The sequence below is a fragment of the Erythrolamprus reginae genome, chromosome 2, assembly GCF_031021105.1.
Source record: "Erythrolamprus reginae isolate rEryReg1 chromosome 2, rEryReg1.hap1, whole genome shotgun sequence".
Classification (NCBI taxonomy): domain Eukaryota; kingdom Metazoa; phylum Chordata; class Lepidosauria; order Squamata; family Dipsadidae; genus Erythrolamprus; species Erythrolamprus reginae.
Genome location: NC_091951.1, coordinates 343,739,626 through 343,883,804, shown reverse-complemented (window position 1 = coordinate 343,883,804; position 144,179 = coordinate 343,739,626). Strand labels below are relative to the sequence as shown.

The 144,179-nt window shown below is 42.1% G+C and overlaps 1 protein-coding gene across 1 annotated transcript; it reads right to left on the bottom strand.

Moving 5' to 3' along the window:
• Nucleotides 1–30,085: 30,085 nt before the first annotated feature.
• Nucleotides 30,086–105,551, bottom strand: SMAD7 (SMAD family member 7). Its single transcript, XM_070743579.1, has 4 exons — nucleotides 104,089–105,551; nucleotides 101,246–101,299; nucleotides 85,374–85,448; nucleotides 30,086–31,316 (listed from the first exon to the last, which is right to left on the bottom strand). Exons 1-4 carry the CDS (start codon nucleotides 104,774–104,776, stop codon nucleotides 30,778–30,780), a joined length of 1,356 nt encoding a protein of 451 aa, XP_070599680.1. The 5' UTR covers nucleotides 104,777–105,551; the 3' UTR covers nucleotides 30,086–30,777.
• Between the last annotated feature and the right edge of the window lie 38,628 nt (nucleotides 105,552–144,179).

Below are 144,179 nucleotides of genomic sequence, written 5' to 3'. Positions count from 1 at the left end.
AGGCAAAAAAATCTTAAACACCGGGTTTGTATCACGAAAAGTTCGTATGAAGAAGGGTTTGTAAGATGAGGTATCACTGTATAAATATTGTTATATCTTTGTATACCACCAATATGCATTTGACAAAACAAATGAACAAATAAATAAATGAACCTATGCACAGTCCATGATTTTTCTCAAAACTTCACTTTTTTCTTGTCCTATTGTTTTGAAGGCCACGAGTGCCAAAACTGGACGCCCAGAATCCTGAGATCACGTCTGCACACTCGTTGTCCTGAAGTCAAGAGTAAAACCAGGTCACGCTTTCGGAATGCACAATGCCTTCTCTGAAGCTGGCTGGCTGTTGGAACAAAAGGCCATTGCGTTGGCACTCCGAAGGTCTGCCAAGGGAGGGTGCAAGAACTGGTACTGGCAGCTCCAACATAATCAGAAGCGGTGTTTTTTTCTCTATGAATTATGCTTTGGTTGACCTTTGACCTTCCCCCCTCCTGTAAAATTGGTACCCAGAGCATAATAATAATACCCAGATAATAATAATAATAATAATAACAACAACAACAACAACTACAACAACAACAATAGCAACAATAACAATAATTATTATTATTATTATTATTATTGGATTTGTATGCAGCCCCTCTCCGCAGACTCGGGGCGTCTAACAACAATGATAAAAAACAGCATCTAACAATCCAATTAATAAAACAACTAAAAACCCTTATTATAAAACCAAACATACACACAAACATACCATGCATAACTTGTAATGGCCTAGGGGGAAGGAATATCTTAACTCCCCCATGCCTGGCAGCATAAGTGAGTCTTGTGTAATTTACGAAAGACAGGGAGGGTGGGGGCAGTTCTAATCTCCGGGGGGAGTTGGTTCCAGAGGGCCGGGGCCGCCCTAGAGAAGGCTCTTCCCCTCGGGCCCACCAAACGACATTGTTTAGTCGATGGGACCCGGAGAAGGCCAACTCTGTGGGACCTTATCGGTCACTGGGATTCGTGCAGTAGTAGGGGGTTCCGGAGGTAATCTGGTATAATAATAATAATAATAATAATAATAATAATAATAATAATAATAATAATAATAATAATGGCTTACAAGTGGAACACTCAAAAAGGAGACAGAAGGACTAATACTGGCGGCACAAGAACAGGCCATTAGAACAAATGCTGTCAAAGCCAGAATTGAAAAATCAACAGACGATCCAAAGTGCAGACTCTGTAAAGAAACAGATGAAACAATCGATCACATACTCAGCTGCTGCAAAAAGATCGCACAGACTGACTACAAGCATAGACATGATGCTGTGGCACAGATGATCCACTGGAACTTGTACCGGAACTACCATTTAACAGTGGCAAAGAACTGGTGGGATCATAAGCCTGAAAAAGCGGTCGAAAATGAGCAAGCAAAACTACTGTGGGACTTCCGACTTCAGACTGACCGAATTCTGAAGCATAACACACCAGACATCCTGATTGTGGAGAAAAAGAAAGCATGGATCATCGACATCGCAATCCCAGGGGACAGCAGAATTGAGGAGAAGCAGCTACAGAAATTAGTGAAATACGAAGATCTAAAAATCAAGCTGTAACGACTCTGGCATAAGCCAGTGAAAGTGGTCCCAGTGGTACTTGGCACGCTGGGCATAGTGCCAAAGATCTCAGCGGATATTTGAAAACCATTGGAATTGACAAAATCTCCATCTGTCAATTGCAAAAGGCCTCTTTACTGGGATCGGCAAACATAATTCGCCGCTACATCATGCAGTCCTAGGTGCTTGGGAAGCGCCCGACTGGTGATGAAATACGAAATCCAGCATAGTGATCTCATTTGCTGTGTTGTATTGTAGTATTATTATTATTATTATTATTATTATTATTATTATTATTATTATTATTTACATCATGCAGTCCTAGGTGCTTGGGAAGCGCCCAACTAGTGATGAAATACGAAATCCAGCATTATGATCTCATTTGCTGTGTTGTATTATATTATTATTATTATTATTATTATTATTATTATTATTATTATTATTATTATCTACATCACGCAGTCCTAGGTGCTTGGGAAGCGCCCGACTGGTGATGAAATACGAAATCCAGCATAATGATCTCATTTGCTGTGTTGTATTGTATTATTATTATTATTATTATTATTATTATTATTATTATTATTATTATCTGCACCACGCAGTCCTAGGTGCTTGGGAAGCGCCCGACTGGTGATGAAATACGAAATCCAGCATAGTGATCTCATTTGCTGTGTTGTATTGTAGTATTATTATTATTATTATTATTATTATTATTATTATTATTATTATTATTTACATCATGCAGTCCTAGGTGCTTGGGAAGCGCCCAACTAGTGATGAAATACGAAATCCAGCATTATGATCTCATTTGCTGTGTTGTATTATATTATTATTATTATTATTATTATTATTATTATTATTATTATTATTATTATTATCTACATCACGCAGTCCTAGGTGCTTGGGAAGCGCCCGACTGGTGATGAAATACGAAATCCAGCATAATGATCTCATTTGCTGTGTTGTATTGTATTATTATTATTATTATTATTATTATTATTATTATTATTATCTGCACCACGCAGTCCTAGGTGCTTGGGAAGCGCCTGACTGGTGATGAAATATGAAATCCAGCATAATGATCTCATTTGCTGTGTTGTATTGTATTATTATTATTATTATTATTATTATTATTATTATTATTATTATTATCTACATCACGCAGTCCTAGGTGCTTGGGAAGCGCCCGACTGGTGATGAAATACGAAATCCAGCATAATGATCTCATTTGCTGTGTTGTATTGTATTATTATTATTATTATTATTATTATTATTATTATTATTATTATTATTATCTACATCACGCAGTCCTAGGTGCTTGGGAAGTGCCCGACTGGTGATGAAATACGAAATCCAGCATAGTGATCTCATTTGCTGTGTTGTATTGACATAATAATAATAATAATAATAATAATAATAATAATAATAATAATAATAATATGCCTTGATATATGTATGATTATGGAAAAATCATTTTTAAAACCCCCACCTATATGTCAGGAAACAGATCTGTGAGCCTGTATCTTCGGCGGAGTAAATCACGGCTCCTGATGATTTGGACTCCCCAACTTATCCAAAAAGAGTCTGCCTTAAAACTTCAAAAAAAAATCTAAAGATTTGGAAAGGGGAAAAAAAGTAGTTCACACCTTTAAAATTTTCCCATGCCTAGAATTAAAGAACTCCATTAAAAGAAAAACCCCAAAACCCTAATCCGGAATATCTAAACCAAACTGAGATTTCCAAGATTACTCAGAAGGAATAATGTCAAGGTGGTTTCACTTCTCTTCCGCGGAATCTTGTGGATTACAACTCCTGCCATCCCTGTTCAGACTTTATGGTCTAGGGCAGTGTTTCCTAACCTTGGCAACTTGAAGATATTTGGACTTCAACTCTGGCTGGGGAATTCTGGGAGTTGAAGTCCAAATATCTTCAAGTTGCCAAGGTTGGGAAACACTGGCCTAGGGATTGATGGGATGTGTCGTCCATAACTTACAGAGAACACCACATTGTGGAAGACTTTTGCCAGAATCTCCTCAAAGCACAACTTTGGGAAATTCCCTTTCCCTTCAAAAAAGAAAGAATGAAAAGAAGAAAGGATTAGGTGAAGCTTCGGATGCGTAATTTTCATGGGAGAATCCACACATGAAAGGGTTGGGCTGCCGCTTTCCCTCAACCAAATTCCCTTTCTCAGCTGGTTTTTGTTTGTTTTGGGGTGGTTTTTTTTTGTTCTCATTTTCTTCCTAGCCAGTTAATACAACCGGAATAAGCCAGGCGGTGGCCCTGGGTGGGAAGCCTTCGGAAGGCAGGAGACATACTTAACCCTTTCCTCAACCGCTGGAGGAGTCCCTGCTCCCTGGAAAATATCAATTAGGAACAGATGCCTTATTCCGTGGCGGCTTAGTTTTCCCCTCCATTCTGAATGCGGCAGTGGGCAAGCCCGAACTCGGCTTCCTCCTCAGAGTTATGAGCAGAGACAGACTTGGTGGGACCCTCCCTTAGTGATGGAAGAGAGAAGGGCTGCAAATATTTTTACTACCATGTTGTGGGTGTGGCTTATTTTGTGGGTGTGGCTCCCTGGCCAGGTGGGAGTGGCTTGATGATCATATGATCCGGCGTGGCTTAAAGGTCATGTGACTGGCTTAAAGGTGGCCAACTTGACGTCACTCACGTCAGGGGTTAAGGGCGCCTGGCCTCTCCTCCCCTCAAAGAGATACAATTTCCCTATCTATTTACATCCAAAATATACTATTTAATTCTGTATATATATATATATGCCATGTGTAATGTTACCTCTAAGGTGCGCGGCCGTGCGGCCTTGCGCCCATAGACAACCCCTCATGCACCCTTTTCCAGGGCCGCACAAGGAGCCGGGCGTTGGAGTTGTGGGCGGGGAGCGACGAAAGTGCGGCCCTGGAAAAGGGTTCAGTAAAATAATATTTTCTCATGTTGCTTCTGATCTTTCCCCCAACTCGCCTCAGATTGTGCCCTCTTGTTCTTGTGTTCACTTCTAATTGGTTTATCACAATTTTTTTTAGATTATTAACTTTAATTAATTGGATTGGGATGAATACTGTTCCTTATATGTTGTAAGCCGCCCCGAGTCCTCAGAGAGGGGCGGCATACAAATCCGATTAATAAATAAATAAAATAAATACCCAGAGCCCAGAAGGGAAAAAATGAAAAAAAAAATCAATTTTTAAAAATATGTTCTGCACACCTGACCAAAATTTTTTTTAACCGATTCTGCGCACCGGCCCGTACCTGTACTGCCGGGCTCTCTGATAGGAGCCTCCCAAAAATTCAAGGGTACAAATTTCAGACACACACACACGTTTGAAAATTCAACACAATGTTCTTTATCAAAAAGTCAAAATAAACTAAGCACTCTTTTTGTATTGCAAAGAGCACTCTTCCCAAAACAACCGGGTAGTCCGTACAATTTCCCTTAAGCAGTCATTGAGTACTTAGCTAGCAGCTGTGAAGAAACTTCACACCCCTTCTTCTCCCAACGAAGTGAGACACACACACACACACACACGTTGCTCTGCTTTGTTTTCCAAGGCGTGAAAAAGCAACAAAGTCCAGACACCACAGGATTCCTGACGAACTCCGATCAGATATTCTTCCACAACGGCCAAACCCACATGCTGCTATTTATAGCAGCAGCCCTAATTACTGGAGCCCCACCCAAACACAAGTGGGCTCCCTTATTTCCTGTAATATGTCCTTACTTGGCCTCTTCTACGCATAATTCTGCGCCTGCGTGGGTCCAAAACGTCATCATCTGAATCAAAGGAAGATAAGGGAGATTGACTGCCTGGGCTGTGTGCCAAACCCCCCTCTGCCGAGTCACTCCCACCTTCTTCTTCGTCCAAGGAAACTAAACTCTGCACTGATTCTGTCGGCAATAACACAGGCCTGTGACATGTTGAAGTTTCCCCTGCATCCACCTCCCCATTCCCTGGGGCAGGAGCTGGGCCAGACCCAACCACAACAGTACCCATAGGAGCCCATCACTGCGATGGAGCATAAGGGTTACAAATAGAAGACTGCAAATTTGGGGCGGGGCCCCCGTCAAATACACCCTCCCGATTAGAGAGGCGAAAGTTGGCAGTCTGTCGGAGGCCTCGCCTTGCCTCAATCCGTGCTGAGGATCAAAGCGCCTCCTCAGCCATTTGATGAGAGAGCAGAAGGAGGAAGCCCAGCCATAATGAAAATAAGAGCGGTAATTAGGAAGATATTCTTTTCAGAGAATATTAGTGGTTGTTTTCATCTTAGGTGGGAATGGCTGCTTTGAATGCACTGGAAGGAGCACTAAAAGTTTGCTTGCCAAGAAGCAACTGAAGCCGCAACAAATGCAAAGCTTTTTGCCTTCTTCTTGGTTAAAGAACAGACTAACACAGTGGGCCCACATATAATGCTGCTTGCTACCCACAACAACAACCCTGTGAGGGAGGTTGGGCTGAGAGAGAGAGAGAGAGAGAGGGAGAGAGACTAGTCCAGGGGTAGGCAAAGTTGGCTCTTCAATGACTTGTGGACTTCAACTCCCAGAATTGTCCTCAAGGGTTCCAAATCCACATGGAAGAACGTAGGCAGTGGGGTACCACAGGGTTCTGTCCTGGGCCCTGTGCTCTTCAACATTTTCATCAATGACCTGGATGAGGGAATAGAAGGGCAACTAATCAAATTCGCAGATGACACCAAGCTGGCGGGGGTAGCCAACACCCTTGAAGACAGGCTCAAATTACAGAAAGACCTGGACAGACTAACACAGTGGGCCCACACCAACAAAATGATGTTCAACATCGACAAGAGCAAAGTCCTTCACCTAGGTAAAAAAAAAACTGGACACACCTACAGCCTGGGAGAAACCCCTCTCAGCAGTAGCGACGGCGAAAGAGATCTCGGAGTCTTGGTGGATAATCAACTAAACATGAGCCAACAATGTGCAGCAGCAGCCAAAAAAGCCAACACAATCCTAAGCTGCATCGACAGGGGAATACACTCCAAGACCAGGGAAGTCTTAATACCACTCTACTACGCCCTGGTCAGGCCACACCTGGAGTACTGTGTTCAGGTCTAATCACCACACTTCAAAAGAGACATTGAAACTCTGGAGAAGGTGCAGAAAAGAGCAACCAAGATGATCAGGGGTCTAGAAACCAAGACTTACGAAGAGAGACTGCAGGAACTGGGCATGGATAGCCTAGAGAGAAGGAGGGCCATAGCGAACATGATAGCAGTCTACAGGTATACGAGGAGTTGCCACAGAGAGGAGGGGATCACTTTATTCTCCAGAGCACCAGAGGGCCGGACGAGGAACAACGGCTGGAAGCTGACCAAGGAGAGATTCAACCTGGAAATAAGGAAGAACTTCCTGATGGTCAGAACGATCAACCAGTGGAACAACCTACCAGCGGACATGGAACAACCTACCAATACTCTGGACATTTTAAAGAGGAAATTGGACTGCCATTTGGCTGGGATGCTATAGGGTTCCTGCTCAGGCAGGGGGTTGGACTTGATGACCCGCATGGTCCCTTCCAACTCTAACAATAAATAAAATAAATAAATAAATAAATAAATAATGCAGTGGTTCTCAAACTGGGGGTCGGGACCCCTTTGGGGGGTCGAACGACCATTTCACAGGGGTCGCCTAAGACCACGGGAAAAGACAAGTTTCCCCTGGTGTTAGGAACTACAGCTTCTATTCTGGCGCCTTGGAACAGAGGGAGAGTTCTAGTCCCGCCTCAGGGATGAAAGCTTAGTGGGTGATTTGGCCAATTACCAGGAAACTTTGAATTCTAATCCCGCCTTAGGCAGAAAAAGACAGCTGGATCACTGGGCCAATCACCAACAGACTGAGAGTTCTAGTCCCACCTTAAATGTGAAAGCCAGCTGGGTGACTTTGGGCTAGTCCATGGGTAGGCACAGTTGGCCCTTTGGTGACATGTGGACTTCAACTCCCAGAATTCCTGAGCTAGCATTATTGGCTCAGGAATGTTTGTTTGTTTGTTTGTTTGTTTGTTTGTTTGTTTGTTTGTTCGTTCGTTCGTTCGTTCGTTCGTTTGTTTATTTATTTATTTATTTATTTATTTATTTATTTATTGTTAGAGTTGGAAGGGGCCATGCGGGTCATCAAGTCCAAACCCCTGCCTAAGCAGGAACCCTATAGCATCCCAGCCAAATGGCAGTACAATTTCCTCTTAAAAATGTCCAGAGTATTGGAGTTCACAACGTCCGCTGGTAGGTTGTTCCACTGGTTGATCGTTCTGACCGTCAGGAAGTTCTTCCTTATTTCCAGGTTGAATCTCTCCTTGGTCAGCTTCCAGCTGTTGTTCCTCATCTGGCCCTCCGGTGCCCTGGAGAATAAAGTGATCCCCTCCTCTCTGTGGCAACCCCTCGTATACCTGTAGACTGCTATCATGTCCGCTCTGGCCCTCCTTTGGTCTAGGCTATCCATGCCCAGTTCCCGCAGTCTCTCTTCGTAAGTCTTGGTTTCTAGACCCCTGATCATTTTGGTTGCTCTTTTCTGCACCTTTTCCAGAGTTTCAATGTCTTTTTTGAAGTGTGGTGACCAGAACTGAACACAGTACTCAAGGTGTGGTCTGACCAGGGCGTAGTACAGTGGTATTAAGACTTCCCTGGTCTTGGAGTGTATTCCCCTGTTGATGCAGCTTAGGATTGTATTGGCTTTTTTGGCTACTGCTGCACATTGTTGGCTCATGTTTAGTTGATTATCCACCAAGACTCCGAGATCTCTTTCACCGTCGCTACTGCTGAGAGGGGTTCCTCCCAGGCTGTATTTGTGTCCAGGTTTTTTTTTACCTAGGTGAAGGACTTTGCTCTTGTCGATGTTGAACATCATTTTGTTGGTGTGGGCCCACTGTGTTAGTCTGTCCAGGTCTTTCTGTAATTTGTGCCTGTCTTCAAGGGTGTTGGCTACCCCCGCCAGCTTGGTGTCGTCTGCGAATTTGATTAGTTGCCCTTCTATTCCCTCGTCCAGGTCATTGATGAAAATGTTGAAGAGCACAGGGCCCAGGACAGAACCCTGTGGTACCCCACTGCCTACGTTCTTCCATGTGGATTTGGAACCCTTGAGGACAATTCTGGGAGTTGAAGTCCACAAGTCATTGAAGAGCCAACTTTGCCTACCCCTGGACTAGTCTCTCTCCCTCTCTCTCTCTCTCTCAGCCCAACCTCCCTCACAGGGTTGTTGTTGTGGGTAGCAAGCAGCATTATATGTACATTTGTTGCCTTGAGTTACTGATAAAGTAATGGAAGCAGTGTGAAAAATAAAAGGTCACTTAAGAGGCATAAGAATAAGAAAAATGTTTTGCCTTGCAAGGACCATTCTGTACAGCTCAGCTATTGCTTCATTCCCACACACTGCGGTCAAATTGGGTGGGAATCTTGCCTATTATAATGCACATAATTATCTCTGGTGAACTGCGTGCTGCGCGTTATAGAAATCGTGGGTGGCAAATAAAACCCACGAAAATGAGCCCACAAGATTGCTTGAAAGAAAGAAGGAAGGAGGAAGGGAAAGAAGGAAGGAAGGCTGCAGCCCTGATTTTTCCTTCCCAAGGCCCACTTAAAATGTTTTCCAAATGAAAAGTCAGCGCCGGGTGTGCGAAGGGGAAAAACAGGCTAAAAGAATAGCGCCTAACAAGAAACCTCGGTTTACCTCAAGTACCCTGTGGTGCCACGGTGGAATAATCAAGAGTATAATACTAAAAGCTTTTTTACATTCAAGAAAGGAAGATGATTGGGGCGGAATTGTGCAAACAGCAGGGTTGCTTGCGGGGAGGGAAAAAATATGCAGCCGACAGCAAAATTGAATTGGAAGCTTTGAAAAACAATCAAACCGAAGTGGATTCTCATAATGAGGGTTTGACAAAGACTCTGAAGCTGGGTGGTTGGAAGGATTTCTGCAGCACCCAAAGATGTGCTGGGTTTCAATTTTTTTTTCTTCATTTCTAGCCTGCACAGTGATGCTTGATAGAGAGGACAGAAACCGAGGACTGAAACAGTCTGGAAGACCAAAGATGACAAAAGGGAGGCTTTGCCAAGTGGACAGTATTATATTATATTATATTATATTATATTATATTATATTATATTATATTATATTATATTATATTATATTATATTATATTATATTATATTATATTATATTATATTATATTATATTATATTATATTATATTATATTATATTATATTATATTATATTATATTATATTATATTATTATATATTATTATATTATATTATATTATATTATATTAACTTACTTACTTACCTATCTATCTTTCTATCTATCTTTCTGTCTATATTTCTATCTATCTATCTATCTATCTATCATCTATCTATCTATCTATCTATCTATCTATCTATCTATCTATCGTTTGTTTGTTAGAGTTGAAAGGGACCATGAAGGCCATCGAGTTCAACCCCCTGCCCAAGCAGGAACCCCTATAGTACACCAGTCAAGTGGCAGTTCAATCTTCTCTTAAAAATGTCCAGAGTGTTGGAGTTCACAACGTCCACTGGTAGGTTGTTCCATTGGTTGATCGCTCTGACCGTCAGGAAGTTCCTCCTTATCTCCATGTTGAATCTCTCCTTGGTCTGCTTCCAGCCGTTGTTCTTCGTCCGGCCCTCCGGTTTATTATTATTATTATTATTATTATTATTATTATTATTATTATTATTGTTATTATTATGTCAATATGTCAATACAACATAGCACACGAGATCACTATGCTGGATTTCGTATTTCATCACCAGTCAGGCGCTTCCCAAGCACCTAGGACTGCGTGATGTAGCGGCGAATTATGTTTGCCGATCCCAGTAAAGCGGCCTTTTGCAATTGACAGATGGAGATTTTGTCAATGCCGATGGTTTTCAAATGTCCGCTGAGATCCTTTGGTACTGCGCCCAGCGTGCCAAGTACCACTGGGACCACTTTCACTGGCTTATGCAGCTCGATTTTTAGATCTTCATATTTCACTAATTTCTCTAGCTGCTTCTCCTCAATTCTGCTGTCCCCTGGGATTGGGATGTCAATGGTCCATGCTTTCTTTTTCTCCATGATCACAATGTCTGGTGTGTTATTCTTCAGAATTCGGTCAGTCTGAAGTCGGAAGTCCCACAGTAGTTTTGCTTGCTCATTTTCGACCACTTTTTCGGGCTTATGATCCCACCAGTTCTTTGCCACTGGGAAATGGTAGTTCTGACACAAGTTCCAGTGGATCATATTATTATTATTATTATTATTATTATTATTATTATTATTATTATTATTATTATTTAGATTTGTATGCCACCCCTCTCCGAGGACTCGGAGCGGCTCACAACAAGAAAAAAACAGTACAAATCCAATATTTAAAAAAAACAGTTTAAAACCCTTAACATAAAAACAATCATACATCTCATGCAGACCATACATAAAGTGGAAACGGCCCAGGGGAATCAATTTCCCCATGCCTGACGGCAGAGGTGGGTTTTGAGGAGTTTGCGAAAGGCAAAGAAGATGGGGGCAGTCCTAATCTTCGGGGGGAGTTGATTCCAGAGGGTCGGGGCCGCCACAGCGAAGGTTCTTCCCCTGGGTCCCGCCAGACGACATTGTTTCGTCAACGGGACCCGGAGAAGGCGAACTCTGTGGAACCTAACAGTAGGAAGAGGCTGTTCAAAAGATGGGCAAAAAGACCTTAAATGGAGCAGGACGGAGAGTCCTCGGAGAGGGGCGGTATAAAAGTCCAATTAATAATAATAATAAAGTAACGGATGGAAATTTGTTTATAGTTTGTGTTGGAAGGAACCCTCGGAGTCTTCTAGTCCAACCGCCTGCTGGTGCAGGAGATCCCATACCAGTGATGGCGAACCTTTTTTTCCTTGGATTCCGAATGAGCATGGGCGCACACTATCGCGCATGTACGAGTGCCCACACCTGTAATTCAATGCTTGGGGACGGCAAAACAGCTTCCACCACCGCCCCCTGGAGGCCCTCTGGAGGCCGGAAATGGCCTGTTTCCCAACTTCCGGTGGGCCCAGTAGGCCCGTGTTTCCAGTAGGCCCAGGCTTCCCTGGAGCCACAGGAGGGTAAAAATACCCTCCCACCAGTGTTCCCTCTAATTTTTTGGGGGGGGGCGGAAAAGTATAGTGTCTGAGCGGCAGTCCCTTCGGGACTGGGCGGCACAGAAATAATAAATAAACAAACAAACAAACAAACAAAAAACCCACCCTGTTTTGCCTCAGAGAATTTCAAAATAAAATACTGTACTGTGTGTCTATAACAGTGAGCTCATAATAGGGCAACTCTACCAATATCAAAATGCCACTTAAATAGTTGAGCTAGTTTCAAACTAGATTTTGATTTTCTTTCTCTCTTCCTTACTCCCATTCTTTTTCTTTCTCTTTTCCTTCCTCTCTTTTTTCTATCTGTTTCTCTCTCTTCCTCTCTCTCTCCTTCCCTCTCACTCTTTCCCTCTCGGCTTCTGGGCAGGTTTGGAAAACTCTGAGTTGATGATGATTTTTAAGTGAGCGATTGCTCACTGCTCAGCTTAGAGGGAACTATGTCTCCCACATCTCCTCAGAGGCTCTCTGGAAGCCTAAAACGCCCTCCTAAAACCTCTGTGTGAGCCAAAAATCAACTGGCTGGCACACGCATGTACTTTGGAGCTGAGCTAGGACAACAGCTCGAGTGCCAGCAGATATGGTTCCACGTGCCACCTATGGCACCCGTGCCATAGGCTCTCCATCACTGCCCTATACAATCGCAGACAGTCTTTTCTTGAAGGTCTCCAGTGTTGAGGCGTTCACAACCTTCGCTGGCAGGCCATTCCGCTGGTTGATCACTCTCACCGTCAGAAAGTTCTTCCTTATTTCTAGGTTGAATTTCTCCTTGGTCAGCTTCCATCCGTTGCTCCTTTTGTGGCCCTCTGGTGCTTTGGAAAATATTAATCGTCATCTAGAACTGAACTTTTATAGCCATTCGAGAAAATTGAGCTGCTTGCCCAATCTGTTATCATACTGAACCTTATGGGTTCGCTACAAAGCCTTAAAATGTTACTGTGCTCATCAACAAATAATGCTGTCTACCAGTTGTCCTTTTTTGTGGGTATTCAAATCATGTGACTTATCGAGTGAAAAAAAGTCCAAGCAACTATTGGAACACTTAATTTGGTCAGTAAGCCACTCCCACCCAGTCACATGACCTTTAAGCCACCCCCTAGTCACATGGTTGTCAAGCCACTCCCATCTGGTCACATGACTGGCAAGCCACTCCTGCCTGGTCACATGACCATCAAGCCACACCTACACAACAAGCCACGCCCACAGTATGGTAGTAAACATTTTTGCAGACTTTCCCTAAGGACACTCAAATCTGTGGGGATCTCTTCCCTAAGAAACATAGAAACATAGAAGTCTGACGGCAGAAAAATACCTCATGGTCCATCTAGTCTGCCCTTATACTATTTCCTGTATTTCATCTTAGGATGGATATATGTTTATCCCAGGCATGTTTAAATTCAGTTACTGTGGATTTACCAACCACGTCTGCTGGAAGTTTGTTCCAAGGATTTACTACTCTTTCAGTCAAATAATATTTTCTCACGTTGCTTTTGATCTTTCCCCCAACTAACTTCAGATTGTGTCCCCTTGTTCTTGTGTTCACTTTCCTATTAAAAACACTTCCCTCCTGGACCTTATTTAACCCTTTAACATATTTAAATATTTCGATCATGTCCCCCCTTTCCCTTCTGTCCTCCAGACTATACAGATTGAGTTCATTAAGTCTTTCCTGATACGTTTTATGCTTAAGGCCTTCCACCATTCTTGTAGCCCGTCTTTGGACCTGTTCAATTTTGTCAATATCTTTTTGTAGGTGAGGTCTCCAGAACTGAACACAGTATTCCAAATGTGGTCTCACCAGCACTCTATATAGCGGGATCACAATCTCCCTCTTCCTGCTTGTGATACCTCTAGCTACGCAGCCAAGCATCCTACTTGCTTTCCCTACTGCCTGACTGCACTGTTCACCCATTTTGAGACTGTCAGAAATCACTACCCCTAAATCCTTCTCTTCTGAAGTTTTTGCTAACACAGAACTGCCAATACAATACTCAGATTCCTTTTCCCCAAGTGCATCATTTTACATTTGGAGAAGATCTCCTTAGCGCTCAAATGAAGCAAGGATTTTAATATTTTTTGTCCACTTGGCTCTTTGATTCTCCTTAATGCAACAACTGTTTGGTCACAGTTCTGGAATGTTTATTGCTTTCATTTCAAGAATCACGGTGGTATTTTTATTGTTTTCAGGATGCTTTTTCCAGGCACCCTGCATGGGAAAGGCAGGATAATAAAAGTACTTGAAACAAATAAATAAGTGATAAAAGAACAAGGCCTCGAATGAGAACACTTCTCTGGCATCTCTCCTCTGATCCCTGTCAAGGAAGCCTACATCAGACTAAGCCATGAGGATTCAAGGACAGGGCAAACGGTGCCAGACAAAAGGCAAATGCCCAGCGGATGCTGAAAATGGAAAGGCAAGTACCCTGTTTTCCCCCAAATAAGACCTCCCCTGATAATAAGCTCAACCAGTCTTTTGAGTGCATGGCAAGAAGGCAGCGCTTATTTTAGGGTTCAAAAAAACATAAGACAAGGTTTTATTTTCAGGAAAACACGTTATCTATATATCTATGTCTACGTCTATATCTACGTCTATATCTATATCTATATCATGTATATCTATATCTAATCTATATCTATATCTACCTATACCTATACCTGAACCTGTACCTAAGTCTAAATCTATCTATCTGTCCGTCCATCCATCCATCCATCATCTATCTATTATCTCTCTTTCTCTCTCTATCTCTCTATCCATCCATCCATCTCTGTCTCTCTCTCTCTCTCTCTCTCTATCTATCTATCTCTATCTATATCTCTGTATCCATCCATCTATATCTATATCTATATCTATATCTATATCTGTCTCAGTCTCTGTCTCTGTCTGTCTGTCTGTCTGTCCGTCCGTCCGTTCGTCCGTCCGTCCATCCATCCATCCATCCATCCATCCATCCATCCATCCATCCATCCATCTATCTATCTATCTATCTATCTATCTATCTATCATCTATTTCTCTCTTTATATATATATATATCTATATCCCTGTCAGTCAGTCAGTCTGTCTGTCTGTCTGTCTGTCTGAATGTCTGTCTGAATGTCTGTCTGTCTCTCTGTCTGTCTGTCTGTCTGTCTCTCTCTCTCTCTCTCTCTCTCTCTAGAATAGAATTTTTATTGGCCAAGTGTGATTGGACACACAAGGAATTTGTCTTGGTGCATATGCTCTCAGCGTACATAAAATAAAATATACATTTGTCAAGAATCATGTGGTACAACACGTAATGATTGTCATAGGGGTCAAATAAGCAATGAAGAAGCAATATTAATAAAAATCTTAGGGTATAAGCAACAAGTTACAGTCATACAGTCAACATGGGAGGAAATGGGTGATAGGAATGATGAGAAAAACTAGTAGAATAGAAGTGCAGATTTAGTAGAAAGTCTGACAGTGTTGAGGGAATTATTTGTTTAGTAGAGTGATGGCGTTCGGAAAAAAACTGTTCTTGTGTCTAGTTGTCTTGGTGTGCAGTACTCTGTAGCGACGTTTTGAGGGTAGGAGTTAAAACAATTTGTGTCCAGGATGTGAGGGGTCAGTAAATATTTTCCCCGCCCTCTTTTTGACTCATGCAGTATACAGGTCCTCAATGGAAGGCAGGTTGGCAGCAATTGTTTTTTCTATCTATGTATCTATGTATCTATGTATCTATCTATCTATCTATCTATCTATCTATCTATCTATCTATCTATCTATCTATCTATCTATCTATCTATCTATCTATCTATCTATCTATCTATCTATCTATCTGTCTCTCCATCTGTCTGTCTGTCTGTCTGTCTGTCTGTTTGTCTGTCTATTGTGTGTGTGTGTGTATAACATATTTTAGCTGATAATGAAAAACCTCTTATCTTTTCCATATTTTTGCATCCAAGTGAATGAGCACCACCTCCTCAATTTTGAACCTCCTAGTTATAATGGAATAAAAACATGTTTCCCACTACGTCAGGCTTGCAAGGATGCCCATCCAAGGAACTTATCTAGTTGTGCAGAAATCCCACCCCAAGTGGGCTTCTCCCCTCCATCCTCCCTCTTGGTGCCTGAAGCCTGTTCCATTATCAGCTCTTGACAATCTTTTTCTCAGGTGGTTTATTGGCTCCTTTGCTTTGTGCCTATTTTTACTGCACTCTGCAATTATAGCTCAGCCCAGCAATAGTGAGAAAGGCCCACCGTACTGTAATTTCCTGAATGGGGATATATCATTAGAAGATTTAGTGCTGATTATACTGGAGCCTTGGTGGAAAGAGAAGATTACGGTCCCTGATGACATGAAAAGCTGGATGTCAGAAGTTGAATGCAAACCTATTTTATTTATTTATTTATTTATTTTATTTATTTATTTTGTCCAATACACAATGAAGGTTTTAGTGGGTATATATCTATATACACATAATAAAATACATGATGAAGGTTATAGAGGAGATACTCATAGTAAAATATATCTAAGAAATAATAGAAAAGAAGATATAGTAATAGAACATATCAATGAAAGAATAGAAGAAGAGATATAGGAATAGAAGAAAGGTATAGGAGATATAGGAGAGCAATAGGACAGGGGACGGTAGGCACTCTAGTGCACTTGTACTCGCCCCTTACTGACCTCTTAGGAATCTGGATAGGTCAACCGTAGATAATCTAAGGGTAAAGTGTTGGGGGTTTGGGGATGACACTATGGAGTCCGGTAATGAGTTCCACGCTTTGACAACTCGGTTACTGAAGTCATATTTTTTACAGTCAAGTTTGGAGCGGTTAATATTAAGTTTAAATCTGTTGTGTGCTCTTGTGTTGTTGTGGTTGAAGCTGAAGTAGTCGCCGACAGGCAGGACGTTGCAGCATATGATCTTGTGGGCAATACTTAGATCTTGTTTAAGGCGTCTTAGTTCTAAACTTTCTAGGCCCAGGATTGAAAGTCTAGTCTCGCAGGGTCTTCTATTTCGAGTGGAGGAGTGAAGGGCTCTTCTGGTGAAGTATCTGTGGACATTTTCAAGGGTGTTAATGTCTGGGATGCGATATGGGTTCTAAACAGATGAGCTGTATTCGAGGATGGGTCTGGCAAAAGTTTTGTAAGCCCTGGTAAGTAGTGTGAAATTGCCAGAGCAGAAGCTACGTAGGATTAGGTTTACAACTCTTGAAGCCTTCTTGGCTATATTGTTGCAGTGGGCTTTGGCACTTAAATCTTTTGTTGTTAGTATACTGAAGTCTTTAACCGAGTGGGGATTATCTGTGATAATTTGATTATTCAGTTCGCATTTGGAGTTCAGATTCTTCTTCCCAATGTGTAGGACAGAGCATTTGCTAGTTGAGATTTGGAGTTGCCATGTGTTAGACCACTCAGAAACAGCATCAACAGCTCAAGAAAGTTACACACAACTTACCCGAAAGGCCAAACTTAGTAAATATTACAGTGTTCCCTCGTCACTTCGTGGTTCACCTCTCGTGGATGGTGCATCGCACATTTTTATAAAATATTAACGGATTTTCGCTACTTCGCGGGTTCGTAATGAGATTGTAAACAACACACGATTGGTTGATTGGTGGAGAGTGCTGCTTTGTATCCCAGAGTCTGATTGGCTCAGTACAGTAGTGCGTTGTTTAATTTTCGTCTGTGCGCAGCTTCCCCATCTCTGAGTCTGCTCCTACCCTCAGCCGTTTCACGTGGAGCATCATTTCATTGCAGGTCGAACATTTTTTGTCTGCGGTGTTGTGCTTGTTTAGGAATTCAAAACATTTTACAGTAAGTGTAAAGGTACAACTTTTTTAAAAAAATTATTTATTAGATTTGTATGCCGCCCCTTTCCGTAGACTCGGGGTGGCTCACAACACAATAAAAACAGTTTATAACAAATCTAATAATTTACAATATAAAATATTTTAAAACCCCATTATTAAACAGACATACCATACATAAATTGTATAGGCCCGGGAAAGATATCTCAGTTCCCCCATGCCTGACGACAAAGGTGGGTTTTAAGGAGTTTGTGAAAGGCAAGGAGGGTAGGGGCAGTTCTAATCTCTGGGGGGAGCTGGTTCCAGAGAGTCGGGGCCGCCACAGAGAAGGCTCTTCCCCTGGGGCCCGCCAACCGACATTGTTTAGTTGACGGGACCCAGAGAAAGCCAACTCTGTGGGACCTAATCGGTTGCTGGGATTCGTGTGGCAGAAGGCGGTCTCAGAGATATTATGGTCCGGTGCCATGAAAGGCTTTAAAGGTCATAACCAACACTTTGAATTGTGACCGGAAATTGATCGGCAACCAATGCAGACTGCGGAGTGTTGGTGTGACATGGGCATACCTAGGGAAGCCCATGACTGCTCTCGCAGCTGCATTCTGCACGACCTGAAGCTTCCGAACACTTTTCAAAGGTAGCCCCATGTAGAGAGCATTACAGTAGTTGAACCTCGAGGTGATAAGGGCGGCATACAAGTCCAACTAATAAATAAATAAATAAATAAATAAATGAGTGACTGTGAGTAGTGAGTCCCGGTCGAAATAGGGCCGCAACTGGTGCACCAGGCGAACCTGGGCAAACGCCCCCCTCGCCACAGCTGAAAGATGGTTCTCTAATGTGAGCTGTGGATCGAGGACGACGCCCAAGTTGCGGACCCTCTCTGAGGGGGTCAACAATTCCCCCCCCCAGGGTGATGGACGGACAGGTGGGATTGTCCTTGGGAGGCAAAACCCACAGCCACTCTGTCTTATCAGGGTTGAGTTTGAGTCTGTTGGCACCCATCCAGGCCCCAACAGCCTCCAGACACCGGCACATCACTTCCACTGCTTCTTTGATTGGGCATGCACAGAACAGTGTGGGAATGGTTATTAAGGGAATGGGAAAGGTTTATGTAGCGTAAAAGTGTGGGGGAGGGTTTATAAAGCCTTAAAATAGTACAGTGATACCTCGTCTTACGAACTTAATTGTTTCCAGGAGGAGGTTTGTAAGGTGAAAAGTTCATAAGACGAAACAATGTTTCCCATAGGAATCAATGGAAAACCGATTAATGCGTGCAAGCCCAAAATTTACCCCCTTTTCAAGCCAAAGTGCCCGTTTTGGCACTGGTGGGATTCCCCTGAAGCTTCCCTCCATGGGAAACCCCACCTCCGGACTTCCGCGTTTTTGCAATGGTGCGATTTCGCTGAGGCTTCCCTCGCTGGAAAACCCCACCTCCAGACTTCCATTGCCAGCAGAGCGCCTGTTTTTGCAATCCTGGGATTCCCCTCCTGGGATTTCCCTACACCATCGCAAAAACGTGGAAGGCTGGAGGTGGGGTTCCGAGGACTTCCATGTTTTTGCAATGGTGCGATTTCGCTGAGGCTTCCCTCGCTGGGAAACCCCACCTCCAGACTTTTGTTGCCAGTGGAGCGCCCGTTTTTGCGATCCTGGGATTCCCCTCCTGGGATTTTCCTACAGCATCGCAAAAACGTGTCCCGAGGTGGGGTTTCCCATGGAGGGGAGTCTCAGGGGAATCCCAGGATCGCAAAATCGGCTGCTTCGCTTGCAACGGAAGTCCGGAGGAGGGGCATCTCAGTGGCGGCGGCAGGTTCATAAAGCTAAAAAAGTTCATAAGAAGAGGCAAAAAATTTCCGAACCCCAGGTTCGTATCTCAAAACGTTCGTATGATGAGCGGTTCGTATGACGAGATACCACTGTATATAAATACTTAAATAAATATAGCGTCCCTACTTTGCGGATTTTCTTTTTTTTTAAAAAAAATTAATTTTTATTGAGTATAAATATTAAAATACACTGAAGACATTGATTGGATTTAAACATGCATGACATAACCTAAATATATATACACAGACATACAAACAAAAGCAAAACAAAAAAAAAGAAAAAAAATTCAACTTCTAGATCTCTTCTTTTAACGGTAAACTACACTGTTGTTATATTCCAGTCAGTTAAACTGTATTTCTTTTACAGTTCTTTACTTTCAATCTATTTCATGGTTAATATCAATATTTCAGTATCTTCGTGGATTTTCATTTATCGCGGATGGGCCTGGAACACAACGCCTGCGATAAACGAGGGAACACTGTACTTTCTTTGCTTCCACGGAGATTAAGCTATGTAGACCAGATGTGTGTTCCACTTACCTTTCGCTATTGACGCTATTGCGATGTCCCACTGCACGATTCTATTTCTATTCATGCGCAGAAGGAAATTTCAAGCCAAAACACAGCTGAGAAGCCATCCAAACCGGGGGGCATTGGACCAGAGTACCTCTGGAACCGCCTTCTACCGCACGAATCCCAGCGGCCGATAAGGTCCCACAGAGTTGGCCTTCTCCGGGTCCCGTCGACAAAACAATGTTGTTTGGCGGGCCCGAGGGGAAGAGCCTTCTCTGTGGCGGCCCCGGCCCTCTGGAATCAACTCCCCCCAGAGATTAGAACGGCCCCCACCCTCCTTGTCTTTCGCAAATTACTCAAGACCCGCCTTTATCGCCAGGCATGGGGGAACTGAGACATCCTCCCCCAGGCTTTTATATTTTATGTTTGGTATGTATGTGTTGTATGGTTTTAAATTGTTGGGGTTTTAGATATGTTATATTTTAATATTAGATTTGTCTCACTGTTATATTGTTTTGTATTACTGTTGTGAGCCGCCCCAAGTCTTCGAAGAGGGGCGGCATACAAATCTAATAAATAATAATAATAAAAGCGCCGATTCTACTTCCGCGCATGCGCAGGAGGACATTTCAAACCGAAAATTAAAAAAAAAAAAGATGGCGGCGTGCACAGACTGAGAAAGACACCAGAGCCGTCACACCTTTATTTTTTTGAGTAGTATGTCCTCCAAGGTGCCAGAATAGAAGCTTTCGTTCCTAACACCATGGGAAATTTGACTTTTCTTATGGTCTTAGGAGACCTCTGTGAAACGGTCGTTCAACCCCCAAAGGGGTCCTGACCCCCAAGTTGAGAACCACTGCTGTAATCTACCAAGAGTCGCCCTGAGCTGGGTGGAGGTACCAATTTTCTAAACTGTGCTGTTTAATTACACTAGTTAGCTATTTTGGCCCCTTCAAATCAGCCTTGATTCCTGATAATTGTCCCTTCAGTTTTCTTGGCAAGATATTCAAAAATTATAGAAACATAGAAGTCTGATGGCAGAAAAAGACCCCATGGTCCATCTAGTCTGCCCTTATACTGTTTTCTGTATTTTATCTTACAATGGATATATGTTTATCCCAGGCATGTTTAAATTCAGTTACTGTGGATTTAACAACCACGGCTGCTGGAAGTTTGTTCCAAGGATCTACTACTCTTTCAGTGAAATAATATTTCCTCACATTGCTTTTGATCTTTCCCCCAACTAACTTCAGATTGTGTCCCCTTGTTCTTGTGTTCACTTTCCTATTAAAAACACTTCCCTCCTGAACCTTATTTAACCCTTTAACATATTTAAATGTTTCGATCATGTCCCCCCTTTTCTTTCTGTCCTCCAGACCAGTGTTTCCCAACCTTTTTTGAGCCGCGGCACATTATTCGTATTTTCAAAATCCTGGGGAACACTGAAAGGGGGGGGGCGGGCTAAAGAAAAGTTTGGACAAAAAAACCCTCTCTCTTCCTCCCTTTCGCTCTATTTCTCCCTCTTTCTCTCTTTTCCTTCCTTCCCTTCATTCTCTCTCTCCATCCCTCTTTCTTTCTTTCTTCCTCTCTTTTTTGCTCTCTTTCTCTCTCCCTCCTTCCCTTCCTCTATGTCTTTCTCTCTCCCTTGCTCTCTCTCTCTGTCTCTCTTGCTATCTCTTTCTTGCTTTTTTCTCTCTCTCTTGCTCTCTCTCTCTCTTTCACTGTCTTGCTATATGTCTCTTTCTTTCTCTTTGCCTCTCTTGCTATCTCTCTTTCTCTCTCTGTCTCTCTTGCTATGTCTCTCTTTCTTTCTCTTTCTCTCTCTCTCTGTGCCTCTCTTGCTAAGTCTCTCTTTTTCTCTTGCTATGTCTCTCTTTCTTTTTCTCTCTCTCTGCCTCTCTTGCTATGTCTCTCTTTCTCTCTCTCTTTCTCTATCTCTCTTTCTCTGCCTCTCTTGCTGTCTCTCTTTCTTGCTCTGTCTCTCTTTCTCTGCCTCTCTTGCTATGTCTCTCTTTCTCTCTCTCTCTGCCTCTTATATGTCTCTCTTTCTCTCTCTCTCTCAGCTGACTGCAAGCGGGAGCCCTGACGGCGGCAGCTGGACGTGGTGCTGGGCACCGTATATGCCAGGCACGCAGCGCCAGCATGTACGACGTCCAGCAGAACGTCCAACCGCCACCGTCAGGGCTCCCACTTGCAGTCAGCTGAGAGCGAGCGAGCGAGCGATCCCTCTCGCCGCCGCCATCTCCCCCGACTGCCTGCGGCCGCTGCGGCCAGCCCCCCCCCGCTCCCATCGGACACTTGCCGTCGACGAAAGAGGAGCTCCAGCTGGGCGGGGCGCTGCCGGTACTTCCGTCCTGGGGCTCCCGCTCGCAGCTGTCCCCCGCCTCCTGCTCGATGCCGCGGTTTTCGGCGCTCTCCTGCTGGGCCCCAAAGAAAGAAGGCGGGAAAAAGGTGCGAAGAATGGAGCTCTCCTTCTTCCTGCCTTTCTTCTTTGGGGCCCAGCAGGAGAGCGCCGAAAACCGCGGCATCGAACAGGAGACAGCTGCGAGCGGGAGCCCCAGGACGGAAGTACCGGCAGCGCCCCGCCCAGCTGAAGCTTGGCGGCACACCTGGCCATGTCTCGGCACACCGGTTGGGAAACGCTGCTCCAGACTATACAGATTGAGTTCATGAAGTCTTTCCTGATACGTTTTATGCTTAAGACCTTCCACCATTCTTGTAGCCCGTCTTTGGAACCGTTCAATTTTGTCAATATCTTTTTGTAGGTGAGGTCTCCAGAACTGAACACAGTATTCCAAATGTGGTCTCACCAGCGCGCTATATAAGGGGATCACAATCTCCCTCTTCCTGCTTATTATACCTCTAGCTATGCAGCCAAGCACCCTACTTGCTTTTCCTACTGCCCGACCACACTGCTCACCCATTTTGAGACTGTCAGAAATCACTACCCCTAAATCCTTCTCTTCTGAAGTATTTGCTAACACAGAACTGCCAATACAATACTCAGATTGAGGATTCCTTTTCCCCAAGTGCATTATTTTACATTTGGAAACATTATTTGCCATCATTTTCTCCTTCCTAGGGCCGAGAGTGAAGGACTGGCCCCAAATAACCCAGCTGGCTTTATGCCTCAGGAAGTAATAGTAAATCTCCAGGTTGCTACCTGGTGCCTTTAACCACTGCACCAAACTGCCTCTTAACAACTTTTAGAAGACTCCTTTAATTGGGACCTGAACAGCTCTGGAGTCTTCCCAGAAGCCAGACAAGACAAAAACACACAACTGCTTTAACATCTGGCTGACCTTGGTTGTCCTTTGAGTAGGTTTTATTGTGTGTGATACACCTTTACGATCCGAGGCTTTTGCAGCCTTGTGGATGACAGATTGCGGTAACCTCTCGGAGTTCAAAAAGTCACCAGAGGAAGGAAGAAGAGCCCAAAAGCTGAATTGTTGTCTTCGGAAAATAAATGTCAGTCAACCCCGGAGGGAAAAACAAAAGGCATTCTTGCATTTCAAAGCTGGACTACAACTTTTGACAAATAGCCTTGGAAAAACAGCCTTATCAAAGTATCTTGACTATTACCTAGTCGTTTTGGAAAGAATTGCAGACTAAAAAGCTTGGGCAATATCCGATGACTTTTAGTTCACTTACAAAAATATTAGGAAGTATTTTTCCCATATTTTTCCTATATACATTTATTATATATTATTAGTTATTCTATATATATTTCCTATATTTGTAGATTTTCATAGGTGTAGGTATGTAGGTGTTAGCACATGTCCAAATATCAACCTTATATGGAAAAGACCCAAATATGTCGAGACACACACATATACAGTGTTCCCTCGCTTTTCACGGGGGATGCGTTCCGAGACCGCCCGCGAAAGTTGAATTTCCGTGAAGTAGAAATGCGGAAGTAAATACACCATTTTTGGCTATGAACAGTATCACAAGCCATCCCTTAACACTTTAAACCCCTAAATTACCATTTCCCATTCCCTTAACAACCATTTACTCACCATTATTACTGGTACTCACCATTGAATAATACACTTAGTGATCCTGATATTTATAAACATAATTATTAACAATAATTATTTTTTTTGTTATTTATTTGCAAAAATTGTTAGTTTGGTGATGACGTATGATGTCATCGGGCAGGAAAAACCGTGCTATAGAAAAAAACCCGCAAAGTATTTTTTAATTACTATTTTTTGAAAAAACGTGGTATAGGCCATTTGCGAAGTTCGAACCTGCGAAAATCGAGGGAACACTGTACAGTACTTTGCTTACTCCTGCGGCCTAACCTGATAGGCATCCTGTGTTAACACCTGTCAGTCCGAAACCACCTTGTGGAGTTAAGAGACTTTGGCCTGCCACCCTGCCTTACTTCAAAGACACGTCTGGTTGCTCTCATCTTACTTCTGCCTCTGATAATTTTGTCACTCTTGTGGACCAGGCCCTTTTTTTTTTAAGATAAGTCATTTCAGGTTTCTGCATCCAATTTAGTTTGCAAAAAATTCAAGCAAGATGACAACAGCATCTCCAGCTCATTTACGTACAGTGGTACATCTACTTACGAACTTAATTCGTTCCGTGACCAGGTTCTTAAGTAGAAAAGTTTGTAAGTAGAAGCAATTTTTCCCATAGGAATCAATGTAAAAGCAAATAATGTGTGCAAACCCATTAGGAAAGAAATAAAAGCTTGGAATTTGGGTGGGAGGAGGAGGAGGAAGAAGAGGAGGAGGACAGTCACTGCTGAAGAAAGTGACATGAGGGGAATCAAAAAAATCCAAAACTTTTAAGGCTTTTATAAAAAAAGAGGAACTTTGAGGCGGCGAGGAGCACGCACCTCCCATACACCTGGCGCGAGGCTGCCTCCCATACACTGCGCCAGAGAGAGAGAAACCCAGGGGGAATGGCAGGAAACTGGCCGGTCCTTTGTGCCGCTCTCAAATTTCCTGGGAAATTTTTCGGGGCTCGGGTTCTTAAGTAGAAAATGGTTCTTGAGAAGAGGCAAAAAAATCTTGAACACCTGGTTCTTAGAAACATAGAAACATAGAAGACTGACGGCAGAAAAAGACCTCATGGTCCATCTAGTCTGCCCTTATACTATTTCCTGTATTTTATCTTAGGATGGATATATGTTTATCCCAGGCATGTTTAAATTCAGTTACTGTGGATTTACCAACCACGTCTGCTGGAAGTTTGTTCCAAGGATCTACTACTCTTTCAGTAAAGTAATATTTTCTCACGTTGCTTTTGATCTTTTCCCCAACTAACTTCAGATTGTGTCCCCTTGTTCTTGTGTTCACTTTCCTATTAAAACCACTTCCCTCCTGAACCTTATTTAATCCTTTAATATATTTAAATGTTTCGATCATGTCCCCCCTTTCCCTTCTGTCCTCCAGACTATACAGATTGAGTTCATTAAGTCTTTCCTGATACGTTTTATGCTTAAGACCTTCCACCATTCTTGTTGCCCGTCTTTGGACCCGTTCAATTTTGTCAATATCTTTTTGTAGGTGCTCACCCATTTTGAGACTGTCAGAAATCACTACCCCTAAATCCTTCTCTTCTGAAGTTTTTGCTAACACAGAACTGCCAATGCAATACTTTTCTTATCTACCGTGTTTCCCCAATAGTAAGACACCCCCGATTGTAAGACGTATCGGGGGTTTCAGGAGGGTCGGCTAATATAAGCCGTACCCCGAAAGTAAGACATATGTCTTACTTTCGGGGAAACACGGGGGTTGCCGCCTCCCTCTCGTAGCTGCGCGCCGCCTCCTGCCCACGTCTACTCTACTCATCGTAGCTCCTACTATTACCCTCCCTCCGTCTTTTAGGTTGTCCCCACCTCTTCGGTACCTTTGACGCCAGCGAGGCCCCTGCCCTCAGTTGCTTCCTCCAAACTTGGCCTTCCGTGGGAAAAAACCCCCCTCCAACAAAGCCGATCGTTTGTAATCCCCCTCGGTTTAAAGTCCCCCAAGTTCTTCGCAGCGCGGATTTCGGCGAAGTCCCGTAATCTCCGGGATCTGTGCACTGAGAGGCGGGAAGAGGAAACGAGGCGCAAGGCAGCGGCGCATACGTCGCTGCGTCTGTAGGAACGGGTGGTGGGGCGCTACGAAGGGCGGCGCTTGAAAGCCACCACGGCGCTGTTGTTGTCCTCACGGCGCAAAGCCACACAGTCCCGGATCGCTTGCAGGCATTCTTAGGTAGAGGTACCACTGTATATATATATATATTTTAAAAACTGCAAAAAAAGCCTTGCAACAAAAAATTACATTTTTTTACTGAATTTACATAGTCCTTGATTGAGCCCAAAATTTCTGTTGCTAAGTGAGATATTTGTGTGAGTTTTGTCCCATTTTATGATCTTTCTTGCTGCTTCTGCTACATGAAACACAGCAATTTGAAAGTGAGTAACCCAGTTCTTAAGTGACTTTGACTTTGCTAGTCAATCAGAAGGTCGAAACTGACTACACTGCAACTGTCATAAATGTGAACCCGTTGCCAAGCGTCTCAATTTTGATCCCGTGACCCTGCGGAATTCTGCAACTGTCACTAGGTGTGAAAAAAACAATCTAAGCTATTTTTTTCAGTGCCGTTGTAACTTTGGACAGTCACTAAATGAACTGTTGTGAGTCAGGGACTATCTATATTGTTGTCTTTTCCATTTCATTGTGTAAGGATTTACAACAGGGGTGTCAAACTCGATTTCAAACCTGCACAAGGGTTGTTTGACCTTGGGGGGGGAGGTGTGTGTGTTTTTGGCCAGCTCGACATCACTTGCGTTGGGGGGGCATCTGTGGCGGCCCAAGAGTACTGCCAGCGGAAATAGTCTCCCGAGCTCCATTGTTTACCTCTGCAAGCCAGCCCTTCACTGTTTCTGGGATCGGTCCCATGTGGGCCAAATCTAACACCGCATAGGCTGGAATTTGACCCACGACCTTGAGCTTAACACCCCTGGTTTTCAACATTGATGTCAGTTCCACAGGTGATGAGAAATGGAGGTCCTACCTATCTACCTACCTACCTACCTACCTATCATCTCTCTCTCTCCCCCAATAAATCAATCATCCATCTATCCATCTACATGTATGTACCTACCAATCATCCATCCATCTATCTATCATCCATATATCTACCTACCAATCTTCTACCTACCTACCTATTTACCTACCAATCATCTATCTATCTACCGATCAATCATCTATGTATTTAGTTATCTATTAATGTAATCTATGTATGTATGTATGTATGCATCTACCTACCTACCTACCTACCTACCTACCTACCTATCTATCTATCTATCTGCCTACCAATCATCCATCCATCCATCCATCCACCTGCCTATCAATCTCTCTCTCTCTCTCACACACACAAAATCACCTAGCCTGCTGTCCCATTTTGATCACAATTTCCATCTTGTACCAAGCGGAGTCCACCACCCTTTTTCAAGTAACAGGCTACACATAGCACACCGTAAGAGAGAAAAACGTCCACCAAATTGTTAATTTTTTATCTTTTTTTTTTAATTTGGCATTTTGTTATTTGCATTTATATTAAAGCAAAGTGCATCTTTTCTTATTTTTTCTTGTTTATACACATTGCACAATACATAAATAATGATGCTTATAAAACGTCTTTGTATTTACAAGTAATAATATATTTATATATAACATAAAATACATTTTTCTTTTAATAAATCTCAGGGTTGGTTTTTTTTTTTTAAGAAGTCTGTTGTTATTCCCCCCCCCCAAAAGCACTTCAATGCTAAAATTCCAAGGATGATGCCTTTCTTCTTCACTTATTCCTCTTTTGCATTTAGAAAAATAGCTTATGTTAAGGTCTAAACGTGCTCATTGAGCTAAGAACAGTGTAAAATTATCATACTAAGCGTATGAATCGAAGAAAAAAAAATACTAACATACTAACCAAATGGCTGCAGTTTCTGGATGCAAACAGTTATTATCTTAAATGTGGTCAAAACAGGGGACAGAGGGGTAAAAATACTGAACTTCATCTTTGTCCATTGAAAAGAGAAGAGGGGGTAACAGAGACTGACTTGCAAATCCATTTGAAAAGCCCAGGCCAAATAATTTTGGGGGAGGGTGTTTACAGGCATTGTAAATGATAGCCAACCCCAGAAATATGGCTATTCCTTTCCCAAACCTGTGCCGCTTCTTTTTCCCCCCCATCCACAAGGTCAGTCAAAAGGGTTAAAAGTTTCAGGTAGACATAATAGAGAGGGAGGGAAGAAAGAAATTTTTTTACACCCTTTTGGCTTAAATCTCCCATTTCTGCATTAACTCCCTACAGTGACTCTTGCGAATTGTGCACCACGATCTTCCTGGCTTGCTTAATTTTATTATTTTATTTTATTTAGATGTCGTATTTCTTAAGCCGCTCATCTCCCTCCCTGCATTTCTCTTGCAATCAGGAACAGGTGGAAGGACACGAAGCAAGGTAGAAAGATCCATGGGGCTTGCAAGTTGTCAGAAGGTATGGCATCTCGCCGAATGGGAGTGATCCAGAACCATTCACCTGGTTCTAGAACAGTGGCACAGGTGGTACGCAAAACCATATCTGACGGCACATGAGCCATTGCCCTAGCTCAGCTCCAGCTGCACCAACCAGCTGATTTTTGGCTTGCATGGAGGCTCTGGGAGGGCAATTTCGACTTCCAGAGGGCCTCCAGGGTGGTAGAGAAGGGCATTTTTGCCTTCTCCAGGCTCCAGGAAGCCTCTGGAGTCTGCGGAGGGTGAAAAACAGACCTACAGGGCCCACCAGAAGTTGGGAAATGAGCTTCGGAATCCAGAATGAAATGCAAGCAGTCCTCGACTCACGAACGCAATTCAGCCCCAATGCTTCTGTCGTTAAGCAAGAGAGTTTTCAGCGAGTTTGGGCCCCTTTGGTAACTATTCTCGCCACTGTAGTAAAGTCAATTGTTGCGGCTGCTAGGCTAGTAAGAGGGTTGTTAAGTGAATCTGGCTTCCCTGTTGTCGGAAAGTCGCAAAAGGGAATCACAATCCCACTGCAATGGTCATAAATATGAGTCGGGATGCCTAAGCGTCCAAATTTTGATCTTGTGACGCTGCAAAGGTTGTGAAGTGTGGAAAAACAAATTAATATGTCACTTTATTTTCAGTGCCGGTGCAACTCGTGACTGAACGAATGGCCGTAAAGTCAACGACTAATTGTATCTACTTGCAGGAATCTGTCCTACCAACGCTTTGCAAACTGGATAAAACTCCAGATTTTCGCCTTCCATCTATTTCCTCGGGTGCCAAAATGGTGTGCGCGCACACTATCGTGCATGTGCGAGTACCCACATACATAATTCAATGCCGGGGAAAGGTGAAAACAGCTTTCCCTGCCTCCGGAGGCCCTCTGGAGGCTGGAAACAGCCTGTTTCCCAACTTCTGGTGGACCAAGTAAGCTCATATTTCACCCTCCCCACGCTCAAAGCAGAGGTCTTCAAACTTGGCAACTTTAAGACTTCTCAGAATTCTCCAGCCAGCAAAGGTTTGGAGTTGAAGCTTTGCTGGCTGGAGAATTCTGGGAGTTGAAGTCCACAAATCTTAAAGTTGCCAAGTTTGAGGACCCATGCTCCAAAGGCTTCCGGCGTGCCACCTGGGGCACCCGTGCCATAGGTTCGCCATTGCTGATCTATGGTCACTGAAGGAAACCAGATCTTGGTGTATTTATGGCACTTCTAAGTGTGGATTGATAAGCTCTGCAGAAATTAGCAGAGCACCCCAAGTGTGCAAAAAAGAAGGTGTGTATTTATTGGGGGTTAAACACACAGCAAGTGAGCCTGGCAAAGGGAGACGAGAACGATAACACAGCCCGAATTCAAGAAAAGGTACAGTGAGGATGGGAATCTGCCAATCCTGTAAATTGTGATTGAATCACAACTGAGATGAAATCTCAGAATGAACCTCTCTGCAACTACAGTGATACCTCATCTTACAAACTTAATTGGTTCTGGGATGAGGTTCTTAAGGTGAAAAGTTTGTAAGACGAAACAATGTTTCCCATAGGAATCAATGGAAAAATGATTAATGCGTGCAAGGCCAAAATTCACCCCTTTTGCCAGCTGAAGCGCCCGTTTTTGCACTGCTGGGATTCCCCTGATGTTCCCCTCCATAGGAAACCCCACCTCCGGACTTCTGTGTTTTTGCGATGCTGCAGGGGAGTCCCAGCAGGGGAATCCCAGCATCGCAAAAACAAGTGCTTAGCTGGCAACGGAAGTCCGGAGGTGAGGTTTCTCATGGAGGGGAGCCTCAGGGGAATCCCAGCAGCACAAGAACGGGTGCTTCTCTGGCAATGGAAGTCTGGAGGCGGGGCATCCCAGGGGCGGCGGTGGGTTTGTAAGGTGAAAATAGTTTGTAAGAAGAGGCAAAAAAATCTTAAACCCCGGGTTTGTATCTTGAAAAGTTTGTATGACGAGGCGTTTGTAAGACGAGGTATCACTGTACATCCAACTTAAACCTTCCCCAGTTTTCTTCCTCTCCGGGCGTCTCCTCTCCTTCTGGAGTTGTTGGTCATCTACATTTTTAAAAAAAATGTATGTCCACGTCGCCTGCCCACCTCGAAATAAAGAGGACAGAGAAAAGTAGGGAGGGAGGGAGGAAAAAAAGAGAAATCTTCCCATAAGCTATTTCTCAAAACAGAACAAACAAACAAAACGTTTGCACACCATAGCAAGCACTCAAAAAGGAAACGTTTTAGCAGCAAAGTCATTATAAAAAAATTTTGAGCAGTGGTTCCCAACCTTGGACACCCTGAAAAAGACGGGTGGGCTTCAAATCCCAGAATCCCCTTGCTGGCTGACTGGGGCAGTTCTGGGCGTTGAGGTCCCACCCAACCCACCCCCTTCAAGACGCCAAACTCGAGAAGGCCTGAGGTCGAGTCCTTTCGGGGTCATCGGTTATTAAAAATAATTTCCAGCCAGCACGGACAACTGCTGATGAACTGCCTGGTGTAGCACTGTCCCCAACCTTTCACGAAGCTGATCTGCACCGTGAAACCCGTCCAAGGTTGTTGCATGAATTCGTGGTCGTTGGGCCTCTGCAAGCTGTAGGCTTTCTCGTAATCGAACGCTTTGATGGAAAAGCCCGGAAACACTTTGTGAACTAACAACGTCCTGGAATCCGGGTTGTCCAGTGTGGCCGACTTGATAAAAATCGGGTAACTGCTGCGGTTGTAAAGCCAGACGCCGTCGACTTCCTTGCTCAACTGGATGCCGTAACCGATCTTGGCGCGGACCTTCTGCACCAGGTGGTTTTTATTGTCCGAATTGAGCTGTCCGAGACAGAAGCCATTCCCTTGAGGTAGATCGTAAAAGATATCCAGGGAAGGTTCTTGGACCGAATACAGGCGCCCCACGCGGGTTTTCTCTTCCCAATAGGCCACCACGCACCAGTGTGACAGATCTCCGGGTTCCTGTAGAACTTGAGAATCTAGGAGAAGACGAGAGAAAAAAGAGAGAGAATACCTCCGGTTAATCTCACTGAAAGTTTAGTTTAGTTTAGTTTAGTTGGATTTATATGCCGCCCCTCTCCGAAAACTCGGGGCGGCTAACAACAATCATAAACAATGTACAATAAAAGCCAATACTAAAAGCAAATTAAAACCCCTTAATATATAAAAACCAAACATACATACAAGCATGCCATATATACAGTTGTGACAGCCTAGGGGGAGAAAAAGTCTTAATTCCCCCATGCCTGGCGGCAGAGGTGGGTTTTAAGTAGCTTACGAAAGGCAAGAAGGGTGGGGGCTATTCTAATCTCTGGGGGGAGTTGGTTCCAGAGGGCCGGGGCCACCACAGAGAAGGCTCTTCCCCTGGGTCCCGCCAAGTGGCATTGTTTAGTTGACGGGACCCGGAGAAGACCCACTCTGTGGGACCTAACTGGCCGTTGGGATTTGTGTGGCAGAAGGCGGTCCCTGAGGTAATCTGGTCCGGTGCCATGAAGGGCTTTATAGGTCATAACCAACACTTTGAATTGTGACCGGAAACTGATCGGCAACCAATGCAGACTGCGGAGTGTTGGTGTGACATGGGCATATTTAGAGCAGCGTTTGAAGACAGAAACAATTTAACAGACTTCTTGAACGCCGGAAGTCCTTGACTGAGGACAGTTGCTTAGTGAAGACAGTTACGATGAACCCAAATTATACAAGATATTTTTCTTATTGTACACAAGATACTTATTACCCCGTTCTGAAGTTCCAAGCTCTCCGGGTCCCGTCGACTAAACAATGTCGTCTGGTGGGACCCAGGGAAAGAGCCTTCTCTGTGGTGGCTTTGACCCTCTGGAACCAGCTCTCCCCAGAGATTAGGATTGCCCCCACCCTCCTTGCCTTTCGTATACTCCTTAAAACCCACCTCTGCCGTCAGGCATGGGGGAATTAAAACATCTCCCCCTTGCCCATGTAGTTTTGGTGTATGATTGATTGTGTACTTGTTTTTTATATATTGGGGTTGCTTTTATGGACTTTTTAACCTAAAACTGTAATTTAGATTGCTAAATATTAGATTTGTTACTATGTACTGTTTTTGCCATTGTTGTGAGCCGCCCCGAGTCTGCGGAGAGGGGTGGCATATAAATCCAATAAATCTAATTTAATCTAATCTAATCTTACCATCAAAATACACGTGACCAATTTTGTCATTATGTATATGACATTGGCTTACAAATCGCTCTGATTTAATGGACTTTCATGAATAACAGACCATCTCACTCCGTTCTGTTATAATTAATCTTATACTTCTCAAAAAAAAAAACCCTTTGAATCAAAGCGAGAAGTCTGGAGAGAATATCCATTTCCAAACTGTAATTTAGCAATTATCCCAGAAAATGTTTTAAAACACATTTGTAAAGTAAAATAAAATAAATATCTTAGTATTTCTTCTCTCTACTTTGGCAAAGCTGGCTGGGGAATTCTGGGAATTGAAGTTCACACATCTTCAAGTTGCCAAGTTTGAGGGGGGGGGGGAACAGGGTTTGTGCTATCACTTTCGATTGCTTTAAGAATAATATTTGGCCAATGGGTCATTTTAAGCTGATAGGAGTCTTACAACAATATGTACAACACCATATGCCTGCTCTTTTTAATCTTTGTATTATAATAAAAAATTATTTAATAAAAAGGAGTCTTACTGGCCTTACTCCCAAAGTCATAATGATCAGATGTGAATATGGATTTGGAAGTGAACAGGCTCCAGTTCTAGGTGACCCCTTAACTCCCCTTTAAAAATGGGAATTCTACACCGAGGGATGAACTAAGAACATCTCTTTGAAATTCATCTTTGCATCCCCTTTCTCCCAATTGCCAACAATTTATATTGTTCGTGGACCGCGGCCAGCCAAATCAGTTGTGAAAGTTAATAGGCGAAAATGCTTTAAAAACTGCTTTATGCTGTGATATCTTCTACATGCTATAATTCTCCCACCCACCCTGCAACCCCCATCTCCACCATTTCTCTTGGCAAGCCCTAGCTGCACCCTTTCAGTCCAAGCCAAGAATAAATCAATGGCAGATAACATCTTATCGAAGATTTGTTGATCAACCCCAGATGTCTTTTGTGATGTCAAAGCGGAATTGACAACACACAGCCCTAACCCACTGAACAGATAATACTTTTCTTAAAACTAGCCTCCCTTTGGCATCCTTAATTTTCTTCTTGCTCTATCACAAGTCATTAAAAGGAGATTAAAAATATATATTTTATATATTATTATTATTATTATTATTATTATTATTATTATTATTAATTAGATTTGTATGCTGCCCCTCTCCGTAGACTCGGGGCGGCTTACAGCAATGATAAAAACAATATATAATAACAAATCTAATAGTTAGAATCTAAAATAACAATACAGTAATACATTTTAAAAGTCTAAAAAACAAGAAACCCCAATATATAAAAACATACATACAGTCATATCATACACAAAAACTACATAGGTGGGTTTTAAGGAGTTTACGAAAGGCAAGGAGGGTGGGGGCAGTTCTAATCTCTATTCTGCTAAGATGATCATGCAAAAACTGTTTTTTGGAACAATTAGTTCAATAGATTTGTAAGACTCAAATAAAATGTGAATTTGATGACCAACGATTAAGGCAAAGGTCATTGTAATGTTTTAATGTTAGATGGAGACAAGCTATAGTATTTTAAGAGGTTTTTGAATGTATATTTTATGTTTCTACAGTCCTTTTGTGAAAGAAAGAGATATAACAGCATTCACTGAATTATTACAAAGTAAAAAGAACAAGGACAGAAGCACCAGCCTGAAGATGACGAGTGGGACTTTGTCGAAACGTCGCCAGAAATTTCTGAATCCTACACAGGAAGAATTTTTAAAATTAAGGGAGACTAGGATAGCTCTATTTCGGCCTGAAGATGACGAGTGGGACCTCATCGAAACATCGCCAGAAATTTCTGAATCCTACACGGGAAGAAACCCGAATATGCCAAGACCGTCATACCTGTACCCGTGAAAATCTACGAAAACAAATACATACATACACATACACACACACACAGGGGGTGGACAACAAAATGGAAACACTTGACCTATTGGCATCATAATGTTTGAACATGTTCGGATCAATCAAAACTTGACCTATTTTAATGTTTTTTTTAAAAAATTCTGTAATCTGATGTTTTTTAAAACTACCTTATTTTTTTACAGAAATTTAAGGAAATTGGTTATAACCTTCTAGAAATGGCAGACCTCTCAAACTTTCAAAGAGGCCAAATTGTTGGTGTTCGAATGGCAGCCGCTAGTGTAACAGAAAGTGCCCGAATGTTTGGCTTTTCAAGAGGTCATGTCTCAAAAGTAATGAATGCTTTTGAAAGAGAAGGGAAAACGTCCTCAGCCAAGCACAGGTCTGGTCGAAAGTCGAGGTGGTCTGAGAGAGACCGTCAGACTCTAAAGCGAATTGTTAGAGCGGATCGCAAGACCGCAGCTCCTAAAATCACCGCAGAGCTCAATAGACACGTACAGAACCCAGTTTCCACCAAAACTGTTCGAAGGGAGCTTCACAAATCTGGATTCCACGGAAGAGCTGCAACGTGCTTCCATTTTTTTGTCCATTCTCCTTTCTCACCAAAGCCCTTCCTTGTTTAAACTATGCTTCCCATTAAAAAGAAGACGCAAAGCAATTATTACAAACTTTCCATGATGGAACTCAAAAGGCCAGTTCTTGTCCCATCCCTTTCCTCTTTAAACCTGGAGGCATTGCTTCCCTGCTGATAATTTTATACAGCTTTTTTAAAAGAACCAGAAAGATACAGGAACTTTGCCAATGTTTGCAAGGATAATTTTTCTGGAGGAACGATCAAGTTGCCCTTTTTTAAACATCCATACACTGGCCGGTAGCCTAAACATTTCCAAACGTCCTTTCCACTGTTATTTATTTACGTATTCTCAAAGCGGGAGGGATCAAATTCCCATCTACAAATTATTTAGCCAAAGACGGAAAATTAAAGTCGCTTGTTCTTCACTCTCAAGGAAGTCCCACGCATGCTTGAAAACCAGGCCAACCAAGCGAAAGAAAAATCAATACAACTCCCATCCTAGATAATCACAATAAGCTCCACAAAGCAAGTCTATGCTCGTTTTATTTATTTATAGCATTTTTGCCCTATTTTTAGTCCCGGAGATTCACAGAGCCGTCTGACACAGACAAAATAAAAATGGCTAGGCTTTCACACAGCTTAATAGTCTGGAAGACACCGCAACAAAGGGGAAAAAAATAAAAAGAAGTAGGAGGAGAGAAGAGGAAATAAAAACATCTCAATGCGGGAAACACAGTTCTGACACCGAGCGACGAAATTTAGGATTATATCAAACATTTATTTTCATGCTTGCTGGGGAATTCTGGGAGTTGAAGTTCACATATCCCTTTTTAGTGCCACATTAAAGTTGCCTCCAACGATCCCACTGAAACCCAAGATGGTAGAACTAAACAAGCCACGGTAGGCATACAAATAAATAAATAAATAGGATAGGTAGATTCTCAGTCATCCAAGGTCATGGTTGTACCAAAGCGCCCCCCCCCCCCCCCCCCCCAAAAAGGCCAAATGGCTTTGTTTTTCCTTGAAGATGTTTTTGCTTCTCATCCAAGAAGCTTCTTCAGTTCTGGGTATATTTTACCCAGGGTATAAATAGGGTATATATATATATATATATTTGCTGAAGATTTTTGGGAGGGGCCATATCGTAAGAATGGAGATCCTCCGGATGGATTCTCACCTTCCCAAACCTGCACTTGCAATCCCCGAGACAGACTTGATGTCAGTCAGTTCAAGAGACTTTTTTCCAGATCACCTTTAATAGCTGGAGCCTAGATAATTTGCAGGGCTCCTTCTGGGGTGTGGGTGTGTTTGTGCGGAAAGAGAGAAGGAGACAAACTTTCATTACATAGTGGCACACCTCACAAGGCATTGTGGTGACCTCTTTCAGAATCCTTTGGGAGTTGGGCAGCATATAAATCCAAATAGATAAATGATAGATAGATAGATAGATAGATAGACAGAGAGAAAGAAAGAAAGATAGATAGATAAAGAGAGAAAGAAAGAAAGAAAGATAGATGGATAGATAGATAGATAGAGAGAAAGATAGATAGATAGATAGATAGATAGACAGACAGATAGAAAGAAAGATAGAGAGAGAGAGAGAAAGAAACAAAGAAAAATAGATAGACAGATAGACAGATAGATGGATGATAGGTAGATAGATACAGATAGATAGACAGAAAGATAGATAGGTAGGTAGGTAGGTAGGTGGATAGATGGATAGATGGATGATAGGTAGATAGATACAGATAGATAGACAGAAAGATATATAGATATATAGATATAGATAGATAGATAGATAGATAGATAGATAGATAGATGGATGGATGGATGGATGGATAGATGGATGATAGGTAGATAGATACAGATAGATAGACAGAAAGATATATAGATATATAGATATAGATAGATAGATAGATAGATAGATAGATAGATAGATAGATGGATGGATGGATGGATGGATGGATGGATGGATGGATGATAGGTAGATAGATAGACCCTATGAAAAATCCTTATCATCGGAATGTCCAAAAAATGTCTAGTAATGAGGCAACGCTTCTGGATTTGATTCAGAAAGAGTTTACCTCAAATGCCAAAAGATTTGTTGTGTATGTTTAGGCCCGTATTTATCAACCTTGGCAACTCTTATGTTATCGTGGACTTCAACTCCCAGAAATCCCCTGGCGAAGTAGCCGGCTGTGGAATTCTGGGAGTTGAAGTCCCCCATCTCTTAAAAGAATAGCCAAAATTGATAAAACTTTGATGCAGTAGTATAAATAACGTAACACTTCAACTTTTTATTTTTATGAAATACATACCTTGTAGCATCGAATCTAATCGGGGAACCCAAAATGAAAAGTTTTTTCCTACCTTAAGCACAAAGTCCAACATTGGTTTCCAAGTAGAAACAAAATTATATATTTTTTTTCTTTAACCAGTTGTAACTAGACTCACAATGCACTCCCAAACAATGTGACTTAGTGTAATGGAAACTGCAGTTTAATGTTTCCAAATGTAAAATAATGCACTTGGGGAAAAGGAATCCTCAATCTGAGTATTGCATTGGCAGTTCTGTGTTAGCAAAAACTTCAGAAGAGAAAGATTTAGGGGTAGTGATTTCTGACAGTCTCAAAATGGGTGAGCAGTGTGGTCGGGCAGTAGGAAAAGCAAGTAGGATGCTTGGCTGCATAGTTAGAGGTATAACAAGCAGGAAGAGGGAGATTGTGATTCCCTTATATAGAGCGCTGGTGAGACCACATTTGGAATACTGTGTTCAGTTCTGGAGACCTCACCTACAAAAAGATATTGATAAAATTGAACGGGTCCAAAGACAGGCTACAAGAATGGTGGAAGGTCTTAAGCTTAAAATGTATCAGGAAAGACTTAATGAACTCAATCTGTATAGTCTGGAGGACAGAAGGAAAAGGGGGGACGTGATCAAAACATTTAAATATGTTAAAGGGTTAAATAAGGTTCAGGAGGGAAGTGTTTTTAATAGGAAAGTGAACATAAGAACAAGGGGACACAATCTGAAGTTATTTGGGGTAAAGATCAAAAGCAACATGAGAAAATATTATTTTACTGAAAGAGTAGTAGATCCTTGGAATAAACTTCCAGCAGACGTGGTTGGTAAATCCACAGTCACTGAATTTAAACATGCCTGGGATAAACATATATCCATCGTAAGATAAAATACAGGAAATAGTATAAGGGCAGACTAGATGGACCATGAGGTCTTTTTCTGCCGTCAGTCTTCTATGTTTCTAAGATTAAAGCAGGACGATATCGCTTACTCAACCAACTATAGCTAAAAATACCGGCTTAGGGCAATATATGAACCCAACCAAATTCACCTCTTTAGTCCCATTTTAGTTCCAGAAAGTTACTCAATTAAAGATCAGGAGGAAAAATAAACATCTCGACGTGGTGTAGGAAACAAGACCTCCGGTCTTCCTGAAGATTTTAAGAACCCAGTGCTACTTTAACTTCCTCGTTCATTCATTCATGCTAACTCAATATGACAGGACCCACTCTTTGATTCAATGAACATCAAGGCGAGGTTTTATTTTTATTACAACTCCTTTGAACTCCTGAAATATTCTGGAAAGGTTTTCCATTAGTATCCCATGTTGAGAGTTACTGACAATCCACCAGTCAGTTTAAGGAATATCAGCCTTCTCTACTTCTTGAAGAAAGTGAACAATAAAATAATAGCTGTCTAGCCTAGATTCCCCCCCCCCTCCAAAAAAAAAGATTGCCACTCTTAATTTTTCTTCCACTGGCCAAACTTGACTGTTCTTTCTTCTCTTGGTCTCAACTCTTTCCACATTTCTTATAAATGCTTTCTTTTGAGATCTTTCTTCTCTTTTCATCATGAAAAGCCCCTGAGGTACCAGAATCTATGAGGGGTGGCAGAAAAGTCAAGTTCTTAATTATAATTATGAGTTTCAGTTGTACATACATAACTACCATCCCTCTTTCTTTCTTTCTTTCTTTCTTTCTTTCTTTTTCTTTTGCTCCCTTCCTTCCTTCCTTCCATCCATCCATCCATCCTTCCTTCCATCTTTCTTTTTCTAGGCCACCCTTTTCCGGAGACTTAGGGTGGCTTACAACATAAAAATAGATACATCAAACATAACAATTAGAAATCGAAGTTAAAACTTATCTAATTCAAACCCAAAACACATTATAAGTAAAAACCAATTTAGACTGATCCTAAAAACCCGTATCGTAAAAAACGATTCAATCACATTCATCCATATCTCAATCATAACATAGGCTGGAGCAGAATATCCATGCTCAAAAGCTCCGAGCATGCCAGCAAAGATGTGTCTTCAGTGTCTTCTGAAAGGCCCGGAGAGTGGGAGTAGTATGAATCTCTGGGGGAGTTGATTCCAAAGGGCTGGGGCCACCACAGAGAAGGCTCTTTTCCCCCAGGGCCCACCCAGGGGTAGGCTACTAGCCGAAACGCCTAATTGGGCTCGCCGCCACGGCTCTGGAGATTTATACTCTATCCATTCTTAGTCTATTCTATTCTCAATTCTATTCTCAATTCTATTCAGGTGTCCACAGTCAATCATCAAAGCCATGTTCATGCCCAAGATTACAAAGGCACATAAAGGCGCATACAATTCAGAAGCTTGGCAACTGAGATTCATATTTATGACGGTTGCAGCGTTCCCAAGTTACACAGCCATTTTTTTTTGTAACCTGACACGTCAATAAAGAACTACAGTGATTTACTTAACAACCGGAGAAAGAAAAGATTGCAAAACAGGGCAAAATCCCCTTAGCAAATGTTTCACTTAAGAAACAGAAATTATGGGCTCGGTAGTGGGACCTAGGTCAAGGGCTACCTGCATTTTGCAAAAAGCAGAGCTCAAGACCTCCGAAGGGGGAAAAGGAAAGGCGGTTAGAATTAAATAATTAGGCTGGCTGTATACCAAACAGCACCGAGGCCATTTACAGTAAATATTATGAATGGGTCTGGCTGGGTGTCTTCATTCACTCTCTCTCTCTCCCTCCCAAAACCTCTTTTCTTTTTCCTGAGCTAAGTAGAAATTTGGCCTTCAGACACGACAGTACTCTGTAATTTGCATGGCTGATGAAGTCTATAGCCTGCGACAGAGACGTGGAGTCAGTTGGCTTTAGTCTAACCACTAGAGACAGGCAGGGCAGCCTTCTTTGGTGTGTGCATTTGTGTTTTTTCTAGCTCTAAAGCAAACTCATTCACGGTCTGCGTGGCTCCGGCCTGCTGGCTTTTATAGAAAATACAATTAGGCTTAAAAAAAAGAAAGAAAGAAAGAAAGAAATTCCACCCTCCCCTTCTCCTCTCTCCCTCCCTTTCTTGCATTCTTCCTATTTGGATTGTTTGCCGCAACAGTAATTGATTACTTGTCATAATTAGAGAGCAGCAGTGACTAATGAAGCATTTATGAATCAATTTTTGTTGGCTTTTCAAATATTCTCGTAGACATGTATGGAGACTAAGGTCTTTCAGTTTCTGGGGGCCTCCTCTCTAAGTACTGTACACAGAGACGATCCTTCCCCCAAAATTAATTCTGGGTACTCTGTGCTTATTTACACATTATTACAGTTCCATTAACCTGTAACCTAAAACATTGACGTGTTCCTTAAAACGCTGCTGAGAGATGCTGTTCCATCTGATCCTTATATTTATTTGGAGACTGTGAAAATATCAAGTTGAAGAGAAAATGTTTTTGGACTTTTGTGCAAGATGGAAAAAAAGAATGGATATAAATTCCTAAAAGTAGATTTCCTGAATCACCCAGAATCTCAGACTAATAGCTCGAAATATTGGTTCTCTCCTTGATTAGTTTCCATCCATTGCTTCCCCATTGATTTTGCTTGTCAGAAAGTCACGAAAGGGAATAATAATAATAAATAATAATAATAATAATTATTATTATTATTTATTGGATTTGTATGCCACCCCTCTCCGCAGACTCGGGGCGGCTAGCAACAATAATAAACACAACATGTACAATCCAATAATAAAATACAACTAAAAACCCCTATTATAAAACCAAACATACACGCAAACGTACCATGCATGGCTTGTAATGGCCTAGGGAGAAGAGCTATCTCAACTCCCCCATGCCTGGCGGTATAAATGAGTCTTGAGTAGTTTATGAAAGACAGGGAGGGTGGGGGCAGTTCTAATCTCCGGGGGGAGTTGGTTCCAGAGGGCCGGGGCCGCCACAGAGAAGGCTCTTCCCCTGGGGCCCGCCAAATGACATTGTTTAGTCGACGGGACCCGGAGAAGGCCAACTCTGTAGGACCTTATCGGTCGCTGGGATTCATGCGGTAGCAGGCGGTTCCGGAGGTAATTTAATTGGTTACATTTATAAGCTGCCCAATCTCCTGTCGGACTCAGGGTGTCATATCAAATAACCGCAGGACAATATAATCGTCATAAATATGAACCAGTTGCCAAGCATCTGAATTTTGGTCACATAACCATGGAGATGCTGCAAAGGTTATAAAACTGGGGAAATAATATTTGTAAGTAACTTTATTCGGTGTTGTTGTAATGCTGAACAGCCGCTAAATGAACTGTTAAAGATGATCTGTAACTTTCTTGGGGAAGGCAGAAAAATCCAGAGTCCAGCAAAGTGGTTTATTTGATCTCTGGAGAAACTAAGATGCTTTGCAAATATCAGTGTGGTTTGAAGATCTCAATAGATCTCTAATCAAAGCCCAGCAAGCAGTAAATTTATAAGGCCTGCTCAATGCCATGAATAATTACTCTTAAGAAAAAGATATTGCCATTTGTAAGACCAAAATTCGTTTTATTAACTCTCTGACCATCCTGTTCTAAATGAAACCATTCCGTTGCAACTTCAAATGGTCACTACATGAGGACTATCGTACTGATGGGCCACCTCTTTTTGGTGCCTATCAGCTCCCTTGCTCCAACCTGATGTTTTACATTTCTGAAAACATTCTTCTTTAATTAAAGGTAAAAAGCCAGCCTCTCCTATCAACTTGCATACCTCAAAACTCGTCCCTCAAGCTGTCTTGGCAAAATTATTTTAAACAAATAAATTGTGCAGGGTTGCAACCAACCCAGCGCAAGAGTATAGAGCATCCTTCACTTGTCCCCCCCTAAACATCAAAGGTAACCGAGAAGAAAGGAAGAAAACCACGTGAATCTTACCAGCTAGACAACAGTGAACGCAGGCAAACCTCCTTAGGTGTGTGTTGTGTAGCTTGTTTGTGTTCCCACAGTGGCCAGGTTGTAAATGCACCCCCCCAACCCAATTCTTCAAATGCCAAGCAGCCCCTGAGCATTTAAAATGACTACTTCAGCTTCAACCGCAACAACACAAGAGCACGCAACAGATTCAAACTTAATACGAACCGCTCCAAACTTGACTGTAAAAAATATGATTTCAACAATCGAGTTATCGAAGCGTGGAACTCATTACCGGACTCAATTGTGTCAACCCCTAACCCCCAACATTTCTCCCTTAGACTCTCCACGATTGACCTCTCCAGGTTCCTAAGAGGCCAGTAAGGGGCGTACATAAGTGCACTGGTGTGCCTTTCGTCCCCTGTCTTTCCTTTCTCTCGCTTATCATATATATTTTCTTCCTTTCATATATCCTCTCCTCTAAGTTCACTTTACCCTTATATATATTACTACATGTCTATTTTTCTTCCTATGTATTTGTGTATTGGACAAATAAATAAATAAATAAATAAATAAATAAATAAAAATAAATAAAGAAAGAAAATTGTGTCCCATCTAAGAGCCAAGCTAAGCAGATCTAAGAAGTTTTTCCTCCCTGTTTCATTGAACTTGAAAACTAACCAGGGCACAGCAAAAAAGCAACATTAAGTCATCGTATATTAAAACTGTTTATTCCTTATCTTTTAAGAAAAGAACAGCTGGAATATGACATTTGTGTATTAAGTGAACTCCGAAAGCTTTTCTCCCTTGGGAAAATGCGACTGATAAAAATCATCTTTCAAGAGATCGCCTGGCAAGGCTTCCCAAACAAACAAATAAATCTTGTGGCTTTTTGGTCTGCTTTTGAACTTTTGCAGGCTTTTTGCAAGCGGCAACTGCTGCTGCCCTACCATATATTAAGGTCCCAGAATCGTGAAAAGCCCCCCACCCACCCCTCATCCTTTATATTTGACAGACGACATTTCTAAAACTTTGCTCAGGAGACTTTGCCAAGATGTCTCTATATTAAGAAGGCTTGTAAAAAAAGACAGCCAAACTCGTCAACCTCCCCTTCCCAAACGGAGTGTAGCAATACCGGATGAATGCCAAATATTTAGCAGCGTTTGTTTTTTTCCCTCCTTCCCTGCAGACGGCATTCCTTCCAGCTACGCTCGGATTGAACATAAGGGTAGGAGCAAAAAAAACAGAGCAGAGGACAGCTCGCTTAAAGTGGAACGCACTTCCCCCCTCAACCCACCCCAGGCGAAAGTGTCCAAAACTCAAAGAACTTCACCCCAAAGCCCCTCCATTAAAAATAGCATCATTATTACAGAAACATAGAAGATTGACAGCTGAAAAAAGACCTCATGGTCCATCTAGTCTGCCCTTATACAATTTCCTGTATTTTATCTAAGGATGGATCTATGTTTATCCCAGGCATGTTTGAAATCAGTTACTGTGGATTTATCTACCACGTCTGCTGGAAGTTTGTTCCAAGGATCTACTACTCTTTCAGTAAAATAATATTTTCTCAGGTTGCTTTTGATCTTTACCCCAACTAACTTCAGATTGTGTCCCCTTGTTCTTGTGTTCACTTTCCTATTAAAAACACTTCCCTCCTGGACCTTATTTAACCCTTTAACATATTTAAATGTCCCCCCTTTTCCTTCTGTCCTCCAGACTATACAGATTGAGTAAATATTATTCTATTTCATATTATTCAGTAAAATATTATTTTACTGAAAGAGTAGTAGATCCTTGGAACAAACTTCCAGCAGACGTGGTTGGTAAATCCACAGGAACTGAATTTAAACATGCCTGGGATAAACATATATCCATCCTAAGATAAAATACAAAAAATAGTAGTATAAGGGCAGACTAGATGGATCATGAGTTCTTTTTCTGCCGTCAGTCTTCTATGTTTCTATGTAATTCAGTTACTGTGGATTGACCAACCATGTCTGCTGGAAGTTTGTTCCAAGCATCTACTACTCTTTCAGCCAAATAATATTTTCTCACGTGGCTTCTGATCTTTCCCCCAACTAACCTCAGATTGTGCCCCCTTGTTCTTGTGTTCACTTTCCTATTGAAAACACTTCCCTCCTGAACCTTATTTAACCCTTTAACATATTTAAAGGTTGACTTAGCCTTTCAACCTTCCAAGGTCTGTAAAATGAGGACCCAGATTGTTGGAGGCAATATGCTTACTCTCTGTAAACTGCTTAGAGAGGGCTGTAAAGCACTGTGAAGTGGTATATAAGTCTAAATGCTATTTCTAATTGTTTGAGAAAATAAAAATGTGCCATCTTCTCCCATTTTTAGTTTTTTTCCACCTTTGTGCTATCTGGTATGGTCATGATTCTCTAAGATCCAAGGTTAAATTCTAACTTAGGCATGGGGGATTTGAGACAACTTTTCCCCAGGCTCCTTATAATTTATGTTTGGTATGTATGTGTTGTCTGGTTTTAATAAGATAGGGTTTTAGTTATTTATTTTAATACAGTGATCCCTCTATTATCGCGAGGGTTCCGTTCCAAGACCCCTCGCGATAATCGATTTTTCGCGATGTAGGGTTGCGGAAGTAAAAACACCATCTGCGCATGCGCGCCCTTTTTTCTATGACCGCGCATGCGTAGATGGTGGAGTTTGCGTTCCCCGCCGCCCACGCAAAGGGGAAACCCCGATTCAGCTCCTCGCTGCTGCTGCGCTACCGAGCAGATCAGCTGCTGGGCGGCCGAAGGAACCTTCCCTGGGTCTTCCCCCTCTTGCTGGCAGGCGGGCGAGCGGCGGGCATCAGCGAGGAGCCGGGGTTTCCCCTTTGCGTGGGCAGCCGGGAAGACCCAGGTTGGGGGTTCGGGGGGGTGCTGGGAAGCCCCCCAGGCCGGCTGCGACCTTTTAAAACAGCCGCGCCGCTTCCCAGCTGAGTCCTGAAGCCAAACCCGGAAGTGGTTTTTTTTTAAATTAATATTTTTTTTAAAATCGCGATACAGTATAGCGTTTCGCGAAGATCGAGATCGCGAAACTCGAGGGATCACTGTATTAGATTTGTGCCACTATAATATTGTTTTTATCATTGTTGTGAGCCGCCCCGAGTCTTCGGAGAGGGGCGGCATACAAATCTAATTATTTATTATTATTATTATTATTATTATTATTATTATTATTATTACTACTATTATTACTATTATTACTATTATTACTATTATTACTACTACTACTACTACTACTACTACTACTACTACTACTACTACTACTACTACAAATGTGATAACTTACCTCCAGACGTTGTGGGTGCTCCAGCACTTGGAGATGTTAAAGAAGAATGGGACAACCGATTTTTATATTTAATTGTTATGTTGTTTTTTTAAAACTATGAGTTTAGACTTTGGAAAGAGGGGGATATAATTGCTGAAATCTTAAAACAAAGAGGCGATGCTCTTGAAAGTCTTCCTTTATGTTTTTCATTCAATAAGAAAAATTTATAATTTATAATTGCTCTTGTATTTGGCTTCTTTTTATTATTGTATTTGCATTGTTTTATCGTTGTAAGACCCCCTGAGTCCTATGGGATTGGGCGGCATAGAAGTTGAATAAAGTAAAGTAAATTATATTAAATTTACATATAAACAATGTTAGGCATGTAGGATGTGTTTTTACTTATGTGTGTTTTTATTGTATGATGATTTTTTAAAAAAAATTAAATCCGAAAGAAAGTTTTACCAAAACTGCCAACCAGGTTAAAAAGTTCTGGTTCCCGGATTCGATGGAGGAAAAATATCACTTGTTCTACCCTGAATGCTCTCTTCCTCCGCCAACCTTTCTCCCTCCCTCCCTCCGTGCTTCCTTCCTTTACAACCTAATACCCTGTGTCTCCTCTGGCCAGGCCTCTACTTAGAGGCAAAACCAGCCAGTCTGGAGACAGGCTGCAGACTGAAGAAGTTAATCATTACTTCTGTCTGCCTTCATAATCTAATCACTTCTGTGCCTAAGCGTATACAGAAAAGGCCATTTCTCTTTCTCACAAACACACACTCGGAGACACAAGCCAAACAAGACAAGCTCGTACAGCCTTCGCCAACTCGGTGCCTTCTGGACAAGCCGTCCTGCAGACCGGGAATCGTGGGACTTGTAGTCTTTTTTTAAAAAAAATGCTTATTAAATATATACATTAAAAAACAACATCACAAAGTAGATAATATAATATAATATATAATATAAGAGGAAAAGGAATGAAAATAAAGGTAGAGTCAAAAAAGTAGAAAGGAAACATAGGGGACATGATTGAAACATTTAAATATGTTAAAGGGTTAAATAAGGTCCAGGAGGGAAGTGTTTTTAATAGGACAGTGAACATAAGAACAAGGGGGCACAATCTGAGGTTAGTTGGGGGAAAGATCAAAAGCAACGTGAGAAAATATTATTTCACTGAAAGAGTAGTAGATCCTTGGAACAAACTTCCAGCAGACGTGGTTGGTAAATCCACAGTAACTGAATATATCCATTGTAAGATAAAATACAGGAAATAGTATAAGGGCAGACTAGATGGACCATGAGGTCTTTTTCTGCCGTCAGTCTTCTATGTTTCTATGTAACATAGAAGATTGACGGCAGAAAAAGACCTCATGGGCCATCTAGTCTGCCCTTGTACTATTTCCTGTATTTTATCTTAGGATCGATGCATGTTTATCCCAGGCATGTTTAAATTCAGTGATCACATTCTGCTGGAGGTTTGTTCCAAGCGTCACATACCAATCACATTCTGCTGGAGGTTTGTTCCAAGCGTCTACTACTCTTTCAGTAAAATAATATTTTCTCACGTAGCTTTTGATCTTTCCCCCCAACTCACCTCAGATTGTGCTTCCTTGTTCTTGTGTTCACTTTCCTATTAAAAACACTTCCCCTCCTGAACCTTAAGTAACCCTTTAACATATTTAAATGTTTCAATCATGTATATAATATATAATACATAATATAAAAGGGAAAGAAATGAAAATAAAGGTAAAGTCAAAAAAGTAGAAAGGAAATGAAAAGATGAGAAAGAAAGGGAGAAAGGGATAATTATGTCAATTATCTAGTTGACATGTCCTTAACAAATGACCTATGATTTCAGTTTCTATAGTGGATGGATACTACCCCTCACTTTTGATTATTTACAGTAAAGTTTTTATTAGGTTTAATTGTACGTATGTGATCTTTAATAGTTGTTATGTGTTTATATTGATTATGAACAGCCATTTGAAATTTGGTTTGTAGGGTTTGAATAGTCTTCATTCAGCACATGTCTCAATCGATGACTTGTGTGGTTTAAAGTGTAAATTGTTTTCATTTAATGCAAGTCATGTTGATAAAGAGGAAAATTAATACAGTGGTACCTCTACCTAAGAACGCCTCTACTTATGAACTTTTTTAGATAAGAACCGGGTGTTCAAGATTTTTTTGCCTCTTCTCAAGAACCATTTTCCACTTACAAACCCGAGCCTCCGAAACTGTAACCGGGAAAGGCAGGGAGAAGCCTCCGTGGGGCCTCTCTAGGAATCTCCTGGGAGGAAACAGGGCCAGAAAAGGCAGGGAGAAGCCTACGTGGGGCCTTTCTAGGAAACTCCTGGGAGGGAACAGGGCCGGAAACGTGGGGAAGTCTCTGTAAGAATCTCCTGGGAGGAAAGAGGACCGGAAAAGGTGGGGAGAAGCCTCTGTGGGGCCTCTCTAGGAATCTCCTGGGAGGAAACAGGGCCGGAAAAGGTGGGGAAAAGTCTCTGTAGGAATCTCCTGGGAGGAAACAGAGCTGGAAAAGGTGGGGAGAAGCCTCTGTGGGGCCTCTCTAGGAATCTCCTGGGAGGAAAGAGGGCCGGAAAAGGTGGGGAGAAGCCTCTGTGGGGCCTCTCTAGGAATCTGCTGGGAGGAAACAGGGCTTCCACCCTCCCTGTGGTTCCCCCAATCGCACGCATTATTTGCTTTTACATTGATTCCTATGGGAAAAATTCTTACAAGCTTTTCTACTTAAGAAAAAAAAAATAGAGGGGAAAATAAAATTCTTCCTAAAAAAAAAAATAACAGGGGAAGTTGCACTTTATGATTTTCCTCTGGACCTGTTGGCACCCCTCCTGAAACGCAGGGAGTTAACAAACACTTAACGAATCTTGACATCTTCGAAAGTAATTAATCCTCCCCACATTCCTGGGAAGCTAATGGCACACAACAAGGAATGGCGAGGGGAGAGGAATGACTTTTTAGTTTACTTTTAAAAAAAAACAAAAAACCAGGCTAGACAGCACTTTGTTCTTGTTACAAAGCTGTCCTAAAGAAGACAAGCTGGCTGGGTGTTTGGGTTTTTTTTTTTTGGCTGCTAGTAAAAACAAGGGACCATTCCTTGTTCATCTCCACAGTCAGTTATTTAGGGCAGGGGTCTCCAACCTTGCAACTTTAAGACTTGTGGACTCCAACTCCCAGAATTCCTCAGCCAGCAAAGCGTCGCAGCTTTGCTGGCTGAGGAATTCTGGGAGTTGGAGTCCACAAGTCTTAAAGTTGCCAAGGTTGGAGGGCCTTGATCTAGGGCAGTGATGACAAACCTATGGCACGGGTTCCATAGGTGGCATACGGAGCCATATTTCCTGGCACGGGAGCTGTTGCTCTAGCTCAGTGGTTCTCAACCTGGGGGTCGGGACTCGGGACCCCTTTGGGAGTCGAATGGTCATTTCAAAGGGGTCGCCTAAGACCATGGGAAAAGACAAATTTCTCATGGTGTTAGGAACTAAAGCTTCTCTTCTGGCGCCTTGGAACATATTTTTACAATCCGACCAATCAGGCGTTTACAGTGGGGCTGTCCCTCTGACCTTTCTGCCAATCAGCTCAAAGCTCTGTTGGGAAAATTGGCGCTAGACCTATGGCTGGGGGCCACCTCAACATCAGGAAGTGTATTAAGGGGTCGCGGCATTAGAAACGTTGAGAATCACTGCTCTAGCTCAACTCCAACGTGCATGTTTGTGCCGGCCAACTGGTTTTTGGCTCTCACAGGTTCTGGGAGGGCATTTTTGGCTTCCGGAGAGCCTCCTGGGCCATAGGGGAAGGCGTTTTAACCCCCCATGGCTCCAGGGAAGCCTTTGGAACCTAGGGAGGGTGAAACATGAGCTTACTGGGCCCACCAGAAGTTGGGAAACAGGCTGTTTCCGGCCTCTAGAGGACTTTGGGGGGGGGGGTTTGGGTTGGCGGTATACAAATCTAATTAATAATAATAATAATAATAATAATAATAATAATAATAATAATCTGTTTTCACCCTCCCCAGGCATTGAATTATGGGTGTGGGCACTCATGCATGCGCGATAGCACACACACACACACTCTTTTCGCACTCGAGGAAAAAATGGTTTGCCATCACTGATCTGGGGCTACGAGTACCGTGTTGCAGCAGGTATGCCCCAATACAGCATTCCAGCATCTTTAGCTGACCGTTGGTGGGCACCGGAAGCCAAATCTTGTATGAGAACGTTTTTGCTGATATTTTCGCAGAAGCAAAAATATCAGCAAAAAAATGGGATAAAAGGCCCCAGGCCCCATAAATCTAGGACGGTCCCCTTAAATGTTCCTTGTTTTGGTTCAGCGGCCAAATGCATATATCTATTCTGACAAAAGATAGCATCAAACAGGGTTTTCTCTGGCAGATAACTGGGAGGCAGAACTCAACTTGCATCTATAAATGGCAGCCAGGAGGAAACTATTTTATCTTGCTAGTATATATTTGGCTAAGGAGGGACATCTAGTAAATGAAGGAACATGTCAGTAAGAAAACAATAATCTCTTTCAGCCATCTAAAGTGCCTTCATTTGAGGAAGTCTGGCTTAGGTAATTTTCAAATATTCATCCTTGGGTAATCTTTCTATTCCATCAGGTCTGCTATGGAAATCCTTTGATATCATTACTATCATTTGATTTACCCTGCAAATATATCCATCCATCCATCCATCCATCCATCCATCCATCCATCCATCCATCCATCCAAGTCTTACTGATCCTCAGGAGATAAGGGAAAAATTGACCCACTCTTCAACACCAACACACTCACCTATTCTGGAAGAATGTCTTTCAACCTTCATGACTTTAGGACAGTGATGGCGAAACTTTTTTCCCTTGAGTGCCGAAAGAGCCTGTGCACATGCTATCGCACATGTGTGAGTGCCCACACCATAATTTAATGCCTGGGGACTGCGAAAACAGATTATCCCACTCCCCGGAGGCTCTCTGGAGGCCAGAAACGGCCTGTTTCCCAACTTCTGGTGGGCCCAGTAGGCGCGTGTTTCGCCCTCCCCAGGTTCCAAAGGCTTCCCTGGAGCCGGGGAGGGTAAACACGCCCTCCCTCATTGTCCCGGAGGCTCTCTAAGGTGTGTCTTATATTCCGGGGTGTCTTATACTCCAAAAAATACGGTATCTCCTTTCCTGCTATCTTGAACGCATTGTTATGTCCTGGAAAAGAACATCTTGGCTCTTAATAATAATAATAATAATAATAATAATAATAATAATAATAATAAGTGATCCCCTTATATAGAGCGCTGGTGAGACACCATTTGGAATACTGTGTTCAGTTCTGGAGACCTCACCTACAAAAAGATATTGACAAAATTGAAGGGGTCCAAAGACAGGCTACAAGAATGGTGGAAGGTCTTAAGCATAAAACGTATCAGGAAAGACTTCATGAACTCCATCTGTATAGTCTGGAGGACAGAAGGGAAAGGGGGGGACATGATCGAAACATTTAAATATGTTAAAGGGTTAAATAAGGTCCAGGAGGGAAGTGTTTTTAATAGGAAAGTGAACACAAGAACAAGGGGACACAATCTGAGGTTAGTTGGGGGAAAGATCAAAAGCAACGTGAGAAAATATTATTTCACTGAAAGAGTAGTAGATGCTTGGAACAAACTTCCAGCAGACGTGGTGGGTAAATCCACAGTAACTGAATTTAAACATGCCTGGAATAAACATACTGTATATCCATTGTAAGATAAAATACAGGAAATAGTATAAGGGCAGACTAGATGGACCATGAGGTCTTTTTCTGCCGTCAGTCCTCTGTTTCTATTACAGTATTATTATTATTATTATTATTATTATTATTATTATTATTATTATTATTATTATTATTATTTATTAGATTTGTATGCCGCCCCTCTCCTTAGAGTGTGCTAGGATTCCTCTGGAATACTTTACAGACGCCGCTGAAACTTGTGATCTTGCTCAAGCTCTTGCTATTTGTCTATCAAAGTTACTGCAAGTTCCAGAGCATCAAAAGAGTATCTGCAAATTAAGTCCACCCACTTGCTATTCCAAGTGATACAGCCCCAGGATATCTTTAAAAGCAATAAAGTGAAAGCTCTTTAGACATTCTCGGCTCAGGTTGATTGGGCTTCAGAAGTTAATGAGCTTCTGCCCAAGTGTGACTACGCAACTTGCCATGAAATGAATCTGGAGCTCTTTAGAAGGCGGATATTAAATTACCAGGCAACAAACCTCCACTGAAACTTGCCCTGATTTGGAAAAACATTTAGACAAGGGGGGGTGTTAACCTATTGTCAACAGAAAAGAATCTGTGCAGAGGGTCTTCAAAGAAATTGCAGATAATAATAATAATAATAATAATAATAATAATAATAATAATAATAATAATAATAATATATTAGATTTGTATGCCGCCCTTCTCTGAAGACTCGGGGTGGCTCAGACCAACAACAAACAATATGGTACAAATCCAATAATTAAAAACTAAATTTAAGAAACCCACTCATTAAAAACAATCAACACTACCCAATCATAACCACACATAAATCTTACTAGCCAAAGGGGATATATCAATTTCCCCATGCCTGGCGACATAGATAGGTCTTCAGAGTCTTGCGGAAGGCGAGGAGGGTGGGACAGTTCGAATCTCCGGAGGGAGTTGATTCCAGAGGGCAGGGGCCGCCACAGAGAAGGCTCTTCCCCTGGGTCCCGCCAGATGGCATTGTTTAGTCGACGGGACCCGGAGAAGGCCAACTCTGTGGGACCTAACCGGTCGCTGGGATTCGTGCGGCAGAAGGCGGTCCCGGAGATATTCTGGTCTGATGCCATGAAGGGCTTTGTAGGTCATAAACAACACTTTGAATTGTGCCCGGAAATTGATCGGCAACCAATGCAGACTGCGGAGTGTTGGTTTAACATGGGCATACCTAGGGAAGCCCATGATTGCTCTCGCAGCTGCATTCTGCACGATCTGAAGTTTCCGAACACTTTTCAAAGGTAGCCCCATGTAGAGAGCATTACAGTAGTCAAACCTCGAGGTGATGAGGGCAGAAAAAGACCTCATGGTCCATCTAGTCTGCCCTTATACTATTTCCTGTATTTTATCTTAGGATGGACATATGTTTATCCCAGGCATGTTACTGTGGATTTATCTACCACGTCTGCTGGAAGTTTGTTCCAAGGATCTACTACTCTTTCAGTAAAAAAATATTTTCTCATGTTGCTTTTGATCTTTCCCCCAACTAACTTCAGATTGTGTCCCCTTGTTCTTGGGTTCACTTTCCTATTAAAAACACTTCCCTCCTGGACCTTATTTAACCCTTTAACATATTTAAATGTTTCGATCATGTCCCCCCTTTTCCTTCTGTCCTCCAGACTATACAGATTGAGTTCATTAAGTCGAAGATACTACCTAGTTGGGCAATGAAAAGGTCTGCAAGAAGACAACCCAACTCAAGAGAGCGGGAAGGACTCCACAATTCCAATTCAACGTGTTTATTGGTGTATGAGATTTTCAAAGGCCTTGCTAACAATTGCACCTGCTTCAAAACATCATTTTCAAATCAAAATGTGTAACGTTTTCATGAGTGTTAAGGCAACTCTAAGGTGATGGGCAAGTTGTGAGGGACCAGCCCATCTAAGAGAGAAGCAAGAAGGCAGATTTTTGTAAAGGTCATTTTTCCAAAGGTCCATCCTTTTAAGCAGGTCATAACACATCCATTCCCAAGATACACCTAATTTTTCAGGCCCCTAAAACGCAAGAGATCTAAAATCCACTCATTCGCTACTCAAGTATGCACATTTCTTTCAGTCTAAAATTATGCATGGAGAAATTGCAGACCTAACAGTTGAAAAACAAGACACGCAACACTAACATGTAGACTTTCAAATGAAGGACATTTCAAAATTGTGCCGGTGGGTATAGGTGGAGGGGGAGAAATAGAGGCCATGAAACAAGCCAAGCCACCTCTGTTTTTTAATTCATAAGGCCTAGTAGCTAACTCTGTGGTGTAGAGTTGCCTTGCTGTGTTTTGACAAACTTTCTCATATTGACAACTACAACCCCAGGCTTTCAATATTGTTATGGAAACAAACCATGATGTCATAAATGAAAGAGAACAAAAAGTCAGACCTAAAAAACACCCTTTGCTGTCTTCTCCTAGAGTAGAGGTCTTCAAACTTGACAACTTTAAGATTTGTGGATTTTAATTCCCAGGAATTCTGGGAGTTGAAGTCCATAAGTCTTAAAGTTGCGATGTTTGGTGAACTCTGTCCTATAGCAACCCTGTAGAGAGCCAGTTTGCCATAGTAGTTAAGACGCTGACTTAGAAAAACCAAGAGATTTCTAGCTTTAGGCATGAAAGCCATCTGGGAGATTTTGAGCTGATCACCAGTTCTTAATCCTGACTTGGGGCCAACTGTGAGAAGGCTGTGAGTTCTAATCCTGGCCTTGGTCTGAAAGTTGGCTGGGTGACTTTGGACCAGTCTCTCTCAAAGACATCCCATCCACCTCACCATGGGGGCAAAAAGAGGGGAGAGGAAGGTTTTGTATTTATTTATTCAATTAAATTCACACGCCTCCCATCTCGCCGTTCAAAGCGACTCTGAACCATTTATATACAGTGTATTATGTATGCTCACCCTCTTGAGTTACTTATAAAGTCATAAAATTGGGATGAAAATAAAGTAAAATAAAATAATAAAATAAAAACTAAGTTACTTATATCTCCTCCCATGGTTATATAGTTTTATGTATGGTATGCTTGTGTTGTATGGTTTTAAATTATGGGGGTTTTAGATGTTTTTTTAAAAAATATTAGATGTGTTACATTGTCATATTATTATTATTGTTGTTGTGAGCCGCCCCGAGTCTGCAGAGAGGGGCGGCATACAAACCTAATAAATTATTATTATTATTATTATTATTATTATTATTAAATTAATTAATTATTACTTGGCTAGGAAAGACCAAGTTTCTGCTTTGTACTCATTCAGGACTCTGTAATCCAGGCAAGAAAGCATCTGGTTCTCGATGTATATCAATCTGGGAAGCCAGTCAAATTAGATGCAAATGCAAAATTTAAAATATAGCAATACTCTCATCAACCATCTCATTCTTCCACGTATCGGCAACCTGTCCTTAGTATCAGTCAGATCCAGGCATCCGGAACAACTGGGTTTGATTAGATAACCAAAACTCAACAGAAACTGGATATTATTGGTTGTCAACTCATTCATTCCAAAGGACAAAATTTGCCTTGAACTCCAGGGGAGACTGGAATTAGAGTAAAAAATCAACCACAGGGCCTAAACTCATCTGTGTGCAATAATTGCATGAAATTAAATGGCAATTTGCATATCATTTTCATGAACCTAGGATGAGACAATTATCACTGATGTGCATGTTGGTGCATTGGTTTTGGCTGAATTCTCACTCTGAAAGCTTCAAACTATCAAGGAGGACCCTTTTGATCATCTCTGGTGTTCTTGAGATAAAGCCAAGATTAATCAGATTTTTTTTTAAAATCTTAATTCAGAGATTCTTAAAATAAAGATAAAACTGAAACCAGAAGTCTTGCTTTCAGGTTTGACAGACAGAGATCTTGAAATAAAATTTGGGGGTTTCATTATGATTTATGTGGACAGCGGAGAAAATCTTAACTTGCACCAAAATGGAAAGAGAGAATAATTTGTACCATGGAAGAATGGATGATGAAAGTGATGAACTGGCCAAGATGGCACAATTGACTGCTTTAATTAAAGAGAAGAATGTGTCTCATTTTACTTGGAAACTATTTATGGACTTTATGCTCGAAACTGGGGGGGGGAATGAAACTTTGATTTTAGGTTTTGATTATTACAACGACCTTGTTGTTATTGAAATGACCTGAAATACTGAAAAATGTAATGCAAAAGCAAGTTGAGGCTGTAATATTTTTTTGTACTTTATCCTACTGAGAAAAGTTCTGCCAAAAACCTCTTCTTTAACTTTTCTAACTGTTCACTTTTATTGTATTATTATTATTATTATTAATTAGATTTGTATGCTGCCCCTCTCCGTAGACTCGGGGCGGCTCACAACAATAACAAAGACAATGTAAGAACAAATCTAATAATTTAAAAAACACTAAAAACCCCATTATTAAAAGCAAGCATACACACAAACATACCATGTATAAACTGTATAGGCCCGGGGGAGATGTCTCAGTTCCCCCATGCCTGATGGCAGAGATAGGTCTTAAGAACTTTACGAAAGGCAAGGAGGGTGGGGTCAGTTCTAATCTCTGGGGGGGAGCTGGTTCCAGAGGGTCGGGGCTGCCACAGAGAAGGCTCTTTTACTGGGTCCCACCAAACGACATTGTTTAGTCCACGGGACCCGGAGAAGGCCAACTCTGTGGGACCTCACCGGTCGCTGGGATTCGTGCGGCAGAAGGCGGTCCAGAAGATATTCTGGTCCGATGCCATGAAGGGCTTTATAGGTCATAACCAACATTTATATGTTATCTTAATAAATTTCAAAAATTTTCAAAAAGCTTCAAAGGCTTTGGATTTAAATCTCCAAGTTGTGACAATTGAGGATCTGCAGAAGGGTTTCCCAAATGTTGACTATCACAGCTAGGCTATGAATTTTCAAAACAAACTCATCCATCTGATCCGTAGACAGAAACAGAAAACCCGTCTCCATCTGTGACTAATCTTTGCCAGGCCATTTCAGTTATCTCATTCTTATCAAAGGTTAGTTTGGAATTTTATCTCTAACGTGGTTTAAAACTTCTCGGCAGATCTGCAAATCACTTTCTTAAGACACATTGCTGGAATCCAAGGCTAGCTGGAAAAAACGGGGAAAATTTTTGGATCTGGAAGAGTTTATTGTCGTGTCCATCCGAACCTACTTTCTCTCCCCCCCCCCCAAGTATTTATTTATTTATTTATTTATTTATTTATTTATTTATTTATTTATTTATTTATTGGATTTGTATGCTGCCCCTCTCCGAAGACTCGGCGCAGCTAACAGCAGTAACAAGACAGCATACAATAATAATCCAATATTAAAAACAATCAAAAACCCATTATTATAAAAACCAAACATACATACAGACATACCATGCATAAAATTGTAAGGGCCTAGGGGGGAAAGAGTATCTCAATTCCCCCATGCCTGGCAGCAGAGGTGGGTTTTAAGTAGCTTACGAAAGGCAAGGAGGGTGGGGGCAATTCTAATATCTGGGGGGAGTTGGTTCCAGAAGGCCGGGGCTGCCACAGAGAAGGCTCTTCCCCTGGGTTCCGCCAAGCGGCATTGTTTAGTTGACGGGATAGTCAGAATAACAAAATCCTACCAAAAAAAGAAAAGCAGGAAGATTTAGGATCAAGGTCACTGCTTTCCTCAATGAAGATGGAGACAAAAGAAATGTGATTACATGTTCATTAGCAAAAAGCAATCAATTCCTCCTCTCCACATTTGTTTGGTTAATTTGCACATATTTTGCAGATAAATCTACCAAAATCTCTATAAAAGTTTGTGAGTGTGTTCTGATACTGGGAAAAAAAACCTTTGAAAGGAATTCCTAAGGGGGGGAAAAAAACAACTAGAAAGAAAAGCAGTATAGTTCCACGCTTTTCAAGGGGAATGAACACACTCAAGAGTTCTTTAAAGGGGAGATGAAACAGAGATGGATGCCACCCACACCCTCCTTTCTGCAAGGTTAAAAGGGTAAAGAAGCACCGAGCAAATTTTTATGAAGTCTTTCCTTTCTCTCGGTCCCTCTCTCCCTCCCTCTCTCCCTCCCCCTCTGGCTCCTCTACCGCCACCATCGTTCTCTCCCACCCCGCCAACCTCTTGAAACCGAGATAATGACGCTGGGTGGGAACCAAGTTTTCAGTCTCAGCAGCAACTTTTTAACGGCCTTTTGGGGAAGGAAGGAAGCGGAGAGAAAAAAATGCAAGGGGGTGGGGTGGCGGGGTGGGGGGAGAGAGGAGATTTCTCAGTAAAGCCGAGACAGGAGGCGGTGGTGGCGGGGCAGCGTTCAAGTAGAGGTTGACTCCGCTCTTCAAATATTTTGTGAAATAATAAAAAATAAAACCAAGCCTTTCTCGGACAGGCGCTCCTTTTTTTGAACAGCGGGGGCTGTTGAAGAGGTTGACCTCCCCTCTTTCTCAGCCTTTGGTGATGCAATATCCTCTCCTTTTTTTTCCTTTTTAAAAAAATTATTATTTTATTTTTTATATATAACAATGACAAACAAAACAAAAGACATGAAACATAAATTTGGGGTGTTTACATTCCCTGCTCATTCAGAATTTTAATCGGAGAGTTAACTATTTTTTAATCTTATTTTTGGTTGATGTAATGCTTTGCATTTTTACCTATTTTTCTTTCAATTTTATTTCTTAATTTCTTGAATTAACTTTTTATGTAGTTTCTTTTTAAAAAATCCTTTCTTTCCTCTAGCCAATTATAAAAATTCTCCCATATCTTATAATATTCTGAGTCTTCTTTCTCTTCTAGCTTCTTTGAGAGTTTATATTGTCTTACTATTGTTGTTAGCCGCCCGAGTCTACGGAGAGGGGCGGCATACAAATCAATCAATCAATCAATCAATCAATCAATCAATCAAATAAACAAACAAACAAACAAATAACCATCTCTGCACCATTTTTCCTGTTTTTTTAAGAGGGGGTGAAAGTTGCTATTATGTCTTTAAGCAAATATAACCCCCCTCCATTATTTCATTAGATCAGAGGTCTTGGCAACTTGACAACTTTAAGACATGGACTTCAACTCCCAGAATTCTCCAGCCAGCATAGCTTGGGGACCCTGCATTAGATTGATAAGCCCCCTACAGTATGTTAGCGGTGGCGAAGGGGAACCCTTGCGTGGTAGGGGTGTCTACGTTGAAGGGTGGCATAGAAATACAAACAAATAAGTAATAATAATAAAAACAACAGAGTTGGAAGGGACCTTGTAGTCTTCTAGTCCAGTGTTTCCCAACCTTGGCAACTTGAAGATATCTGGACTTCAAGTCCCAGAATTCCCCAGCCAGCGAAGTTGTCAAGGTTGGGAAACACTGTTCTAGTCCAACCCCCTGCTTGGGCAGGGAACCCTACATTACTTCAGACAGATGGCTATCTAACATCTTAAAAACTTCCTTTTAAATAAAATAAACTCTAAAGAGGCTAAATATTACAAGCTGAAGGTTTGCTAACTTCTACGTTGTGTATCTTCACGGCTTTCATTGATGGGTGGCCTATGTTTTTCAGATGCCTGTAAGGCTTTCGATTAACCAGTCACTCCGGTCCACACAAGCAAGGATTAAGAATATACCCTTTAATTCAGAGGGCTCATCATGATTTGGGAGAAGAAAAAGAAAAAAACACCAGCCAAGAGATCTCCCAAATTACCACCTCAAGCCACAAAACAGCCCGGCCCATTTTTTGGTCTCTTTGCACTAAGAGTGAAGACATCTGAGGAGCAAATGGAAAAACCTAAGATGGCAGCTTCTAACATCTTGATTTTTGACTTCTTCCCTGAACTTCCGACTATCTCTATACCAGTGATGGCGAACGTTTTTACCCCTGCATGCCCACACCCATAATGCAATGCTGTCCCCCCCCCAACCCTGCCCTGCCCATGTGTGCTGGTCAGCTGATTTTCGGCCTTCTGCTCCAGGAAAGCCTCTAGAGTCTGTGGATGGTGAAAAAACGAGCTCAACGGGCCTACCGGAAGTTTGGAAATGAACTTCCGGATTTTTCGCTCTCCCCAGACTTCAAGAGGTTTTCCTAAAGCCTGGGGAGGGCAAAAACGGACCAAAGAATTACTGGAAGTTTGGAAATGAACTTCCGGTAGGCCCGTTGGGTCGTTTTTCGCTCTCCCCAGGATTCAAGAGGATTTCCTGAACCCTGGGGAGGGCAAAAACGGACCAAAGAGTTACTGGAAGTTTGGAAATGAACTCCCGGTAGGCCTGTTGGGTCGTTTTTCACTCTCCCCAGCTTCAGGAGGATTTCCTGAACCCTGGGGAGGGCAAAAACGGACCAAAGAGTTACTGGAAGTTTGGAAATGAACTTCCGGTAGGCCTGTTGGGTCATTTTTCACTCTCCCCAGCTTCAGGAGGATTTCCTGAACCCTGGGGAGGGCAAAAACGGACCAAAGAGTTACTGGAAGTTTGGAAATAAACTTCCGGTAGGCCTGTTGGGTCGTTTTTCGCTCTCCCCAGGCGTCAAGAGGATTTCCTGAACCCTGGGGAGGGCAAAAACGGACCAAAGAGTTACTGGAAGTTTGGAAATGAACTTCCGGTAGGCCTGTTGGGTCATTTTTCACTCTCCCCAGCTTCAGGAGGTTTCCCTGAAGCCTGGAGAGGTCAAAAACAGATCAACAGGCCTACCGAAAAGTTCGAAAACTGGAACTGACATAGGTCAACCTATGCGCACTGGAGCTGGCATAGGTCAACCCCTCGCGTGCCCACAGATGTGGCTCCGCGTGCCACAGGTGCCATAGGTTCACCATCACTGCTCTATACAACGAATGCACCACTTTGACCACCCGAAGTTTGCACACTTTTGCAATAAGCTATCGTTTATTTCATTTTTTGTTCTTAACGAAGATATGGGGTCCCTGTCCAGGTCCTTGGTGCTCTCTGCGCTTGGTTGCTTTCTTGTAGATGTTGCATTATCCAACCAGGTGGCATCATCATTGCAGTAACAAGTGGTGTTACCTTTGTTGGGAAATGAAACCTATTCTAAAAAAAACCCCCAAGCTCAGAAAGCACCAAGGAGTCCCAATCTAGAGCTACAAATATTCTTTTCTATTGGCATTGAGTTTTAAACCATGGGGTTTATATATATATATATCTTTATTTATTTATTTATTGGACTTTTATGCCGGCCCTCTCTGAAGACTCCATATATAGGAACAATACAGTGGTGTCTCTACTTACGAACTTAATTTGTCCCACGACCAGGTTCTTAAGTAGAAAAGTTTGTAAGAAGAAGCAATTTTTCCCATGGGAATCAATGTAAAAGCAAATAATGTGTGCGACTGGGGAAACCACAGGGAGGGTGGAGGCCCTGTTTCCTCCCAGGAGATTCCTAGAGAGGCACCACGGAGGCTTCTCTCCGCCTCTGTTTCCTCCCAGGAGATTTCTAGAGAGGCCCCCCCAGAGGATTCTCCCCACCTTTTCCAGCCCTGTTTCCTCCCAGGAGATTCCTAGACAGACCCCACGGAGGCTTCTCCCTGCATTTTCCGGTTACAGTTTCGGAGGCTCGGGTTTGTAAGTGGAAAATGGTTCTTGAGAAGAGACCAAAAAAATCTTGAGCACCCGGTTCTTATCTAGAAACATTCGTAAGTAGAGGCATTTGTAGATAGAGGTACCACTGCATAACATCCTAGATCCAATTAATATAAATTAATAGTCTAAAAAACCCAAGACCATAAAAAACACTCATTCCCATTCACACAACTAACTCACAATACGTTCGTTGGCCAGGGGACTAGAGTCAAATTGCTTCAAGCTTGGCAACACAGATGAGTCTTGAGACTCTTGCGGAAAGCGAGGAGGGTGACGGCAGTGCAAATCTCGGGGGGAGCTGATTCCAGAGGGCCGGGCCCCCCACAGAGAAGGCTCTTTCCCTAGGCTCCACCAAGGGGCATCGTCTAGTTCAGTGTTTCCCAACCTTGGCAACTTGAAGATATCTGGACTTCAACTCCCAGAATTCCCCAGCCAGCATTCGCTGGCTGGGGAATTCTGGGAGTTGAAGTCCAAATATCTTCAAGTTGCCAAGGTTGGGAAACACTAGTCTAGTTGATGGGACTTGGAGAAGGCCGACTCTGTGGGTCCTAATCGGTCACTGGGACTCATGAACTGCCAAGCTCAGTGTGTCCCTCTAAGCCAAACAAGCCACACAACGTTCGAGTAATATAGGATGTCATACATAAGCTGTTAAATTCTCCTAATCCGCCTCTCCTGCACAGTTCAGCACAGGTAGAGATTGTATCAGGCAGAATCGCCTTGGCCACGCACCAAGGTTGACCTTGAAGGACATCACCTCAAGGCCCAGGTAACTGACAGCAGCTATGAATGAATGCAGCTATTCAAATGTGACCAAGTTAAAAATTAACCAGAGAGTTTACCGAAATCTGTCCTTGCATCACGTCGCGACTTGATTATAGGTTTATATTTTTTTTTAATATCTCTTGTTAAACCTGGAAGATTTGAAGTTGTGAAATGGTGTTGCAGCAGGCGCAAGCTTCCCTGTCACACAAAACAGTCGAATGCGAAGTGTGTGTGCGCGCGCACACAAACACACACACACACCCCTAGACTGACAACCCAAAGAAATATATTCCATGTAGGGCAGCCTGATTAAAATTCCCTTGCGCAGAGCTGCAGACAATGTGATGAAATGACTTACACATTCCCTGCAGCTTAACACCGAACAAAATTAAGAATACACCCAAGATTGTTAATGTTGCTTAAAAGAACTAATTAAAAGCCAGCGGCTAAAGATCCCAGGAGCTGCCAAGCTTTTTTGGTTCTCACCATTTTGCCAAGTGTCCTGAAACAACACCGACTCGCATTCTTGTTTTTAACAACCGCAGTTCCTGAACTGTTTTCCCCAGCGATACCTTAGAACAAATTCTTCGATGGGGGGGAAAACACACACACCCAAAACACACGCAAACAAAACAAAACAACCCCCCCCAAAACTAGCAACTGGCCTAGAAAATGCCCAGTTATTTGGGTAAAAAGTTAAGGAAGTAAATATGAACTTTGCTTTCTTCCTGTGCCACGGTTTGAATGAAAGCCAGGTAATATCATTGAACTGAAAATAAACTGCAAAGGAAACTATCTGAGACACTGGGCAGGAAGCCAACCTGCCTTCCATGGGGCACATTCAATCGGGTTCAGAAACGTGGGCCTGGCTGGCATGACCTTTGGTGAGGGTTGTTGTGACTCCTTCCTGAATCTTTGGGGAAACCTGAGGCCCAACAGTTAGGAAAGGAGTACCGAAAGGCTAGGTTCCTGCAATTCTGCAACACCATCCATGTTGAGATGATGTTGAGACTCCAGATTACAGAGGTGTTCAAACTTGGCAACTTTAAGACTTGTGGACTTCAACTCCCAGGATTCTCCAGCCAGCTATGCTGGCTGAAGAATTCTGGGAGTTGAAGTCCACAAGTCTTAAAGTTGCCAGGTTTGGGGACCTTTGCTCCAGGAGGACAGGGAAAAGCAATGAAGATGATCAGAGGAGGCTAAAACCAGTGATGGGCTCCTATGGGTACGGTCAGGTACGCAGAACCGGTAGAAAAATTTTGGCCAGGTACACAGAACCAGTATTGTTAGTTTTTTTTTATCATAATGGGTTTTTTAATATAATTATATTGGATTTGCATTTTATTGTATCTATTGTTGTTGTTAGCACTCCGAGTCCTCGGAGAGGGGCGGCATACAAATCTAATTAATAATAATAATAATAATAACAACAACAACAACAATAGGCCATTAGAACAAATGCTGTCAAAGCCAGAATAGAAAAATCAACAGATGAAACAATCGATCACATACTCAGCTGCTGCAAAAAGATCGCACAGACTGACTACAAGCATAGACATGATGCTGTGGCACAGATGATCCACTGGAACTTGTGCCGGAACTACCATTTACCAATAGCAAAGAACTGGTGGGATCATAAGCTCGAAAAAGTGGTTGAAAATGAGCAAGCAAAACTACTGTGGGACTTCCAATTTCAGACTGACCGAATTCTGAAGCATAACACACCAGACATCCTGATTGTGGAGTAAAAGAAAGTAAAAGAAACGATGGATCATCGACATCGCAAACCCAGGGGACAGCAAATTGAGGAGAAGCAGCTAGAGAAATTAGTGAAATACGAAGATCTCAAAATCGAGCTGCAATGACTCTGGCATAAACCCGTGAAAGTGGTCCCAGTGGTACTTGGCATGCTGCGCGCAGTACCAAAGGATCTAGCGGACATTTGAAAACCATCGGAATTGACAAAATCTCCATTGTCAATTGCAAAAGGCCGCTTTACTGGGATCGGCAAACATAATTCGCCACTACATCAAGCAGTCCTAGGTGCTTGGGAAGTGCCCGACTGGTGATGAAATACGAAATCCAGCATAGTGATCTCGTTTTTCTGTGTTATCATCATCATCATCATCATCATCATCATCATCATCATCATAACAACAACAATAATAATAATAACAACAGTATTAATAATAGTAATAATCATAATCATAATCATAATCATAATCATAATAATAATAATAATAATAATAATAATAATAATAATACCACCACCTATCAGGACAGTTACATTACTACAGTCCTCAATTAACTCAACTTTACCATCCTAAAGATCTATCCATGGTCGTAGACTGCCGAAACAGCAAAGCTGAAAATCCTGGCGTAACCTCAGTTGCTCAGGAACAAAGTAGTCAAGAAGACTGGCACTTAGTAGAGCAGTCACAAGGTTTTGGGAAAGATATTCAGATACCGTGATGTGTCTATGCATAAAACAATTAAGAATTGCACAAACCACGACATTCCCAGGGACACTGTGAGAGAGAAAGTGAGGAAGAAGCAGAAAGGACAATTCTGAACTTTGGTGCTGAAGACGAATCCTGAGAATTATCCTGGTCAGCCAAGAAAGCAAACAAATGGGTCATCAAACAGATCAACTCAAAATTCTCACCAGAGGCACAAGGTTTGATTTAATTCCACTTTGGACACATTATGCGAAGAAGACTGAACTCTCTGGAGAAAGTTCAGAAGACCAGAAACGAGGTGATACTGTGTTCAGTTCTGGAGACCTCACCTACAAAAAGATATTGACAAAATTGAACGGGTCCAAAGACGGGCTACAAGAATGGTGGAAGGTCTTAAGCATAAAACGTATCAGGAAAGACTTAATGAACTCAATCTGTATAGTCTGGAGGACAGAAGGAAAAGGGGGGACATGATCGAAATATTTTAATATATCAAAGGGTTAAATAAGGTTCAGGAGGGAAGTGTTTTTAATAGGAAAGTGAACACAAGAACAAGGGGGCACAATCTGAAGTTAGTTGGGGGAAAGATCAAAAGCAACATGAGAAAATATTTTTTTACTGAAAGAGTAGTAGATCCTTGGAACAAACTTCCAGCAGACGTGGTAGATAAATCCACAGTAACTGAATTTAAACATGCCTGGGATAAACATAGATCCATCCTAAGATAAAATACAGGAAATAGTATAAGGGCAGACTAGATGGACCATGAGGTCTTTTTCTGCCGTCAGACTTCTATGTTTCTATGATAGTGATGGATATGCCATGGGAAGGTCACATCAGGACAATAGTAGTAGATGCTTGGAACAAACGTCCGGCAGACATGGTTGGTAAATCCACAGTAACTGAATGGATATGCCATTGGAAGGTCACATCAGGACAATGCAGGTTAGTTTAGGACAATGCAACACACTAGCCAAGTTCAAAGTTACCTGTTGCAACTCAAGCAACTAATTATAGACAGAAATTATAAAGCACAGAAGGATGACTGGGAGCGAAATCCATCAGAAATTATCCCGAAGCAAGCTGCGGCTTTTGCATAGTTAATGAAAGAAACAATGCAAGTTTCTTTATGACACAGAATAATCCCACATAAATGCATGTAGAAAAACCCCATGGCTGGCATTCCAGACTGGCAGTCGATCTTCTTATTAAGAGAAACTGCAGGAAATTTCCATTGTAAATCGAATTCATTCCATAGCTTTTGAAGAAGCTTTTCGGAAGACCAGGCCGAAAAGTTGAGACTGACTGCATAATAGGATCTTCTGCAGCTACATCGTGGATTCCAGATGGGTGGAATTTCCTTCCATCCTCCAGCCACATAATTATGGACCATAAGAATTAAAGAAACGAGGAAGGCTGAGAAAAAAATGGTTTTTTAACTTAACTTGCACGTTTTAGGCAGTAAATAATCTCAAGGTGCAAGTAGTCCTCAACTTACAACCATTCATTTAGTGTCCATTCAAAGTGACAACGGCAACAGGTAGGGCTTGCCGCTGCCACCGCTACCGGTGTCTGCCAGGCGCACATGTCTCAGCCAAATTTTGCTTCTGTGCATGTGCAGAAGCAAAAAAGAGAGGATACATGAGAGAGAGAGAGAGAGAGATTTCGGCAATTTTTTTTGCTTCTGCGCATGCACAGAAGCAAAAAAAATCACCAAAATATCACGTTTGTGCGCGTCCCCTCTGTGGTGTCCTCAAACGCACTGGTAGGGATCCGATACTGAACGCTACTAAAGGGAGTGGCTTATGAGAATAGAGTAGAGTAGACTAAGAATGGATAGAATAGAATAGAATAGAATAGTTTATTGGCCAAGTCTGATTGGACACATAAGAAATCTTAAGCATAAAACTTAGCAGGAAAGACTTCATGAACTCAATCTGTATAGTCTGGAGGACAGAAGGGAAAGGGGGGCCATGATCGAAACATTTAAATATGTTAAAGGGTTAAATAAGGTTCAGGAGGGAAGTGTTTTCAATAGGAAAGTGAACACAAGAACAAGGGGGCACAATCTGAAGTTAGTTGGGGGAAAGATCAGAAGCAACGTGAGACAATATTATTTGACTGAAAGAGTAGTAGATGCTTGGAACAAACTTCCAGCAGACGTGGTTGGTAAATCCACAGTAACTGAATTTAAACATGCCTGGGATAAACATATATCCATCCTAAGATAAAATACAGGAAATAGTATAAGGGCAGACCTGATGGACCATGAGGTCTTTTTTCTGCTGTCAATCTTCTACGTTTCTAAGACAAGTGCTATTGCTGTGAAAAACCACCCCATAGTGAACAATGGGTTCGCTTAGTGACCACGCTATTCCCTTCATGACTGCACGGAAAAGGCCACAGAATCAGATCAAATAGGTGGCCAACCTGTTTAATGAACGTTGACTTACGACCATAATGGACAGGCTCCAATGTGCTTGTAGCTCAAGGACTACCTGTATAAATCAGGCGTGGGAAACTAGAAACATAGAAGACTGACGGCAGAAAAAGACCTCATGGTCCATGTAGTCTGCCCTTATACTATTTTCTGTATTTTATCTTAGGATGTATATATGTTTATCCTTGGCATGTTTAAATTCAGTTACTGTGGATTTATCCACCACGTCTGCTGGAAGTTTGTTCCAAGGATCTACTACTATTTCAGTAAAATAATATTTTCTCATGTTGCTTTTGATCTTTCCCCCAACTAACTTCAGATTGTGTCCTCTTGTTCTATTTCCCCTTTATGGCTTGTAGACTTCAACTCTCAGAATTCCTGACTCAGGAATTCTGGGAATTGAAGTCCACAAGTCATAAAGGGGACATCATTCCCTACCTCTGAGTGGAAGTGTTTTCCATCTTATATAATCAGCCATTACTTAGGTTTTATTTTAAGCAGGGTGGAAACCTGTCGCTATTTTCTTGGGAAAATGGGAATCTTAAGTACCTGGTGAGACACGCAAGATACTGGATTCTTCTTTTAGCTCCCACCTCTGTCCCTCACACCAACCGCAGCTATTTAAAATTTTCCATCTGACTCAACTGCCAACTCTTACATGTTGGAGGAAACCATCTCAAAATGCTGAAGTTCTCACCACTTCCTCTGGGTAAATTTTATTTAGCTGGCAGATACATAAATAAATTCACCGCTCACAGACTTTAGGATTGTGCTAAGACTTTTGAAAGACACTATCGCTACGCCAGGATCTTTGGAAAAGAAGCTAGCAAGGTCTACAAATGCTAAGAAGCAGCTTGAAAAAAGTTAGGAACGTGACATGTAGACAGGAAAAAAGCTAGCTTAAAAATCCACTCACTTTTTCATTTGAAATCCTTGTCCTTTCTTATCTTTTTGGAAGCTACAGGCATTGGACCAGAGTACCTTCGGAACCGCCTGCTACCGCACGAATCCCGGCGACCGAAAAGGTCCCACAGAGTTGGCCTTCTCCGGGTCCCGTCGGCTAAACAATGTCGTCTGGCGGGCCCCAGGGGAAGAGCCTTCTCTGTGGTGGCCCCGGCCCTCTGGAATCAACTCCCCCCGGAGATTAGAACTGCTCCCACCCTCCTTGTCTTTTGTAAACTACTCAAGACCCACCTATACCGCCAGGCATGGGGGATTTGAGACATCTTTTCCCCAGGCTCCTTATAATTTATGTTTGGTATGTATGTGTTGTTTGGTTTTAATATGATAGGGTTTCAGTTATTTCTTTTAATATTAGATTTGTGCCGCTATAATATTGTTTTTATCATTGTTGTGACCCTTCGGAGAGGGGCGGCATACAAATCTAATAAATTATTATTATTATTATTATTATTATTATTTATTATTATTATTATTTATTTGAAGGTAGGTCCACCAATCCAATAATTTCCCTTTTCCTTCCCATTCTTCCTTGGATCTCAAATGTAACTGTTCATTCAATAATTCTTTATATCTAAAGAATTATTATATCTCCGATCAAAATTCGGAATGAGAAGGGGATGTAAATATCCCAAATGTATGTTTTATTTATGTTTGTTTTTTTCTTTTTTGCTGTTTTTCTTTTTTCTTTTTTGTGTTTTGTTCTTCACTTTGCTAGTATCCATTATGTCTGCACAAATTGATTGAAAGTTTAATGTTGGTGTTGTTGTTTTGTGTGCTGTTTTTAAAATTCAATTAAAAAGAAAGAAATCCACTCACCACCAAGTTTTTACATAGCTCTTGATAGCGAGCTGTTTTTAACATGACTCCCCCCACTCCTTTCTCTTGTTGCAAGGAAAATCCAACAAATTCCCACCAAAGGCTGGCCTTTATTATTAGTGGCTTCTCTCCAGATATGCCATGAATTTTAGATACCCAATGAATTTTAAATTGGTTGCAACTAACTTCCACTGCTCCTACGGAATTCGAGCTATAATTCTCCACACTTACCTAGGAATCATGAAGCGTGGCCAAATATAACAACCTCTCATGCCAAGCTGGGATATTTTAAATCCCACTCATAGTTACAACCAACTTTAATTGGACTACAGCCAGTGCTATAAACAATTAAACAAAAATATTTTATCAACGGGGGTCTCAAACCAGCAGGGATGAAAAAGCCAAAATGGAACTGTGCCTGCACAACGGACACTTTTTTTAAAAAAAAAAGTATTCCTTTTTAACATGCCACGACACATATTAAAAATTGGATTTTATTTGCACCGTTGCCTCTGCCATCTTGGTTTCTCCTCTTGCAGGCACCCATCTCATAAATTTCAATGCAGATGAAATCAAAAAACAGCTGCAGTGGATTAATACACTGCATTGGATTAATACAATGAAAATAATAATAATAATCAGAACCGGTGAGTCTTTATTTAAATAACTGCTAATCAAGTTCTTCAATTTGCTGTGTTAACTCCCAAAGGAGTATGTTAATATTTCTCCCATACTAGGAGTTAAAGGTTAAAAGCCTCAAGTTAAGTGAGGCATTTAAGTTTTGCCCCAGTTTACGACTTTTCCTACTATAGCTGTTACGTGAATGGCTGTAGTGGTTAAGTTAGGAACAAAGTTTTTATTTATTTATTTATTCATTCATTCATTCATTCATTTATATTTTGTCGACTAGGTATAGGATTGTAGTTTTTAAAAGCATAACGTAAGTAGTAGTAATGATAAATGAAGACTATAGGACAGTAGGGCAGTAGGCACAATGGTGTGTTTATGCACGCCCCTTGTTGTTAAGTCAATCTGATCGTCAAAGGTGACCACATGACCCTTGGACACTGTGATCATCGTAAATATGAGCCAGTTGCCAAGTGTCCATCTGAATTTGAATCACACGATCATTGGAATGCTGCAAGGATTGTTTAAGTGTGAAAAACAATCCCTTTTAGTAACTTTGAACGGTCATTAAGTAAATTGTTGTAAGCCAAGGACTACCTGTATTAGCAACTCAGGGTTGAACTGTGTGTGCCCTTGGTATTTTTCAAAGATCATCGAGGATCCCACGGTTCACTTTCTATTTGTTGCTACATTGCCGGATCCCTAGTTGTAGCAAGGGAACTAGCAACACACGGTAAATTACAACTTCCTTTTATTTTATCTCTTGGTGGAACGCCAGTTTGATATCCTTGCTATATAGACAGTAGCGGGTTGCTACCGAAACGGGCCACCCCATAGCTCCAGTAGCGAAAATAGAGCTGTGTGCGTAGCTCTGTGTGTCCGGTGTGCGCTTGCGTGCATTTGAGCAAGATTTTACTTATGCGCATATGCAGGAACCAAAATCTCATAAGGGGATGCACACCTGTGAGATTTCAGGGATTTTTTGCTTTTGTGCAGGCAAAAAAAATTGCCAAAATCTTATGTGCACATTCCCTCACAAGAGTTTGCTTCCTGCTCATGCGCAGAAGCAAAATCTCGCTGGGACGCAGTCGTGCCCGCCGGTCACCTGGAGCTGTATGCAGAGCGCATCGGTAGCGGCAGTAATTAGGAACTCCCAACTGTAGGTAGACCTCCAATGTGTTCTTCTAACACTGTCTGTGGAATCTGTGAAACACCGAAAGGTGCCTTATTTTTTTTCCAAGAGGAACTGGGCTTTCTTGGTTTTTATTTGAAGACATTTCGCTTCACATCCAAAAAGCTTTTCTGGCTCTGAAGCAGCTTTTTGGATGAAGAAGAGAAACGGTCTTCCAAGAAAAACCTAGAAAGCCCAGTTGCCTCTTGAAAAAATAAGGCCCCTTTTTGGGACGACCCACGACCTGGAGGACTGAGAACCTCCACAGATAAACCTGTGGAACGTTTTTTACAATAAATAAGCCACGATTGCTTCGTGCAATCTTGTATGGAGCTAACACTGGAGAAAGAAGGGAATGAAGTAAATACAAATCCAATCCAATCAAATCCAATCAATCAATCAAATGAAAGTTTAGAGTTCAAAATCTACAATTTTGCCTACTCCTGCGGCCTAGCCTGATAGGCATCCTGTCAGGCCGAAGCCATCTTGTGGAGTTAAGAGTAGTGATGGGCAAACTGAACCCACACAATTCAGGTCCGTACCGAATTTTGCAGTGTTCGGCATGCCGAAGACGAGCCTAAAATTTATCCAAAGTTCGGGCAAAGTTCGGGGGCGTGTTCGGCGTTCAGAGCTTTGATGTCACCGGCTGGTTGCTAAGGACGCCAAGGTGATCACTTCCTGGATTCCATGGAATCCAGGAAGTGATCACCTTGGCGTCCTTAGCAACCTTCCGGTGACATCAAAACTCCGCCCCCGGAATCTCTTCATGGGAGGGATTCCCCGTTCGGGTTCGAGTTCGGCTGAATTTTGCATAAAATTCGGGTGAACTTGCCGAACCCAAACATCGTTGGGTTCGTCCATCACTAGATAAGAGACTTTGGCCTGCCACCCTGCCTTACTTCAAAGACACGTCTGGTTGCTCTCATCTTACTTCTGTCTCTGATAACCTTGTCACTTTTGTGGACCATCCCTATTTTTTTTTTAGATAAGCTATTTCAGGTTTCTGCATCCAGTTTCTTTTGCAAAAAATTCAAGCAAGTCGATGAGAGCATCTCCAGCTCATTTACGTACTTAAAGAGAGTGGCTTACTTATTTGGGCATGGTGGATTTCCATAAATACCGAATAAAGAGATTTGAGGAGGGGAAAAGGCTTAGCAGAGATAAACCAAGACAAGTGGGTCTTTGTTTATGACAAAGGTATCACTTGGGGGTTAACATAAAAGGGAAGGGAAGAGACTGAAATATAATTGACATTTGTGTGAGTGACATCATCTCGCCCTTGCGAGAGTTGGACACATAGCAATCTCCACTACCCATGAGGTAGCCGGGAACAGAAGTAGGGGGAAATTATGGTGAAGAGACACAGACGGGCAAAGAGATGAATGTTTATCTCTTCATAATAGGCCTAGCAAGGATCAAAAGACAGACAGGATTTTTCCAAAATTACTTTTCCATCTCGTAATGAAAGACAACCAACCAACGCTCTTCAGAAGTTTCTTATTTTTTTTTAAAAAAAGCGAATGGAAGAGTAATTAAAGCTACGCAATGCGAGAAAGCCGATCTCTAAGCAAGGTTGTGATACATCCCGAGACATAGATATAGTCCTCAGTTTACAACCGTTCGTTTAATGAACCGTTCAAAGTTACAACACTGAAAAAAAGTGACTTATGACTTGTTTTTCACACTATGGCTGTTTTTTTCACCATTTGTAGCCACCGGTGATCGCACAGCAGGACAAATGCTTAGCAATTGGCATGTACTTATGACAGTTATAGTGTGGTGTGATTCCTTTTCACGACCTTCTGACAAGCAAAGTCAATGAGAAACCAGATTCGCTTAACTTGACAAACTAACTTGACAATTGCTGTGATTTACTCGCCAACTGTGGCAAGAAAGATCATTTAAAAAAGGGAGGAAACCTCACATAACTGTCTCACTTAGCAACATATGTGGAAGGTTTGGATGGTAACATCATAAATCTATGGAGATCAGCTTAACTATATATGACTTACATACAGAGAATACGAGGGAAAATGCAAACTATACTAATTTATATATTTATATGCATACTGAGTACTTATTGACAAATTACTACGTACAAACTCCATATATTGAAAATATAATTTCAAACTGTTGTATTACTAATCTTTTTACGATGTTTATGACCTATATTACCGTAAATTATGGAAATTGTATTCTTCCTTCGTTATCATTTGTTTGTTTCAGTTTATGTTGTTTTTGTTTTTCTTTTAAAATATAACAACCAATAAAAAAAATTTTTTTAAAGAATTTTTAAAAAAAATTGGGTTTGATTGTGGCGACAAGTCAAGATCTACCTCTAATTCTTCTGCCTTAACCATTATTTGTTTGTTTGTTTGAACATTCATTCATTCATTCATTCATTCATTCATTCATTCATTCGACTTCTATGCCCCCCGATCCCGTAGGACTCAGGGCGTCTTACAATAATACAAATATAATACAGTAATAAAAAGAAGTCAGATTTATTCATTTGACTTCTATGCCGCCCAATCCCAAAGGAATATTAATAAACTATTTAAAAACCCATTATAAAACCCATATACTAAAACTATAGACCCCTATTGTAAAACCCATAAATTCAATCTATCAAACAACATACATACCAATCAAACATGACTCGGCTGTGCCAGATGTTAAGATTCATGCCCTCCCCCCAGGCCTACTGGCAAAGCCAGGTCTTGATGGCCTTTCGGAAGGCCAGTAGAGTGGGAGCAGTACAGACATGGGGTGGGGGTTGCTTCCATAGAGCTGGGGCAGCTACAGAGAAGGCCCTCCCTCGCGGTCCCGCCAACCTACGTTGCTTAGTCGACGGGATCCTGAGTGGGTCGACACTGTGTGATCTTATTGGTCTCTGGGAAGTATATGTCAGGAGATGGTCATTAAAGAGTATTTTAAGAGCAGGACATTATGTCAAAACTACATGAAACCAGCGCTGACGTTTTGGTATCTCCCAAAACAAGAGGGGAATAAGATGAAAACAATTGTGCCAATGGAAATCTTACTCATTTACATTGACCTAGCTTTTATTATCTTCATTTCCAACTGTCCTCATTTGCCCACAGTGACATAACTGCCTGTTGCAATACTCCCAGAGTTGCTTTCTCCAGAATCTCACTCATCTTAATTAATATAGTTACAAGGAACAGTAGCAGGTGATGAACTCTTGATATGTAAAAAATATTTTTAAAGGGAAATCACCCTCTACCCCAAGTAATTCTGACAAGTCTTTCCTAGCCCCGTGGGAGAAATGTCAAATTTCAACTCAACTCTTGATGACTGGAGAAGATTCAACTGGACTCCACTACTCCACTACTCTCCTTCCAAGCTGCTAAATAAACTCAAGACCCAGCCCCAAACATTTCTCCCTAGGACTCTCCACGATTGACCTCTCCAAGTTCCTAAGAGGCCAGTAAGGGGCATACATAAGTGCACTGATGTGCCTATCGTCCCCTGTCCAATCTTCTTTCCTTATCTCATATATCATACATTTTCTCTCCTTTCCTCCAACCTCTCTTCTTTCTTACTTTCTATCATTATATATCATTATATATATTACTTAATGTCTATTCTCCTTCATATGTATTGTATATTGGACAAAGAATAAATAAATAAATAAAATAAAGATTGACACGCCACTGGAAATTTAAGTACACTGCTCAAAAAAATTATTATTATTATTATTATTTATTGGATTTGTATGCCGCCCCTCTCCGCAGACTCGGGGCGGCTAACAACAGTGGTAAAACAACATGAACAATCCAATTAATAAAAACAACTAAAAACCCCTTATTATAAAAAACCAAAGATACACACAAACAAACAAACATACCATGCATAATTTGTAATAGCCTAGGGGGAAAGGATAACTTAACTCCCCCATGCCTGGCGACAAAGGTGGGTCTTAAGTAATTTGCGAAAGACAAGGAGGGTGGGGGCCGTTCTAATCTCTGGGAACACTTAAAAAACAGAATATAACTTCAAGTAAATCAAACTTCTGTGAAATCAAACTGCCCACTTAGGAAGCAACACTGATTGACAGTCAATTTCACATGCTGTTGTGCAAATGGAATAGTTGTGCAAATGAAATATTCAAGGAGAATATTTAATTCAGATCTAGAATGTGTTGAGTGTTCCCTGTATTTTTTTGAGCGGTATATTAACACGGAATGACTGCAGTGCAAACTATCTTGATAAAATAACTGAGGCCCATTCAGGCATTGCTAAAATATAGAGCAGTTCCTTTGCGTGCAAATCAGATGGCTAGATAACCTTCCTCCAACCTTGCTTGGGAATAAAGTACTGAATTTATGTTTGCAGGAGAAAAAGGCAGGCTAGCTTTAAACAATGCACAGGGCACAGCTTCGTGGGAAAACAAATATGTGTGCAAGTATAACCGGTCTACCAGTCAAATAGTCAAGAGGATGCAAAGCTGCTTCAGAAAGCCATTGGAGAGTTGCTGGTGAGTACATATGAGATTCGAGTTAATTGTCAAGGTTCCAGGTAACATCCAAATTTAAATCAGAGTCCAAGTCAAGGAATTCCTCCAAGTTCCAATGTATTTCCGGAGCCATCCTGGCACCTCCACCTGGGAACCCGAATTTGAGCTTCCCACCCAGTTGAAACATAGAAGACTGACGGCAGAAAAAGACCTCATGGTCCATCTAGTCTGTCCTTATACTATTTCCTGTATTTTATCTTACAATGGATATATGTTTATCCCAGGCATGTTTAAATTCAGTTACTGTGGATTTACCAAACATGTCTGCTGGAAGTTTGTTCCAAGGATCTACTACTCTTTCAGTGAAATAATATTTTCTCACGTGGCTTTTGATCTTTCCCCCAACTAACTTCAGATTGTGCCCCCTTGTTCTTGTGTTCACTTTCCTATTAAAAACACTTCCGTCCTGGACCTTATTTAACCCTTTAACATATTTAAATGTTTCGATCATGTCCCCCCTTTTCCTTCTGTCCTCCAGACTATACAGATTGAGTTCATGAAGTCTTTCCTGATACGTTTTATGCTTAAGACCTTCCACCATTCTTGTAGCCCGTGTTTGGACCCGTTCAATTTTGTCAATATCTTTTTGTAGGTGAGGTCTCCAGAACTGAACACAGTATTCCAAATGTGGTCTCACCAGCGCTCTATATAAGGGGATCACAATCTCCCTCTTCCTGCTTGTTATACCTCTAGCTATGCAGCCAAGCATCGTACTTGCTTTTCCTACCGCTCAACCACACTGCTCACCCATTTTGAGACTGTCAGAAATCACTACCCTTAAATCCTTCTCTTCTGAAGTTTTTGCTAACACAGAACTGGCAATGCAATACTCAGATTGAGGATTCTTTTCCCCCAAGTGCATTATTTTACATATGGAAACATTAAACTGCAGTTTCTATTGCTTTGACCATTTATCTAGTAAAGCTAAATCATTTACCATATTACAGACTCCTCCAGGAAAGTTCACATGCCTTGCCTCCCACCCACAAACTTGTCACGTTGCCCACTTAGGTTGTGCCAGCATGGCAATTCCACCTTCCGCTTCCACCCAGGTGGTGGACATATGATGGCCTTGAACTTCTCAGAAAAAATACTTTGCGGTCTGCATCTGCTCCCTCCTGAAAATCACTCCTCCCAAGTTCCCATAAATATCAAGCCCAAGTTCTGCACTGGCTTGACATAGTCCTCTACTTACAACCATTCATTTAGTGACTGTTCAAAGTTACAACACGAAGGGAAAAAAAGTGATTTACGACTGTTTTTTCACACTGTTGGACCACTGGGCAACCTTCTCCTATGTTATGTAATCAAAACTCAAGACACTTGGTGACTGACTCATGTTTACAAGGGGTTGCAGTGTCTTGGGGTCATATGGTCCCCTTTTGCGACCCCCTGACAAAGCGACCGTCAACATAGAAACCAAATTCCTTCCACTAAATTAATAAATTACAACTGAGTCATTTTTAAACCACTGTGACTGTGACTTCCTCCAGGTTGGAATCCATTACACCAGAGGTCTTCAAACTTGGCAACTTTAAGACTTGTGGACTTCGATTCCCAGAATTCTCCAGCCAGCTTAGGATTGAAGCCCACTGGTCTTAAAGTTGCCCAGTTTGGGGCATAGTTCCCTCTAAGCTGAGCAGTGAGCAATTGCTCACTTAAAAATCATCAACTCAGAGTTTTCCAAACCTGCCCAGAAGCCGAGAGGGAAAGAGTGAGAGGGAAAGAGTGAGAGAGGAAGAAAGGAAGAGAGAGAAACAGATAGAAAAAAGAGAGGAAGGAAAAGAGAAAGAAAAAGAATGGGAGCAAGGAAGAGAGAAAGAAAAACAAAATCTAGTTTGAAACTAGCTCAACTATTTAAGTGGCATTTTGATATTGATAGAGTTGCCCTATTATGTGCTCACTGTTATAGACACACAGTACAGTATTTTATTTTGAAATTCTCTGAGGCAAAACAGGGTGGGTTTTTTATTTGTTTGTTTGTTTGTTTGTTTGTTTATTATTTTTGTGCCGCCCAGTCCCGAAGGGACTGCCACTCAGACACTATACTTTTCCGCCCACCCCCCCCAAAAAAAATTAGAGGGAACACTGGTTTGGGGATCCCTGCATTACACCAAGGTGGCCCTGGTTCTGAAATTCAGAATGTGGCCCGCTGGGTTTTTTTTAAAACCAGGGTAAGATACCCCCTTCCCCTTTCTCCCCCCAAGCGTGGGAGGTCACTGCAACCTCTCCCCAGCCCAGTAAACATTATCCACTCTGGACAGCCCAGTAAACATTATCCATCCCTGCTCCAGAGACATAAAGCAGGCATTGAATTAATGAGGGAGGGAAAGACTAGCCGGAGAGTGATTTACCCCAGGAGGAGAGGATTAAGGGAGAAACAAAAGGAGGAGGGAGGAAGAGATCCAAGCCACAAATTCCACCCTTTCTCCCCCCTCTCCTCCTCAATTGGAGGTTTTAACCTTTTGGAAGATGCTCCATTAAGAAAACAAGAGTGAAACTCCCAGTCCTAGGAATTCGGTTTGGCTGGTCTGCCCCAAGTTCCTTCTCCTCCCACCTATTTTTCCAAGCGCCCCAGAATGACATGAAAGAGCTCCAGGGGGAATGAATTAAAAGCTGGGGCGGGGGCTCCAACCTTGGCAACTTTTAAGACTTCAATTCAGGGCGGCCAATCCGGAACTCTGTTATCGGCTGCCCATGCCTTCAGGGAAGCCCTTGCCCCATTGCAGAAGTTCCTGAAGGGCTCTCACAGGGAAAAGGAGAGGGGGGGGGGCAATGAGGTGAGTCAGTGGACCACATCATTCCCACCCACCCCCAAGCCCGAAAATAAAACCTGATACCTTTTTTTGGTGGCAAAACAAATATAAGACAGTCTTTATTTTCAGGAAACACGGTACACACAAACACACACAAACGTAGGTGTGTGTGTAAAAAATGTCATTAAAGGCTATCTACCTATATATCTTCTGTCTGTCTTTCTGTCTGTCTGTCTATCTACCAATCAATCATCCATCCATCTACCTGCCAATCAATCTTCTACCTACCTACCCACTTATCTATCTACCTATCAATCAATTATCTATTTATCTATCATCTACCCAGCTACCTACCTATCTGTCAATCAATCATTCATATACCTACTAACCAATCAATCATCTATCTATCTGCCTATAAATCAATCATCTATCTACCTTCCTATCAATCAATTATCTATTTATGTATTTATTTTTCTTTCTATCTATCTATCTATCTATCTATCTATCTATCTATCAATCATCCACCCACCCACCCACCCACCTACCAATCAATCATCTACCTATCTACTTACCAATCATCTCTCTCTACCTACCTACTTACCAACCAATCAATCAATCAATCATCCATCCATCCACCTAGCAATCAATCATCTATCTACCTTCCTATCTATCTATTAATCATCTATCTATCTATCTATCTATCTATCTATCTATCTATCTATCTATCTACCTACCTATCTTCTTCTTTACTTCCTCCCTCCCTTTCTCCCTCCCTTCCTTCCTTCCTTCCTTCCTTCCTTCCTTCCTTCCTTCCTATGTACCTATCTACCACTAATACTTAAAGTTGCCAAAGTTGGAGACCCCTGATCTAAGGGATTGTCGGTGAATAGAGTGCACCTGATTTGCAGCAAAAGCAAAATAGGTCTTTCAATTTCCCAGGTTGGCATCTGTAGCAAAGGCAACCATGGGACCTTTGTCAGAAATCTGGTTGCGATTCACAACGTGGCCAATTCAGAAAAAGACAGTTTCTACCCACTTCAAAAACATATGAAAGGGGGAGGGAAAGCAGGGGAAAGGGGGGGGGGAGAGGGAAAGGAATCTTTGCTTTCCTGTAACCCATCCCCTATTTAAACTTCAGTAAGTTATTGCAACTTTTCATTGCAAATAAAAGTAGCCCAGATGCCTGATAAACCGCTCATTTGAAATCCTGTTCAAATACACTTTCCAGCAAGCTGTCTCAAGGGTGCAAAGACAAAAAAAGAAAAGAAATTTAAAAAGTCTAGAGTCAATGAACATTTATCACTTTAAAGAACTCTTATGTAAAATCTTGGCCCGTGTGATCACAGTTCCATCTTTGAAAAAAACAAGAGAACCTCAGTTGCAAATGCTTCCACTTTGTCTTTCTAGGTAGACAAATTTGGAAAAACTGTTCCAGATTTATCAGAATTCTTTTTCCATCAAAACAAACCTCCCTCTTCATGAAACATCATTGCAATAATTATATTTTCACGGGACCCAACTAACAAAAAGATCTGTACAGAATCCGAAAAGAGGGGTTCAGACTATCTATTTATCTATCTATCTATCTATCTATCTATCTATCTATCTATCTATCTATCTATCTACCTACCTACCTACCTACCTACCTACCTATCTCTGTGTATCTATGTATCTATCTATGTATCTATCTATGTATCTATCTATGTATCTATCTATGTATCTATCTATGTATCTATCTATCTATCTATCTATCTATCTATCTATCTATCTATCTATCTATCTATCTATCTATCTATCTATCTATTGGATTTGTATGCCGCCCCTCTCCGTGGACTCGGGGCGGCTAACAACAGTGGTAAAAACAGCATGTGACAATCCAATAGTAAAACAGCTAAAAACCCTTGTTATAAAAACCAATCATACATACAAACATACCATGCATAAATTGTAGAAGCCTAGGGGGAAAGAATATCTCAGTTCCCCCATGCCTCACAACAGAGGTGGGTTTTAAGGAGCTTACGAAAGGCAAGGAAGGTGGGGGCTATTCTAATCTCTGGGGGGAGTTGGTTCCAGAGGGTCGGGGCCGCCACAGAGAAGGCTCTTCCCCTGGGCCCCGCCAAACGACCTAAAGTTGCAAGGATGTGGGGGGGGGACTTTTAGAGAAAACATCTTTATTATTCCCACCAACCCCCCCCCCTCAGAGAATTATCTAAGATTTCTCTCTTTAAGAAAGCATTTTGCTAACCAGGCAATGTGATTTCCTGCTGCCCCCACTGCCCCCAAAATCCCCACCCTTCCTTTCCAGCCGACCAGACAATCCGAGATTGTTATCAATTCACAAACCTTTTTTTTAAGAGGCTCCTTTTAAAAGCCGTCTTCAGTTTGCTTATTTCATGTGGTATCCTGCGGAACTAAACCCCACCCTGTGGTCTATTTCATTCCCCCCCCTTACTCTCCTTTTCAACTCTTTAAGCAATCTTATTGTAGAGCCTAAATCTTCTTCTTTTTTTTGGGTAGAGTTTGTTCCCCTTAAACGTTCTTCTACAGGACTGTGTTTCAAGAAGGTTGTGCATGTTTTTAAGCCTGGTGTTCTGTTCGGGTCTGCGAAACCCAAAATCAAAGTTTGAGACCCTGTAAAAAAATTTCCCTGCATATCTGAAACTTAAAATTTCATGACTTTGCATCATTTCAGGGGTTGTGTCTATAAGAAATTTTTTGGGAGAGTGGGGGGCTTCTTTCTTGCTGAAAAAAAAAGTCCCCAAAATTCTGTTCCCAGGTCCCGGACTGAAAATCCTTCATTTAAGGTGCTTATGTTTGGTCAATTTGAAAACTCTTTTCACTGGAAGGTAGTCTGAACATTTCTGCAAACAATGATATGAAAATTGAACTGAAAAAAAATTGATGCTTATTGGGGGGTTTTAAATCAGAAATAAGGCCTCCTCCCCTGCTTGCAACCATTTACACTTTAATATTTTTTTAGTATAAGCCTATTTGAGTATAAGCATGGGGGGGGCCCTTTTATGAGCAAAATAAACCAATAAGCATCATTTTTTTCAGTTCAACTTTCATTTCATTGTGTGCAGAAATGTTCAAACTAGTTTCCAAGTGAAAAAAGCTTTCAAAAAGACCAAATATAAGTACCTAAAATGAACAATTTTCGGTCAAATAGACCCAGAACAGAAGATTAGTGAGTGTTTTTGAACAGAACAGCGGGGTTTTAAAGCAGCCGTGTAGGGGAGGAAAAAATCTTATTTTTCTCTTATTTTTTCCCCTTTCCTTCTGATTAATTCTTATTAGATGCTTTGAACGCCAGGGAAGCCTCTCAAATAACAGGCGGAGAGTATATATTACATTGAGGGGAAAGAGAGAGAAAGCAAATGAGATTCAAGCAATTCTTAAGACCGAAAAGCCCACACGTACAAACAGGTACACACACAAATGGTGAGCACACTTACTAGGGGTAGAAGGAAGGGGGAGGAGGAGGAGGAGGATACAACTGGAATCTTCCCACATTCCAGTTGTAAACTAATGAATGGGAGGAACAACTCTTCTATAAATCCAACAAGGATTCCTTGGCCAAAGAAAACTAAACTTTTCAATAGATGCGCAAGTCCCAACCAGTATTTTTTGGGGCATTGAGCATTTTTTTAAAAAGCTATTAAGGTTTTGCAGCGCTGCAACGCAAGAGGGGGAAAAAAAGAGAGAATTACAAATGACTTTGGTGGGATGGGAGTTGGTTCTTCAAGGTAATTTATTTATTTTATTTATTTATTTTGTCAAGTACGCATTAGTGGTATACAAATATATAACAATGTTTATATCCATGATACTAGTAAGAGAGAAACATTAGGACAGGGGACGGAAGGCACGCTGGTGCACTTATGGACGCCCCTTACTGACCTCTGAGGAATCGGGAGAAGTCAATAGTGGATAGTCTAAGGGAAAAGTTTTGGGGGTTGTGTGATGACACTACAGAGTCAGGTATTGAGTACCATGCATCAACTACTCGGTGACTAAAGTTGAGTTTGGAGCAGTTTGCTTTAAGTTTGTATCTGTTGTGTGCTAGTGTGTTGTTTTGGTTGAAGATGATTTTATGGGCTATGCTTAGGTTGTGTTTAAGGCGACGTAGTTCTAAGCTTTTTAAACTTAGGAAACACTACTCTCTAGAGCAGTGTTTCCCAACCTTGGCAACTTGAAGATATCTGGACTTCAGTCTGCATTGGTTGCCGATCAGTTTCCGGTCACAATTCAAAGTGTTGGTTATGACCTATAAAGCCCTTCATGGCACCGGACCAGAATATCTCTGGGACCGCCTTCTGCCGCACGAATCCAGCGACCGGTCAGGTCCCAGAGTTGGCCTTCTCCGGGTCCCGTCAACTAAACAATGTCATTTGGCGGACCCAGGGGAAGAGCCTTCTCTGTGGCGGCCCCGACCCTTTGGAACCACTCCCCCAGATATCAGAGTTGCCCCCACCCTCCTAGCCTTTCGTAAGCTCCTTAAAACCCACCTCTGTGTCAGGCATGGGGGAATTGAGACTTTCCTCCCCCTAGGCGTATAAAATTTATGCATGGTATGTTAGTATGTATGATTGGTTTTTAAATTGGGGTTTTAAATTAACTTAAATATTAGATTTGTTTACATTGTACTATTATTGCTGTGAGCTGCCCCGAGTCTGTGGAGAGGGGCGGCATACAAATCTGATTGATAAATAAATAAATAAATAAATAAATAAATAAATAAATAAACTCCCAGAATTCCCCAGCCAGCGAATGCTGGGAGTTGAAGTCCAAATATCTTCAAGTTGCCAAGGTTAGCAAACACTGCTCTAGAGTAGTGTTTTTTCTCCACCTTAGATATGTGGACTTCCGCTCCCAACCAGTATGATGCTCCTTGGTGTGTGTATGTGTAAGTGGGGGGGGGGGGGGGGTGTTAATCTTAATTTTTTCTCTTTTTTCCACGTATTTCTCCTCTCCTCCAGAGATCAGCCATTCCCATATTAAATTGCAAGCCACCAAAACGCCTTACACCCAAAACCTTAATCACCAGAAGCCAGCCTCAACTTGCAAACTTGCAAAAAGCCTGATTTGGCACACCCTTTTAACAGTGGACAGTATATAATTTAGCTCTCTGTGCATAAATCACATAGGCAGACGTTCCCTTCAGCGAACTGTGGTGCTGCCAGCATCTTTTGTCTACCCTGGGCTCAGATGCAGCTCTCTCAACAAGGGAGGACAGATAGAGAAGCTGGTAAGACCAGAAATGTGATATATGACCAACTTAATTCCAGCAGCTGGTAAAACTCGGTCTTGCAGCCTTGCAACCTGAGGCCAGGCAGATGTTGCTGAACTACAATTCCCAGCATTCCCATGACAGGCTATTTTTGCTAAAGATGCCGGGAGGTATAATATTGTTCACTGAAACAAAATTGAAAGACAAAGAGACCACTCTACTAAAAAGAAAGAAAGAAAGAGAGAGATAGAGAGGAAGGAAGGAAGGAAGGAAGGAAGGAAGGAAGGAGGGAGGGGAGGGAGGGAGGGAGGGAGGGAGGGAGGGAGGGAGGAAGAAAACCTCACCCAGGTTCCTGGCCTGTATGACTAAAGTGCAAAACCTTTAAAAATTTGCTCTATAATAATCAAAATCTGGAACATCCAAAGTAATTATTCTCTTGAGACTAGATCAGTGGTTCTTCTCAACCTTTCTAATGCTGCGATCCCTTAATACAGTTCCTCATGTTGTGGTGACCCCCAACCATAAGTCTAGCCCCAATTCTCCCAACAGAGCTTTAAGCTGATTGGCAGGAAGGTCAGAGGGACACTCCCACTGTAAACACCTGATTGGTCGGATTGTAAAACATATGTTCCAAGGCACCAGAATAGGAGTTTTAGCATTGGTTGCCGACCAGTTTCCGGTCACAATTCAAAGTGTTGGTTATGACCTATAAAGCCCTTCATGCACCAGACCAGAATATCTTCGGGACCGCCTCCTGCCGCACGAATCCCAGCGACCCGTTAGGTCCCACAGAGTTGGCCTTCTCCAGGTCCCCGTCGACTAAACAATGCCGTCTGGTGGGACCCAGGGGAAGAGCCTTCTCTGTGGGGGCCCCGACCCTCTGGAACAAGCTCCCCCCTGAGATTAGGATTGCCCCCCACCCTCCCTGCCTTTCGAAAACTCCTTAAGACCCACCTCTGCCATCAGGCATGGGGGAACTAAAACACCTCCCCCTTGCCCATGTTGTTTTGTGATTGATTGTCTGTGTGCCTGTTTTTATATATACTGTACTGTTTTTATGCGATTACTAATTTTAAATTGTAATTAGATTGGTGGGCATTGGATTTGGTATTATGTACTGTGCTGTTGTTTTTATTATTGTTGTGAGCCGCCCCGAGTTTGCGGAGAGGGGCGGCATATAAATCCAATAAATCTAATCTAATCCTAACACCATGGGGAATTTGTCTTTTCTCGTGGTCTTAGGCGACCCCTATGAAACCCACAAAAGGGTTCCGATCCCCAGGTTGAGAACCACTGGACTAGATTATCATACACCTTCTTATAAACTGGAAGGTTTTCAGACATAAGCCTTTGGTGGGGGAAGGAGACTTCTAGCAGAAATGCACAATTTCTGACCTATTTGCAACCTTTCATCAAAATGCAACAGGGGATTTTAAATCACAAGCAAAACACAGACTGATTTATGTCCGGGGGGGAAAAAACAGGGGGAATTCTGCCCAACGAATCCATTTGCTCATCTGCTCCTTGATGAGGTCCATCAGCTTGCTCACACACCTCATTAGCTTGACTTTCTCTTCATTCCTAACACTGGTGAACACACAACAGCTGTCCAACCGCTGATGTCCACAGATGGTACAAACCACTTCCAAAATTTCCAAACCCCTGAAGGAAAACTCCTGCTAAGATTTTCGTTCCTGGGAAAAAAGCATTAGATGCATCCCACCAGGCAACAGAGGTTACGTCAGGATGCTGCTTACAACACAAATTCACAACTCAGGTAGCAAAGAACCAGCAAGAAGAATGTTTCTCAACTTTTAAGACGCATGGACTACAACTCCCAGGATTCCCCCTGCCAGCTGGGAGGTTGAAGACCACCTATCCTTAAACCAAATCAACAAAGAAACACAGCCCTAGAGTAGCAATTTCCGGTGGGCTACGAGCCACAATGCTAAATTACACTCGCCGCTGCAGCACGTAAAGTTTTTGCGGGGCCAGTGCGATTTTTATTCTGCACCTTTAGAGGTAGCAAAATCACACACACAGCCGCAGGTGCAGCCGTATTTCGGTGAGGTTTTTTTGCTTCTGCGCATGCCGAAACACGGGCGCACCTGAGGCTCCGTGCGCGATTTTGCTACCTCCACAGCTGCAGAAGCAAAATTGTGCTGCCCTCGCAAACACTTACAAGCGCAATTTAGTGTTCCGGCTCGTAGCCCACCATCTTTCCCCCATCTTCTCAACAATAAGGTAGCTGAACGTTAACTCCCAGAATTCTCCAGCCGGCATGGTTGGCTGGGGAATTCTACGAGTTGAGGTCCGCCTACGTCAGGGGTAGGCAAAGTTGGCTCTGTCAAGCTGTGTATTGCCAGCCCCAGAGACATTCAGATACATTCAGTAATTAAATAGTTAACTTTGTTTATGTTAGTTTAGCTCCACCCATTATGATGTAAAATCCTGTCTGGACTGCCAGCATCACTTCCTTTCTTCTTGGGAAGAATCCATCTTCTCTCTAGTCTTCAACAATGTAAGACGCATAGAAATTGCCTGGGATCAGGCATAGCTATTTTTGTTATTTTCTTAATAAAAGTAACTTTGTTTGAAAGCTGTTTCTGTAACTTAATCCATCGCCTCCGGATTTGATTTATTATAGCTCACGCGGGCTGTAATCTATCTACTAAATCTGACAGGCTCTTCTATGACTTGTGGACTTCAACTCCCAGGATTCCTGAGTTAATCATGCTAGCTCAGGAATTCTGGGAGTTGAAGTCCACATGTCATAGAAGAGCCAACTTTGCCTACCCCTGGCCTACGTTAAAAGTCGCCGAGGTTATGAAACACTTGCTCAGGAAGTCTAACCTCGTTTCTTAGAAAAAGCATACAACAACAGAAGGGACACAGAAAAGGATCTGGAGTCTTACCTGCAAGCCCCTCAGGGGCCAGAAAATTAGTTCCCCTCGTTTCGGTGGAAGAAGGCACAGACTCTGGACAACTCGCTAGAAGACAAAAAATAAGAGAGATAAGTATGGCATGATGCTGAACCCCCCTCAATAATAATAATAATAATAATAATAATAATAATAATAATAATAATAATAAACAATGCCGGCTCTGCAGGGGAAGAGCCTTCTCTGTGGCGGCCCCGACCCTCTGGAACCAGCTCCCCCCAGATATTAGAATTGCCCCCATCCTCCTCGCCTTTCGTAAACTCCTTAAAACCCACCTTTGCCGTCAGGCATGGTGGAACTGAAACAACTTGCGGGCCTATAGAGTTATGTATGGTATGCTTGTATGTATGTTTGCTTTTAATAATGGGTTTTTAAGTGGTTTTTTAAATTATTAGATTTGTTATATATTGTTTATTATTGCTGTGAGCCGCCCTGAGTCTATGGAGAGGGGCGGCATACAAATCTAATAAATAAAATAAATAAAATAAATAAAATAAATAAAATAAATAAAATAAATAAAATAAATAAAATAAATAAAATAAATAAAATAAAATAAATAATAATAATAAATTATTATTATTATTAATAATAATAAATAATTTATTAGATTTGTATGCCGCCCCTCTCTGAAGACTTGAGAGCACAAGGAAGTCTCTAGCTAAATCAGTGGTTCTCAAACTGGGGGTCGGGACCCCTTTGGGGGTCGAACGGCCGTTTCACGGGGGTCGCCTAAGACAATGGGAAAAGACAAATTTCCCACGGTGTTAGGAACTAAAGCTTCTACTCTGGCACCTTGGAACATATTTTTACTATCCGACCAATCAGGCATTTACAGTGGGTGTGTCCGTCTGACCTTTCTGCCAATCAGCTTAAAGCTCTGTTGGGAGAATTGGCGCTATGGTTGCGGGGTCACCACAACATAAGGAACTGTATTAAGGGGTCACGGTATTAGAAAGGTTGAGAACCACTGAGCTAAATGAAGCATAAAATACATAAACTGGACATAAACTGTTTCAACTCCTACCCTCAAAACGTCGCTGCAGAGCACTGCACACCAAGACAACTAGACACAAGAACAGTTTTTTCCTGAATGCCATCACTCTACTAAACAAATAATTCCCCCAACACTGTCAAACTTTTTACTAAGTCCGCACTTCTATTTCTACTAGTTTTTTCTCATCATTCCTATCACGCATTTCCTCCCACTTAGGACTGTCTGACTGTAACTTGTTGCTTGTATCCTAAGATTTTTTATTAATATTGATTGTTTCTTCATTGCTTATTTGACCCCTATGACAATCTTTAAGTGTTGTACCATGATTCTTGACAGATCTATATTTTCTTTTAGGTACACTAAGAGTATAGGCACCAAAGACAAATTCCTTGTGTGTCCAATCACACTTGGCCAATAAAGAATTCTATTCTATTCTATTCTACCTCACCTACAAAAAGATATTGACAAAATTGAACAGGTCCAAAGACGGGCTACAAGAATGGTGGAAGGTCTTGAGCATAAAACGTATCAGGAAAGACTTAAATGAACTCAATCTGTATAGTCTGGAAGACAAGGAAAAGGGGGGACATGATCGAAACATTTAAATATGTCAAAGGGTTAAATAAGGGAGGGAAGTGTTTTTAATAGGAAAGTGAACACAAGAACAAGGGGACACAATCTGAAGTTAGTTGGGGGAAAGATCAAAAGCAACATGAGAAAATATTATTTTACTGAAAGAGTAGTAGATCCTTGGAACAAACTTCCAGCAGACGTGGTTGGTAAATCCACAGTAACTTTAAACATGCCTGGGATAAACATAGATCCATCCTAAGATAAAATACAGAAAATAGTATAAGGGCAGACTAGATGGATCATGAGGTCTTTTTCTGCTGTCAGTCTTCTGTGTTTCTATGTTTCTATATTCCAGAATTTACTAGGCAATCATTACTAATTGTCTGCACGGAGTTATGTTTCACGCGACACCCACCCTCGGTCTTCACCACCACGTCTGCTCCATCATTAGTCAAAGAGACGAAGATTATAGACTGGCTGCAAAGTCACCCGCCCTCCCAATGCACAACCAACCCCTTTCTTCAGTTGAACTGGTTTTGTTTTCTTGGGCAAATCCCGGTGACCGAATTCCAGTTTGCAAAACCGAAGCTGAGAAACCAGGGATGACATGCTCCTGGGTTGCTTGTGCCTTTCAGTCCGGTCCCGAAGGGAGTACAAAGCTCCACCAGTAGTGGGTTGCACTCGGTACGGGCCACACTATAGAGTGGTAGCAGACACAGAGATATATAATGGAACTGGAAAAGGTGCAAAAAAGGGCAACAGTGTTTTTTAAATTATTACATTTGTTTTTACATTGTCTTTGTTATTGCTGTGAGCCGCCCTGAGTCTACGGAGAGGGGTAGCATACAAATCTAATAAATAATAATAATAATAATAATAATAATAATAATAATAATAATAACAACAACAACAACAACAACAACAACAACAACAACAAGAATGATCAACGAAATGGAGCACCTCCCTTATGAAACCAGGTTGCAACGCCTTGGTCTCTTCAGCCTTGAAGGATGGCGTTGAAGGGGTGACTTGATCGAAGTGTATAAAATCATGCATGGGATAGAAAAGGTGGATAGAGAAAAAATTATTTTCTCTATCACACAATACTAGGACAAGGGGGCACTCCCTAAAGCTCACAGGTAAGAAAGTGAGGATAAATCAAGGGAAATATTTCTTCACCCAGAGGGTCGTTGGTTTATGGAATTCCCTTCCAGAAGAGGTCGTGACAGCTGTCAGCCTGGATAGCTTCAAGGCAGGATTAGACAGATTCTTGGATGCCAAGTGTATCGGTGGTTATTGAAACGGAGGTCCATGTGCCGCCTCTATGTTGGTTGAGGCAGGCAGGATTCCCTTGGGTACCACTTGTTGGGGGTCAAGGGAAAGGAAAGGTCTTGCCTTCTCTTTCTGCTCAAGATCCCCATGGACAATTGGTGGGCCACTGTGGGACACAGAACGCTGGACTCGATGGGCTTTGGCCCGATTCAGCATGGCTTTTATGTTCTTATGGGCACGTATCTCTGTGTCCCTGATGCATGCATGCGTGAGATTCAGCTTCTGCACATGCGCTGGAAACAAAATCTCGCACAAGGATGCTGGTGGGCATGAGATTTCACCGATTTTTGGTGGTTTTTCACCAAAAATCAGTAGGAAATTACTGAAAATAAAATGTTCTTTTCTCAATACAGGTAGTCCTCGATTTACAACCCTTTGTGTAACATTCGAAGTTGCAACAACATCGAAAAAAAGCAACTTAAGATCTTTGCAACCTGCCCCAGGGTCACGTGATAAAAATTCAAACACTTGGCAACTGACTGGTCTATTTGACAGTTGCTGGGGCCAATTCACTTAACATTTATTATTTTATTTTATTTGACTTCTATGCCGCCCGAAGGACTCAGGGCGGCTTACCAAATAATATAATAAATACAAAAAGATACAAGCAATAAAAAGAAGTCGAATATAATATCTAAAACTAGACCCCGTAATAAAACCCCATTTGTATAAAAAACAGTTGTAATCATATGCATACACGCCATTCATAGTTTGGCCATGAAAGATGTACAATTCATGCCCCTCCTCCCCCAGGCCTGTGAGCAAAGCTAGGTCTTCATGGCCTTGCAGAAAAGGTCAGTAAGGTGGGTGCAGTATGGACATCATGGACATAGTTGGTTCCATAGAGCCGGGGCAGCCACAGAGAAGGCCGCTCCAACCTGCATTCTTTTGGGACCCAGAGAAGGCCAACTCTGTGTGCTCTTATTGGTCTCTGGGAGGTATACGGCAGGAGACGGTCCCGTAAATAGTCTGGCCGTCAGCCATATAGGGCTCAGGGCCAGACTGAGTAACAGCCATGTTACTAACTTAAAAACTGCTGTGATTAACTTAATAACTGTGGAAAGAAAGTTTGTAAAATAAAGCAAAACTCACTTAAATAACAGGAATGTAGGGTTCAATTGTGGTCATAAAGACTGAGAACTGCCCCTCTTCCTATGTGTTAAAGCAGTGTTTCCCAACCTTGGCAACTCGAAGATATTTGGACTTCAACTCCCAGAATTCCCCAGCCAGGGAATGCTGGCTGGGGAATTCTGGGAGTTGAAGTCCAGATTTCTTCAAGTTGCCAAGGTTGGGAAACACTGTGTTAAAGTATGGTCAACGTATTCTCTATCCTATTCCAAATATGCTTCCCCATCAGATCATTGGAAAGCGTAATCTTTTAAAGCCAAGGCCAGGAAAAATGTATAAATTAGAAGTTGATTTATTCTATCGCTGTGCCCAGACAACATATGCGTCAATATGGCTATGTAAATTTACGTACTTTAGAACGACCTATTTTTAAACAACCGAAAATTATTTTTCCGATAATTGCATTCTTTCTTTCACAAGATATGGAAAGAACCCACTTTATAATGGCCATGACATTCCATAATCTCCTTTTTTATATATATCAGAGTTAAGTATAACCCTGAACAGGAATATACAGTTGAACAGGATGCACTTAATCAAACTGAAAACAATGGAACATACAGGAAATTGAGTTACTTGTGAAATACTGTAGACTTTTTCAATGTGGGGCATTTCACTGGTCTAAGGAAACAGCTATTTTATAACTGAAACTGTTAACCAAGAGCCATCAAATAAATTCTTTGGTTGGAGGCTTCCCTTAACCAAGGATCTAGGCCTCATTGAGGTAGTTTGGATAATACCAACTCATAGCAAGGGATAAATTAAATGAGAATGAAAAGTCAAAAATTTTCAGCTTTCTTAAGTAGCCATGTGTGCCAACAAGAGAGAAGCTACAAAGGGTGTGTGTGTGCGAGAGAGCGAGAGAAAGAATAGATAAAGTGCTGAGTATTGATGGAGTATTGAAATTTAGGCTCCACCTCTTCGGAAGTTGTATGATGTCACATGTACAAAGGGGGTGGGACTTCATATGATGATGCTCCATCCTGCATCTTGGCCATTCCCCTCTCCTGCTGTTTCATTACTTGTAACCCCCAGCCAGTATAATGTCACACACACAACGTATTTTTACAACTCATTTAACATACTGGGGTAGGCCAGCCACAGCCTTCCTCTTTCGATCTATGATGCAGGCCTTCGTTTTCTTTAACGCAACGAAAGAAATTCGGAGACCCAAAATGGCACGGAGCATTCGAACTCGCAAACCCAATATAGAACGGCTTACTTAACTATTCACAGATGGCCCTCGACTTACAACAGCTTGTTTAGTGACTGTTCAAAGTTACGACGTCATAAAAAAAAGCGACTTATGACCGTTTTATGATTCATTTATTGATTGATTGATTGATTTTGTCCATTACACAATGAAGGTTATAGAGGAGATATTCGTAGTAAAATATATCTAAGAAAGAATAGAAGAGAGATATATATAGTATATATAGATATGTAGCATATACAGATAGAGGAATAAAATATATCAATGAAAGAATAAAAGAAAATAGAAGAAAATAGAGGAATAGAGGAAAGGTATAGGAGATATAGGAGAGCAATAGGACAGGGGACGGAAGGCACCCTAGTGCACTTATGCACGCCCCTTACTGACCTCTTAGGAATCTGGAGAGGTCAACCATGGATAGTCTAAGGGTAAAGTGTTTGGGATTAGGGGTTGACACTACAGAGTCCGGTAATGAGTTCCATGCTTCGACAACTTGGTTGCTAAAGTCGTACTTTTTACAGTCAAGTTTGGAGCGGTTAATATTAAGCTTGAATCTGTTGTGTGCTCTTGTGTTGTTGTGGTTGAAGCTGAAGTAGTCGTTGACAGGCAGGGCGTTGCAGCATATGATCTTGTGGGCAATATTTAGATCATGTTTAAGGTGTCGTAGTTCTCTGATGTGATAATTTTATGATAATCTTTTATCATAAAACTCAAAATCATACCCAATTTTGACAACCTAACTTGGGATTGCTGGAATAGTCATAAGGGCAAATGACCTGCCTTTCAATTCTTGTGTAATTTTGAATGGTTATTAAATGAATGGTTGGTAAGTTGAGGACTACCTATCTACTTCTGCCCAAAATGAGGATTTGCTTTGGGTTTAAGATTCCTGATTTGCGTGGGAAAGGCAAATTGGTAATCCAAGTATAAAAGTCTTCCTTACAAAGGCTGGGTTTACATATCCAAGTTTACGTGAAATCAATTAAGAGTACCCATTCCAAAGGCCTTCAAGAAGGTCAACTTATGACTCGCATGGCTAAATCACCTAGGGAAGATCCTAATGATACAAAGAGGACTTTCACCTAAGTTGACCTATTAGATCCGGGCTGTGAGATCTGAAGATCACTAGATAGCAGCAAAATAGATAGATCACTAGATAGCAGCAAAAGCCTACGTCGCCTAAAACACGATCTAAGTATTGCCTACAAGATCATATGCTGCAACGTTCTACCTGTCAACGACTACTTCAGCTTCAATCGCAACAACACAAGAGCACGCAACAGATTCAAACTTAATATTAACCGCTCCAAACTTGACTGTAAAAAATATGACTTCAGCAACCAAGTTGTCAAAGCGTGGAACTCATTACCTGACTCAGTAGTGTCAACCCCTAACCCCCAACATTTTTCCCTTAGACTATCCACGATTGACCTCTCCAGGTTTCTTAGAGGTCAGTAAGGGGCGTACATAAGTGCACCAGTGTGCCATTGTCTCTCCTTATCTCATTTCTCTTTTCTTCCTTTCAAATATGTTCACCTATACTTTTATATCTTTTCTTCTATTCTTTTCTTTATTTATATTACAGTATTACATATCTATTCACTCCAATGTGTATTATGTATTGGGCAAAATAGATAGATAGATAGAGAAAGAGAGAGAGAGAGAGAGAATAAAAAGTTTTGTGTCTCTGCTTCGCTCTGGTTTTTTGACCAGAGTTTAGCAGCCAGGTATGGCAGCTTTACACAAGTGCTAGTTCGGCTTTTAAAAATCAGCTTTGGCATCAAAGTGAAACCAGTGAAAACACCACAAACCATTAAGGTAAATACAGTGAAAGTGAAAAACGTGAAGTAACAGCACGACAAGATTTCACCCATCATGGGGAAAATGCAATAATGTGGAAAGACACGCACCAATTTTGCCTCTCTGCCCCTTTCTCTTGCTATCTCTTTGGTCATCTACGCATAGTTATTATTATAACTATTTGACTACTTATCTTGTCTTTAAAAGAAAAACTCTATTTTAATTGCACAAATACTGCTTAAAAAATAAAGGGAACACTTAAACAGCACAATATAACTCCAAGTAAATCAAATGTCTGTGAAATCAAACCATCCCCTTTATTTTTTTGAGCAGTATAGATATAGATAGATAGATGGATGGATGGATAGATAGAAACATAGAAGACTGATATCAGAAAAAGACCTCATGGTCCATCTAGTCTGCCCTTATACTATTTCCTGTGTTTTATCTTAGGATGGATATATGTTTATCCCAGGCATGTTTAAATTCAATTACTGTGGATTTACCAATCACATCTGCTGGAAGTTTGTTCCAAGGATCTACTACTCTTTCAGTAAAATAATATTTTCTCATGTTGCTTTTGATCTTTCCCCCAACTAACTTCAGATTGTGTCCTCGTTCTTGTGTTCACTTTCCTATTAAAAACACTTCCCTCCTGAACCTTATTTAACCCTTTGACATATTTAAATGTTTCAATCATGTCCCCCCTTTTCCCTTCTGTCCTCCAGACTATACAGATTGAGTTCATTAAGTCTTTCCTGATACGTTTTATGCTTAAGACCTTCCACCATTCTTGTAGCCCGTTTTTGGACCCGTTCAATTTTGTCAATATCTTTTTGTAGGTGAGGTCTCCAGAAATGAACACAGCATTCCAAATGTGGTCTCACCAGCGCTCTATATAAGGGGATCACAATCTCCCTCTTCCTGCTTGTTATACCTCTAGCTATGCAGCCAAGCATCCTACTTGCTTTTCCTACCCGCCCGACCACACTGCTCACCCATTTTGAGACTGTCAGAAATCACTACCCCTAAATCCTTCTCTTCTGAAGTTTTTGCTAACACAGAACTGCCAATACAAGAGAGAGAGAAGAGAGAGAGATGATAGAGAGATAATCTCATATACACATGAAGTCATAGATGCATTTACTTTAAAACACTGCTTCTCAACCTCAACCACTTTAAGATGCGTGGACTTCAACTCCCAGAATTCCCTATAACCAGCCATCAAATCTACCTATCTTAAAATCACTGAAATTGGGAAACAAGATTGAAGTTTGGAACTGCTAAGCACAAGAGCTTAGCTGCAGTGGGATTTCAAATATCCCAAATATATCACACATCAACAACTTTTCAGATTGACCATATGCCAATTCCTGAAGCTCGGGAAACCGGTGTCTTCCAAAAGTAAACCTTTCAAAAAACAAATGAAATTCAAAAGGCCAGCTTTGATCACAGCCACCGTCTTGATTTTTCTAAACCCCCCTTAACCGTCTCTATCTAGAAATCTTAACTTTTTTTCTCTATACAGTGATGCCTCATCTTACAAACGCCTCGTCATACAAACTTTTCGAGATACAAACCCGGGGTTTAAGATTTTTTTGCCTCTTCTTACAAACTATTTTCACCTTACAAACCCACCGCCGCTGCTGGGATGCCCTGCCTCCGGACTTCCGTTGCCAGCGAAGCACCCGGTTTTGCGATGCTGGGATTCCCCTGCAGCATTGCAAAAACACAGAAGTCCAGACGTGGGGTTTCCCATGGAGGGGAACCTCAGGGGAATTCCAGCCGCGCAAAAATGGGTGCTTTGGCTGGCAAAAGGGGTGAATTTTGGGCTTGCCCGTATTAATCGCTTTTCCATTGATTCCTATGGGAAACATTGTTTCGTCTTACAAACTTTTCACCTTAAGAACCTCATCCCGGAACCAATTAAGTTTGTAAAACAAGGTATCACTGTACCTGAATGCAAAATTTTCCTTTTGACTATGCTACTTCCTGCATCAATGGCTGATTAAATCCCCACCATTTGGATAGAACTGGTGTCTGGCATAGTTAAAAAATTGTGTGAGCCTTCATAGATGGAGCCTGGGACATGTTTTTTCCCCTCCATATGGTTAATAGCGCTCTATAAAAAAGAGAAAAACAGCTCCGGAAATGAACTTTGAATCTTTAAAACAGGTTTACTACTACACCACCAACCTGAATTCTTTCTGTGCAGGAAAAAAAGAAAAACCTTTCTTCTGAATTTTAGCTACAAGCTTTGGGTTTCAAGCACCCAGGGGGGGGGGGGGAGAGAGACCCCCTTGCAAAATTTGCAAAAGAATAAAGACGTTCAATTTCCTTAACTTGCTCTCTCACAATGGCCTTGATTAAACAGGAAGTTTGATGAGAGTCAGAGGTTATAATAACCACCTGCAGTGACAGACTTATGAATTATTTTTGTCTCCTATTCAGGGCTCCACTGCCAAATGGAGTTTGTAAGCAAGGGGAGCCCTCCCGGAGGCTCCATTGCTTTTTTTTACACTTCCGACTGGCTCTATTAATCACTTCCCATTAGCCGATATTGCAGAACTTTTCCTTTCAAAAAAGCCCTGCATTGTCAAGGTTTGTGGTTTCTCTTGACTGTTTACACACCATTCGTTGACTGAATAAATATTGCTCCCTGGGCTGAGAAGCAGGAGGTTTAAAAACACCTGCTCCGAGCATCTTTACCCCAAAACAAAAAAAATGATATAACCTCTTCTACAGGTCACACTTTTTGAATGTCCTTACAGAGACAGCTGTTGCTAAAAAGGAACATTAAAAAAAAGACTTTCCTTAAAACCTCTAAAGTTTAACCACTTTTTACACGTAAGCCTTGGACAGCAAAGTAACACCAGACATAGAAACATAGAAGTCTGTTTCTATCCCACCTCCAACCACCTCTTCTTTCTACACTATTCTTGGACCATTAAATACTACAGCTATAAGATTATCCAAATAAGAATATTGAATACAAAATACCTACCGTGTTTCCCCGGAAGTAAGACAGTGTCGTACTTTCTTTTTATCCCCAAAAGCCCCACTATGTCTTACTTTCGGGGTATGTCTTATATTGGAAAAAAAATTGTCAAATTTTTTGTTTTAACCATAAAATTAACATTTATTAACAATCTGAACAGTATTGTATTCACCACAAAACAGCAGATGATACCCCAGTATGCCAGTGTGTATGTTTTACTGATGTATGATTAATACTGTGTGCATTACCGTATTTTAAGCAGGAGACGGCAGTGACAAGTGCAGGGGACGGTGCGGTGACGTATGGAGAGGGGGACGGTGCGGTGACGTATGGAGAGGGGGGCGGCGCGGAAGTGGGCAGGAGGCGGCGCTCATTAAGATCAGAGGGAGGTGGCAGACGCAGCGACGTATGGAGAGGGGGACGATGCGGACGTGGGCAGGAGGCGGCGCGCAGCTAGATGAGAGGGAGGCGGCAATACCCCCGTGTTTCCCCGAAAGTAAGACATATGTCTTACTTTCGGGGTACGGCTTATATTAGCCGACCCCCCTGAAACCCCCGATACGTCTTACAATCGGGGGTGTCTTACTATCGGGGAAACAGGGTACATATAGACAAATATTTGGAATGTATATACAATAATATATATAAGTCGCTGTATAAAAATACTATTTACCCCAACCCCCTTCCACTTCTCTTTTTTGTATTCCCATCCCCCTTTTCCCTGTTTTCTTTTTTTATAATCTAATAAAGTATATTTTTTTAAAAAAAGAAACATAGAAGTCTGACTGCAGAAAAAGACCTCATGGTCCATCTAGTCTGCCCTTATACTATTTCCTGTATTTTATCTTACAATGGATATATGTTTATCCCAGGCATGTTTAAATTCAGTTACTGTGGATTCACCAACCACATCTGCTGGAAGTTTGTTCCAAGGATCTACTACTCTTTCAGTGAAATAATATTTTCTCACGTTCCTTTTGATCTTTCCCCCAACTAACTTCAGATTGTGTCCCCTTGTTCTTGTGTTCACTTTCCTATTAAAAACACTTCCCTCCTGAACCTTATTTAACCCTTTGACATATTTAAATGTTTCGATCATGTCCCCCCTTTTCCTTCTGTCCTCCAGACTATACAGATTGAGTTCATGAAGTCTTTCCTGATACGTTTTATGCTTAAGACCTTCCACCATTCTTGTAGCCCGTCTTTGGACCTGTTCAATTTTGTAAATTTTTATGGGCTCGGGTTCTTAAGTAGAAAATGGTTCTTAAGAAGAGGTAAAAAAATCTTGAACACCCGGTTCTTATCTAGAAAAGTTCTTAAGTAGAGGCATTCTTAGGTAGAGGTACCCCTGTATATACACTGCTCAAAAAAATAAAGGGAACACTTAAACAAGAGAATATAACTCAAACTTCAGTGAAATCAAACTTTTCAACTTAAGGAGCAACATTGACAATTTCACATGCTGTTGTGCAAATGGAATTAGTTGTGCAAATGAAATATTCCATGAGAATATTTCATTCATTCAGATCTAGGATGTGTTATTTGAGTGTTCCCTTTATTTTTTTGAGCGGTATATTTTCACACATTTGTATTTCACATTCCAAGCACAAATATTTGGGATTCGAAAGTTCCTTAGCAGTCATCAGAAATCACCACAGCAGAATTGGATTTGAGAGGAAATGAACAAAAGAGGAGATGAACAACTCTGGGGCTTCCAGGGAATTTTTCTTCCCTTACAAAACTCATCCAAGTAAAAAGCTTGGATTATCCATTACCAAATAAGTTAGTTGCAGGAAGTACGTCTGATCTCAGATGGCTCTCAATTCAATTTAGGTGGAGCCTTAAGGAATCTATTCAGATTTTTACCCAGAAGTTTCATCAAGACCAGTAGCTCAGCAAAAGGAAAATTTGAATTGTCTCTCCTGCTTTGCATTCATTTTGGTTTCAGCTGTGAGTGAACGGTGATTAATGCAATAAATCCTACTTTCAGCAAATCACCACGTGTGAACCCTTTCTGAGTGCATCAAAATTCAAATTAGTTGCCTCTCTCTTTCTCTCTCTCATATATACACACAGAAATCTCCTCCCCAAATTCCCTTCATCTTAGCAGCCTTATTGCTATAGCAAACCAGAAATTCTTTGTGATCTACTATAAATCACACAAGACCCAGATCTTCCAATCCCTGGGGCAGAGTTGCTTGATCAACTGCAAACGCTTCCCCTGCCCAAGTCACAACAGAAAGTTCACGAGGCCACAACAGTGTACAATAGACACACACACCATCGCAAACGTGTTTTCGAGATCAGCAACCTTAATGAACTACAACTCTCATTATCCACAGCAAACACTGCCAATGGCAAGGATGCTGGGAACTGTAGTCTAGCAACAACCGCCTTTGCTAATATAGTTTTATAATCACCTTTGGTCTCCTTTTTCAGCTCTCTTCATAATCCCGTAGACAGGTGCTAAACACCTTTAAGAGAAGACCAAAAATTGCTTGCAAGTATCATTTCACAAGGGGGCGAGGAAGAAACCATGGATAAATGGTATAGCTAAGCCAGATCTCTTAAAAATTGAGGGCTGGTCTGCAACACGGAAATGTCCCAACAGGCCATGTGAGGTCAAGGTCGTGAAGAAGCCCCAGTGAGGTTGTATACAACAGAAAAGAGTTTGAGGAACACCATTCTGCAAAAACTCCGTTGACCTCTGCCCAAGACAGATGAAAAGATTTTCTGCAAATGGTCAACAGAATAAATGCTACCCAAAATAAATAAAGGGGTGGAAATATCACCCAATGCAGGTAATCCTCAATTTACAACAATCCATTTAGTGCGGCACTGAAAAATATAACTTATGACCTATTCTTTTTCCCACACTTATGACCATTGCACCATCCTCACAGTTGCATGATCAAAATTCAGACACTTGCCGACTGACTCATCCTTATGACCGTTGCAGCATCCCATAATCCCCTTTTGCGACCTTCTGACAGGCAAAGTCAAAGTCAGATTCGCTTAAACAACTGCAGTGACTCACTTAACAACCAAAAAAAAGTAGTCAAAATAGGACAAAAACTCATGTTAACCAATTTCTCACTTAGCAAAGATGGTCATAAATCAAAGACTACTTTGTAGTCAATAAACGCAGCATTTTTCCTAATCCCAACAGAAATGAGCTCATTCCTGGATCCTTTTTCTGGTCAGACAACAATGTGACCAATCGTTGGGAACTTGATAACCCCTAACTTTGTTTCTTATAAGGACAGATCATCGCTTCCTTTTTCTAGCTGTTTCGTCTAACTGTAATCTTTCAACCTTCCTACTGGATAAACTTGGCAGAGGCAGCCCCAGTTCTCATATTCTTCCTTCGTCTGGTCCCCGATGCCAAAGAATTCACAATGTACCATAGTATCAAAGATAGGTCACTTTGTCAAGAGCACCCAACATTTTCCAAGGACCACGTTTAAACTGGGCAAGCTTAATCAGATCCTGAGAACAAAGCAACTACAGTATTGTCTTTTTTGGGGGGGGGGCGGGATGAGAAAGGATGAGCAAGGTAGGCAACAAGCATGGGTTTGTAAGAGGATAGAAACATAGAAACATAGAAGACTGACGGCAGAAAAAGACCTCATGGTCCATCTAGTCTGCCCTTATACTATTTCCTGTGTTTTATCTTAGGATGGATATATGTTTATCCCAGGCATGTTTAAATTCAGTTACTGTGGATTTACCAACCACGTCTGCTGGAAGTTTGTTCCAAGGATCTACTACTCTTTCAGTGAAATAATATTTCCTCACGTTGCTTTTGATCTTTCCCCCAACTAACTTCAGATTGTGTCCCCTTGTTCTTGTGTTCACTTTCCTATTAAAAACACTTCCCTCCTGGACCTTATTTAACCCTTTAACATATTTAAATGTTTTGATCATGTCCCCCCTTTTCCTTCTGTCCTCCAGACTATACAGATTGAGTTCATGAAGTCTTTCCTGATACGTTTTATGCTTAAGACCTTCCACCATTCTTGTAGCCCATCTTTGAACCCGTTCAATTTTGTCAATCTCTTTTTGTAGGTGAGGTCTCCAGAACTGAACACAGGATTCCAAATGTGGTCTCACCAGCGCTCTATATAGTGGGATCACAATCTCCCTCTTCCTGCTTGTTATACCTCTATCTTTCGAAGCCATGCCCAACTTACCGCCTGCCCTACCATTAGCTTGTAATAAGTGCGAACAAGCTCCCTGTAATCTCTATTTTTGCTCCATTAATTGTCAGAAAAGATATGAAGTGGCTTTGTGGAATTTTATTTCTCCTCCCTTTTGACTGCATCCACATTTCTGAGGTTCTCACCCCCTCCACCCCACCCCATGCTCTCTCTCTCTCTCTCTCCCTTCTCTTTTCCACAATGCCAGCCTATTTGTCTAGCAGAGGGTGAGCCCGCTGCCAGCCAAAAGTTTATGCAGACAACCACAAGAGCGCTTGGTGCCAGCCTCAAACGGGCTCCTACCTTGGCAGCTTGCCACTCAATTACAAGCAACAAGCACGCTGTGCTAAAAACATCCCATGTGCTTCTTTGCATTTGCCCCCCTCCCAAAAAAAGTACTTTATTTGGGCACAATAAAATGTAAAAACAGAAGGTTTCGGGGAAACGCTGCTTACCTGAAAGTTCGCTTCTTCTAGGATTAGTCATTTTTGACAAAAATAAAAATAAAACACTCCAAATGTTCCAGATGTTATAAAAATAAAGTCGACAGGAAGCTATAAACTTTCATTCTGCCCCTTAACAGATTGTGGAGTTTTCTTTTCCAAAGAGTCTGAAGATCCAAACTACATTCCTACGGTCACTTAAACTTAAACTGAGCTTACTTCCAAGTAAACAGCCAAAAATCCTCTCTTAGATGATTTAAATAATTCCCCTGCATGGTGCAGAAGACTGAACTAGATGATCTTTTGAGGTCCCTTCCAACTGTAAAAGGCCTTATAAAAGTACAGATGCCCTATTGCAAGAAGATCTGATTAACTAAAAAACCCCTAAATGGAATAGCACCAAAGACACACCTAGAAAATCCAATTTAACACCCTCTCCTAGAATTTATAGACTTTTGACTGCAATCCTATATCTATAGACCCAGGCGTGAGCTCTTTACGAGCATGGATTTGTTGCAGTAAACAGGAATCTATAAGAACAGCCCTGTAAAAAGAACTCCAGACAGCCCTTTTTATTCGGGAGTCAAGCTCACTTATCGTAATAGGAAATCCTTCCCGATTAACTTGGCAAACCCACAGCAAATTAAAGAAGCTAAAAGAGCACACACACACAAAAATCAAGAGTTTGGAACAAGGGGGGGGACAATGATAGGGGGCGAGAGAGAGGGAGGGAGGGAGGGAGGGAGGGAAGAAAGAAAAAGAGAGAAAAACAGAGAGAAGAAAGCAAGAAAAAAAGCAAGCAAGAAAGAAAGAAAGAAAGAAGGAAGGAAGGAAGGAAGGAAAGAAAGAAATTAAGAAAGAAAAAAGAATGAAAGAATGGAAAGAGGGAAGAAATTAAGAAAAAAGAATGAAAGAAGGAAAGGAAAGGAAGAAAAGAAGAAAAGAAGGAAGGAGGGAAGGAAGGAAGAAATTAAGAAAGAAAAAAGAATGAAAGAACAAAAGGAAGGAAGAAATTAAGAAAAGGAAGGAAGGAAGGAAAGAAGAAAGAAAGAAGGAAGGAAAGAAAAAGCAAAAAGAAAGAAAGAAATTAAGAAACAAATTAAGACAGGAAAACTTCCCACCCAACTCTATTTTTTACTTAAGTTTACAAATGCAGTCTACTTACCCGTTGGTTTGAGAAAATCCATTGGGTATCTGGAGTAAGGAGGAGGGGGAGACTCTGGAATTAGAAAAGTACAGAGAAAATAAAATCAGAGCCATGAGAAGGAGGAGTGGGGAGGGGGGGGAGAGATAGGAACTTATGATAAGGGAGGCATTCTTGTAACAAAACTGTTTGGCTTAGCCTGGCGCTTGGAGGCAGGGCAACTTGGCGGTAACTGCCTTGATATTTAACTGCCAGATAAACAACAGGGGCCTCACTGGCGCCAGCCTCTTGCGCTATCTCTGCTCCCGTAGCTGTCTCGGCAGGGGCTTTCTGGCTGCACCCAATGCTCCAGTCCTGGAAATCGCCCATTGATCCGCCAGCTCCCAGATATATAATCCCCAACCCGGGTTTACTTGCAAATGCAATTTTTAAATTTAATTTTTTTTTTAAATGGGGGAGGTCAGGAAGGGGGGGGAAGAAATAGCGGGGGTGGCACCCAATACAAATGCATTGTTCTCCTTGGCTGTCCCCCCCCCTTTGATTGAAAAAATCCGCCTGCACATTGGACATAAGACAAGAAAGTTTGCCAAGGGTGGGTGGGCCAAAGAGGGAGGGAAGTAGAGGGGGCTCAAGGCTTTGGTATATTTTTTGGGGTGGGGGGAGAGAAGGGTGCCCACTAATGGGGTTTAAACCTTACCAAAGGCTAGTCTCTCCCTTTTCCAGCTCATGAACTTAATCCCTTTCTTAATTTAATTTTTAAAAAGGGGGGGGGGGAGAAGACCCTTTGGGAGAATTTTTTTTTTCTCTTTCTCCTCTCCATCCCTCCACCATCTCTCTCTCTCTCTCTCTCTTTTAAATCCAATGGTAGAAACTAAAGGCAACTTGGCAAAAGGAGCAAAGCAAACAACAAGATTGAAGGCCTGGAAATTATGTGTTGGCTTTTATATATATATATATTTTAGGCAAAGAGGCCCAAGGTAGGCGGGAGGGCAATGGAAGATTGCAGGAGCCAGCCAAGGGTTAGTGAGAGGCTTTTTTTTGTTTTTTCTTTGCTAAAAACAGCTAGGTTTTTGCTTTATTAAAACTAGAAAATCCTTGGAAGAGATTCTCTCCAAAGCCTTCGGATTTTATTTAATTACACACCCTGGGTTTTTCTCTCTTTTTTTGGTGTGTGTTTTTTTTGCACAAAACCCTGCAACATTGCTCCCCGGCCTCTGGTTGCATCACCCTTTGAAAAAAAAACCATTTAACTGTCAAATTTGGAACTGGGTTTCTTTGCTGGGAAAGGAGCCCCCAACACAGTTGCTGGGGGGGGGAGGGTCTTCATCCATTCCGCACCCCTCCTCCTAATGCACACATCTATGCAAGAGATTTTTCAACCATATCAAGGTTGTCCCCAAAGGTGCAATTTTTTTTAATGCATCAACAAAAAGTATCCCAAATGCAAAGCCAATTTGCACCAAAGACAAATTTCTTGTGTGTCCAAATCGCACTTGGGACAATTAAAGAATTCTATTCTATTCTTTAAAAAAATAAGTGTCTTAAACTCAAGACTGCCCAGTTCTGCCTCCCATTCTTCCTTTGCAAAATTCCACTTGGAATATATATATGTATGAGTGTATGTGTGTGTGTGTGACTTTTTTTGTCTATACTGAAATAGATCTATAGTAGTCTCTCTTCCTTTTCATTATCAGCAAAAATATGTTACACACACATACACACCCCTAAATCAAAAGCCTCTTTGGGGATATATATATTTAAATGTCTACTCCCCTTCCCCTCTAGAGAGGTTGAGAGAGAATCCGGCTGGGACAAATACCCACATCCCAAACTGGAATTTCCTAACCCATAAGTCACCTTCTCCCCCTTTCCTAAAGTGATGGCAGGTGCAAGAGATCTCTAAGGATAGGATCCTGGGCATCTCAGTCTGGTTCCACCTGGATTCCCTACTGTTAGATCCCCGGTTTAAGGGGGATCTAAGGCAGGGGAAACCCAGAGGAAGTTTCCAACAATCTCAAGTCTCAAAAGAGAGGGCAAAGGCTTTTGTTTTGCAAACATGCGGGCATTGCAAGCTGCTTGCATAAGTGCACCAGGGGGCCTTCCGTCCCCTGTCCTAATGTTTCTGTCTTGCTAGTATCATGCATATCAACCTTGTTGGGTCATTCTCTGTCAAGTGGACCAATTTTCAGAATCTTCCCACTCCGTCCACCTTCAATTTCAATGAAACTTTGCACGTAGATTCCTTATGGTATAATGAAAGAATGGAAGGAAGGAACAAAAAAAGAAAGGAAAAAGAAAGGAAGGAAGGGGTAGGGAGGGAGGAAGAAAGAAAGAAGGAAGGAAGAAGAATGAAGAAAGGAAGGAAGAAGAAAGATTAAAGAATGAATGAATGGGGAAGAAAGAAAGGAAGGAAAAAGAAAGATTAAAGAATGAAGGGAATGAAAGGAAGGGGAAGGAAGGAAGAAAGGAAGGAAGAAAGGAAGGAAGAAGAAAGAAAGATTAAAGAAAGAATGAATGAAAGGAAGGGGAAAGAAGGAAGGAGAAATAAAAAAGGAAGGAAGGAAGACAGAAAGATAGAAAGACAGAAAGAAAGAAAGAAAGAAAGAAAGAAAGAAAGAAAGAAAGAAAGAAAGAAAGAGGAATGTGTGCAGTTTCATTGAAACTGAAGGTGGTCAATGGAAACAACTCGGTCCACTTGACAAAGAATGACCCTGTTATATCTTTCTATACTACCAACAGTACTTGACAAAAACAAATAAATAAGTGAATTTTAGATGTGGGGGGGGCGAGGCAGACGGGAGTCAGCAAAGAGCCCGATGCCAGGCGGCTTTTGGGGGGCTGGGGGGGGTGGCATATGCACCTACCTAGCTCGCAGAGTCTGCTCAGGTGATAGGGGTTGCAGCAGGCTAAGTCCAGGTGAGCTTTCCCGTAGGAGTCGCAGCCGCAGAGGCGCTTGACTTCCGAGCCAGGCCGCAGGTCGGGCCAGCGGAAGATCTTGCAGAGGAGCAGCGGGAGCGAGTACCAGTGCTGGCCCAGCTTGGAGTCCACCTTGGCGGGCAGGAGGAGGCAGGCGGTGCGCGCGGCCCCGCGGGACTCCACGGCTTGCAGGAGGCTCTCCAGGTGCTTCTCCTTCAGCCGCTTCAGCACCGAGTGCGCCAGGGATTTCAGTTCGCTTTCCGATCCACCGGCCACGCCGGCCGGTTTGGAGGCGGCTTTGCCCGGCTTGCCCAAGCAGCAGATGCGGCTGCCGCTGCCTCCATGAGGCCGCCCGTCCGCAGCGCCTTCCGAGACCTCGCCGCCTTCCTCCCCGCCGGGCGCCCGGCTCCGCCAGAGTCTCCGGACGAGCAACGAGCGTTTGGTCCGGAACATGCGGCACGAGAAGGGGGATCGCCGGCTAAGAAACGGGCATGTCGTCCGCAATTCATGAAGGAGTCCGGAGCCGAGTCCAGGCAGCCACGAGAAGGAGCCTGAAATGATGGGCGACAAGAGGGACGCGGGCGGCGGAGGAGACGGTGCAGCTGCAGGAGGGAGCCCCGAAGCGAAGTGTAGCATGCGCCGGCCTCCTTTGCCAGCGGCCGCGCTCCTGCGCTCCAAGGCGCCCGCTTTACGCAAAGGGGGAGCCCGAAAGGCGGCGGGGAAGGCCCGGAGCCGCCCGCCCGGGCAAAGCCGGCATGCCAAAACGGCGGGGTTCCCTCCTTCCTCCGCTCGGATCGTCTGGAGAAGCGGAGGGGATCCGATCGTGCCCGGGCTGGGCTTTCTCGGTGGCCTCCCTTCCCCCGCCCAAGCGAGGCTTAGGTAGAGATCCTCGGCGGCGCTTCCAGGAGATCGAGAAGCCTCCCCGGCTTGCAAAAATTAAAAATTAAAAAATAAATTAATTTCTTTTTTAAAAAATCCGGAGGCAAAGAAAAATTCCAAAGAAAGAGAGAAGAAGTCCAGCATCAGATCTTGGGGACCGCAGCCAAAATCTACACACACACAAAAATACCCCCCCAAAATTAGGCAGGGAGCGAAGAAAGTCCCCCCACCACCACTGCTGTTCTTTCGCTTGGGATCCAAAGGGCCGAGCGTGGAAGCGGTCTCCGCGGCTCTTGCTCCGAAGCCCGTCGGGGGGTCTTTCCCTCCTCCTCCGAGGAGGAGGAAGAAGGAGGAAGGCGGGGTGGGCGCTCGCGTGGCTCCTCCAGCCGGGCCGCCCCCTCCTCTGCTCTCGCTCGCTCTCGCCCTGCAAGCGGCTCCCTCGAGGGGACGTCTGTGCGCCTTTCGGCCCGGGCCCCGCTTTGATCTTCCCTCCCGGACGGAGCCGCGCTGCTTTGCTTGCCTCGCCCGGAGACGAGACGAGAAAGGCTGGAAAGCGCCGCGATCTCCTCCTCCGCCTCCGCCTCCTCCTCCTCTTGCAGCTACTCCGCCCCTCCGCGCGTCTCCTGGCGGGCAGCCCCAGAAGCAGAAAGGAGGGCCAGGCGGCGTCAAAAGAAAATCATCATAGTAATAATGATAATAATAATAATAATAATTAATATAAAGAAGGGGAAGCCGGGCGAACTGGGGCCTTGCCAGGCAGTCGCTGCAGTGGCCGGGCTGGGCTCGCTTCTCGCGGCTTAGCTCGCCCGCCGCCGCCGCCTTCCAGTTTGTGTAGACGGGGGGGGGGAGGAGGAGAGGGAGGCGACGGCGGAGGAATGGAAGGGGAAGGATTGCGGGCGTCGGGAAGGAAGGAGGGAGAAAAGGAGGGAGGGAGGGGAGGAATCCACCTCTCTCTCTTTCTCATTTTCTTTCTCTTTTCTCGATCGCCAAGCCTCGCCTTCTAAATTTCCTCTCTCTCTCATTCTCTTCCTCTCCCTCTGTCATTCTCTCTCTCATTTTCACTCTCTCATTCTCTCTCTGTGTTTCTTTCTAAGTTTCTTTCTCTTCCCAAGCCTCGCCTTATAAATGACTTCTATCTCTCTTTCCTTCTCTCTTTCTCTCTGTGTGTCATTCTCTCTTTCTAATTTTTTTTCTCTTTCCTCGTTTGGCAAGCCTCACCTTATAAATTACTTCTCTCTCTCTCCCTCTCTCTGCCATTGTCTTTCTCTCTGTGTGTCATTCTCTCTCTTTCTCTGTCATTCATTCTCATTCTCTTTCTAATTTCTTTCTCCTTCCTCAATTGGCAAGCCTCAACTTATAAATTACTTCTCTCTCTCTCTCATTCTGTCACTCACTCTCTCTCTTTCACCTGGCCCTTTTCCCCTTCTTTTCCCCCCCTCTCCTCCTCCTCTTTCTGGCTCGGCTTCCCTCTTTCCTCCTTCCTTTCTCCCCTCCCGCCTTTCTCCTTCCCTCCTTCCCCCCCCTCTCCCCGCACAGGTGCTTTGCAGGACCGACCCACACCCTCACCCCTTTTCTTGGTTCCTTTTCTCTCTCCCTCCTTTTTTCTTTTTTCCTCTCTTCCCCCCTCTCTTCTTCCCTCTCTGCTTTATTTTATTCCTTCCCTCCTTTTTCTTCCCTCAAAGGTGCTTTGCACAATTGATCAATCAACCGTCCCCTTCCCTTGGTTCCTTTTCTCTCTTCCTCCTTTTTTCTTTTCTTTCCCCCCTCTTTTCTCTATTTTATTCCTTCCCTCCTTTTTCTCCCTCTCCCCGCAAAGGGGCTTTGCATGACTGACCCCCACCCCTTCCCTTGGTTCCCTTTCTCTCTCTCCCTTCTTTTCTTTCTTTTTTCCTCTTTTCTCTCTCTCTCTTCTCCGGATTGATTGGGGGGGGGTGCTTGCAAATTCAGCGGCCCCTCCTCTTTCTTTGCAAGGGGGGCAGGAGGAAAGAAATCATTCAGGAGGGGAGGTTGGATTAGACCCAGAGATGATTATTAAGAGTTGGAAGGGACCTTAGAGTTCATCTAGCCCAAGCCCTGCTCAAGCAGGAATCCCTGCTACAAACAAACTGAGGTTCCACTTTGAAAGGGTCAAGTGTTGGGTTAAGGGGAGCTTCTTTGCCAATTGCAGAAGGGTGTGGAAGCAAATAGCAATAGCATTTAGACTTATATACCGCTTCATAGTGCTTTGACAGCCCCCTCTAAGCAGTTTACAGAATCAGCCTCTTGCCCCCAACAATCAATCTGGGTCCCCATTTTACCATCACCCCCCCCCCCCAGGAATATGGGAATGAGAAAATATTAATTTCCTGAAAGAGTAATAGATGCTTGGAACAAACTTCCAGCAGACGTGGTTGGTAAATCCACAGTAACTGAATTTAAATATGCCTGGGATAAACATATATCCATTGTAAGATAAAATACAGAAAATAGCCTTATACTATTTCCTGTATTTTATCTTAGGATTGATATATGTTTATCCCAGGCCTATTTATACTATATACTACGTATTATACTATAAGGGCAGACTAGATGGACCATGAGGTCTTTTTCTGTCAATCTTCTATGTTTCTATACTCTGCCCTAGAGACTTGAGCTCTTGAGGCTGTGAGTTCCATCCTAGGTAGCAGATATAGGGTCTCCTGCTTGGGAAGGGGGTTAGACTAGATGACCTGCAAAGGTCCCAAGGATGGGAGGCTGAGTCAACCAGAAGCCGGTGGTGAGCTTTGAACTGCTGAACTACAGCCAGCAGTTAGCCTGCAGTGCTGCGCTCTAACCACTGCGCCACCCTGGCCCTTAGTAGGGGACAACAGCTGGCAAAAAAGGGGGGAAGGGGCGCACGGGGTGTGTTTGTATGTTTGTGTGTTGTGTGTGTGCAGCAGAGCCCGGCCGATGGCCTCTTGCTCTCTGGCTCCGCACCAGCCGGCCGGTCAGCCCCAGCCTCTCTTTCTCCGGCCCGCGGCCTCCCCTCCTTCCCTTCCCCGCCTGACTGGCTCGCTGGCTGGCTTTTGCAAGACTGTGCAGCGGCGCTTCCCCGGCCCGGCCGCCCCGCCTCCTCCTCCTCCTCTTCCCTCGGGTCACGTGGGCGTCTAGACACCCTGTCGCTTTTTTTATTTAAAAAAAAAAGAGGCCGTCTTGCGCGAAGACGGCGTCGAGTTTCTGAAAGCTCTCCTCCTCCTCCCCCCTCCTCCTCCTCCTTGTAATTCCTGAGGAGGCGGAGTGGGGAGGAGGAGGGAAGGCCGCCGGCCTCTCTCGGAAAGACTGAAGGAAGAAAAGTCCCTCAGGAGAGAAAGGGGGGAGGGGAGGGGACACACAAAACAAAACTCCGAAAGAGACGCGTGTTCAAAAAGCAGAAATTCCCTCGACTGGGGGTGGGGTGGCTGGTCGTTTCTAGAAACCAAACACACACACGCACGCACGCATACAACCCCACCCGCTTTGCTTTGTGACTGTGGCTTGCTTGTATCCTTAGCGATTTATATTGACTGACCCCTAATGGGATTGGGTAGTTTATTTGTACCCGGATTAAGTGTTTTTTTTACCTCATGATTCCTGACGAATGTGTCTTTTATTTTGTGTACATTGAGAACATATGCAACCAATGACAAATTCCTTGTGTGTCCAATCACACTTAGCCAATAAATTGTTCTGTTCTATTCTAATCTATTCGATTTGATTCTATTCTATTCTATTCTTCATTCTATTCTATCCTGTCCTATCCTATTCTGTTCCCCATTCCATCTGACCAGATTTTTATTATTATTATTATTATTATTATTATTATTATTATTATTATTATTATTATTATTATTATTATTTGTATGCCGCCCCTCTCCAGAGATTCGGAGCGGCTTACAACAACAAATCCAATAGTTAAAAAAATTAAAAACCCTTAATATAAAAAAACAATACAGTGTTCCCTTGATTTTCGCGGGGGATGTGTTCCGAGACCACCCGTGAAAGTCAAATTTCCATGAAGTAGAGATGCGGAAGTAAATACACCATTTTTGGCTATGAATAGTATCACAAACCTTCCCTTAACACTTTAAACCCCTAAATTACCCTTTCCCATTTACTCACCATTATTACTGGTACTCACTTTTGAATAAGACACTTAGTGATTCTGATATTTATAAACATAATTATTTATTAACAATAATTGTTTTTTTCTGTTACTTATTTGCAAAAATTATTAGTTTGGCCATGACGTATGACGTCATTGGGCAGGAAAAACCATGGTATAGAAAAAACCCGCGAAGTATTTTTTAATTAATATTTTTTGAAGAACCGTGGTATAGGCTATTCGTGAAGTTCGAACCCGCGAAAATCGAGGGAACACTGTATTGCTTATAAGATTATCTTATAATAAGATTGCTTATTTGACCCCTGTGACAATCATTAAGTGTTGTACCTCATGATTCTTGACAAATGTATCTTTTCTTTTATGTACACTGAGAGCATATGCACCAAAGACAAATTCCTTGTGTGTCCAAACACACTTGGCCAATAAAGAATTCTATTCTATTTTCCTCACTTTTTCTATTTAACAATGTCAATGGGGAAGAGGGGAGGAACTGAAAAAAAATTTCCAGAGCCTTGGTGACCTTTGAATAAGTCTAATAAAGGTGTAATAAATGCGGAAGGGGTTTTTTTCCCTCCTTTCTTTTACAGACACTTAATTTACTTTTTTTGTCTCTTTGTTTCCCAAACAAATAGCTTTAGTTCACCTGCATGATGCAGAAAAGGGGGAACAATAAAATCTCCCTGGAGCTTTTTTTATTTTCAGAGGCAATCCGGCAACGCAGTCTTGTGACACCTTGAAAGATGAATCCAAATATTATGGCATGGTTTTTTTTAATGGTAAGCATAACTTTGAATCTCTGCGTGAATCTCTAAATCCACATCAGATCAGGTTGCTGGATATTTCTGCGACTGGTGTGTTGGGGGAGATCCCTTTCTTTACTCAATGGGATCCTTTCCAAAGGATCCCATGGGAATCCTTGGAAAGGATCCCATTGGGATTGAAGAGATCCAATGACTTTCTTTCTACAATAGACCAACTCTGCTTTTTAACTCTGTTACTAAGTGTTACAAAGCAGAGTTGGTCTATTGTAGAAAGAAATGACCATGCAATAAGAGAGAGATCTCCTGTGAATTTGTCCATCCCCCCCCCCAGCATAAAATGCCCTGAAATGGAGCAATTATTTCCCCCTCTTACAGCAGGTGCTTTCACAATCCATTTTGAAATGAATACTGCCTTCACATTCTTGAAAGTCTTGTTGAGGCCCCAATACATTGTTTTTAAAACTTGGAAACTTTTAAGACGGGTGGACTTCAACTCCCAGAATTCTCTCACGCTGGTTGAGCATTAAAGAGAATCTTAAAAAGTTGCCACATCCTGCCTGGGGAACTCTGGGAGTTGAAGTCCACCCATCCTAAAATTGTCAAGTTTGAAAAACACTGCTTTAGACCCAGGGCCAAAGTGCCGCCTTCACCTAGCACAGTACTTCTCAATTATTTTCTGTTACACCACCACCACCACCACCCCGGAAGAAGTAAACATTTGCAAACCCACCCCCCCAACTATCTGCCAGGACAATTGTTTGAAATATCCGACACATTTTCGCTGAAAAAACTCAATCAGCATGTTTGGGGTATAATGTGTTTAAGTGATGCCTTAATTTATTTGGCTTCATGCTATCCACTGCCAATATTTTTAGATAAAGTAAACATACTGGTCTTTCCTCGTCTCTCACCGTAGTCACAGTGAAGCCAAGCACTACATATACGGTACTTTGTTATATTTTCTCATCTTAGCTTTCAGGAGACTTATGTTTGTCTCATAATCTCTGTCTCTCTCCTCCTTTCTTTTCATCCCTGTTAAATATTTTTCCATGGTGTCTCCTAAGGTTTCTTACCTGCACTTGGGTGGGTGGGTGGATGGATGGATGGATAGATAGACAAATGATAGGTAGGTAGGTAGGTAGGTAGGTAGATAGATAGATAGATAGGTGGGTGGGTGGGTGGGTGGGTGGTGGATGGATGGATAGACAAATGATAGATAGATAGATAGATAGATAGATAGATAGATAAACAGATGATAGAGAGATAGATGTTAGTTAGTTTAGTTAGTTAGTTAGTTAGTTAGTTAGTTAGGTAGGTAGGTAGGTAGATAGATAGATAGATAGATAGATAGATAGATAGATAGATAGATAGATAGATAGATAATAAATGAATAAATAAATAAGGAGTACCCTGGAAAGATTGCCTGCCCAGTTCCTCAGCCAAATTACCCCCACTATTATGTATATTAAAACATTAACAAAGAAAGAACAAGTTTAAGATAATTAGAAATGCACCACGCAGTGGAACAACAAAGCCAAACAAGTTTCAGCAAAGAAGAATAAACCTGGCCAAAATAACCTTTTAGAAACCACAAACTACAGAATAGCTTTTTCTGACATTAGAAAAAGCAAAATGAAAACTAATACAGTACTTTGAAATAGCAGCTGTAGCAGCTGTTGGCATGCTCGCATCTAGTTGCATGGTCCAATCCACAGATCACAGAATATTTTGCGGGGGGGGGGGGATTTAATTGTCATCCTTTGGTTTCCTCCATTTTCTTCACGTAGGTGGGCGATGGATATATTGGTGATTAAAAAAAGATGGCTACCAGAACCTCTTGTTCTTCAGAACCAGATCTGATAACATCCACCATTTTGATTTTATTGATGGCTTCCCATAGATTGTACCAATGGTAAGAAATTGATTTTTGTGTGAAGTTTTATTAGCCCAGCGTCTGTGGAGATTCTCAGTCCTCCAAGTCATGGTTGTCCCAAAGGTGCTTTTCCAAAAGGCAACTGTTTTTCCTTGAAGGCATTTCACTTCTCATCCAAGAAGCTGCTTCAGTTCTGAAGAAGTAATTGTCAATTTATTTATTTATTTTCATTTATTTCTTTTTATTAGAGTTGAAAGGGACCCTGCAGGTCATCTAGTCCAACCCCCTGCTCAAGCAGGAAACCCTATACAGTGGTACCTCGAGATACGAGTTTAATTCGTTCCGGACCTGGGCTCTTAAGTCGAGCAGCTCTTATCTCGAACGACTTTTCCCCATAGGAATTAATGTAAATAATTTTAATTGGTTCCAGCCCTCAAAAAACTCACAAAGTTAGTCTAAATTATGCAGAAAGATATGTTTTTAATGAAGAAATGTACATGTACATATAAATGAATAATGAAGTTTCTTTCACTTAACTTGTAAACTTTCTTAAACTTTTAAATTTACATATGTTCAACTTCTCTGCCACCCAATCCTGTAGGACAGAGGTCCCCAACCCTTTTTGCACCAGGGACCGGCTTTAAGCGATCAAGAGAGGAATGGGTGAATGAATGGACGGAGGGTGGGAAGGAAGGAAGGAAAGAGGGAAGGGACAGGAACAGAGGAAGGAAGCAAGGAAACTTATGAAAGGGGAGAGTAAGAGAGGAATGAGTGAAGGGAGGGAGGGAGGGAAGAAGGTGGGAAGGAGAAAGAAAAGAAGAAATAGAGGAAGGGAAGGTAAAAGAGAGAAAGAAAAAGAGCAAGCAAGCAAGCAAGCAAGCAAGCAAGCAAGAAAGAAAGAAAGAAAGAAAGAAAGAAAGAAAGAAAGAAAGGGGGAAGGGACAGGAACAGAGGAAGGAAGCAAGGAAACTTATGAAAGGGGAGAGTAAGAGAGGAATGAGTGGAGGGAGGGCGGGAAGAAGGTGGGAAGGAGAAAGAAAAGAAGAAATAGAGGAATGGAAGGTAAAAGAGAGAAAGAAAAAGAGCAAGAAAGAAAGAAAGAAAGGGGGAAGGGACAGGAACAGAGGAAGGAAGCAAGGAAACTTATGAAAGGGGAGAGTAAGAGAGGAATGAGTGAAGGGAGGGAGGGAGGGAAGAAGGTGGGAAGGAGAAAGAAAAGAAGAAATAGAGGAAGGGAAGGTAAAAGAGAGAAAGAAAAAGAGCAAGAAAGAAAGAAAGAAAGAAAGGGGGAAGGGACAGGAACAGAGGAAGGAAGCAAGGAAACTTATGAAAGGGGAGAGTAAGAGAGGAATGAGTGAAGGGAGGGAGGGAGGGAAGAAGGTGGGAAGGAGAAAGAAAAGAAGAAATAGAAGGGAAGGTAAAAGAGAGAAAGAAAAAGAGCAAGAAAGAAAGCTGCAAGCACCCCCCCCCCCCCGAGCCCCCCAGGCCGGCTGCAACCTTTTAAAACACGCGCGCCGCTTCGCAGCTGTCTCCTGAAGCCGAACGCGGAAGTTAGCGTTTGGCTTCAGGAGACAGCTCCTTGGCGCTTGTATCTCGAATTTGGGCTTGTAAGTAGAACAAAAATATCTCTCCCCTCCCAGCTCTTATCTCGAGTTGCTCGTAAGTAGAGCAGCTCTTATGTCGGGGTTCCACTGTACCTCCCCAGCCAAATGACAGTCCAATCTCCTCTTGAAAATGTCCAGAGTTGGGGCGTTCATGACTTCCGCTAGCAGGACGTTCCACTGGTTGATCGCTGTCACCCTCAGGAAGTTCTTCCTTATTTCCAGGTTGAATCTCTCCTTGGTCAACTTCCATTTGTTGTTCCTCGTCCGGCCCTATAGTGGTCTGGAAAATAGCGTGACCCCCTCCACTCTGTGGCAACCCCTCAAGTTCCTGTATACTGTTATCATGTCCCCCCTGGCCCTCCTTTTCTCTAGGCTATCCATGCCCAGTTCCAGCAACCTCTCTTCATATGTCTTGGTTTCTAGTCCCCTTATCATTTTGGTTACCCTTTTCTGTACCTTTCCAGAGTTTTTATGTCTCTTTTGAAGTACGGTGACCAGCGCTGCAATACTCCAGGTGTGGTCTGACCAGGGCGTTATAGAGTGGTATTAATACCTCCCTAGTCTTGGAGTGTATCCCCTTGTTGATGCAGCTTACGATTGTGTTGCCTTTTTTAGCCGCTGCTGCACATTGCTGGCTCATATTTCCAGAATTATTTCCAGTTGCCTTTTGAAAAAGCACCTTTGGGTCTTTTTTTTTTTTTAATAAACTTTATTGATTTTCTTAAGCACCTTTGGGTCTTATTATGGAGCTGCGAGAGCAATCATGGGCTCCCCCAGGTATGCCCATGTCACACCAACACTCCGCAGTCTGCATTGGTTGCCGATCCGTTTCTGGTCACAATTCAAAGTGTTGGTTATGACCTATAAAGCCCTTCATAGCATCGGACCAGAATATCTCCGGGACCGCCTTCTGCTGCACGAATCTCAGCAACCAGTAAGGTCCCACAGAGTTGCCTTCTCCGGGTCCTGTCGACAAAACAATGTCGTCTGGCAGGACCCAGGGGAAGAGCCTTCTCTGTGGCGGCCCCGACCCTCTGGAACCAACTCCCCCCGTAGATTAGGATTGCCCCCACCCTCCTTGCCCTTTGCAAACTCCTTAAAACCCACCTCTGCTGTCAGGCATGGGAAGGAAATTGATTCCCCTGGGCCGTTTCCACTTTACGTATGGTTTGTATGAGATGTATGATTGTTTTTTTACATTAAGGGTTTTAAATTGTTTTTAACTATTGGATTTGTACTGTTTTGTTGTTGTGAGCTGCCCCGAGTCTTTGGAGAGGGGCAGCATACAAATCTAAATAACAATACTGTAATAATAATAATAATAATAATAATAATAATAATAATAATAATAATCTGAAATAATTGACCTGCTTTACCAGAATAATATTCTCAGACTAGAGTTTCCTTATCTCTCTTTCAGTAACCTGGACTTCAACCAGAAATAAATTTGTAATTACACAGTTCCCAGAGTCACCCAACTGGCTTTCATGGTTAAGGCAGGACTTGAACTCACAGTCTTAACCGCAAAACCAAACCGGCTTTCTTGCTCTTCATGCCTTAAAGAGGATCACAGTTCTGATCAATTCCCTATTGCTCTTTTTCGAACGTTTTGAGCTTTCCCCTCATTAATACTGTCGTTCCATAACCTTGAGAAGGCAGGCCCGAATTACTTACCCCTCCTCGCTTTATCTGATGCCGGCGTTTAACTTCATCCCGATTCATTAGCCTTCTTTCTTGATGCCTTTCCTTTTAATGCAGAAAGCTTTCTAGGGTATTATAGACTGACATGTGTAAGCTGCAGAAGTTCTGAAATTAAAAATAATCACGATCTGCTCTGCTTTTGTAAATGCCATTCCGCTGTTATTATTACAATTGAAAAATGACGATGGTTAATATGGAGCCAGACAAACCTTGGGCCTCAACATTCTGTCTCCAGAAATGACTGCAATCCTTGGGTTTGTGGGGCAAAAGTGGTATTTCCAGACTGTTCTTCCCAAAGGGGCATGCTTCTGGAAATCTTAGTCCACAACTACCTTTGAAGCGTTAATGACAAGTGATAAACCTAGGTTAATTTGCAATGCAATTCAACATTTGGCAGACAGCTGGAGCCGGGGAACTGTTAAAGTAATTGTCTAACTAACGGCACTAGGGTGTGACAATTGGAGTATAAACCAGAAAAGTAGACATGTCAGAGATATAATCCCTCTTCAATCTCTGGCACCACAAAGGAGCTAGGAAATGATCTTTCTCCCCATCCTGGACGATTAAAATCACAATTCTTGTTACAAGGATCTGAGAATCTGTTCAATTAAACTACTAGTATTTTCTTCTAAATAAAACAGAATAGAACTATTAGGCGGTCTCCTCTTGACTATCTATCTGACTATCTTGCATCTCATAATAGGAACTGTTCTGCCTTTAACATCTTATGTTGTGGTAATGCCACTATTCTGCCAATTAAAAGTTGCAAAATCAAAATGGAATGCAAGGGTTTTTTTGTTTCTAAGAAAACTTAATCAGACATGATGGTTAAAAATCCAGGAGGTGATGGGTTACTAGGCTTAAAGTGACATTATATGGGTTGCTGTGAACAGGGCCCACCAGGAAATATATTCTTGTCTAACTTCTTTTTTAAAAAATATATTTTATTAGTTTTTTCAAAGTAACTAACACAACAAACAAAACATATAACACTTAATGGAGCTACAGTCGCTCTGCTCAAGATAGAAGTCTTCATATGAAAATAAAAAGTTTATCTGTAAAATACATATTATTATATAGAATAAAAATATCAATCTTAATATATAAATCTAAATCTATATAAAAATTTATAAAGATATATATGAAAAAAGAAAAAAAGTTTTATGTAAAGACAAAGAGAAAAAAAAAGGAAAAGAAAAGAGATTGAAGAGATTTATATTCATACTAATAATTACCGTCTTATACAATTCTAATACTAAATTCAAATATGCAAAATAATATAGCAACACGCTTATCTCTTATTCCTTGTTTCCCACCAAATATACCGGTATACTTTCTGCCAGATATCATAAAATTCTGATTCTTCTTGATTATTTAATCATCTCGTCATCATATCTAATTCAGCACAGTCTACAATCTTCTTAAGAATATCTGTTTCTTTTGGAATCTCAATATCTTTCCATTTTTGTGCGAAAACTATCCTGGCTGCTACTAATATATGAACTATTAAGTAATATATATCTTTTTTATATTTATAATTTGATATGCCCAATAGAAAAAATTCTGGTGTTTTCTTAATATCTAATTGAGTTATTTCTCTCAGCCATTTTTCTATCATGTTCCAGTACTCTTTAGCTTTTGGGCACGTCCACCAACAAATATATTCTTGTCTACTAAAGAAGGCAGACAGAGAGCCTCATTGCAAGACACAATTCAAATATTAAGCTGTGTTCATTTCAACGGGGACTTTGTGGCAAAAGTAGGCAGAGAAATTGTCCTTTTCTCCTCTACTAATAATACTAATACTATCCTACTATAATAATAATACTATACTACTAATAGTTCTGATCCAGTTTGAGAGAAACAAAGTAATTTTTAAAAATTCTTACAAATAGAATGTTTATTTCTTTATTTGTTTTGTCAAGTACATATTGGTGGTATACCAGTAAAAGAGAAACATTAGGACAGGGGACGGAAGGCACACTGGTGCACTTATGCACGCCCCTTACTGACCTCTTAGGAATCGGGTGAGTAGTCAACAGTGGATAGTCTAAGGGTAAAGTTCTGGGGGGTTTGGTGATGATACTACAGAATCAGGTAGTGAGTTCCAGGCATCAACTACTTGGTTACTAAAGTCATATTTTCTGCAGTCGAGTTTAGAGCGATTTACTTTAAGTTTGTATCTGTTGTGTGCTTGTATGTTGTCGTGGTTGAAGCTGAAGTAGCCATTGACAGGAAGGACATTATAGCAGATGATTTTATGGGCTATGCTTAGGTCGTGTTTAAGGTGACCTAATCTTTCTAAACCTAGTATTTTAAGTCTAGTTGCATAGGGTATTCTGTTGCGAGTGGCGGGCGCTTCTAGTAAAATATCTCTGGACATTTTCTAGAGTGTTTATGTTGGAAATGTGGTGTGGTTTCCAGACAGATGAGCTGTATTCATAGAAACATAGAAACATAGAAGTCTGATGGCAGAAAAAGACCTCCTGGTCCATCTAGTCTGCCCTTATACTATTTTCTGTATTTTATCTTAGGATGGATATATGTTTATCCCAGGCATGTTTAAATTCAGTTACTGTGGATTTATCTACCACGTCTGCTGGAAGTTTGTTCCAAGGATCTACTACTCTTTCAGTAAAATAATATTTTCTCATGTTGCTTTTGATTTTTCCACCAACTAACTTCAGATTGTGTCCCCTTGTTCTTGTGTTCACTTTCCTTTTAAAAACACTTCCCTCCTGGACCTTATTTAACCCTTTAATATATTTAAATGTTTCGATCATGTCCCCCCTTTTCCTTCTGTCCTCCAGACTATACAGATTGAGTTCATTAAGTCTTTCCTGATACGTTTTATGCTCAAGACCTTCCACCATTCTTGTAGCCCGTCTTTGGACCCGTTCAATTTTGTCAATATCTTTTTGTAGGTGAGGTCTCCAGAACTGAACATAGTATTCCAAATGTGGTCTCACCAGCATTCTATATAGCGGGATCATAATCTCCCTCTTCCTGCTTGTTATACCTCTAGCTATGCAGCCAAGCATCCTACTTGCTTTCCCTACCGCCTGACTGCACTGTTCACCCATTTTGAGACTGTCAGAAATCACTACCCCTAAATCCTTTTCTTCTGAAGTATTTGCTAACACAGAACTGCCAATACAATACTCAGATTGAGGATTCCTTTTCCCTAAGTGCATTATTTTACATTTGGAAACATTAAACTGCAGTTTCCATTGCTTTGACCATTTATCTAGTAAAGCTAAATCATTTACCATATTACAGACGCCTCCAGGAATATCAACCCTATTGCACACTTTAGAGTCATCGGCAAATAGGCAAACCTTCCCTAACAAACCTTCCCCTATGTCACTCACAAACATATTAAAGAATAGGACCCAGAACAGACCCTTGTGGCACACCGCTTGTAACCTGACTCTGCTCAGAATACTCGCCGTTAACAATAACTCTCTGATGTCTACGCTTCAGCCAGCTGCAAATCCATTGAACTATCCAGGGATTAAGTCCAATCTTCACTAATTTATCTATCAGCTCTTTATGTGGAACCGTATGAAAGGCTTTGCTGAAGTCCAGGTAGGCAATATCCACGGCACCACCTTCATCCAACACCTTTGTGACATAGTCAAAGAAATCAATGAGATTAGTCTGACATGATTTGCCTTCAGTAAAGCCATGCTGATTTGGGTCTAATAAGTTATTGTTTTTTAGGTGCTGATTTATCCTCTTTTTGAGTAGAGTCTCCATCATTTTAACTACCACTGATGTCAAGCTAACTGGCCTGTAGTTACCAGCTTCTTCTCTACTGCCCTTCTTGTGGATAGGCACAACACTGGCCATTCTCCAATCCTCAGGAACTTCTCCTGTTAACAAGGATTGGTTAAACAAATCAGTCAGGGGGGTAGCAATGACAGCTCTGAGTTCTTTAAGAACTCTGGGGTGGATGCCATCTGGACCCATTGCCTTATTTATCTTTAATCGTTCAAGTTCTTCTAAGACATCGGCTTCTAAGATCACTGGAGCTGAATCCGTACAGCTGGAAGCAATGCTATATCCCTCTATAGTATTATTTTGTAAGGTGTCTTCAAGGACTGGTCTGGAGAAAGTTTGTATGCTCTGGTTAGTAGTGTGAGAATACCGGAGCAGAAGCTACGTAGGATTAAGTTAACAACTTTTGAAGCCTTATTGGTGATGTTGTTGCAGTGCGCTTTGTCACTTAAGTCATTTGATATGAGTATTCCAAGGTCTTTTACGGAGTGAGGGTTGTGAATATTATGAAGTTGTAAAGAAACCATTTAGTGCTTAAGGCACCAGCAAGAAACTAGGAGATTCTGAATGTCTATGGAGATTCTCAGTCATCCAAGTCATGATTGTCCCAAAGGTGCTTTTTCCAGAGGCAACTGGACTTTTTGGTTTTTCTCTGAAGACATTTAGCTTCTCATCCAACAAGCTTCTTCAGCTAAGCTCTTCTCAGAGCAATCCATCCCTGCTGGTAACATATACCCCTCTGCCTTTATACTATTTCCTGTATTTTATCTTAGGATGGATATATGTTTATTCCAGGCATATTTAAATTCAGTTACTGTGGATTTACCAACCACGTCTGCTGGAAGTTTGTTCCAAACATATACTACTCTTTCAATCAAATAATACTTTCTCACATTGCTTCTGATCTTTCCCCCAACTAACCTCAGATTGTGCCCCCTTGTTCTTGTGTTCACTTTCCTATTAAAAACACTTCCCCCGCTGAACCTTATTTAAACTTTTAACATATTTAAATGTTTCGATCATGTCCCCCTTTTCCCTTCTGTCCTCCAGACTATACAGATTGAGTTCGTTAAGTCTTTCCTGATACGTTTTATGCTTAAGACCTTTCACCATTTTTGTAGCCCGTTTTTGGACCCGTTCAATTTTATCAATATCTTTTTGTAGGTGAGGTGAATATAACTTCTTTTTTTCTGCTAAGTACAGTATATGCTACTATTCTAACGCTGCCCCATTTACTACCTAATTTTGCTATCTGGGTCTACCACCTTTAATTCTACATTTTCCTCCCATTTAATCAGAGTTACTTAACTTCTATACGTGTTCATTTTCTATCCAATCATAAAATTTCTCGCATATGTTATAATATTCTGAAACTTCCTTATCTTTAATTTTCCTTGTCAATCTATTCATCTCTGCACTCTGCATTTAATTCATAGGGCGACCGATTCCCTCAAATAGCTAGAGGTATAACAAGCAGGAAGAGGGAGATTGTGATCCCCTTATATAGAGCGCTGGTGAGACCACATTTGGAATACTGTGTTCAGTTCTGGAGACCTCACCTACAAAAAGAGATTGACAAAATTGAACGGGTCCAAAGACGGGCTACAAGAATGGTGGAAGGTCTTAAGCATAAAACGTATCAGGAAAGACTTAATGAACTCAATCTGTATAGTCTGGAGGACAGAAGGAAAAGGGGGGACATGATCGAAACATTTTAAAGAGTTAAATAAGGTTCAGGAGGGAAGTGTTTTTAATAGGAAAGTGAACACAAGAACAAGGGGGCACAATCTGAAGTTAGTTGGGGGAAAGATCAAAAGCAACGTGAGAAAATATTATTTCACTGAAAGAGTAGTAGATCCTTGGAACAAACTTCCAGCAGACGTGGTTGGTAAATCCACAGTAACTGAATTTAAACATGCCTGGGATAAACATATATCCATTGTAAGATAAAATACAGGAAATAGTATAAGGGCAGACTAGATGGACCATGAGGTCTTTTTCTGCCGTCAGTCTTCTATGTTTCTATGTTTCTATTTCTGATGCTCTTAAAGTTTTCTCCAGAGGAAGCTTTTCACGGTTATGACATAAAGATTTTGGGGGGGGGGGTGTTTCCCCCCCTTTCCTCTGTGTTTTTTACTTCATTTCTTCTTACTTTCTAAGAAACTGCAAAGCTCCAAACTACGGTTCATTCTCAATTATCCTGGAACAGAGTTTGGTCATCATATTGAAAACTAGGGGTTTTGCTGTCTGCTTGTAGTTTGCAATGTTTATTTTAGTTAACACCAAAGACTTTAGAAATAAGCCTTGACAGCCTGTATATTTTCAGCAGAAATGTTTACACATTCCCCCAAAGAGTAGCTTTGCTGCCCATTGAAAACATCTTTGTTTTGTTGCTATTTCAACTTATCATTACTCCCGACATGTAAATGAGGATACATTCAAGATGATTTTTTTCTCAAACTCCTCTGAAGATAAATTATTATTAGACTTCTATTGGTTTTCTGTTTCATTAGTACAGCTGGACCTCTTTGGGTTAAAATTTAATGACTTTTTGCCTCTGTAAGAGAGGAGAGGCTGAGGGCATAAACATTTTCCCTGCCAACAAGGAAATGGATGTTGGCATTTTGAGAATTCCCATTGAATTGCTGAAAAGAAAGCCAACACAGTCCTAAGCTGCATTAACAGAAGGATAAAATCAAGATCCTGCATAATAATAATAATACCTATTTATAATGCCTTGATAAAATCACACTTGGAAAATTGCATCTAGTTTTGGTTGCCACAATAAAAACAAGATGTTGAGACTCTAGAAAGAGAATGCAGAGAAAAGCAAAGAAGATGAATAGAACAGAAGAATAGAATAGAATTTTTATTGGCCAAGTGTGATTAGATTAGATTAGATTTATTGGATTTATATGCCGCGCCTCTCCGCAAACTCGGGGCGGCTCACAACAAAGTAAAAACAATACATAATAGCAAATCCAATACCCACCAATCCAATTACAATTTTAAGCTAAAAAATTCATTAACCCCCCCCCCCAGAATATTAAAAAAACAAGCACACAATCAATCTAACACCAAAACAACATGGGCAAGGGGGAGATGTTTCAGTTCCCCCATGCCTGACGGCAGAGGTGGGTTTTAAGGAGTTTGTGAAAGGCAAGGAGGGTGGGGGCAATCCTAATCTCAGGGGGGAGCTGGTTCCAGAGGGTCGGAGCCGCCACAGAGAAGGCTCTTCCCCTGGGTCCCGCCAGATGACATTGTTTAGTCGACGGGACCCGGAGAAGGCCAACTCTGTGGGACCGAACCAGTCACTGGGATTCGTGCGGCAGAAGGCGGTCCCGGAGATATTCTGGTCCGGTGCCATGAAGGGCTTTATAGGTCATAACCAACACTTTGAATTGTGACCGGAAACTGATCAGCAACCAATGCAGACTGTGGAGTGTTGGAGTGATATGGGCATACTTAGAGAAGCCGATAATTGCTCTCGCAGCTGCATTCTGCACGATCTGATGTAGAGAGCATTACAGTAGTTGAGCCTCGAGGTGATGAGGGCATGAGTGACTGTGAGCAGTGACTCCCGGTCCAAATAGGGCCACAACTGGCACACCAGGCGAACCTGGGCAAACGCCCCCCTCGCCACACACAAGGATTGGACACACAAGGAATTTGTCTTGGTGCATATGCTCAACGTACATAAAAGAAAAAGATACATTTGTCAAGAATCATGTGGTACAACACTTAATGATTGTCATAGGGGTCAAATAAGCAATGAAGAAACAATCAATATTAATAAAAATCTTAGGATACAAGCAACAAGTTACAGTGATACAGTCCTAAGAGGGAGGAAAAAGATGATAAGAATGATGAGAAAAACTAGTAGAATAGAAGTGCAGATTTAGTAAGAAGTCTGACAGTGTTGAGGGAATTATTTGTTTAGTAGAGTGATGGCGTTCGGGAAAAAACTGTTCTTGTGTCTAGTTGTCTTGGTGTGCAGTGCTCTGTAGCGACGTTTTGAGGGTAGGAATTGAAACAGTTTGTGTCCAGGATGCAAAGGGTCAGTAAATATTTTCCCTGTCCTCTTTTTGACTCGTGCATGATTAGAGGACCAGAGGCTAAAAGATTTTAAAAAATGGTTGTAAGACTTGGGCATGTCTAAAGAAAAAAAGGACCAGATACTAGGGGTGACATGATAGAAGTCTTCCAATATTTCAGGGGCTGCCGCAAACAAGAGGGAGTGAAGCTATTCTCCAAAGCACCTGAGGGCAGGACAAGAAGCAATGGATGGAAACTTATCAAGGAGAAATTCAACCTAGGACTAAGAAATTCCCTGACAGTGAGGACAATTAATCAGTGGAACAACTTGCCTCCAGAAGTTGAGGATGCTCCAAGCACTAGTGTTTTTAAGCAGAGATAGAACCACCTTTTGTCTGAAATAGAATAAAGGTTTCCTGCTTGAGTTGTGGGGAGATGGACTAGAACAGTGATTTTCAACCTTTTTTGAGCTGCGGCACATTTTTTACATTTACAAAATCCTGGGGCACACCACCAACCAAAATGACACAAAATGACACTCTAACACAATACATATAAGAAGATGATCCTTCAGGAGGCCATATACAATATAGATAACATTGTGATGCATTGTATATCACCCTCTGCGGGGGCCTCTTATAAAAAGAAAAAGGTCAGATGTCTATATAAACCATCAGGATAGACACAACCAGGCTTCATCTAGTGGTGGCAACATTTACCTCCAGTCCTGACCAGGATTAGAAATCGGGACCACGGGGAGGAGTAGCAGCTTCAACTACTCGCCGTGGCCACACAATGACAAGTGCGTAACAGTCCGAGCGGGGACCTTCCTGGGTGTGGATGAGAGGTGGCCTGCTATTGGTTCGTCGCTAGTGGTTGGGATGAATCCTAGAAGGTGATTGGTCAGCGAGCATTCCCTGTGCCTCCACTCTTCCTGTCGCTGATAGCTGGAGGGATTGTGAGGGGAATGTTTATGTTCGGATGGAGGTGGCTGGCGGCGGGCCGGATAAATGGCCGTAGTTTGAGGACCCATGTTTAATTTCCCCACAGCGCACCTGACCATGTCTCACGCAGCACACTGGTTGAAAAACACTGGACTAGAAGACCTCCAAGACTTCCATCTCTGTTATTCTGTTAATTGCTTATCTACCTCTGAAGAAGTGTTGACCTTTAAACCTGCAAGTAGCTTCTTGCACTGAAATGAACATATGCCCAAGAAGAACATTTCCAATAAAACTTTAGATTTTAAATGTTTTGAAGTGACGGTGAGGGAGACAATTGGAAACAGTCTTCTGTACCTTCTGAGCATCATGAATGGAGCAGCAGAACATTTATGGATGGTGAAAAGAATTCTGAAATCTATCTCAGTGTATCTCTGTGCCCTTCATAGCACAGTCAACATCTTTGACAAGAGCCTTGGAGAGTAGGCGATCCATTTCTTGAGTTTTCATAGTCAAAACACCATCTGGAGCAATTTTGGTATTGGGGGTGAACTTCAATTACCGGAATCTAAGGATTAAATAATATGTTTGATCAAATTTGGTTGCCCCCCTCCTGTCCTTGCAGTTCTTAGATTAGACCTTCAAAATTCTAGGTTCTATCTCAAGATCTAAAATGGACACCTAATATTAAAAACATCATCAAAACCCCGCAACAAAGAACGTTCTTCCTGTGCCAACTCAGAAACCTCAAATTGCAGAAGGAGCTGCTGATATAGTTCTACAGAATCTGTCATCTGCACCCCTATAACTTTCTGGTTTGGCTTTGCAACCCAACAAGACAGAAACATACTACAGAGGAGAATCAGAACTGCAGAAAAAACAATTGCTACCAACCTGCCTTCCATTAAGGATCTGTATACTGCAAAAATCAAAAAGGGGGCTGTGAAAATATTTACTGACCCTTCACCCCCTCATATCCTGGACACAAACTGTTTCAACTCCTACCCTCAAAATGACTATATAGAGCACTGCACACCAAGACAGCTAGACACACAAGAACAGTTTTTCCCCTAACGCCATCACTCTGCTAAACAAATAATTCCTCAACACTGTCAAACTATTCTCTAAGACTGCACTATTATTAATCTTCTCATCATTCCCATCACTGATCTCCTCCCACTTATGACTGCATGACTGGAACTTCGTTGCTTGTATACTTACAATATATATTGACTGTTTCCTAATGTGATTTGATTGCTTATTTGTACCCTATGGCTATAATTAAGTGTTGTATCTTATGATTCTTGATTAATGTCTCTTTTCTTTTATGTACATTGAGAGCATGTGCACCAAGATAAATTCCTTGTGTGTCCAATCACACTTGGCCAATAATTAATTATATTCTATCCCATCCCATCCTATTCTAATCTTAAATGGAACAAGGAGTGGATGTCTGGCTGAATCCAAGGAGAGACAAATAAAGATAGAGAGGGTATCAAACTTCTTTTTAAAAAGCAGTAATTCATCCTGAAGAAACCTTGTCTTAACTTCAGTCACTTGAACAACTACAGTCCAATGGCCAACTATTCTCTTCCTGAGTAAGATGGCCAAGAATAACTGGCCCTCTTAATTTTTATATATGATTATTGAGATCTAGTGCAATTTGGTTTGTTGAATGACTGTATTAAATCCCCAGGATTTCTCAGTAGCTTCTGGTATCATTGAGCATGATATCTTCTAAGATGGACATGGTGGAACAATTTGGAAATCCTTCCACTTGTACTGGCATGGTTCTTTCCAGAATATATCTATCCATTTCTATTTATTAATTAAATTTAGTTTAAATTACAAACTAAATCAATTAAACTATTTAATTAATATCAATTTGTTCGAACTATGGTGCTGAAGAAGGCTACTGCGTATTCCTTGGACAGCAAAGGCGAGTAACAAGCAACTATCGTGGGGATTCCCAGATTCGCCCACATTTCTACAACACTCCGTGGTCTGCACTGGCTGCCAATCAGTTTCCGGTCACAATTCAAAGTGTTGGTAATGACCTTTAAAGCCCTACGTGGCATTGGACCAGAATACCTCCGGAACCGCCTTCTACCGTACAAATCCCAGCGGCCGAAAAGGTCCCACAGAGTTGGCCTTCTCTGGGTCCCGTCGACCAAACAATGTCGTTTGGCGGGCCCCAGAGGAAGAGCCTTCTCTCTGGCGGCCCCAGCCCTCTGGAACCAACTCCCCCTGGAGATTAGAACGGCCCCCACCCTCCTTGTCTTTCGCAAGTTACTCAAGACCCACCTGTATCGCCAGGCATGGGGGAACTAAGACATCTCCCCCAGGCTTTTTATACTTCATGTTTGGTATGTATGTGTTGTATGGTTTTTAATTGTTGGGGGTTTTATATATTTTTATTATTAGATTTGTCCCATTGTTACACTGTTTCTTATTAATGTTGTGAGCCACCCCGAGTCTTCGGAGAGGGGCAGCATACAAATCTAATTAATAATAATAATAATAATAATAATAATAACAACAACAACAACAACAACAACAACAATAACAACTACTACTGGAATGCATAACACCAGAAATGTCACTAAAAGGCAAAATCCATGAAACTGGGTCTCACTTACTTTGGCCATGTCACGCAGGGGAATTCGCTGGAGAAAGGAATGATGATTGGAAGAGCTAGCAGTAAAAGAAACCCAGGCTGCTAAAGAACACGGGGGGCTGGATACCATCAAAGCTGACACATCAAGCAGAGCATAGGAAAGCTCAAAGAAATAGTTTGGAGATGTGGAAAGACTGACGCATAGAATTACGAATAGAACAGAACAGAATAGAATAGAATTCTATAAAAGAGAAAAGGACAGAATAGAACATAATAGAATTGATTGGACACACAAGGAATTTGTCTTTGGTGCATATGCTCTCAGTGTACATAAAAGAAAAGATACATTTGTCAAGAATCATGAGGTACAACGCTTGATGATTGTTATAGGGGTCAGCAATCAGGAAACAATCAATATTAATAAAAATATTAAGGATACAAGCAACAAGTTACAGTCATACAGGCATAAGTGGGAGGAAATGGGTGATAGGAGTGATGAGAAAAAATTAGTAGTAATAGTAGTGCGGACTTGGTAAATAGTTTGACAGTGTTGAAGGAATTGTTTGTTTAGCAGAGTGATGGCGTTTGGGAAAAAACTGTTCTGGTGTCCAGTTATCTTGGAGTGCAGGGCTCTATAGTGACGTTTTGAGGGTAGGAGTTGAAACAATTTATGTCCAAGTGCTATTGGACATAAAAATAACAAAATAAACACTATTGGCCAAGCCCGATTGGACACACAAGACATTTGTCTTTGGTGCATATGCTCTCAGTGTACATAAAAGAAAAGATACATTTGTCAAGAAGGTCCTCAAGTGAAGGCAGGTTGGCAGCAATTGTTTTTTCTGCAGTTCTGATTATCCTCAGACACAACTGAATGAGTCGTGAAAAAGTCAGACACAACTGAATGGATAACATCATCATCTATTAATACCTTAATTGTTTAAAAAATGAGGTCAGACTGGCATCTAGGAGCTTTATGCCTACTGTGACAGGAGTGGACAAAGAAACATAGAAGACTGACGGCAGAAAAAGACCTCATGGTCCATCTAGTCTGCCCTTATACTATTTCCTGTATTTTATCTTGCAATGGATATATGTTTATCCCAGGCATGTTTAAATTCAGTTACTGTGGATTTACCAACCAGATCTGCTGGAAGTTTGTTCCAAGGATCTACTACTCTTTCAGTGAAATAATATTTTCTCACGTTGCTTTTGATCTTTCCCCCAATTAACTTCAGATTGTGTCCCCTTGTTCTTGTGTTCACTTTCCTATTAAAAACACTTCCCTCCTGAACCTTATTTAACCCTTTAACATATTTAAATGTTTCCATCATGTCCCCCCTTTCCCTTCTGTCCTGCAGACTATACAGATGGAGTTCATGAAGTCTTTCCTGATACGTTTTATGCTTAAGACCTTCCACCATTCTTGTAGCCCGTCTTTGGACCCGTTCAATTTTGTCAATATCTTTTTGTAGGTGAGGTCTCCAGAACTGAACACAGTATTCCAAATGTGGTCTCACCAGCGCTCTATATAGCGGGATCACAATCTCCCTCTTCCTGCTTGTTAAGCATCATGTTGCAGACCTCCATCCAACCAGATCTTTTAGAACAGGGATACCCAATCCGGTCCATGGACTGGCTCCGGGCTGGGGCAAGCCAGAACCCAGGCTGAGCACACAAGTGAAGCCCCATCTGTGGGACTTAGGCAGCACATGAAACCACGCCCACTCCGATCTGCGGGAAAAACGTTTCTCCACAGAACCAATTCCTGGTGCCAGTGAAGGGCTGCAAAAATTTTTATTACCTCGCTGTGGGCATGGCTCATTTTGTGGGCGTGGTGTGCCAGCCATGTGACCAGGTGGGAGTGGCTTGATGATCATGTGACTGGGGGTGGCTTAAAGGAAGGGGTAGACTACTGCCCGGAATGGGGAGAACGCAGTGGGGTAGCAAAAATGGAGCTCTACCCCAAAGCACCCAATTTGCACTGAAAGATGTTGATAAAAAATGCAGGGCGTCCTCCATAAGCCACGCCCACAGTGTGGTTGTAAAAAGTTTGGTAGCCCTTCATTGCGTAAAGGTCATGTGACTGGCTTAACGGTGGCCAAGTTGACATCACTCTCGTCAAGGGTTTCGGTTAGGGTGCCTGGCCTCTCCTCACCTCAAAGAGATACAATTTCCCTATCTATTTACTAATACTGGACATCCATAGAAACATAGAAACATAGAAGTCTGACGGCAGAAAAAGACCTCATGGTCCATCTAGTCTGCCCTTATACTATTTTCTGTATTTTATCTTAGGATGGATATATGTTTATCCCAGGCATGTTTAAATTCAGTTACTGTGGATTTATCTACCACATCTGCTGGAAGTTTGTTCCAAGGATCTACTACTCTTTCAGTCAAATAATATTTTCTCATGTTGCTTTTGATCTTTCCCCCAACTAACTTCAGATTGTGTCCCCTTGTTCTTGTGTTCACTTTCCTATTAAAAACACTTCCCTCCTGGACCTTATTTAACCCTTTAATATATTTAAATGTTTCGATCATGTCCCCCCTTTCCCTTCTGTCCTCCAGACTATACAGATTGAGTTCATGAAGTCTTTCCTGATACGATTTATGCTTAAGACCTTCCACCATTCTTGTCGCCCGTCTTTGGACCCGTTCAATTTTGTCAATATCTTTTTGTAGGTGAGGTCTCCAGAACTGAACACAGTATTCTAAATGTGGTCTCACCAGCATTCTATATAGCGGGATCATAATCTCCCTCTTCCTGCTTGTTATACCTCTAGCTATGCAGCCAAGCATCCTACTTGCTTTCCCTACCGCCTGACTGCACTGCTCACCCATTTTGAGACTGTCAGAAATCACTACCCCTAAATCCTTTTCTTTTGAAGTATTTGCCAACACTGAACTGCCAATACAATACTCAGATTGAGGATCCAAAATATACTATTTAATTCTATGTATATATGTCATATGTGTACATACATATTACACAAAGGCACACAAAAATATACATTATCTACTATATAAACTGTATGTGTATGTACATACAAACACCCACCCACAGCTCTTCTAAAGTTATACACATTTAACCTCCTTTACTGCGATAGGAAAAACATACCCAGAGCCCAGAAGGGGAAAAAAGAAAAAAATTCAAACATTTTCTACCAGTTCTGCGTACCTGACCAAAATTTTTCTACCGGTTCTGGGTTCCTGACTGTACCCGTAGGAGCCCATCACTGCCTGGTGCACAAAAAGTTTGGAGCTTCTATTCTAGAAGAACTCCTGCCAAACTAAGTAAAATATTTAACCATCAAGAAGAGGCCTTTTGGAAAACATCCAACTTTCCAAGAATTGTCCAGGCCAAGGGTTGGCAAAGTTGGCTCTTCTATGACATGTGGACTTCAACTCCCAGAATTCCTGAGCTAGCATGATTGTCTCAGGAATTCTGGGAGTTGAAGTCACAAATTTATTTATTTATTTTATTTTTATTTATTTATTTTGTCCAATACACAATGAGGGTTTTAGTGGGTATATATCTATATACACATAATAAAATATATGATGAAGGTTATAGAGGAGATACTCATGGTAAAATGTATCTAAGAAATAATAGAAAAGAAGATAAAGTAATAGAACATATCAATGAAAGAATAGAAGAAGAGATATAGGAATAGAAGAAAGGAATAGGAGATATAGGAGAGCAATAGGACAGGGGACGGAAGGCACTCTAGTGCACTTGTACTCGCCCCTTACTGACCTCTTAGGAATCTGGATAGGTCAACTGTAGATAATCTAAGGGTAAAGTGTTGGGGGTTTGGAGATGACACTATGGAGTCCGGTAATGAGTTCCACGCTTCGACAACTCGGTTACTGAAGTCATATTTTTTACAGTCAAGTTTGGAGCGGTTAATATTAAGTTTAAATCTGTTGTGTGCTCTTGTGTTGTTGTGGTTGAAGCTGAAGTAGTCGCCGACAGGCAGGACGTTGCAGCATATGATCTTGTGGGCAATACTTGGATCTTGTTTAAGTTTTCTTAGTTCTAAACTTTCTAGGCCCAGGATTGAAAGTCTAGTCTCATAGGGTATTCTATTTTGAGTGGAGGAGTGAAGGGCTCTTCTGGTGAAGTATTTTCAAGGGTGTTAATGTCTGAGATGCGATATGGGTTCCAAACAGATGAGCTGTATTCGAGGATGGGTCTGGCAAAAGTTTTGTAAGCTCTGGTATCATAGAAGAGCCAACTTTGCCTACCCCTGGTCTAGGCCAAGGATCTCCAACCTTGGCAACTTTATGCCTGGAGGACTTCAACTCCCATAATTCCCCAGCCAGCTGGGGAATACAGGAAGTTGAAGTCCTTCAGGCTTAAAGTTGCCAAGGTTGGAGACCACTGGCCTAGAATCATCTCTCCGATCTCTTTAGCACTGGGCGAAGATCCATACGGTACAAAGTATGTTCTGTACATTTTAATGTGACTTTTGCATTCTGGCTTCCTCTGAACCAGGCTATATAACGGGTTGAATTACGGGAGGCCGTGATTTGTGTCTCTTTTTCTTTTGTTGCTTTTTATCTAATGGCTCTGCGCTCTGTTCAGCATCCAGATTATTTTTATGTTTATGTATTGCAAATCACCCAGAGAACTTTTAAGTTATACGATCGCCTACTAATGTTGCAAATAAATAAACAAACAAAAAATAGTTTGCTAATGGCCGTGTAGAAGAGGTACAATCTTGCCAACATATGTTTTTAATAAGAACAAGACAACACATCCACATTGGAAATGCATTTTTGCACCGTTTGGGTAGGTGGCAAGTTGTAGATTTGGATTCTGTTACAGCAAGAGATTCATAGAAACATAGAAACATAGAAGTCTGACGGCAGAAAAAGACCTCCTGGTCCATCTAGCCTGCCCTTATACTATTTTCTGTATTTTATCTTAGGATGGATATATGTTTATCCCAGACATGTTTAAATTCAGTTACTGTGGATTTATCTACCACGTCTGCTGGAAGTTTGTTCCAAGGATCTACTACTCTTTCAGTAAAATAAGATTCAGAAACAGTAAGAGCTGGGAAACTATCAGTCCTTGCTCTTATCACATAAAATTTCAATTTTATTGTATGCATCAATCATGGAGGATAAACCCAAAAACTTGAGCCCACAATTTGCTGGATTGTGATTTTGCTATGCATTTATAAATGCTAAATGTACCTCAATAAACACATTTTAAAACTTCTGAGCATTTCGTGACATCGATTTCAGGATTACCCCTGTTGGTCAACTGGGCAGTCTTATCAATCAATCAATACATGAATGGTGTTAAATTGGCAATAAGGGAGGTATGGCTGCCTAATCCCTGGATTATTATTGCAGGCAGTCCTTGATTTGGAATAGAATAGAATAGAATAGAATTCTTTATTGGTCAAGTGTGATTGGACACACAAGGAATTTGTCTTTGGTGCATATGCTCTCAGTGTACGTAAAAGAAAACATACATTTGTCAAGAATCATGAGGAACAACACTTAATGATTGTCATAGGGTACAAATAGCAATCAGAAAACAATAAATATTAATATAAACCATAAGGACACAAGCAACAAGCTACAGTCATATAGTCATAAGTGGGAGGCAATGGGTGACAGGAAAGATGAGAAGACTAATAGTGATGCAGCCTTAGTAAATAGTTTGACAGTAGTGAGGGAATTATTTGTTTGAGGGAATTATTTGTTTAGCAGAGGGATGGCATTCAGGAAAAAACTGTTCTTGTGTCTAGTTGTCTTGGTGCGCAGTGCTCTATAGCGATGTTTTGAGGGTAGGAGTTGAAACAATTTATGTCCAGGATGTGAGTGGTCTGTAGATATTTTCACATCCCTCTTTTTGACTCGTGCAGTATACAGGTTCTCAATGGAAGGCAGGTTGGTAGTAATTGTTTTTTCTGCAGTTCTGATTATCCTCTGAAGTCTGTGTCGGTCTTGTTGGGTTGCAGAACACTACAACACATTTACAACACTAAACAGCCATTTAGTTCATGTAATGACCCTTCACGTTACAACAGCACTGAAAAAAAGTGACTTATGACCACCGGTTCAAGGTTGACGCAGTCTTCCAACCTTCCGACGTGGATAAAAATGAGGACCCAGATTGTTGGGGGCAAGAGGCTGATTCTATAAACTGCTTAGGGCTGTAAAAGCACTGTGAAGCGGTATATAAGTCTAAACGCTAATGCTATTTTTCACACATACAACCAGTGAACGGCTGCCAAATTTTTTACTACCACATTGTGAGCATGGCTTATGCAGGGCGCCCTGCATTTTCTTTCAACATCTTTCAGTGCAAATTGGGTGCTACCCCATTGCATTCCCCCATGTCAGGGCAGTAGCCCACCCCTGCTTATAACCAATTATAGCATTTCTACGTTCCCATGATTAAAATTCAGATCCTTGCCAACTAACTTATATTTATGATGATTGCAGTGTCTTCAATTCAATTCAATTCAATTCAATTTATTAGACTTGTATGCCGCCCCTCCCCGAAGACTCGTGGCGGCTCACAACAATAATAAAAACAATATTCCAGCGAAAACTAATCTAATATTAAAAAGCACATAAAACTCTATCATATTTTAAAAAAGCAAACAACATATACATACCCGAACATAAATATAAAAAAGCCTGGGGGAAAAGGTGTCTCAACTCCCCCATGCCTGGCGGTATAGATGGGTCTTGAGTAATTTACGAAAGACAAGGAGTGTGGGGGCAGTTCTAATCTCCGGGGGGAGTTGATTCCAGAGGGCTGGGGCCGCCACAGAGAAAGCTCTTCCCCTGGGGCCCGCCAAACGACATTGCTCGATGGAACCTGGAGAAGGCCAACTCTGTGGGACCTTATCGGTTGCTGGGATTCGTGCGGTAGCAGGCGGTTCCGGAGGTACTCTGGTCCAATGCCATGCAGGGCTTTAAAGGTCATAACCAACACTTTGAATTGTGACCGGAATAGATCTCCTTTTGCGATCGTCTGCCAACATTCAGTTTGCCAAGCAAAATGAATGTTGGAAGCCAAATTCACTTAACAGCCATGTTACTAACTGAACAACTTAATTCACTTAATAACTATGGCTAGAAAGTTCATAAAATGGGCCCAAACTCACTTAGCAATGTTTTCATTTAGCAATAGAAATTTTGAGCTCTATTTTTTTATCTGTGAGTGAGGGTGAGGTATCATCAGTATGCAGATGATACCCAGCTTTACATCTCCACCCCATGTCCAGTCAGCGAAGCAGTGGAAGTGATGTGCCGGTGCCTGGAGACTGTTGGGGTCTGGATGGGTGTCAATAGACTCAAACTCAACCCTGATAAGACGGAGTGGCTGTGGGTTTTGCCTCCCAAAGACAATTCCATCTGTCCGTCCATTACCCTGGGGGGGGGGAATCATTGACCCCCTCAGAGAAGGTCCACAACTTGGGCGTCCTCCTCAATCCACAGCTCACATTAGAGAAACATCTTTCAGCTGTGGTGAGGGTGGCTGAAGTAGACCCAGAGACAGGGTTTGAGCAATCGGTACTTTTATTCAGCTCAGAGAATAAGTGACAGCTCAGCAAGGTAAAGTGACAATTCAGCGAGTACCGACTGGCTCTGCAGGGAGAAGCCGCTTCTTTTATACTTTTGCGGTTCCCGCCAAAGCGAGAGCCGGCCGCGTCTGAGCCAATCAGGAGCGACTTCCTGCTTGGGCTCAGACAGCGCTGGAAAAAGAGGAACAAACTATTTACAGCGTTACAAGGTAGCCATTTCAGGATACAACACCCCTCCCCTCATAGTTGGACCCATCCATCAAGAAAGCCACGTGACGAAGTCGTCCAATCGGTGAGGCCTTCGAGACTCTCGCGCTGACCTGCGCAGTCCATTTTCTCCTTCGCCACTGACTGTGGAGGATGGCTCGCCGCTGTTCTCCCGGTGCGGCGGACTAGGCCTGGCGGGCCCAACGAAGGCCTCGGAGGACGAGGATGGCTCGGCGTCGCTGGATGGTTCCCCCTGGCCCGATAAGTCTCTCTGCGTGTTTCTTAGTTCGGGCAATGTATAAAAGTCTGTTGAGGGGGGAGAGTCCGAGTCAGCGGGTTGTTGTAATTGGTTTTCAGTTCGTTTCCGAATGTGGTCTATGTGTCGTTTCCACAAACGACCATCCTCCAGTTTAACAATATAAGTCTTGGGTGCATTTTGCTTAACAATAATTCCCTTCATCCAGTTTACATTTCCATCAAAGCATTTTACATATACATTTTGACCCAAATACATTTCTCTTTCTGGTTTTATGCACATTTGGTTATTATTCAAACAGAACCTTGGGTTTAACCTGTCTAGTGGTGACCTCAACTTTCTCCCCATCAATAACTCTGCAGGGCTTACATGTGTGTGCGAGTTAGGGGTAATGTGCTGGGTTAATAAGAATTGGTCCAAGTTCTGTTGCACATCTCCAGGGCCTGACCTGTGCAATGCCTCTTTTGCCACCCTTACGTAACGTTCTGCCAACCCGTTAGCCCAGGGCGAGTAAGGCGAGATGAGGGCATGTCTGACCCCCAGGCCATCTAGGAATAATTCGAATTGCCTGGCTGTTAGTTGTGGTCCATTGTCAGACACCAATAGATCAGGGCAACCATGGGATGCAAACAGTCTGCTCAATACCTTGATAGTGGCACTTGTGGTTATGTTGTTCATTGCTATTATTTCCAACCATTTGGAGAAAGCATCAACCACTATTAGGAAATACTGAGACCCCACTGGGCCAGCAAAATCAATGTGGATCCTAGACCAAGGGCCAGCAGGCTGTTCCCACTCAGCCGGAGTTGTTTTGGGGGGATTGGGCCTAGACTCTTGGCACGGGTCACACTTTGAAACCCAACTTTCAATATCAGCATCAAGCCCTGGCCACCATAAATGCCCCCTTGCTAGGCTCTTCATCCTGACAATCCCAGGATGGCCCACGTGTAACATTCTGAGTACCTTTTCCCTTAGGCGTTTGGGGATGATCACTCTATCCCCCCACAGCAAACAACCTTTTACATATGACAATTCAAGCCTTTTGTTCTTAAAATCACACAATTCAGGTTTAACAATATCATTTTGCCATCCCTTTAGAACACAGTTCACTACTTGTTTCAGGATTTGGTCTTGCTGCGTGTGTGCAGCTACCTCTTTTGCTGTGGTTAGTGGGTTTTCCTCGAGTTCTATCATTAGCACGTCTGTGGTTGGAACAGGGTCTTCTACCAGGTCTGCTATGGGGCATCTGCTGAGGCCGTCTGCATGATTGATTTCCTTCCCCCCCTTGTGGGTGAGCTCATACTGATACCCAGAGAGGAAAAGGGCCCATCTGATTAGTCTTGGAGACATAAAAGGTGGAGTGGGCTTGTTGGGGGCTAGCAGGCCTAGTAGGGGTTTGTGGTCAGTGACTAGCTCAAAATTTCTTCCAAAAATGTAATTGTGAAACTTCTTTACCCCTGCCACTAATGCCAGAGCCTCCTTGTCTAACTGGCTATAATTTCTCTCCGTGCTGGTCATGGTTCTTGAAAAAAATGCTATTGGGGCCTCTGTCTGATTAGGTAGAACGTGAGCTAGGACTCCTCCTATGCCGTACGGCGAAGCGTCGCACGTGAGCCTAATGGGTAGTGAGGCACTATATTGGACTACTACACTTTTAGAAGTTAGTAAGTTTTTTATTTGAGCAAAGGCTTCACGTTCAATTTTCCCCCATGTCCAGCGGGCTTCCTTCTGGAGTAAACGATGGAGAGGCTCTGCTACTGTTGCCTTCTGCTTTAAAAAAACGGAATAAAAATTAAGGAGGCCCAAAAATGCTTGCAACTCACTCTTATCTCGTGGCTCTGGGGCTTCTCTAATTGCTCTCAGCTTCTCAGTTGTGGGGTGGATACCTTCCTTATCTATTTTATATCCTAGGAATTCAATACTGTTAGTTCCCCAGACACATTTATCAGGCTTGATTCGTAACCCTTTGTCCTGTAGCCTCTTAAGTACTTCCCTTATTCTTTTGTTCACTTGTTCCTGGTTTTCCCCTGCAATTAAGATGTCATCAAAATATGGGATGGCCCCATTTACCCCTGACAATAGGCGTTCCATGATGCTCTGGAATATCCCTGGGGCTATGCTCACCCCAAACTGTAACCTCGTGCATTTGAAAGCCCCCCTGTGCGTTACAATTGTTTGAGCGTTTGCTGTCTGTTCATCGACCGGAAGTTGCTGGTAAGCCTGCGCCAGGTCGATCTTTGCGAACCTTTTCCCCTCCCCCAGGGAGTGTAAGAGTTGTTGCACAACCGGAATGGGGTAGGGGTGGTGTTGGAGTGCCTTATTCAGGGTTGATTTGTAATCAGCGCAAACTCTTAAGGAGCCATCTGGCTTCAGGGGTGTCACTATGGGAGTTTCCCATGGCCCCTGTTCCACAGGGACCAAGATACCTTGACTAATGAGTTTGTCCAGCTGTAAGTCTAGCTTGGGGAGAAGCGGGAGGGGAACCCTGCGAGGTTTCAGTCTAACTGGTGGGACCTTGGGGTCAATAGAGAAAGATATGGGGGTTCCCTTATACAATCCTAAGGTGGGGCTGAACACTTCAGGGAACTCTTTCACAAAGTTAGGCATAATATCACAGTTTACATTACACACACCCGAAATTTCAATCCCCAACGGTTCCATCCATGCTAGCCCTAGCAGGGAGTGTTTGGCCCCCGTCACAATAAGCATGGGAAGGGTACATTTGACATTCTTAAATACAATAGGTACATTTGCAGTTCCCAGGACCGAGATTACCCCCCCTTGGAAGTCTCTGATCACCAAAGAGGTTTGAATTAGGTCAGCCTCAGACACATTAGGCATATATAGCTTAAATTTTTCCCAGGGCATGATGGTATATCTCGAACCCGTATCTAGCTCCATTGAGCAAGGCTGGTTATTTAGCAACAACGAGATAACAATTTTAGCCCCCTTTTTGGTTGCCGTGTTATTCACGGAATATTGAGAGTTACCTCTATTGTAGTCTCGGTTAGCGGTGGGGTAATTCCTTTGACCCGAGTTGCGGAACGGTCTCCTTTCTCGCGATTGGGGGGGGTGGTTTTGGGGTCGCTGGTATTGTTGTGTGGCAAAAGTTTCTTCTGGTGCCGTTGCCCTGCACGCGATGGCGATGTGGCCTCTCCGGTTGCAACGGCGGCAAGTGGTGTCGCGGAACGGGCATCGATGGCGCTGGTGATTTCCCCGGCAGCCCGCGCAGGGGGCTGGATGAGTAGCTCTAGGGTGTCTCGGTTGGTCTTGCAGGAGGAGGCAGTCGTCCCCGTTGCTAGTTAGCTGGCCGCGGACGTCTGTTCCCATGGCGCTGGGAGACTCGGCGTCGATTTTGGCAATGGTTTCACGCCTTCCGTGCTCTTTTAATTCTCTTGCCGCTGCGTCGGCTGCTTCCGCGGTTTGCGCTAATTTGATTACGGTTTGTAGAGTCGGCTCATCTTCGGTGAGGAGTTTACTTCTCACTGTGTGGTTCTTCATGCCGAAAATCAAGGCGTCGGTGAGGCGAGCTTCCGGATCTTGAAACTTGCATTGAGCGAGTACCGTTCGAAGCCGCGTTGTGAATTGGCTTATTGACTCGGTTTCTCTCTGAGCCATCATGTGAAATTGATGCCGGTAAACCACGGCTGGTCTGGTTGGTTTAAAATGGCTCGCTAGTTTCTGTTGAAGGACGTCCCACGCTGTGGCTCTTGCTTGTTCTGGTTCGGTGAGAGTTTGGGCAAGTCTACGGATCTCTGCGCCGCAGTAGTTTAGAAAAATAGCCCGTCTGCGATCGGCTCCGGCGTCCTGCATTCCCGCCGCCTCGAGGAATATCTCAAAGGTGGCCATGTATTCGTCCCAAGTCATTTTCTCGGCATCGAAAAGTTCTGGAGCCTGGCCGATCTGGATTTTGTCCATGTTGCACGCGAAGTTCTTCCGTTCGTTCGTCGCCAGTGAAGTAGACCCAGAGACAGGGTTTGAGCAATCGGTACTTTTATTCAGCTCAGAGAATAAGTGACAGCTCAGCAAGGTAAAGTGACAATTCAGCGAGTACCGACTGGCTCTGCAGGGAGAAGCCGCTTCTTTTATACTTTTGCGGTTCCCGCCAAAGCGAGAGCCGGCCGCGTCTGAGCCAATCAGGAGCGACTTCCTGCTTGGGCTCAGACAGCGCTGGAAAAAGAGGAACAAACTATTTACAGCGTTACAAGGTAGCCATTTCAGGATACAACAGTGGCGTTTGCCCAGGTTCGCCTGGTGCACCAGTTGCGGCCCTATCTGGACCGGGACTCACTGCTCACAGTCACTCATGCCCTCATCACCTCGAGGCTCGACTACTGTAACGCTCTCTACATGGGGCTACCTCTGAAAAGTGTTCGGAAACTTCAGATCGTGCAGAATGCAGCTGCGAGAGCAATCATGGGCTTCCCTAGGTATGCCCATGTTACACCAACACTCCGCAGTCTGCATTGGTTGCTGATCAGTTTCTGGTCACAATTCAAAGTGTTGGTTATGACCTATAAAGCCCTTCATGGCATCGAACCAGAATATCTCCAGGACCACCTTCTGCCGCACGAATCCCAGAGACCGGTTAGGTCCCACAGAGTTGGCCTTCTCCGGGTCCCGTTGACTAAACTATTTATTTATTTATTTATTTATTTTATTGGATTTGTATGCCGCCCCTCTCCGCAGACTCGGGGCGGCTAACAACAGTGGTAAAACAATGGTAAAACAATGTCCTTTGGCGGGACCCAGGGGAAGAGCCTTCTCTGTGGCGGCCCCGACCCTCTGGAACCAACTCCCCCCAGAGATCAGAATTGCCCCCACCCTCCTTGCCTTTCGTAAGCTCCTTAAAACCCACCTCTGCCGTCAGGCATGGGGGAATTGAAATATCTTCCCCAGGCCTATATAATTTATGTATAGTGTGTTGTGTGCATGGTTTTTAAATTATGGGTTTTTAACTTCATATTATTAGATTTGTATTGTACATTGTTTCTATCACTGCTGTGAGCCGCCCCGAGTCTACGGAGAGGGGCGGCATACAAATTTAATAAATAAATAAATAAATAAATAAATAAATAAATAAATAAATAAATAAATAAATAAATAAATAAATAAATCTTAAGTTGTGGACTCCCTGTATTCATTAGCACTCTGGGAAAACCAGTGGGGGAGCTTCATGCTGGAGGTGGTTGAATAATTAAAACGTATCCCTCCCCACCCCTCCTCCATATGTCCAGTTCTCTTTGCCATCTTGTGTTAATGATTTTGTCTGCTCTGTGTGTGTGTGTTTAATGATTGATAACTTTAATGTTTTTATGCTATAAGCCGCTCAGATTCATTGGATACGAGACAGGAGTCAAATCTATTTTATAAGAGAGAAAAAGAGAGAGCCCTGCACACCAAGACAACTAGACACAAGAACAGTTTTTTCCCGAACGCCATCACTCTACTAAACAAATAATTCCCTCCACACTGTCAAACTTTTTACTAAGTCTGTACTTCTATTTCCTCCCACTTATGATTGTATGACTGTAACTCGTTGCTTGTATCCTAAGATTTTTTATTAATATTGATTGCTTATTCATTGCTTATTTGACCCCTATGACAATCATTAAGTGTTGTACCACATGATTCTTGACAAATGTATCTTTTTCTTACACTTGGCCAATAAAGAATTCTATTCTATTCTATTATATATGGAGCGCTGGTGAGACCCCATTTGGAGTACTGTGTTCAATTCTGGAAACCTCACCTACAAAAAGAGATGGATAAAATTGAACGGGTCCAAAGACGGGCTACAAAAATGGTGGAAGGTCTTAAGCATAAAACGTATCAGGAAAGACTTAATGAACTCAATCTGTATAGTCTGGAGGACAGAAGGAAAAGGGGGGACATGATCGAAACATTTAAATATGTTAAAGGGTTAAATAAGGCTCAGGAGGGAAGTGTTTTTAATAGGAAAGTGAACACAAGAACAAGGGGACACAATCTGAAGTTAGTTGGGGGAAAGATCAAAAGCAACGTGAGAAAATATTATTTCACTGAAAGAATAGTAGATCCTTGGAACAAACTTCCAGCAGACGTGGTTGGTAAATCCACAGTACCTGAATTTAAACATGCCTGGGATAAACATAGATCCTTCCTAAGATAAAATACAAAAAATAGCATAAGGGCAGACTAGATGGATCATGAGGTCTTTTTCTGCCGTCAGTCTTCTATGTTTCTATGTTTCTATTCTGTTCTATTCCATTCCATTCCATTCTATTAAGAGAAAAATACATAAAATAACAAATTATATTGGTGGTGCCTCCGAGACAGGCCTTCTCTAGTGAAGCTATAGTTGCTGATTGAAATTGTTGCATCCTCCTTCCTCCTATTCCCTTTCTGAAGATACTCATCAATTTTCTGCTGCCCTCATTTAAATATTAAATAGCCCATTAAATTGCTAGACGGTGTGGCTGCAGAGCTTCACAATGGAGCAGGTTGGGTCTATGGTCTTTTTCCAGGCTTTATGGAGAGAGGCTAGCTAACAATAAGCAGAAAACACAACTACTATACTTTAAAAGCTGATGTTGTTTAACTCTACCTGAGTTTAACTTTTAAGTGGGAATATCCTGTTTTGTTTTGTTTTGTTTTTCATCCTGGACATAGACTGGAAATTGATGGAGGAAATGGCCTATTGGTTTAGCCCTGTAGGCTTTCTAGTGTCCCTCTCACTGGAGCCATGGTCATCCCCAGGAGACACAACAGATCTTCCAAACCATCCCTGGCTATTCATAGACTATCCTAAAAAACATTTCAGAGACTGCAACGCCTAACTGGGCTCAGAAGTTAAAATTCCCTGCTTGATTGCTAAAACTAGATGAAGTTGGGGTCCTGTTTTCCTGGCTCAGATTTATTGATAGCTGTGGGTTTTTCAGTTGTTTCTTACTTATTTAGATATTTAATATTTATTTATGTAATAGATTTATATGCCGCCCAACTCCTTCTGGACTCCGGGCGGCATACAACAATTAAAACAATACAAAAATAATTAAAACCCTTAAAAATAAAATCATTTGTTTTTTGGGCGGAGCTAGATAGTATTGCTAGGTGGTATTAGTTATTTAGTTAATTATTTAGTTAGTTATTTAGTTATTTGGTTATTCAGTTATTCAGTTATTTAGTTATTTAGTTACCTTGTTTGTTTGGTTTATTGTATAGATTGTGTTACGCTGTGCAGGTGTGGCTGTGTGGAAGTCCAAGGGCACAACTTTTCCAATTTGATGAAGAGCAATTGTCTAGACTAGGGCTTGTCCACTTTGTTAAAGGTTAAAAAGAATGGACTTTAACTCCCAGAATTCCGTGGGCTGAAGTTCATTTATTTATTTATTTATTATTTAGATTTGTATGCCGCCCCTCTGCTGCCTGGGGAATTCTGGGAGTTGAAGTCCAAACCTTTTAAAGTTGAGAAAAACTTAGTCTAGATCTGTGATGGACAACTTATGGCACATGTGCCACAGGTGACACATGGAGCCATATCAGAGGGCACACAAGGCGTTGCCCTATGTCAGCTCCAGCATGGGAAAAAAGAGCAAAATGGGCAAACTGGAAGCCTGTTTTTTCAAACTTCCAGTTCACCATCCCAGATTTCAGTGAGGCCTTTGCGCATGTGGGGGGATGTGGGAGGGATTGTGCTCATGCGCCGGATCAGTGTGGGGGAGGAGGGAATGGGTTTGGGCACATGCTTGCATGCTAGCACATGAACCAAAAAAAGTTTGCCATCACTGGTCTAGATTCATGAGTGAGAGTGAAAGGAAGAACAAAGAATTTATTTATTTATTTATTTATTTATTTATTTATTTATTTATTTATTTATTTATTTAGTTAGTTAGTTAGTTAGTTAGTTAGTTAGTTAGTTAGTTAGTTAGCTAGCTAGCCAGCTAGCTAGTTAGTTAGTTAGTCCAATACACAATACATATTGAAGAGAATAGACATGTAGTATTATATATTAAAAAACGATAGAAGAAAAGATATAAAAGTAGAGGAGAAGATATATGAAAGGAAGAAAAGATATATGAGATATGAGATAAGGAGAGACAATTGCACAGGGGACGAAAGGCAGGCTAGTGCACTTATGTACGCTCCTTACTGACCTCTTAGGAACCTGGAGAGGTCAATCGTGGAGAGTCTAAGGGAGAAATGTTGGAGGTTAGGGGTTGACATTCATTGTGTGGAAGGTCAGTAAAATACAGTGGTACCTCCACCTATGAACGCCTCTACTTAGGGACTTTTCTAGATAAGAATCGGGTGTTCAAGTTTATTTGCCTCTTCTCAAGAACCGTTTTCCACTTACAAACCCGAGCCTCCAAAACTGTAACCGGAAAAGGCAGGGAGAAGCCTCTGTGGGGCCTCTCTAGGAATCTCCTGGGAGAAAACAGGGCCGGAAAAGGCAGAGAGAAGCCTCTGTAGGGCCTCTAGGAATTTCATGGGAGAAAACAGGGCCGGAAAAGGTGGGGAGAAGCCTCTGTGGGGCCTCTCTAGCAATTATTTGATTTTACATTGATTCCTATGGGAAAAATGGCTTCTTCTTACAAACTTTTTTACTTAAGAACCTGGTCATGTAACGAATTAAGTTTGTAAGTAGAGGTACCACTGTAATAGGATTCTATGCTGGCTTTCTTGGTTTGTTGTCAATAATAATAATAATAATAATAATAATAATAATAATAATAATAATAATAATAATAATAAAACCAACAACAACAGAGTTGAAAGGGACCTTGGAGGTCTTCTAGTCCAACTCCCTGCTTAGGCAGGAAACCCTACACTACTTTAGACAGATGGTTATCCAACATCTTCTTAAAAAACTTCCACTGTTGGAGCACCCACAACTTCTGGAGGCAAGCTGTTCCACTGATCAACCATTCTGACTGTCAGGAAATTTCTCCTTAGTTCTAAATTAATTCTCTCCTTGATTAGTTTGCATCCATTGCTTCTTGTTGTACCCTCAGGTGGTCTGGAAAATAGGTTGACTCCTTCTTCTTTGTGGCAACCCCTGAGATATTGGAACACTGCTTTCATTTCTCCCCTGGTCCTCCTTTTCATTAAACTAGCCAAATACAGTGGTGCCTCTACCTAAGAACACCTCTACTTGCGGACTTTTCTGGATAAGAACCAGGTGTTCAAGATTATTTGCCTTTTCTCAAGAACCATTTTCCACTTACAAACCTGAACCTCTGAAACTGTAACCGGAAAAGGCAGGGAGAAGCTTGACTCCTTCTTCTTTGTGGCAACCCCTGAGATATTGAAACACTGCTATCTTGTCCCCCCTGGTCTTCTTTTCACTAAACTAGCCATGCCCATTTATTGCAAACGTTCTTCATATGTTTTAGCCCCTAGTCCCCTAATCCTCTTTGTTGCTCTTCTCTGCACTTTTTCTAGAGTCTCAATATCCTTTTTGCACCGTGGTGACCAAAATTGAATGCAGTATCCCAAGTGTGGCCTTACTAAGGCCTTATAAAGTGGTATTAACCCTTCACATGATTCTATCCCTCTGTTATTGCAGCCTAGAACTGTGTTGGCTTTTTTTGGCAGCTGCTGCACACGGCTGGCTCCTATTTAAATGGTCGTCCACTAGGACTCCAAGATTCCTCTCACAGTTACTACTGTCGAGCCATGTATTTATTTATTTATTTACTTATTTATTTATTTTGTCCAA

What these genes read in the sequence shown, in the direction of transcription:
- SMAD7 (XM_070743579.1), bottom strand. Translation starts at nt 104,776, where the DNA reads ATGCTACACTTCGCTTCGGGGCTCCCTCCTGCAGCTGCACCGTCTCCT. An exon ending in GGATTTTCTCAAACCAACGG is followed by an intron (nt 85,449 to 101,245) that starts GTAAGTAGACTG and finishes TTTGTCTTCTAG; the next exon opens with CGAGTTGTCCAGAGTCTGTG. An exon ending in GGCCCCTGAGGGGCTTGCAG is followed by an intron (nt 31,317 to 85,373) that starts GTAAGACTCCAG and finishes GTCTTCTCCTAG; the next exon opens with ATTCTCAAGTTCTACAGGAA.